Here is a 144,179-nt window from a genome sequence, read left to right as displayed (position 1 = left end):
TTAAGTGAACAACACAGACAAAAATTCCTGATCTCATGGCATTTAGGTTTTACTGTGGGTGTTATATGCCAATGTTATATCAAAGATTTAGTTTCTTACTCCCATATGCCTACTTTTCCTCTTAGGACCCCCAACATTTAGGTGATACATGGCTTCCTAGAATAAGAACTATAAGCTCCAGCATGCCTTGCAGTTGAATATGGCCCAGAGAGTAAGTGGAAGTCTAGTTTAGGGTGGCTGCTTCCAAGAAATTTCTGTCAAAGATAGCTGTGAGTCCCATTGCCACCGTTCTTCCTTCCACCTTCCTGCTACTTGGAATTTGGGTAACTGGTTAGGATTCCATCCTGAAAAATGAAGACAAAAGTCACACTATAGGGATGGCAGAGTAGAAATCCAGAAGTATCTTGGCTTCCGGATGATGGAGGAGCTTCCGAGACAGATCAGGATTGCCTACATCTGTATTGCTTAGAAAAAGAGAAATCAGTGTTTTTTTTTATCTTATTTGGATCCCTGTTACTAGCAGCTGAACTTAATCCATATTAAAACACTTATGTTTAAATGGGCAGTCCATTTTGTTGTTTTTTCTTGGCCAGTACATATTTATGTCTTCCCCTTTGTCAGCACTACCCCACTCCACCCCAGCCCCTCTACCTATGCAGAGTTTTCTTTTTTTCCTTTTTAAAGATTTTATTTATTTATTTGACAGAGACAGAGATAGCGAGAGCAGGAACACAAGCAGCAGGAGTGGGAGAGGGAGAAGCAGGCTTCCCCCTGAGGAGGGAGCCCGATGTGGGACTAGATCCCAGGACCCTGGGATCATGACCTGAGCCGAAGGCAGACGCTTAACGACTGAGCCACCCAGGTGCCCCATGCACAGAGTTTTCTTAAGGAAACATCATTTGAGCTCCTGGATCCAATTGTGCCTGAATTTACCCTCTAGATTTTTCAGTTACAAGAGCTAATACATTCCCCTTTTCACTTCAACCAGTTCCAGTTTCCTAGGTAAAGAGTTTTGACTGCAAAGTATGCATATATTTATTTATTAATGCATGCATTTATCACTTATTTATGTTATAACCATGTTATATGTTTATAAATATGTTATAAACATAGATCAGAGATTGATTAATGTGTAAACATGCTGTATAGATTTCCCCTAGAACTCCCATTTTTACAGTTGAAATATCTGAGCCATAAAAAAGCTAAATAATTTGCCTCCAGTCTTGGTAAAAACTCATGAGTCCTTAAGATCCAGTCAATTGAAAGTTGTATCTATTTCTTTGATGTTGTCTTACCCACTGAACATCTAAAATTCCAACGCTATAATACAAGTTATATTTTCGCTTTTATTAGTTGTACTAGTATAGTTACTCTTGAGAGAAAAAAAAAAACTCCTGTATATGTGAAGATAAAAAGAATTATGAATAACATCCCTCCCCCATTCTTGAAAGTTTTATTGAACAGTAGAAAAGTATAAGGATGAAATATGTCATGGAGTTCAGTTTCTTCCCAGTGCAGAACTGATTTCTTGAAAATCCTTCCTAATATGTTCTTCGGTTTGAGTTTAAAAGTCCCAAATGCTGAGGCTTTTATCAATTCTCTTTGAAGATTATATCTCACATAGTAGATTGGAGCATACCAAACAGTTCTAAAACCCAGGGTAAGCTCGTTTATTGCTGTCATTAGTGATTTTTGGCTGCCCAAACACAGTTCCCCACCTTTTTTCAGTAATGTCCTCAATGACTCTTGGGTCTCGCTCTTGTCTTTGAACATTCTGTTGGCTGCATATTTGTACAGATTAAGTCCCTTCTTCCTTAGTAAACCTATTATACTTATACTGAATTCTAAACCCTTCCCAAATAATTGTGAAATATATCATAGTGAAAGTTATTTCACACTTTAGGGGTAAGAACATTTAGGTTTCTTTGTATAAGTATAAATTTGACATAGAAGATCTAATTCAACTAATTATCATTGCCCTTTACCTAACACAGGTAGGTTTAAATGTGTAGTTTTAAAATGTGTTCAAATTTCAGTAAATTGAAATACTTTCTATCCCCAATGTTCCAGTTGAATAAAACTATTTTTATATTCTTGGGAAGGCCAAAAATTAATTTTCTGGTTAACAATCATTTATTAAAAGTCTCGAATAGCTCCCCATTCCATTTCAAATAAGACTCAAACTCCTTACTATGAACTCTGAGGTCCAACTTGACATAGCCTTGCTGGCCTTTCCAATCTCACCTCTTTCTCTCAGTGACTCTGGCTAACCAAAGCTTAAATACACGACGAGTTCCTTCTTCTAGTCTCATCTTATCAACTACCTCTGATAAGGAAAAATCTGTGTCCTAAGATGGCCCACTGAGCCAGCAAGGGAGTCCCAGATCCTACCCCGGGGCTCTTCCAGGTTCTTCCCTCTGCTCTGCTTCCGCACCAATCCGGGTTCCTCTCCCTGCCCCGCTTCATGCACTCGCCAAGAGTGCCCACTATGCGGAAATAGAAGTGTATAAATTACCCCCTTTGTGCTGGGGCTCAGACCTTTGGAGATCACTCTCCTCTGAGCCCGCGGGCATTAAATAAACCTCCTATCCTCCAAGATCTCTGAGTGCCGCTTGGTTCTTCTGTCGGGAGATCCAGTCCAGGTTCCATAACACCTCCTGCTCCAAGTCCATTTTATTCTTTTTTTTTTTTTAACCCTCTTCATTTACTGCTTACCTCCATCTGTCATTGTTAGTATCACTTTCTACTTCCCTTATTAAATTGTAAGTCATTTGGTATAGGAGCAGGGATCACATACTGACTTCCATGTACCTTTTTTGTTTTTGTTTCTTTGTTTTTGTTTTTTTTTACACCACTGTATTCCTTCTCTATCATACACTGCTTACCTCACAATATGTGTTCTAATATTCGATAAATGAGTAAATATATAAATAAATGTATGAACTTGGAGTAGAAGAAAATAATCATTTTGAAAAAGATCCAGGTCATATATAATTTAATTCTATTATGACAGTTGATTATTCTAACAGTTGATTATGGATTCAAAGAATCATAAAATGTTATTGTTGAAAAGTAATGAAGTTATCTAGTGTAATATCTTACTTTCTAGATGAGGAAGCTGAGATCCAGAAAAAGAAATAACTTGTAAAAGGTCATATAACTAATGACTAGCAGACCTAAGACTATATCTCATAGCTCCTGGGTGTTCTTGAAAACGAGTATGTCTTACTATACTTGTTTTTGAATACTTAATATTTGTTATTGTGTTCTACTTGCACTAAAAGAATTATTACAGAATTCACAAAAATTGCTGATTCCCTCTTCTCCCTACAGTTTTTCCTTATTATGCTTTGTACTCATAGGAAAATGTGACAATATACATATCATTTTTATTAAATACTATTTGTTGACAATATATTTTTTCTCATAATAGGGATCTGGTTGGATTTTTAAAATTGTTTTTGGTGCTGAAAAAGCTCTGGATTGTTACAGGCTATCCTTAGACCTCTCTCCATGCCTTATACTCCTACCTCTCTTAGCCTTGCTGTAGCTCCATTCATCAAACTGAAGAAGGAAATGAACCAAAAAAGAGGGCCAGTGAAGCTTTGTGCATCTCTGAATGAAATGAAGCATTGCAGGTATAGCAAGGAAAAGAGGTGGCAGTGCTGTGGGCTGTATAATGTCTGGGAACTGCTTGTAAGGGATATGTAACATTTAGTGTTGTAGACAACTTATGACACCATTTAGAGTTTAAAACTGCTTTCAACCAGGGAGAAGAACTTGTAAAAATAAATAAAGTGATTCGATTTATTCTGTGAGGTGAAGGAAAGAGAGGGCTAAGGGAAAAGTGGAGAGAGAGTTGGGATTATACTCTTAAGGACACAGAACTCTATTCCTTTTGTTGATTTAAAAGTTGTTTATAAAATGTATAAATATTAAAATGTCTAGAGATATTTAATGGCTTTTAAGGTAACTTTTAATAAGGTACATTCTAGTTTTATTTGATCATCAGTTAGGGAAACCACTCTTGCTGAACCATTAGGACACAGATTAATAAAATAAAACACAAAGCTTCTTGGTAGATGTAGCAATATTGAAAAGCTTGATGAGAATGAAAAGAGTCTAAATTAAGCAATAACAATTGGGAAGCAGGACATTTCCTGGGGATTAATGACAGGCTGTGTGGAGTTGATGGACCATGGCTAGTCTGTGGGCCATTAACCTCAGTTGATCATTAATTCCCGAGAAATACCTGATGGTGAGGTCATTACTATAATTATCACCTTAAAGAGGGAGAAGGATGGTAGATTCCAGAGTGGTGAAGTTAAAAGAATGATGATGATTATTTCATATAAAGCACAGTGCCTTACAGGCCAAAGGACTGTAAGGTTCTTTGAGTCATTTCTTGGTTGTCAGTTCTGTTTGTAAATGGAAATGAAACACAAATTGCTCTTCTTTTTAGAGAGGATTGCATGGAGGAAGGGGACAAAGATGCATGATAGAAATACACATGGTAAAGGACGTGACTTTTTCTCAAACTAGCTTCTTGAAAAATGACTGGTGGAACATTGAGAGTGTTTCCGGTGATGCAAGATTTCTAGCAATGGTGGAGTTAGGTCGTGTTAAGGATTTGACATTTATACTGCCTCATTTGAATTGGTTTTATTTGACTCTGAAAACGATGGGGGTGTTGAAGGAAACTAGCTGAGAAGTGAAAGGCCTAGCTTCACAGTAAGTGTGATTTTGGGTACTTACATTCTCTAGATTTCAGTTTCTTCATCTGTAAAAATGAAGGGGTAGGTCTAGGGATCTCCAAAGACCAGCCTAGCTCTCAAGATTCTCTGATGTGTATTTAAGGAGTCAAAGATCTTCTTGGAATAAGGCCCATAGAACTTTGAAATAGTGAAGTAAACCACTGGGAAAGGAATGAACTCTTAGAGAAATAAGCAGCCTTATGTGGGTGGGAGTAAATCTTCCTAATTCAAATTATTGATGGTATTTATTTGTTTTTGAGATTGACTCATTCCAGGTTTCAGGCTTCTAACAAAGCAAAAATTATTTAAATGGAAATTTCCTACTGTTTTAATTGAAAATTGAATTTGAAAAAAAAAAATCCTACAGGCAGCTGGTTCCCTGTTCTCCTGTTGTGGAATCCAGTAGTGCCAGAGGGCAGCTTTACTGGTGGTAATATTTCAAAGCCAAAGACTTCCATACATAATGGGATTTGAATTGGGAGATTAAAGCTTAGACACAGGGAGTGGAATAAACCTACATAGGTTACCATTGACTCACTGCCTTGACCTTAAAATTCTGCTCATTTCCATTCTCTTATCCACAAGAGTTTTCTGACATGTTCATTAATTCAATCATCTGTTCTTTCAACATTTATTAAGCACTTTCTCTGTGCCAGGCACTGTGCTATGTGTTGAGAAGCTAAAGGTAAATAAGACCTAGCTCCTCACCTCTTGGGGATCACAATTTCATAAAGACTGATACAGTTAAAAGAAAGAAAGAAAGACATTAAGATATAAAAGAAATAAATGCGCAAAAGAAGTGGTCTGTTCTTCCTAGAGTTGTCATGGAGCTCAGGTAAGGTATCACAGAAAATCTAATATTTGAGTCTTAAAGGATAAATGGAGATTATACAGTGACTCCAGTGGAGATGATTTTCTCCACGAAAACACGAAAAATGTGAGCATACGCAGAATCGGCAAGTAATTCAAGATGACTGGAAAGAGGGAAGATGACTAGATATGAATCTGAAGGGGTAAAGGGGTTCACATTGTGAAAGGCCTCTTGCATATTATGATAATGGGCTTGGACCTTATCCTTTAAGGTAAGGGTAGAATGGTTATATATTATACATGTAACATATAGCATATTATATCTATATACTTATATTTTACATTATATGTATACATATATATATATTATACATAGTAAAAAGAGGCATTATTAACAATTATACCAGGACTACTGTAACATATAGTCAGCTAGCTATAAGGAATAAAATAATTTTAATTGGGAACATGTTGAAATTAGACTTGCATTTGAAAAAGATCACCCTGGAAGCTGAGTAGAGAATGGATGGAAGTCTTACTTATAGAAAGCACTAGAATAAGAGGTTGGTCTAACCTGGGTAGCAGTGCACATAGGAGAAAGAAGGGAAGATGTGAACAATATTTAACAGATGGAAAACAAAAGATGAAACAATAGCTTGAATATGTAAAGGTGAGGGAGATGGAGGCATCTAGGACCAATCCTGGTTTGGGTAACTAGATAGTGCTATTAGACGGCATGGAAAAGAGAGGAGAAGGAATTGGAAATTGGAGTGATGTTATAGACAGAGCCATATGTTGAAACAGAATCCCTAATGTGATGGCATTTGGAGTTGGGGTCTTTGGAAGTGTTTAGGTCATGAGGGTGGAGCCCTTATGAATAGGATTAGTGCCCTTACAAGAGACTCCCTCTCCTCATTTGTTCTCAGAGTTCTCCTCAGAGAACTGCCTCTCCTCATTTGTCATGTGAAGACACAGTAAGAAGGTGACTATGAACCAGGAAGCAAACTCTCACTGGAAATTGAATCTGTCAGAGCCTTGATCTTCGGATTCCCAGCTTCCAGAAATAAATGTTTGTTGTTTAAGCCACCCAACCATGGTATTTTTGTTACAGTTTTGAATGGACTAAGACAAGTGGGGAGGCAGCAAGAACAAAAGATAATAAATTTGGCTCTGGCTATATTGTTTCTCAGATTCAAGTGCCTGAGAGATATGTATATGGAGATATTTTTCATAGGAAGTTGGATATATGGGTCTGAGTTTAAGGGAGATACCTAAGCTAAAGTTAGAGATAAAGTATGTAAAGCAATGTGGTAGTTGAGATTGGGGAAATTTTACAGAATGGGAAAGAAAGAGAGTTGAGGACGGAATCCTTAGGGATGCCAATGTTTGGAGGGTGGCCAGGAGAAGAACCCCCCGCCACCCCCAAAACTAAAAAAGAGAGTCCAGGGAGGAAATGGTAACAGAGCAGCAACAGAGAGCTCAGAGGAGCAAGCGTACAAATGGCAGAAGAACAGAGTGTGAGCTATACCAAGTGTGAAAAGTGTTCACTACTTTTGGCAGTTAGGGGGCTACTGGTGACTAGTAAGGAGATGGTTATAAAATAGTAGTGGGTCAAGGAAATTGCTTGGTCCACACGGTTGGCTAATAACAGAGTTATAATTCAAACCCAGTGCCTCTAACTCCAAATCCAGTGCTTTTCCTGCTGTTCCAGTTTTCTCCCCTTAGTTCATCCTTGCTGCTTCTGTCACACATAGGATATTCTGTATGCCAGGGACGAGTTCTCACAACCCAGTAGAACCACTGAATTATAGAGCAAACTCTTAGCTCTCCTGCTCTTGGGTTTTTTGGCTCCTGTTTACTGTACCAAATATTGAAGTTTCTTTTTGCCTGTATTTATATCTGCTAGATTAGACCTAACTGCAGGGCTCAATGCCTAGATGAATCAAGCTTGAGCTTGCCTTTATTTTGAACACCATGCACATCTCCCAGTAGGATAAACTGTATCCATCTGTATCACTTTGTGAGTTCATTCAGTAAGTATTTTTGAGTACTTATTGTATGGTTGATAATGTTCTAAGTGCTAAGTAATACAAAACAGGCATGGTCCTTGATTTCAAGGAATATATCATCTCTTTCCCATTTAGGAATAACTTTCTGCTCTTCTGTTGCTGCAATCCCTGAATGTCTAGACCAAACCAACTCCTGATACACCTTATAATTAGAAATTTACCTTATAATTAGAAATTAGTTAGAAATTGGAAAAACCTAAGTAATAAAATAGCATTGTTTAAAATAGTTATGAATTTTCAGTTGTAAATGTAAAAGAACAGTATTAGAGCTGGAATAAGTATGCTAAGATAAATAATGTCTAATATATTATCTCAAGTCTAACATTTACTTAATTCAAGTTCCCTGGAGATGATAGGTGATATGGCCAGTGCTACTGTATTTTTTTTAAGATTTTATTTATTTATTTGACACACAGAGAGCACAAGCAAGGGGAGCGGTAGTCAAAGGGAGAGGGAGTACCCCAGAGGGTACTCAGCAGGGAGCCTGATGCAGAGCTCCATCCCAGGACCCTCGTGAATCATGACCTGAGCTGAAGGCAGATGCTCAACCCACTGAGCCACCCAGGAGCCCCCAGAGCTAGTGTATTTTTAAACTCACGGTTAGAGCAAAGTTTAACCCAAGTTATTCCCCAAATTATTCCCCAAAACAATGCATGTGTTTGGTGTTTCCAGGTATAATGTATAATATATTGCCTTTATGTTCATTAGCAAGTTTGAAAAAGAAGCTTGGTGAGTAGCTATAATACTTAATGGAAACCATAAGATTTTATTCTATCTTCTACCACCTTTGGAAAAAAATCCCCAGACTTTTCTATGTCTGTTTCCTCATCAATAAAGTGATAGTGTTGAACTTTATAACCCTTAAAATCTCTTCTGGCTTTAAGATGCTGTGATTCAATTGCAGGCTAATGTCCACAGCAAAGAATAGGAATCAATAAATGTATTTATTCTCCTACTGATTATATACTGTTAACCTTCATTGAAGATAATTGTTCTTGCATGCTCCACAACACAGGTTTACCAGATCCTAAGTAAATATTTTTTTTTCAATGAATGGATGGATATGTCAGAACTGAGGAAACCATTTCAAATACACTTTAAGAAGCAACCACATCCTGTTCTCCCTTGACCTTTGGCTGCACTCACTGGCTAACCTCCAAATCTTGGTCAAACTAACCATTTGTTTTCTCTGAATAAAGAAAATCATATCTCTTTGTTTATTGACGCTGTAGTAATTTGTGGTTTTTAAACTTGCTTGAGCCTTCAGTATTATCTGCCAACATCTTGTCTCTAGGTGATTCTATAGCAACTATTCTAAATTTCTAGGCCTCCTCTAAAGCTCATAATACAACTTAGCTAATTATCTTGACCTTCTTTTTCACTAAGAAGATAGGAACTATCATTATATGGACATGCATCTTTACAAATTCTTCTCCAACACACTTACCCAAGATTTCTATCCATCTTTCTTCTTTCTCTTCTCAATGGAAGACAAGTGTTTCTTTTGTCCTGAAGTGTCCTGATCCACTTTTACTATTAATTCCATACCAACCTGTCAGCTTAGAACTTTGCTTCATCTGCTCCTTCCTTCTTTCCTTAAGGATTCCAGTTTGCCTCTCCACAGGCTCCTTCTCAGCCTCAAACGTACTGGAGTGTCCCAGAAGACACTTCCTGAGGCTCCATTCCCCCTTATCGTCCTGGACTCCCTATTCCTGAATCTCATTCCTTTCATCCCTTATCAAAGAGCTCTGATAGAATATTCTGGATGTACTATCGCATCCATTCTTTCAATATTTTGAAAACCACGTCCTTCTTGAATACCTCTTTTCTTTTGGTGTCCTGAAGAAGGTCAGAAACTGATTTCTCCTTGTCTAACCTTTGGATTCTTTTCTGATCTATATTTTACCCTAACTTTTGAACTTACAAAGCCCTTTTCTCTCTTTTTAAATAGCTTTATTGAGGTATAATTGATATACAATAAACTACACATGCTTTAAGTGTACAATTTGTTGTTTGACCATTTATAGACTTGTGAAACTATGACCACAATTAGATAATGAACATATTAGTCCCCAGAAATTTCCTTACCCCCTTCCACCTTTTCCCCTGACCCATCTTCCTTAGGCAATCAGTGATCTGCTTTATGTCACTATAGGCTACATTGCTTTTTCTGGAATGCTACATAAATTCATACATATACAGTATATATTCTTTTTTTGGTCCAGCTTCTCTTACTCAGCTTAATTATTTTGAGATTGGTTCATATTGCTGTGTGTGTTAATAGTTCATTTCCTTTATATTTGAGTAGTATTCCATTTTATGGACATATCACAATTTTTAAAAATACATTTACCTGTTAATAGGCATTTGGATTGTTTGCAATTTTTGGCAATTACAAGTAAAGCAGCTGTAAACAGTTGCATACAAGCCTTTATGGGGACATTTGCTTTCATTCCTTTTTTTTTTTTCCTTTTGGTAGATACTTAGAAGTGAAATGGCTGAATTGTGTGATAAGTGTATGTATAACTCTTCAAGAGACTACCAAATCATTTTCCACTGTGGCGGTACAATTTTATATTCCCACTGGCAGTGTATATGAGTTCCAGTTGCTTTACAATTCTTTTTAACACTTTTCGTGTGTTTGTCATCCGTATATCTTCTTTGGTGAGGTGTTTTTAAAAATTTTTTTGCAGACACTTTTTAATGGGCTGTTTGTTTTGTTGTTATTGAGTTTTGAGCGTTTGTGTATTCTGGATATAAGTCTTTTGTCAGATATATGATTTGTAAATATTATTTCCAGTCTGCTGTGACTTCTTTTTCATTCCCTTATCATTTTTTTGAAAAGCAAAAGTTTTTTATTTTAATAAAGTACAATTTATCACTCTTGTTTTTTAGTGGAAGGTGCTTTTCATATTTTATCTAAAAAAAATCTTCATCTAACTCAAGGTCACAAAATTTTCTTCTATGCTTTCTTTAAGAAGTTGTGTTGTAAATTTATGTGTGTGTTTGTGTGTGTTTTAAATTTTAAACTAAGGTGTATAATGTAGATTATGGATCAAAGTTCACCTTTCACAGATGGATATCTGATTGTTCTGGTATCATTTGTTGAATAGTTTGTCCTTCTCCCACTGAATTGTCTTTGCCCCTTTAATGAAAATCAATTGACGGTGTACGTGTGGATCTATTTCTGTAGGCTCTGTTTCTGTTCCATTGACCTATTTGTCTATCTTAATGCCAATACTGTGCTATCTTGATTGCTCTGTCTTTGTAATGTCTTAAAGTCAGCTAGTGCAGTCCTCCAGCTATGTTCTTCTTCTTTCCCACATGGGTTTGGCTATTCTAGGTCCTTCACATTTCCATATGAACTTAGATCATTTTGTCTATTATGGATATTGTGTATCGCTCCATTTATTTAAGTCTTCTTTAATTTATCTCAGCAACACTTCATAGTTTTCAGTGTACACATGTTGTATATCCTTTGTCAGGTCTGTCTGCCAGTGTTTCAATTTTTTTTTTTTTTTTTGGCTATTATAAATGGTGTTGTCTTTTTAATATCATCTCCCATTTGTTGTTAGCAGTATATAGAAAGACAGTTGATTTTTGTATGTTGGTCTCATATTCTGCAACCTGTTAGTCACTTTTTAATTCTGTTGCTTTTTTGTAGATTCCATAAGATTTTCCTGGTAAATGTCATGTCATCTGTGAATAAAGGCAGTTTTATTCTTTCTTTCCAATGTGGAAGGCTTATATTTTCTTTTTCTTGCCTACTGATTTGCTCTTCCTTACAATGTTGAACAGAAATGGTGATAAAAGACATTATTGTCTTATTCCTGATCTTAAAGGGAAAACATTCAGTCTTTCACAATTACTAATGCAATTAGCTGTAGGTTTTTCACAAATACCTTTTATCAGTCTGAGGAAGTTTCTTTATATTCTCAATTTTATGGGAGATATCATCTTTATTTAAAATCAGGAATAGATGTTGGATTTTGGATCTTCTCAAAACCTTTTCCTGATCTATAGAGATGATCATATTTTTTTCTCCTTTTTTAGTTTGTCAACACAGTGAATGACATTTATCAATTTTCAAATGAGAAACCAAACTTGAATTTCTGGGATAAACCCATATGGCCATTTTATATTATTCTCTATATATTCTTGGATTGATTTGCCTAAATTTTATAAATAATTTTTTCATCTACCTATAGAAATATGCACTTTTCTTTTCTTGGATTATCTTTGTCTGGTTTTGGTATCAGATTAATGTCAGATAGAATGAGTTGGAATATTTCCTCCTCTTCAGTTTTTTGTAGGAGTTTGTGTAATTGGTATTTTTTTTTCTTAAGTGTTTGGCATAATTCACCAGTGATGCCATGTGTACCTGGAGTTTTCTCTGTGGGAATATTTTTAATGAAAATTTCAATTTATTTAATAGATGTTGGGCTATTCACCTTATCTATTTCCTCGAGTGAGCTTTGGTAGTTGTGTTTTTCAAGGAGTACATTTATTTTATCTAATAGGTCAAATTTATTGTCGTAAAGTTGTTTATAACATTCCCTTATTATATTTTCACTAACTGTAGAATCAGTATTAATTTTACTTTTCTCATTTCTGATATTGGTAAATTATGTCCTCCTCTTTTTTACCGGTATTCCTAGAAGTTTACAAATTTTATTGATCTCAAAAAAGCAAGCTTTTGTTTTATTCATTTTTTCTGTTGTTTTTCTCTTTTCCATTTCATTGATTTCTGTTCTTATCTTTATTATTTCTTTTATGCTCCTTACTTTGAATATAATTTCTCTTATTTTATTTTCTGATTTCTGAAGATAGAACCTTAAGGTAGAGTTAAGTTCTACAAATTCCCTTCTGAGTACTATTTTAGCACAAATTTTGATACTGTAAATTTAAAACTGCTCTAAAAAATAAAGTCTTAATTTTCAAAAAGGTCCTTAATTTACCTTCATTTTTGAAAAATGTTTTTGTAGGATAGATAATTTTAGGTTTTTTTTTAATACTTTAAAGATGTTGCTCTATTGTCCTCTTGCTTTCATTGCTTCCAACAAATCTGCTGTCATTCATATAGTCGTGCTTTTGCATATAATTTTTTTTTTCTAGCAGCTTCTAACATTTCCTTCTTATCATTGGTTTTAAGTAATTGGCTAATATGTGTCATAGTAGAGTTTTCTTTATATATATTTTGTGCTTAGGCTTTGTTAAGCTTCTTTGGTGTGTGTGTTCACAGTTTTCATCAAATTTGGAGAATTTTCAGCTATTATTTTTTTAAAATATTTTTTTGGTCCCTTTTCTTTCAGGAACTCCAATTGCTCAGGTACTTGGTCATTTAAAATTGTCTTATATTTCACTGAGTTTCTGTTCATTTTTTGTTAGTCTTTTTTCTCTGTGTGTTTCACTTTGTAGTTTTGATTACTATGTCTTCAAGTTTACTATCTTTTCTCCTGAAAATGTCATCTCTCATATTTCCAGCCTGTGTATTTTACAAAGCAGACATTGTAATTTTCACTTCTAGAAATTCAAATTAGTCTTTTTTTATATCTTCTATTTAAATGTTCAATCATTCCTCTAGCCTCTCGAATACACAGAATTCCGTTATAATAACTTTTTAAATGTCATCTATGTCATATCTGGGTTAGTTTTGATTGGTTGACATTTTTTCTTCTCAGTATAGATTGTATTTTCCTTCTTTTTTGCATAGTTGGTAACTTTTTATGGATGCCAGGCATTGTGATTGCTGGGTGTTGTATTTCTAAAAAAATATTCTTGAGCTTTATACTTGAATGTGGTTGAAGTACTTAGTAATAGTTTAATCCTTTCGGTCATCCTTTAAGCTTTGTTATGTGGGACAAGAGCAGTATTTATTTGTTCCCACTCTTTAGTTATTTCACTTATGAGATTTTCCATTTTGGTTTTTGGGGATAGGCATCAGTCCTGGCTCTGTATGATCCCTGGGTACTGTCACCTTTAATCCTCTAGGCAGTTCTTTCCCTGGCCTCAGGTAATTTCCCCGCAGGAATGCACTTCTTGATACTTAACTGAATACTCAGTAAGTAGGGACCATCTGCAGATCTTTGGAGTTCTCTTTCTGTGAATCTCTCTTCCTCTTCAGTATTCTGCCCCATAAACACTAGGTATCTTGGCTTCCCTGAACTAGCTCTGTCTTCTCAACTCAGGATGTTCACTGGGCTCAGCCTGGATTTCCGCTGTGACACCTCCTAGGAATTTTCTCCAGCAAGTAAGTTGGGGCAGCAATAGGGCTCCCCTCATTTGTTTCATGTTTCTTGGAGATCACTTCCCTTCACTTCCAATGAGCTGAAAACCATGGTTTTACATATTTTGTCTGGTATTTTGTTCTTTCAAAAAGGAGGGTAAATTTGGTCTCTGTTACTACGTTTTGTCAAGAAATCTTGTTTTTCTCCTTAATTTTTTTGAGGCCAACAATTTTTGTGTAGAGCAATTCCCATATAAATTATAGTTACTATAATTATATACTTCCCTCTTCAATCATTAATTTCTTAAGGGCACAATATCTTTATTGTTTGCCAATACAGTGCCTAATACATAGTAGGGGTTCCATAAATGCTTGTTGAATGAATAAAACTAAAATAAAGGTAAGTGCATGTTTCTGTGGTGGTCTGTTACATATTTGTGTATGAATACAATATATGTATTTTATATTCTATATATGCAAGTGTGTATGTTTGAATATATATCAATGTGCATGTGTATATCGTTTGCATTGCACTTATAGTTCTGTAATTCTCTTTTTTTATACTGCCAAGAGATGCTTAGTAAAAGCTTTTTTGCAGCAAAGTAAGGTTGATTAGGTTTTACTTCAGCAAAATGAACAACAAGATTGATGCTTAAAATATAAAGGTGTTACCTGCCTAGCCTTTACTCACTCTGAATATTAATAAGTATGTAAGTATGATTGTTGAATATTTAAAAAGAAATACTATTTCCAAGGCCCAGAAAGGAAAAATCTATAACAAATGTTAAAGTTAAATATCTCACATATGTCTCTTTATAATTTCTTTGTAAAAATATTTTGCAATTACTTTGCAAAATAAATATGAAGAAACACAGACCTGTATCTGTTACCATCACAGTTGGAAAGAAGTCTTTAGAATAGTTACGTCTGCTCCTCCCAGCTTCATTCAGAGCTTCAAGGGAGTAAGTCCTGAAAGAGAGCAGAGCCTTCTCTAGTGAGCATGAAATTTGGTAACCTTAGCCCTGACCTTAAATCTGCTAAAGTGGTGAGACAGAAGCATTTCTCTGGGACACCTGAGAGGATACAAACCATTAAAGTTAACAGTGGATGAACTCGTTCCATTACTTTTAATAACATTATATCTGTTTGTCTGGTTGATGTAATGATAACTTAGTGAAGGAGAATTAATTCCACATATTATCTACATAAAGGATAATGAGGGAAATAGTTTCCTCTAAGGAAGTTTCATTAAATTTGGGTATAAGCCAATCTACTTTAGATTGGTCCCCGGCTTTTGGATGACTTTCAAGCCTTGAGGCTCTGAGAGAACATACAAGGCCATTTCTGAATCTCAGGGAAGCAGACGCAGAAGGTTTCAGAAGACCCTTGTCACTGAAATTCCCTTCCCTTCTGGAAAAGCAAACTGCTAGTTTGTTGACCATCAGGTGCAAAATACAATTTTTTCTTACATACCAACATTGTGTCTGCTGAGATAGTTTTAATTCATATGATTTGTGCCTAAATTATTTGATCTGTGGGTCTGATGGCTCCTTGAGGCATTTCAAGTAATGAAAAGAACAAACAAGCCAATAAATAGTGAATTAATAAATATTCAGTGTCAATAAGGAGAAATATTTTGCATTTTTTTAACATAGGAAGGTTAAAACAATGTCTTCCAAGTTATCAGTTTTGAAAGTCTGTCATTGAACTCACACTAAGTATTGACATTATATGTAATGCTAATGATTCTTGCAGTGAAATATAGAATATTTACAATAGAATATATAGAATAGAATATTATTAATTTTGTATTGACAAAATTAATGGGGCAAACAATTTGATGTCTCAAACATAACAAAGCAAATTCACTAAAATATGCTTACTTTAAAGTGAAAACAAAATTTCATCAAAGGTAAATGCAACTGAGTGTCTTATTCAAACATGTTAGTGATCTTTAAATGTTTCCTGTGCACATACAGCATTCTTTTTTTTTAAAATTTCATTATGTTATGTTAATCACCATACATTACATCATTAGTTTTTGATGTAGCGATCCACGATCCATTGTTTTCGTATAACACCCAGTGCTCCATGCAGTACGTGCCCTCCTTAATACCCATCACCGGGCTAACCAATCCCCCCTCCCCCCTCCCCTCTAGAACCCTGTTTGTTTCTCAGGTCCATAGTCTCTCATGGTTCATCTCTCCCTCCAATTCCCCCCCCCCATTTTTCCCTTCCTTCTCCTAATGTCCTCCATGTTATTCCTTATGTTCCACAAATAAGTGAAACCATATGATAATTGACTTTCTCTGCTTGACTTATTTCACTTAGCATAATCTCCTCCAGTCCCATCCATGTTGATGTAAAAGTTGGGTATTCATCTTTTCTGATGGCTGAGTAATATTCCATTGTATATATGGACCACATCTTCTTTATCCATTCATCTGTTGAAGGGCATCTTGGCTCTTTCCACAGTTTGGCTATTGCGGACATTGCTGCTATGAACATTGGGGTGCATGTGGCCCTTCTTTTCACTACATCTGTGTCTTTGGGGTAAATACCCAGGAGTGCAATTGCTGGGTCATAGGGTAGCTCTATTTTTAAATTTTTGAGGCACCTCCACACTGTTTTCCAAAGTGGCTGTACCAACTTGCATTTCCACCAACAGTGTAAGAGGGTTCCCCTTTCTCCACAACCTCTCCAACATTTGTTGTTTCTTTCCCTGTCCATTTTGGCCATTCTAACTGGTGTAAGGTGGTATCTCAGTGTGGTTTTGATTTGGATTTCCCTGATGGCTAATGATGATGAACATTTTTTCATGTGTCTGTTAGCCATTTATATGTCTTCTTCAGAGAAGTGTCTGTTCATCTCTTCTGCCCACTTTTTGACTTGATTATTTGTTTTTTGGGTGTTGAGTTTGAGAAGTTCTTTATAGATTTTGGATACCAGCCCTTTATCTGTAGTGTCATTTGCAAATATCTTCTCCCATTCTGTGGGTTGCCTCTTTGTTTTGTTGACTGTTTCCTTTGCTGTGCAGAAGCTATTTATCTTGATGAAGTCCCAAAAGTTCATTTTTGCTTTTGTTTCACTAGCTTTTGGAGATGTATCTTGAAAGAGGTTGCTGTGGCCGATGTCAAAGAGGTTACTGCCTATGTTCTCCTCTAGGATTTTGATGGATTCCTGTCTCACATTGAGGTCTTTCATCCACTTTGAGTTTATCTTTGTGAATGGTGTTAGAGAATGGTCGAGTTTCATTCTTCTGCATGTGGCTGTCCAATTTTCCCAGCACCATTTATTGAAGAGACTGTCTTTTTTCCATTGCATGTTTTTTCCTGCTTTGTCAAAGATTATTTGACCATAGAGTTGAGGGTCCTTATCTGGGTTCTGTTCCATTGGTCTGTATGTCTGTTTTTGTGCCAGTACCATGCTGTCTTGGTGATCACTGATTTGTAATATAGCTTGAAATCGGGCAACGTGATGCCCCCAGCTTTGTTTTTCTTTTTCAACATGTCCTTGGCGATTCGGGGTCTTTTCTGATTCCATACAAATTTTAGGATTGTTTGTTCCAGCACTTTGAAAAATGTCATTGCAATTTTGGTCGGGATGGCATTGAAGGTACAGATTGCTCTGGGTAGCATAGACATTTTAACAATGTTTATTCTTCCGATCCATGAGCATGGAATGTGTCCATCTTTTTGTGTCTTCTTCAATTTCTTTCATGAGTGTTCTGTAGTTCCTAGAGTATAGATCCTTTACCTCTTTGGTTAGGTTTATTCCGAGGTATCTTATGGTTTTAGGTGCTATTGTAAATGGAATCGTTTCTTTAATTTCTCTTTCTACAGTTGTGCTGTTAGTGTATAAGAAAGCAAATGATTTCTGTGCATTGATTTTTGTATCCTGCCACATTACTGAATTGCTGGATGAGTTCTAGTAATTTGGGGGTGGAGTCTTTTGGGTTTTCCACATAAAGTATCATGTTGTCTGCGAAAAGAGAGAGATTGACTTCTTCTTTGCCAATTTGAATACCTTTTATTTCTTTTTGTTGTCTGATTGCTGTTGCTAGGACTTCTAGTACTATGTTGAACAACAGTGGTGAGAGTGGGCACCTTTGACGTGTTCCTGATCTTAAGGGAAAGGCTCTCAGCTTTTCCCCATTGAGGATGATATTCACTGTGGGTTTTTCATAGATGGATTTTATGAGCTTGAGGAATGTTCCCTCTATCCCTATACTCTGGAGAGTTTTAATCAGGAAAGGATGTTGTATTTTGTCAAATGCTTTTTCTGCATCAGTTGAGAGGACCATATGGTTCTTCTCCCTCCTCTTATTAATGTGTTCTATCACATTGATTGATTTGCGAATGTTGAACCACCCTTGCATCCTGGGGATAAATCCCACTTGGTCGTGGTGGATGATCCTTTTAATGTATTGTTGGATCCTATTAGCTAGGATTTTGTTGAGGATTTTGGAATCCATATTCATCAGGGATATCGGCCTGAAATTCTCCTTTTTGATGGGGTCTTTGCCTGGTTTGGGGATTAAGGTAATGCTGGCCTCATAGAATGAGTTTGGAAGTTTGCCTTCTGTTTCTATTTTTTGAAACAGCTTCAGTAGAATAGGTATTATTTCTTCTTTGAATGTTTGGTAGAATTCCCCAGGGAATACATCAGGCCCTGCACTCTTGTTTTTTGGGAGGTTTTCTCACTGCTTCAATCTCGTTACTGGTTATTGGCCTATTCAGGTTGTCAATTTCTTCCTGTTTCAGTCTTGGCAGCTTATAGGTTTCCAGGAAGGCCTCCATTTCATCCAGATTGCTCCGTTTATTGGCATATAGTTGTTGATAACAATTTCTAATAATTGTTTCTATTTCCTTGGTGTTAGTCGTGATCTCTCCCTTTCATTCATAATTTTATTAATTTGGGTCCTTTCTCTCTTCTTTTGGATAAGTCTGGCCAGTGGTTTATCAATCTTATTAATTCTTTCAAAGAACCAACTTCTAGTTTCGTTGATCTGATCTACTGTGTTTCTGGTTTCTAATTCATTGATTTCTGCTCTAATTTTAATTATTTCTCTTCTAATGCGTGGCTTAGGCATCGTTTGTTGCTTTTTCTCTAGTTCTTTAAGGTGTAAAGTTAGTTGGTGAATTTGGGATTTTTCTATTTTTTTGAGTGAGGCTTGGATGGCTATGTATTTCCCCCTTAGGACCGCCTTTGCAGTATCCCATAGGTTTTGGACCGATGTGTTTGCATTCTCATTGATTTCCATGAATTGTTTAAGTTCTTCTTTGATTTCTTGGTTAACCCAAACATTCTTGAGCAGAGTGGTCTTTAGCTTCCAAGTGTTCGAATTTCTGCCAAATTTTTTCTTGTGATTGAGTTCCAGTTTTAGAGCATTGTGGTCTGAGAATATGCAGGGAATAATCTCAATCTTTCGGTATCGGTTGAGACCTGATTTGTGACCTAGTATATGGTCTATTCTGGAGAAAGTTCCATGTGCACTTGAGAAGAATGAGTATTCTGTTGTTTTAGGGTGGAATGTTCTGTAAATATCTATGAGGTCCATCTGGTCCAATGCATCATTCAAAGCTCTTGTTTCTTTGTTGATTTTCTGCTTAGATGATCTGTCCATTGCTGAGAGTGGAGTATTGAGGTCTCCTACAATTAACGTATTGTTATCAATATGACTCTTTATTTTGGTTAACAGTTGGCTTATGTATATGGCTGCTCCCATGTTGGGGGCATAGATATTTACAATTGTTAGATCTTCTTGTTGGATAGACCCTTTAAGAATGATATAGTGTCCTTCTGTGTCTCTTATTACAGACTTTAGTTTAAAATCTAATTTGTCTGATATAAGAATTGCTACCCCAGCTTTCTTTTGAGGTCCGCTGGCATGGAAGATGGATCTCCATCCCTTCACTTTCAGTCTGGATGTATCTTTAGGTTCAAAATGAGTCTCTTGTAGGCAGCATATGGATGGGTCCTGTCTTTTTATCCAATCTGCAACCCTGTGCCATTTTATGGGAGCGTTTAGGCCATTCACGTTGAGAGTGATTATTGAAAGATATGAATTAATTGTCATCATGTTGCCTGTGAAGACGTTGTTTTTATAGATTGTCCCTGTAAATTTCTGTTGTAGATCACTCTTGGGGTCTTTCTCCTTTTATAGAACCCCCCTTAATATTTCTTGCAGGGCCGGCTTAGTGGTCACATATTCTTTCAACTTCTGTCGGTCATGGAAGCTCTGCATCTCTCCCTCCATTCTAAATGAAAGCCTTGCTGGATAAAGTATTCTTGGCTGCATGTTCTTCTCATTTAGTACCCTCAATATGTCTTGCCAGGCTTTTCTGGCTTGCCAGGTCTCTGTGGATAGGTCTGACGTTATTCTGATGTTCCTCCCTCTGTACGTAAGGAATCTCTTCCCCCTAACTGCCCTTAAGATGGTTTCCTTGGTTCTAAGATTTGCAAGTTTTACTATTACATGCCGGGGTGTTGGCCTGTTTTCCTTGATCTTAGGAGGGGTCCTCTGTGCCTCTAGGACTCGAATGTTTGTTTCATTCCCCAGATTAGGGAAGTTCTAGCTACGATTTGCTCAAATACATCTTCTAGCCCTCTCACTCTCTCCACTCCCTCTGGGATTCCAATTATTCTGACATTGGAACGCCTCATGGTGTCACTTATTTCTCTGATTCTATTTTCATGGATTCTGAGTTGTTTTTCCCTGGCCTCCTCTTTTCCCTTTTTATCTATTATACTGTCTTCCAGATCGCTTATTCTCTCTTCTGTCTCAGTTACCCTAGCTGTTAGATTATCTAGATTGGATTGGATCTCATTAATAACATTTTTAAGTTCTGCCAATTCACCTTTTATTTCTGCCCTTAGAGACTCTATGTTGCCATTAATTGATTTCTCCATTCTAGCCATTGTCTTCACAATTGCTAGCCTGAATTCCATCTCTGACATCTTGGTTATGTCTGCATCCATTTGTAAATCTGCAGCATAAGTCATAATCTCTGAGTCTTTTCTGTTTTGGAGGCTCCTCCTCCTAGTCATTCTGTTGATGGATGTTTGAGGGAATGTATAGAGTCGAAATTATTGACCAGAACCCAAGCAAGATGCACCTATTTTCTTGGGACCTTAGGGTTGCTGGCCTCTTGTTTTCCAGCCTGTCTTCTGGGGGAGGGGCCTGCCGCGCTGTTGCTCAGGCAACCCTGTTTGGGCGGAGTTGCCCTGTGCCCCTGTGGCGGGGGATGGGCTCAGTGGGAATCAGTCTTTGGGGCTTTTGTTCTCTGGCGCCTTTCCCTGGCGGCTTTCCGCATCTCTTCCGCGAGTCAGAGCAGAAGAGACCTTTTCGAACCCTCTGCCTCAGAGCAGAGAGACCTCAGTCTGTTTTTCAGTGAGCTCTCCAGGCCACACCATCTCCGTTTCTGTCCGTGCTGCTATAAACTGCAGCGTCCTGGGTTGTGCGCCCCTCCGCAGCGCTCCCAGTCCTGCCTCCAGGTCGGGGCACGTCTCTGCCCTTTGTGCTTCTAAAACGGCCAGCCACTCCCAGTTCGCGCGCGCACGACTCCGCTGCTTGGGGTTTCCACCCCGGAGGTTGCAGTTCACTGGCACGACCGCGGCGCACGGGGTTCCCTCTCGGAGGCTATATTTCGCGTGCGCGCGACCGTCGCTCCGGTTTCTGTCCGGGGCTGGGGGGGGGGGGGGGCTGCAGTTCGCGTGCGTGCGACCCCGCCGGTCTGGTTTTCCACCCCGGGGGCTGCCCTAAAGTTCTTTCCCGACGCTACCAGTCTTCGAGTCTCTGCCCCGTCCACAGTGTGCAAGGCTGTCACTCACTGGCGGTGCAGGATCCCCACGTCCAGGCACCCTCCCGCCGCCGTTTATCCTCCGATATCTGCCCTCAGAATCACGGCTCTCCGCTTCGTACCTCAAAACCAACTGCCTGCGATATTCTGTTTGTAGAGATCCAGATCTTCTTACATCTCAGACTGGTTTCGTGGGTGCTCAGAGTGGTCTGGTAGTTATCCAGCTCAATTCCGGGGACCGGTTGAAATAGGGTCCCCTACTCCTCTGCCATCTTTCCCCTCCCTCCCCAGTTAATTACTTCTAAACTATAATGTAGCATAGGCTACAGTGTTAGTGCCTAGTGGAAGTACTTATAGACTAAAATCACAAAATCAGAGTTGAGGTAACCCTTGAATCAGAGTTGAAAGGATCCTGCTCTTGGGTTGGATACTTTATTAAATGATACTAAAACAACTTAATAGACATTTAAATACCTTTTGCCTTAAAAACAAAACAAAAATCTTATTCCTAATATTTCTGAGAGTTCTGCAAAATTGTTTATTCTCAAGTATTTCTTTTCTTTTATATTTGGTTACAAAATTATTCAGTTAAGAAGAGCATCATAATCAAAAATAACCTTCAGTCTTTACCTTGTCTGCATTTCTTCAAATTCCAATTTGGTGGAGCCCACATAAATAAAGTGTTGCTATATTTACAATTCCAGAATAAATAACACAGAAATGGAATGTAAGTTTCTTTGGGGACTTGAATTATTCACAAAATGAGTAATTGAGCTAATCCCATACATAGATTTTCAATTTACAATTATTATGTGCTTAATCGTTATGGTTATTTGGGATCATGAAGAATTTACTAATAGGGCTTTATGAAAATGAAACAAATGTGAAGGATAACATAATACAGCTAGAAAAGCGTTGTGGTCCAATAAATCCTGAATAAAATAATTATTGATTGATGATAAAAGGTTTGCATTATCTCCCACGTTGGGTTTGTATGGCAGGAAGCAGTCAAATGAGAGGCAGAACAGAGAGGATATTAACTATTTTTTACATGCACTAGAATTTTTGTTAAAGACATATAAAAAAGATGCCATCATATTAGACAATTATATTTGAACCAAATGTTTAGTTTCACCATTTTTAGGCCAGAGTAACTACTATAGATTACCTAAAGGAAGAGAAAAAAAAAACAAAAAACAAAAAACATTTCTTCCATGCATTATTCAGTGTGTAGTACTGTACTCTGTTTGCCTTAAAAAATCATCATAATCATCCTCCTGTTCCATAACTGTTAAGTGGGTGGGAGGGCTTTTATTGCTAGCAAATTTATTCCTGACTGACTTCTGAATAAACCATGGGGTTTACAAGGACGCAGAAATTTATGTTTATCACCATGCATTCATGACATGTATGCCATCAGCAATGAACCACCATATACTTCTCCTGGGGAAGGCCCTGGGGTGTGTCTTTGAGGGACAAGGGTGATGCTAATGGCAACAGTGAAAGTTACGGAGTAGTTGCTATTCATTCATTCATTCATTCATTCAATAAACATTTTAATGAGGAGAAACAGAAACCATAAGTGTGTTAAGTATATCCTATGCCAGATAATGATAAAGGCTTTGGGGAAACAGGGAAAGGGTGATGCAGAATGTGGAAGGGTGTTTTTCATATGGGAGAATTAGCAAATACCTCCCTGGTCATGAGGTAAATAAAATGGCCATTGTTGATAAAGTGAAGAAAACCATGAAGATATTTGGGAGATCTTTTCAGGCAGAGTGAGCACAAAGGTGCTGAGGGAAGAATGTGCTGGGCTTGTCAGAAGGGCAGGAGGGCCAGTGCAATTGGAAAGAAGTGAATAAGGGGACATGAGGTTGGAGAAACTGGGTGAAGGGGTTGTAGGGTCAGATTATAGAGTCTCATGGATCACTGATAGGAATTTGGCTTTCTGAACAGAGCTTTGACAAGGTCAGATTTAGCTTTTAATAGGATCACCCTGCTTCCTGTGTAGAGGAATGATTCTATGGAGGCCAGGGAAAAGCAGAGAAACCAGTCAGAAGGCTTTACAACACCTATGATAGAGTTGATGATAGGATGAGCGAGATTAAGCTCAAGAGAAGCATGATTCTGAAGTAGAAGCCAACAGGACTTGCTGATAAATTGGATATGGGGTGTGGGAGAAAGAAAAATGTCAAGGATGACTCCAAGGTCTTTTGGCCTGTGCAGCTGGAGAGATGGAGTTGCTGTGTACTGACATAAGGATAGTAAAGATGATGAGAAGTTTGACTTTTATGCATGCTAAATTTGAGATACTTACTAGGTATCCAAGAGAAAACATCAAGGCAGATGGAAGAAATGAGCCTGATTCAAGGGAGTAGTTCTGGCTGGAGATGTAAATTAAGAAGGTTTATCAGCATATCAATGTCTATTTTTTTAATTTTATTTTTTTATTATGTTGTTAATCACCATACATTATATCATTAGTTTTTGATGTAGTGTTCCATGATTCATTGTTTGTGTATAACACCCAGTGCTCCATGCAGTACGTGCCCTCTTTATACCCATCACCAGGCTAACCCATCCCCCCACCCCCCTCCCCTGTAGAACCCTCAGTTTGTTTCTCAGAGTCCATAGTCTCTCATGGTTCATCTCCCCGTCGATTCCCCCCCTTCATTTTTCCCTTCCTGCTGTCTTCTTCTTCTTCTTCTTTTTTTTTTTTTTTTTTTAACATATAATGTATTATTTGTTTCAGAGGTACAGGTCCGTGATTCAACAGTCTTACACAATTCACAGCACTCACCATAGCACATACCCTCCCCAATGTCTGTCACCCAGCCACCCCATCCTTCCCACCCCCCACCACTCCAGCAACCCTCAGTTTGTTTCCTGAGATTAAGAATTCCTCATATGAGTGAGGTCATATGATACATGCCTTTCTCTGATTGACTTATTTTGCTCAGCTTAATACTCTCCAGTTCCATCCACGTCATTGCAAATGGCAAGATTTCAATGTCTATTTGAAGAGAGTTGATATGCGATGATAAAATCACCTGAATAGTGAGTGAAGATGGGGGGGGGATGCTATGAGGCCTGAATCCTGCTGCCCTAACGTGTGACACACAGAAAAAAGAGGAAAAATCAGCCAAGGATCTGGAGAACGAGTGGCCAATGAGGTTAAAAGGACAGTCCTAAATGTGTGGTGACCCTGAATCCAAGTGGATAAAGCATCTCAAGAAAGGACAAGTGAAAGTTGAGCCCTTAGAAGGAGAGAGTAAGATGGTGTTTACCAGGAATGGGGGCATGTGGGAAGTGGGGAAATGTCGATTAAAGCATACAAAGTTTCAGGTCTGTAGGATGAATAAGTTCTGGATATCCTCTGGATAGCATGGTGACTATTCTTATTAATACTGAATTGTATACTAGACATATGCTGAAGGTAGATCTTAATTGTTCTCATCAAAAACGGTAACTGTGTGAAATGATAGACACATTGATTAGCTTGATTTTGGTAATAATTTCACAAAGTATATGCACATGAAAACATCACATTGTATCCCTTCAGTATATACAAATTTTATTTGTCAATTATACCTCAGTGAAGCTAGGGGAAAAAAAAAGAAATGGCAAGTGATCAACTATATCAAGTGTTTTTGATAATTCTAACCTGAGAATTAGATTGAGAATTAACTATTTAGCATTGAGGACACCAGAGAAGACCTTGAAGAGAGCCATTTGTCAGAGTTCTAGGGATAAAAAGCCTGATCACATGGCCTCAAGATGAGGAGGTAAAGCATTAGAGGCAGGAATATAGATAATTCCTTTGAGTATTTTTCTTGTAAATGAGAGCAGGAAAAGGGAGCTGGATGTAGAAACCCAATGAGGGTTTATTATTATTATTATTATTATTAATTATTTACTGGAATTGAAGCTACAGCATGGAAAATTTTGGCATATTTATGTAATTGATGGGAATGATCCTGTAAGGGGGAAGAAACTGATGATTAAGGAAGAGGGTGGTGATTGCAGTGATGTGCTTGTGTAGATGAGAGGTGACTGGGGTCTGGAGATTATGTGGAGGGGCTGGCATTAGATCAGAGCATAGACCCATCACTAAAGTAACAAGATGGTAGCCAGGCACTAGGTGTTCAGATGCAACTGGGGCAGTAGATGTGGTGGTTTTGTGGGCAGAAGTTGGTTTGTGCTACTCATACTTTCTTAGTGGACAGGGAAGCAAGTTCATCTGCTAAGAGTGAGGAGAGAGAGAGGGATGTTGAAGATTGGGGGATAGATGGGAAGGTATAACATAGTCATCTAGTAGAAAGAGAGTGAACTCTACTGAATGAGTGGCGAACCGTTTAAACTTATTATCTCAGTTGTAGCCACACAGTGTCTCTGAAAGGCAAATATTTTTATCATTGTTTAAAGATAAGAAAATGTGGCAAACTGACCTAAGCCTATATGTGTATGCTGAATACTTAGGTTCTTTTGGTGGATAATGGCACAAGATTAGTATGTAAACCAGCAAAAGATCTGTCATGGATAAAGATATCAATAAAAGAAGGACATGCAGGAGCTACTTCTAGAATGTGACCCTTTGAGTTAGAATGGAAACGGACCACACATGTACTATACATTTTTGAGAGCAAGTTAGCTGCCCATGCTTTGAATTAGGATTTAAACTATTTGGCATTTATCATCCTGATAACCTGAGGTCTTTAATGAAAATTATAGACATTATGATATTAAGCAGTGTCAGAGAAGTGCAAGGAAGTTTCCATGGCTGTGAAGGGGAGTCACTGGGATTTGAACCTAGATATGGTTGACTTCAGAATCCATGATTTCCACACGAGGCTACATTATTCCACCCATAGGATACAGCTCTCGCACTTCAAAGCTTACACTCAAAATAGGCAGGCAAGCCCCACAGATGACATGACTAACAGTCACATAAGACATGATATAATGATCAGGTCTGATCAATATTCCTGTCATCTAAGTTTGAGGGAAAGAATATTCACTTCTGACTGGTGTGCAAAGAAGGCTTAAAGGAGGAGGAGGGACTTACATTGGATTCTGAGTGATGAATAAGCCTTGAGAGAGAGAAAGTAGTTGCATTTTAAGATTAGGGAATAAAACTCTTCACAGCGATATTACTCTGGGAAATGACACTGCATGAAGGCTTGAATTCTTTATTTACCATTCACCTCTGTACATTTTCTCGCAAAATTTGAATTTCTTCTGGTGGGTTTAGGGAGAGACTGTTAACATATCTCCTTCTTAATTAAGTATAGCATTGACCTCCCTCTATGAAGGAAACAGTATCTCTTCTACTTGGGCAGAGCTCTGGGAATTAAGTTTCTTCATCTATAACACAGGGATGTTAATACATTTCTCACAGAGATACTCTGAGCATTAACTAAAATAGTATGTGACAGTGTTTTATAAAGTGTAAACACCATAAAGTTATATCTTAGATGTTGTTATTCAATTTCATCAAGTACAATAATGCTAGAGAAAAAGACAGAAGCAACAATAAACATTGGTTTTTTTTTTTGATCTTTGGTTGTGGCCCTATGATAGTTTGGCTGAAGGATCTTTTGTATGTTAATATAATAGCTTTGAAAAGATTTGGGCCCTATCATTCATGTTAGACATTTCCATCCATTTACAGAAGCACTGTGCTGTATCCAGCTTGGCTGCCAATTGGCCTGATAGAATACAAAATAGTGATAGGACCCTAGAGCTGTTCTTGGTTGACCCTAGGACTTCAACAATAAAAAAAAAGTAAAATAAAATAAAATAAAATAATTCGGTTCTGTTATTTTTCATTTCCTGCAAAACATGAAAGCTGGTAAGTTTTGGGCTTTCTTGCTATTGTAAGGAAACCGTCAAGTTGAATAGTCCCTTTATTAATGATAGAACAGTCCAGTAGTTTCTGTTCCAGAAACCTGCCACTTAGAGATTAAAGACTTCTACTTCAGTAAAGCGTTCTCTCTTTTGGGGGGCTTTCCAGAAACAATGCCCTGCATGGTGCTGACCAATTTGATCTCTAACATTCTGCACATGACACTCCACTTGGTTTTTAGGGGAGGCTGATAGGCAGCGTGCTACGTACACTGGTTATTGATCTTTTAAAATTGTCTAAAGAAGTCCCTTTGGCAGCTCAGAAACTTCATGTTCAATTCAATCGGTTAAGAGGCTTTCAAAGTCATAATTAATCTCTAAAGAGGACGCACATGCTAACTGATCTTGCATTCTCTATAAGCAGAAACTTCCTAAGTGCATCAGAAGTCAGAGTCTAAATAATATTTTATTTCTTCTTCTTTTTTGGGGGGGGGGTTCTCTTTGCTTTAAATATATCATATTAGCCTTTTGTATGTAAAAACTCATTCTTTCATTCTTTGAGTGGGGCTATTTTCTAACAGACTAGAGAAACCTTTTAGGAATGAACTGAATCATGGTAGATTAAAGTTGTGAGTCTTAAAGGTGCACCCGAGAGGCTGAGAGACTCTGGAGTATGTAGAATTCTGCTCTGCACACGCCATCCTCACTAAGCTGCTCTGGGCCAATTTAAGGATTTTCGGCATAATATCCTTTTACCAGGTTCTCTGGAAGTGCCTTCTCTTCCTTTTTTTGCATGACTCCACTGTGTGTTTACTGGCTCACAAATAATTTGTGACCCACTCGAACCATTTCAGTTCTGGGTCTGAGTCTGCCAGCCGATGTCAAACTACCATGGAAAGGATGCCAGAGGGAAGAGATGTAAAGGAACTTGGTTACTCTGTGGCCACATCCCTTTCTCTCCTGGTGCTTACTGGCTTCAGTGTGTGGCTGCCATTGCACTAAGATGGAATAGAGGAGTGCTTCTCAAGCTTTAGTGTGTGTAGGAACATGCAGGGATCTGGTTAACATTCAGATTCTGCTCCGGTAAATCTGGGTAGAACCTGAGATTCTGCATTTCTAACAAGTTCCCTGGTGATGCTGATGCAGGCCTCAGGGGGCCACACTTGGAGGAGCGAGGAATTAAAGGATATATTGGTGAGGGAGACTCAGACATTCCAGTCAGACTCAGGCTTCAGTAACAGTACAGGGCCTAATATGATGTATAACAAAGAAATATTGTTTTTTAACAGCATTTCCTCGGCCTGTCCCCTGGGACCTAGCATAAAATGATTTCATTATATTTATCAAATACTCTCTGCAAAACATATTGCTATAAAAATCTGTTAAGCCTTTGTGACCAAATAAAATGACGAGAGTGCTATAATTGTCTAAAGAGTGATATACGAGAAATTCACCAGAGCTATCTGGGTGCACAGGATCTTATAGCCTCTTTCATCCATCAAAGGTTTTCCTCCACAGATGTCAGCCAGGAGGTTATCTGTATCGTAAACACTATGCAAAGCTTTTTGGATCCTTTCTCTGGGACAGGTTGCCTCCATTGACTATGTTATCAATCAGGGCATAAACCACAGCCGTACTGTTATCTGAGACTCAGAAGTTCGCCCTAGCACACTAACTGCTGGGGAATTATGAGTCGTGGGATTGCTCAAACACAGAGAGTATTGTGCTGTGAAGATTATGAAATCTTATTAGAAAAGGCTCTGCCCCAGATTTGTAGCAGTTAAAATCAGAGTATTTCTTTCAGATACCTTCGGGAAGAAGAAAAATGTTGGAATGTGTTTGTATTTACTCGTATGTACTCCCAGGATGCAGAGCGGTAGCAGGAGCTGCTGCAGTCCTCACTTACTAGTACGAATTTCCCCTTTGGGGGGTTATTTAAAAATATTTGTACATATTTCAAATCCCTCAATCTGGTTTGTGGCAAATGGTTGCTTAAGCAGCTTCTTAATTATTTCATTTGAGTTTTTGCAGAAAGACTATTGCAGATATTTGGCACAAAGCTTAGGTTTTTGAGGCCTTTTACTACCTCCTGAATAGATTTCAGGAACGAGAAAAAAATCAAGGGGTGTTAAATTATTACTCTCTTTGTGTAGCATGCACAAATAGAATTGATTGTGGACCTCAGGACAGGAAAGAAATACTTGCACAGCTGCATGGCAATAATTTTTATGTGTGTTAAAATTATGTTCTTGCTATTTTGTCATAATATTCCAGGGTGAAGCTTTGGAAGAATGACATGGGTCTAATAATAGTAAATGGAGTCACTTTGTAGATATCAGGTAATAAATTATCTCATGAACTTGGGGATAAAATGTAAGCAAAATCATTTAAAATCTATGGTAGATAAACAGAAACAAAAGCAAATGTTATGTTGCAGTAATATCATGTGGAATCATTCATTGGAGGGGACAAACGAGTCAGGTGCCAAACTTGGACTTGAGTAAATTTTCATTAGCGAATCTATACCCAGTCTTTGTTCCTGCCTTTGTATTTGAACTACCACAAGCAGCTAGAGAGATGTGCATTGAGTGTGGAGGCAAGCAGGCTAATAGAATTTATGGACTGAGGATATTTGAGACCCTGGGTTATCCTGGATTGTCATGTGGCCAATTTATTCCTCGCAGCCATGGGGAAGATCAGATAGTGTCATTCCCTAGCTGGTCCTGTGGTGACCGATTTGAAACAGCTGGGCCTGGTACTCAGAGACAACCTCAATTCTGTTTCCCTGCTTTTCTAGTGATCTAATTACGTAGGCTGTTGCATTTCATCCTAAATATTTATGCATATCCATATGTTTTATAAGAGCAGGAAAGACCAATAATATGTGGTGGGAATGACATTCAGCATTGAGGAGCTGCTCTCCTATACCAGATTGTGCAGGGAACTGCCAATTAGGAAATATAATGATACGAGCTTCACTCACACTGTCTGTCTTCTTTCACTTCATGTTGTGTATTTTGGGTAGATGTGGCTGGTCATGAAGACACTTGAATATTAGGATTTAGGAAGAAATCCAGTTTGAGTGATTGCAGTGTCAGAATTTGGATCCTTTGGATTGTAATTATGTTGAGTGGTGCTCTCAACAGATTGATGGTGCTTTCTGGTAAATAAAGTTATCAGGGCAAAATAAGGTGAGATTACACATATATGTGTATGTGTGTACCTATGTGTGTGTGCGTTTGTATATGTTTTCAGGTATAGGTATTTCTATGCGTATGTGCATTTGTGTGTGTGTGTGTATGTATATATATATATCTGTATCTATCTCATACCGCATGAACACTTTGGAAAGTATCCTATTAAGAATGACGATCTATATTCCTGCTCCTGAGTTTGGGGAGAAAAGGAACATTAAGGAAGGCAAAGGTAGATGCGACAACTCCAAAATAACAATTTTTGGCAAAAATAAATCCATTATCTCCACAGTATCTAGATCATATTGTGGTCACTGCTTTGAAAATTAAAAACATAGTTATGTGCCAGAATAGCTTCAAAGATCTCAGTCCATTGATACCCGCTTCATACAGAGCATTGAATGGTCACTGAAAGCATAGTGCTTACCTACATTCATTTTAAAGGACTGAAATAAACTCCACAACTCCAAACCATGGACAGAGGACTCTGTCCAGATCAGCAGGAGATACAAGTGTATTCTAAGCAGACCATGTCTTCAGGTAGCCTACCATCTGGTTGAAAGTTCAAAAAAAAAAAAATAATAATAAATCAAAAATAAATAGAGCGTAGAGGTTACATGGTGCAAATAGTTCATTTTTCCAAGAAGGAATCTGAAAAGAGAGGTTGGGCAAATTTCCCCAAATCACACAGTTGCTAAGTGGCAGAGCTGAGATGACAGTCCAGGTGGTCTGACTCCAGAGTTTGTGTTCTTGATCCTATGAAGTATCCTCTCTCTGTAGAAGGTGTGACCTGAGGGAGGTTTCTTTCAAATTTGTTTTCAGGCTCCACTGTTTCTTTCTTCTTTCATTTCAGAATTTGGCTGCCTTCATTTGCAATTCTTTCTGCTTGTATGGTGGGGGGAAACAGGCACAAATTGGCCGATTCTCCAATTAATTACTTACTTTTCCTTATGAAAAGCACTAGGAAGAAAAGGGGGGCTATGAAAATATATGGCAGGGGGGCGGGGTCCAATCGATGTCAGGGGTTCGAGAAGGAGTCCTTGAGGACTTGAGCTTAGCACTGATGAGTGCATAGACCTTCATTGGGTGAAAGGAGGGTGTTGACAGTTGTGGAAGAGTAAGTGAATTCTAGGCAGAGGGAGCAGCTGTGCAAAGACCCTGGGGCAAGAAGTAGCATGGTGCCCGGGAGGGTCTGAAAGAGGATATGACACAAGGCTTAGGAGGCCAATGGGAAGTATAGGGTCATGCAGGGTCCTGAAGACCATGTTAAAGAATTTGGTGTTTATTCCTAAGAAAAATGAACTTTTGAAACTCATTGAGGGGTATTTTATCTTTGTCCACATAATACATTCTATGGTAAGAGAGAAAAAAAATGAGGTTTAAGTATCTAATTTTCTTTTGGAATTTAGACTGGAGCTTTTTCCCCTGGTGATCTAAGGCAGGAGTCAGCAGCCTTACAAAGCAAGGTATGAAGCTGGCAATTGCTATTATCCTGATGTACAGAGGAAGGACCAAGCCTTATAAGGGGCAAGATTATAGTTGCTTGGGATGTCAGAGGTCAAATTCTGTGCCTCTGGTATGGGGCTGTCTGCCGCCTATGGCCTGGGAACTGCAGTTTGCCTCTCCGCCCATCTCACGTTTGCAGTCCTCTATAACAAAGACCATCCTTAATCTTTTATTTTCAATGGGTTTAGAGGATCATTCAGTCAATGCCTAAATAAAAAAAGTCCCCAACTCATACACTTTCATTTTGAAAGTTTATACACCAGAAGGTAGGGTGACCCTTACACGTATCCCTTCAGTCACCGAATAGATGTACTTCCCCCCAGTGCCTGAATCAGTGCTCTAGGCATTGCCATTTCTCCCAGAAGTGAGGTTATAAATGGCAGTGCTGGGGGCGCCGGGGCGGCTCCAATGGTTCACCTTCTGACTCTTGATTTCTGCTCAGGTCATGATCTCAGGGTCATGGGATTGAGCCCCAGGTCAGGCTCCACAACCAGCAGGGGTGGGGGGTAGCTTGAGATTCTCTCTCTCTCTAAAATAAATAAGTAATTCTTAAAAAAAATAAATGGCAGCTCTGTTCCTGGGCAAACCCACAATTGCATTAACAACCTGGTCTTCTGAGCCCAGGGGAAACACACTGTGCAGCTCACAAGGGAGAAAAGGAAGAATAAAATTCCCTCCCTCTCTCCTTCCCAGGTAGGACTTTGAAAGAGGCACATTTTTGTCAAATTAGAGTGCTACAAGAAAATCCTGTCTGGGTGGGGAGGAGAGCTGCAAGGATAAGCACAGACTCTGTGATTGAAAAGGGTCTCCGGAGTAGAACCTCCACGTCGGCTGGCTGTGGGCTGCTGTGGGTTCTGGAAGGGCTGTGAGGGCACTCCTCAGCTGTGGTCAGGATGGCACTGCAGCTGCTCTCCAAGTCTGGGCAGAGTCCCCCCGTGGAAGAGGAGGACTGGGCGACAGCTCTTTAGCTTCCTGGCTTTCCAGAACGGAAGAGAAAACCAATACTTGCAGGTGACTGGGCCCTCTACCTCTCTGTCTCTCTCTCTCTCTCTGGTGCCTGTTTCTGCAAAATAGAAACATAGAAGCAGGCTTTCCCATTAACAAGGAGAGAGCAGCCAAGCCATGGGGATGCAGTGGCAAACACAAGCAAAAGTCACAAATGAGGGGCACCCAGGTGGCTCAGTTGGTTAAGCATCCGGCTTTGGCTCAGGTCATGATCCTGGGGTCCTGAGATTGAGCCCTGCATCAGGCTCCCTGCTCAGTAGGGAGTCTGCTTCTCCCTCTCCCTCTCCCCCTGCTCATGTTCTCTCTCCCTCTCTCTCGCAAATAAATAAATAAAATCTTGGAAAAAAAAAATCACAAGTGAAGCTCCAACAGTGGCCCCAGCCCAGCTCAGCAAAAAAGCAAGGGCAGAGGTGACAGTTGTGGGTGTGCTGGGAAACCATGGGAAAATCCAGGGCAGAGCTGCTGTAGGGCCCCTTGGGTGCTGCCGAGGGGGCAGAAGAACCCCACTAATGATCCTCAGTTCTCAGTGTCAGATGACAAAGCCAGCAGCTGAGAGATAAGAGCAATCCCAGAGATAAGAATTTAGGCTCCTCGGGAGCACAGACCCTGTCTTAGGTCTCCTTGAATTCCCAGAGCCTCTGTCCGCCAGGCCACCAAATGTATCCTTAATTGCTGAAGGGAAGAATCAGACCTCAGAGACAGGAGGGGACCTCTAGAACTCGAGAGGGGTCAGAGGGCAGTACACTCAGAGATGTGTGCCAAGGAGGAGGTGGAAAAAGATTGTTCCTTTTTGTCTATAAAGACCTAAAAGAGATCTCCTTTCCTTGGACTGGTGGAGCTAGTCAATAAGAAGGAACTGCCTGTAATTATATTGGAAAATTACAATGGATATTTAGCTTTCCTCAGAGACATGTTATTTTGGGTATCTTAAATACTGGTGACTGAAGTCACCACACTGACCCGAACAGCCTGCTCGGCTGCATTATTTTAGGATGTGAATTAAGAGAGAAGAGTTTGTGAGAAGCACACCACTCACACCAGTTAGGGTTTCCTTGTGTGTTCCACCGATTGCCAGTTCTACTAGGTACTCTGCCAAAAAATAAAGAAATGATGCTTTGCCAAATACCTGAGCGAATAGAGAGGACCAGACCCTTGCTTTGGAGATTCGTCATCTAAATGGCTAGACGGCTCTGGATTCAGTCAACAGGCTTTTTTTCCTTTTTTTTAAAAATCCAATGTGTCTCCTAAACTTGAGGCAACATAGAGCCCCATTACCATATAGCAGATATTTTCTATACTTTGGAAAATGCTGCTGCTGTGAGTGGCTTGGAAAAGCAGATTGGAATTTTATCAGCTTGGGGCAGATCATGGAGTAACAGGAAGCTGCAGTTTTACCTGAAGAATTCAAACGACTTCTGGAGCATCCGCCAGAAGCAATGGCCCCCTTTCTTGGTGGATCTGGATCTATAGTCAGATTGAACCTGATAAAATCTGTCATTTTGATCTTCCTGTCACTAAACAGACTAAGGCAAATTGCTTCACTGTCCTGTGTTCCATTTCTTTATCTGCATTCTTACACTTCTTTTCTTAGAAGAGTGTGCAGAGAATGAAAGGTGTCTTATTCAATGGAGCCTAACTGAGGTTTCTTGTAGTTAAGCAGAATTAGCATTTTCTATTTACACGCATAATCCTTTTTTACCTTCCCCACAGTAAGACCCTCAGAAGTCAGATGGCATTGTCTGCATTTACAGATTCCGAAAGCAGTGCACAGAGAGTTTTGGGGGGATAACAGGATTCCTTGCTGGGCGTGTCCTTTCTTGTGTTCCTCCAAAATGGCCTGTTGCACAGGCAGCTCACAGAACAGGGTCATGACTGAAGAGGAATACAGCGGAGTTCGCTTCTTGAACCGACTCTCCACTCCTAGCTGGGTTTGCTAGCTTTGTAGTGATTTGTCAGGAGTAGCTTCTATTTTCATTACTGTGCTCCTGGCACAACTGAAAGGCCTTTCTAAATAAATGGGGACATTTATCCACTAGGTGGAGCTACATCCTTTGTTCTCTGATCGATGCTTTTCCCTAAATTAAATGGAAAAAGTATTTGGTTTGTGTGGGAGCTCAGCAAAGAGAGTATACATACTTTCTCTTTCACCTTATTGTGGGAGCTACAGTCTTTTCATTGAACAGTGTCTGGAGAATGGGCATGTTTTCATACTGGGAAAGAGAGCTCTGAGGCGTTAGGGTGTCTTGTGAACTACATACCGCAAGACAGCCGAGTGGAGTCAGACTGACTCACTTTGAATTAGTTCCATAGATGCATGGAAAATGGGAAGTTATTTAACTTATCACTTATTTTACTTCTCTCCAGTTGCTTTATCTGCTAAATAGTTGCTCTCTAAGGTGGTCTTGTGGAGTAAATGAACCTATATGAGGACTTAGCCACTAACTGGGGACATAGTAAGTGCTCGGTAAGTGTTCTTCTTGTTATATGTTTTTCTGTTTTTCCTTGACTCAGGGCCCACTGGCTGAGAACCTCATGTTTTCCTATAAAAAATCTCATTATAAGGTCTGCACCTCCTCTTTGTCATTTCTTATCACCATTCGTTCCCCCTACAAGTTTGCTCCGACTCCCACTGGGCAAACTCAAGTCTTTCCAGTTGATTGTTCTTGGGGGCCAGCAGTTGGGTGACAAATAGCAAGTGATTCTTCCACATGAAACAATGACCTTCAGCACCATGCATGGCACATAGTATATGTTCCAATACTGTGTGTTTGCTGAATGAATAAATGCTGTAGGGAAGGCACTTGTGGTCTATTAAAGGGAGACTTTACCAGTCAGAAAACTTTCATTTGCTAGTTGTGTGACCAGAGGAAAGTCACTTTTGACAAACACAACTTACAAATATTAGGTAATGTGATTTATAGCTATATATTGACTAGTATGACATTCTTTTAGGTTGAACCATGTGAAATTGCCTTTATTTGACCATTTTTTGGTTTACAAAAATGGCAGTATTGTATGACCCAGCCTAATAAAACTTCTGTATTTTAAGTTAGTTGCTTAATGGAACCATTTCTACAATATGCTTTTAATTCTGAGGAACTGCCTTCCTGCTCTCTTTCTCTCCCCGCACATACAAATGTTGAGGGAATGTTTTAAAAATAAGCCTGATGTTGGCCCTGCAAAAATTCAATTTTATTCCCAGTCCAAGATGATCCTTCATCACTATTTTCTCATTGGAAGAATGATTCTCCTTCATTTGGAAGCAACTGGCAGATGTTCCCTGCTGAGCTGGCTCTTGGTTTTCGTGGAATGCTGTGGTGTTGAAATTCCATTGTGTAGGATTGTCTTTCCTCACTCTTTCCACCCCCTGTCCCAGAAACTGCCTCTACTCCCCCGATTCCATTCAAACAGTACATTAACTTCTGTATTAATCTTCTGCAATACTATCCATATCTTTTTCCCATCTCTCTATCTCTCTTTACAACTAACTTGAGCACAGGCAAATGAGATTAGCTTTGCAAACTGTACTACATAACTGTGAAGTTATTTTTTCAGTTATGCAAGGACCAACGTAAAAGATTTTTTTTTTTAAGATTTTATTTATTTATGTGGGATGGAGGAGCAGAGGGAGCGAGAAACCTAAGCAGACTCCATGCTGAGTGCAGAGACTGACGTGGGGCTCAATCTCACGACCCAGAGATCATGACCTGAGCTGAAATCAAGAGTTGGGAGCTTAACCCACTGAGCACTCAGGCACCCCATCCAATGTGAAGGTTTTAAGCCCATCTCTGCTGAATTCTAGAACTTTTAATGCTAGAAGGTCAATAAGATATTTTGGGAAGAGGAAATGCCTTACCCTTCTTGCCTACCATCATTAAACACCAACTATATACTAGAAGGCCATGGTCACTTTTCCTTCATTAGAAACATGTTTATTAAATCAGTTTTATACTTGACAGCAGGTTTTGTTATGAAGAAAGGTTAAAAAAAAAAATGAAGATTTTAGTTGCCAAGGGCTGTGGGAGGAGCTTTCTAAGGAGGGACTGGTCTCAAAAGATGGACAGAGAAAGGTACAAAGTAGACAAATTTTACATGTTTCATAATTTTGCCTCATTTGGTCATGCATAAGGATAACAATTGCTGAAGGATGAAGTTAGTTATATAATAACTTGATATTTTAAGCCAAGATACTTATTCTGCTCATCTCCACACAAGAGCACTCATGCCATATTCTAGTTTGAATCTTTCCACTGCTCAGTTGCTGGTGTGACTTTGGGCAAGTTACTTAGCTCCTTGGTGTCTCAGTTTCTCATCTGTTAAAATGAACAAAATAATAGTAATTCCTTCGTAGGGTTATTGTGAGGATAATGTAAGTTAATGTATCTCAAGTGCTTAGAGCGATGACTGGCAAATTATAAGATCTGTACAAATATTAGGGATTTTCAGTGTCAAAGAATATCCCAGAAAATGCTAAATCATAAAACAATGTATATAATCAATAGCTACATTCTCCTCTAGGAGCTACTGGAGCCTTGGCCCTTTTTAAAGTATCTATACTTTTTCATAAATAGTCAATTCTGAATGGTTTTATGAGATATAATTGGTTTTATGAGGTATAATAATGAGATTATTATGTCTTTTAAAATCATTCAGTACTCTAATCCAGTGGGTTTATTATCAGTAAGTTCTTTTTTTTCCCCCTTGATATTTAGACTAAAACTTCTCTCTTCCTAATTTCAGTCTATTTTCCCTCATTAACATCCTCTTACTAGGCTGGTGATTTTTTTTTTCTTTCTTCATGTTTACCTCTTCCTGGTATTTATAGAAATACAAGAGAGAATTTGTGACCTTAGGCAAACTCTGGGAGAGTACTCCCGAGGGGTCTCTCACAGGCATCCAGTTTTCTGTCCCTCACACTGCCGCCCATGTCTCTGCAATTTCTCCTGATTAAACGCAGAGGAAAAGCAAAAGCCACCCATTTGTGAGTTAGAAGAATGGGGTTCTAGCCTTCCTTTTGAATTTCTTCAAGGAGTTTAAATCATAAGGTAAACTTAGGAAGCACCACACACAAGACTTCGGCATTTATACTGTTGTGTTCAGAATTGGGGTGAGGGGTTGATTGTAGCCAAGATTTCCATAGTGAGATCATGGGGATCTCAGAAATCCTGCCTTCATTTAGATTATTTAAGCATGCTGGAACTGTGTTTCATGCTTTGACATTTCATGATTGTTTCATTTAGTCATTGTATCACTCATATTTGAAACAAAACAAAACACTTAAAAAGTTTATTTGTACTTGCTTTGCATTTTTTACCTTGATTCAATTCTGGAGTCTTTTAAACCACAAAAAGATGTCCAGACCTCAGCACTGAGCTTTATGGGGCAAATTACTTTTATGTCTACTGAGTTTTTGTAAGTTTTTTATGTATCGTATTGCTTTATTTATTTCAAGATGTCATGTTCAGAGTCTAGTTAGATGAAGTTTTAGCATCTGTTAAGAAGTTATGTTTCAACTACTTTTCTTAAAAACCTTTTTTTTTTTAATCTTTGATACCTTCAATGGGGTGAAAAAGCACCATTTTTATTCTATTACAAAATTGATCATTTTAAAAATAAGGATTTTGAAGAAATCCAGAATCTGAGAGATTATGCAAAAGTTGTGCAACTGGCTACAAATACCACATGTTGACTTATTCAAGGAAAAAGTCAGAGTAAGCAAAGGAATGGATTTCTTTGATGGTTCACAGTATTCATTCTAGGTTCCCAATAAGGTTTTACCCTTAATATCTATCTGAAGTGGTAGCTAGGGTATGACACCAAAATACTTCAATTCGAACGTATAGGTTCTCATTTTCTGCTCTCTGTTCCCTCATTTTCTGTTCTCTGTTATGTTTAAGGCAAGTGTGGGCATAGGTGTAACTGAATGAAAATTAGTGCTGAGAGCACACAAAACGAATATCATCTTGGGCTAGCTGACACCTTGTAATAGTAAATAGTAATCTCTCTCTCTTTATTTGTTTGTTTGTTTGTTTGACAGAGAGATAGCGAGAGCAGGAACACAAGCAGGGGGAGCATGAGAGGGGGAAGCAGGCTTTCCGCTGAGCATGGAGCCTGATGCGGGGCTCGATCCCAGGACCCTGGGACCATGACCTGAGCCGAAGGCAGCCACTTAACAACCGAGCCACCCAGGTGCCCCAGTAATCTCTCTTTAAAGAGAGGACTAGAATCAGAAAAGATGAATACCCAACTTTTACATCAACATGGATGGGACTGGAGGAGATTATGCTAAGTGAAATAAGTCAAGCAGAGAAAGTCAATTATCATATGGTTTCACTTATTTGTGGAACATAAGGAATAGCATGGAGGACATTAGGAGAAGGAAGGGAAAAATGGGGGGGGGGATTGGAGGGAGAGATGAACCATGAGAGACTATGGAGCTGAGAAACAAACAGGGTTTTAGAGGGGAGGGGGTAAGGGGGATTGGTTAGCCCAGTGATGGGTATTAAGGAGGGCACGTACTGCATGGAGCACTGGGTGTTATACGAAAACAATGGATTGTGGATCACCACATCAAAAACCAACGATGTATTGTATGGTGACTAACATAACATAATAAAATTTAAAAAAAAATAAATAAATAAAAAATTAAGAGAGGACTAGAATGATCTGGAATGATCGGATTAGTGGCTGGTGGTGGTAGGAGTGGGATAATGGACATCGAGCCTGGGGATACAATGCCTGGGATTACTGATGAGGTGGTAGTTTATGGCAGTGTCCTCTGTGAGAGTGTGGGGCCCAGCAGTCTCCAGATATTTTTCCTCAGCTATGCATATCCACAGCTGGCATGGGTATTTGGAAAGCAGGTGGGGTAGAGCACCTTTCTATTGTTCTGTCCTCCATTGAAATCCTCCTGGTCAGGACCTAAGTTCAAAGATGGTTCAATGAGGTGCCAACTCAACTGACATATGCTGGCTGGTGAGATGTTTGGAGTATTCTAATAGATCTGAAAGCAAGGAAAGAGATGTTTGGTCTTACCTCCAGGATCTCCTGGCCTAAAAAAATGGGATTAGGCCATCAAGCAAAGATAGGCAGATGGTTAAAGAGATTATTGTGGCCTTTGTTTGTTTATTTTATTTTACTTTATTTTTATTTTTTTAAAGATTTTATTTATTTGTCAGAGAGAGAGAGAGAGAGAATGGCAGGCAGAGGGAGAAGCAGACTTCCCGCTGAGCAGGGAGCCTGACGTGGGACTCCATTGCCGGACCCTGGGATCATGACGTGAGCCAAAGGCAGACGCTTAAACGACTGAGCCACCCAGGTGTCCCTGGTTTGTTCGTTTAATTGCTTTTTGTAAAATATTAAACAACTTCTAATAAAGATTACTGAAACAGAAGAGCCACACTATAATTCCTGTACAAAGAAGAACTGAAACCCAGAGAGCTTCACGATGTTGGTCAGTATCACAAACAGTACACATCAAACTTAGAAATCTCTCTTCCTTGTTTTCTAATCTATTCTTTTAGTCTGCATACATCCCTTTTAGTATATGGCAAAAAGAATAAGCTGTTGTCAGAATATACGATGAGACTGAAATAGACTTGATTGTCTAAAATATTTTTTCCTAGAAGATTTGCAACATTAGGACAAATGCTAAATATTTCTGAATTCTAATTGTGAAGCAGTAATGTTGTGCATTAGTGCTTAGCCTCGGGAAATTCTTACTTTGGGTGCCAAATTAAAACTAATTTACACTTACTAACTAACTAAACATTTTCTTAGCATGGCACAATGCTCACATTTCTACCATAATATTATACTTTTCCTACTATTTTATAAAATTACACTTTTCCTATTCTTTTACAAAATTGTGTGTGGAGTGAAATATTTTAAGCTTTGAACCATGATTCTTCATGGCCTCCTGGAGGATTGTGATGCAGAGATCCTAAAGATACTAATGTTAACTGTCAGATGATATTATAAGCTGTCCCAATGGATGGCATATCCTGCTGTGTAGAATGTCATTATTATGAGGCACATCCTAAAACATGGCGCTACAGTAACAATTTTTCCTGGACATTCTTCTATGTCTATTATTTCTAATCCTTCAACCCAAACAGATGCCCTATGCAATGTTCTTTAAACAAAAATGTCACAGAAAAATTAAGAACCTAATGTATAATATGATTGGAAGTTTTATATAAGCTGGTTTGAGAAGACAACCCAAAGTCTATGTTTAATTGAATTTCATCTAGGTTCAGTATTCTACCCGATAATCTTATTTATCATCAGAATAAAGCACAACAAGACTGTTTCTACTTGAATTTGAGTCCCCAAGGTTCATCTTGCTTTAGTTGGTGACCCAGATGGACTACTAGATGATGACATTCATTCTGAGCTGGTGCATGGCCATTCCCCTGGAAAGCCCAAATCTTGATCATGATTCAGGAAAGAGTAGTCTTGATCATGAGTCAGGAAAGTATTTCAGGATGACGATTTACCTGGCTGAGCATGAATCATTCCATGTTGGACTTGGAACACAGGTTATTTCATTAGCTGCAGGAAGTATAGCATGTTTTCTGACAAATATCCCCTAGAAATCAGATTCCAAAGTTCCCTTTATCCTTGGGTGGTTTAACGCTCCACACATTCTCTGCCTTGCTTTGTTAGAGTCTGGACCCCTGCCATTCCTATGATAAAGGCAGTGGGGAATGTCTCACCTATCTTGGTAATTTGAGCTTTTGTCCCATTTTCCAGGCAAGATTTCAAACTTTTAATTACCCACTTAGTAAAACCCAGATGTCCCATTTCAAAGGCCTATTCCCATTAGGGAATTTTCATTTCCAAGCAATAGTTGGATGAAATCCTGGAGTTTTACTGCATCTCACTCCCAGTACTTTAGCTTCACTTTTCTTTTTCCCTGAGTAAATAGGACCCTAAACTTTTAATTCTGAAAACCTATTTTAGATAGAATTGGGAATATACCACAATCCACTACACTGAAGCTTTCGATCTAAGCCCTAACTGGTTCTTTTCAAAATATTTCTTAGCATGCATTTGGTTCATAAACCTTCTTGGGGTGCTAAGAGGATAAGTGACTTTCAATTTGAAAATACATTACAAAGTGTTCCATCTCTTAAAGTTTAAGGAATACCCTGGTCAAGGTCTTACAACATTTACCTGCCAGTGATTTTGATAAAAGGATTCATCACTGAGTTGGAAAAGGGCCAGAGTGAGATGGCTCTTAGACCAATTTACTGTGGCCATGTGTATTGGCAGAAGAGTATGGGTCTTGTGTGACCTTGTTTACACAGGATATTTCCACAGCTGTGCTAGATGAAAGTCTCAACTTCTATTGCTTATCTCCATCGACCAAATTGGCCAGTCTAATCACCTGTTGATGGTGTTCCACATGAAATAGCCATTTTCCAATTTCAAGAGAAGATACTTGGGAATTTAAACTGATTGTATTGATGTGTAGGTAAAATAACAATGAAAGGATTTAACTTTGATAATCACATTAAGACTTAAATGAAAGCACAGATGATTAAAACTGCTACTTCAAAGTGGCCTTTATGTGACCTAGGGATGAGGTACTGTGCTTGATAAGGGCAATTTCAGGCTAGGATGTAAACTGTGACCCTTTCTGATTAAGAAGTGATATTTTATTTACATTTTACACTCTTCAGTGTGCTTCTACAGTCATACAGAAGCACAATAACTTTATTTGCAACAACTGGAAAATGCACAAACGTGAAGTCCTCACAATGTCTGGAAGAACCACAGATTTCTAAAGTCCAGGGTCATGAGTGTTGAATTGCATATGAGTGGTGTCCTGGGAAGCACAAATCTGCAGAAGGCTGGAGTGATGATGTAGAGACTTCTACAGAAGTCTTCACAAGATTTGCCCCTGCACTCCCCCCGCCCCCCGCCCCGCACTGCCATTTCTGACTTCTTCACCTGCTCCTCTCCTCAATCAGCTCTAGCCACTTGGGGCCTTCTGGCGGGTATCTGAACACACCAACATGCTCTGACCTCAGGGACTCTACACTTGCTATTTCCCTGCCGTCTTATTTAACATTGCAACTTTTCCCACATTTTTTGCCTTTTTCCATTTAGTTTCATTATTTCATTATTGTCCCCACTTCACATATTATCCATGCAGTTCATCTTGTATATTGTCTGATGTCTCCCCCAACTCTCCCAAAGTCTATGAGTACAGTGATTTTTCTTTTTTTTCCCCTAATGCTGTAGCCTCAGCACCTAGACTAGTGTCTAGCACATAGTAAGTGCTTCATAAATATTTCATGAAAAAATAAATGAAATAAATAGTTTTCAATATATTATTAAAGATAGGTTAGAGTTACTAGCACAATAAGGGAGTCTTAACCTTTGGGGTTTTTTTTTAAAGGTTTTATTTATTTATTTGACTGAGAGAGAGAAAGAGAGAGAGGGAGCACAAGAAGGGGGAGTGGCAGGCAGACAGAGGAGAAGCAGACTCCCTGCTGAGCAGGGAACCTGATGCTGGGTCTCCATCCCAGGACCCTGGGATCATGTGGGAGTCTTCACCTTTGTATACACTATGTTTTAAAGAGCCAGAAAATTTGATGATTTTGCCAATTTCAATGGGGGAACTTGTAATATATTCCATGTATAGCTAGGTAGGTCTCTGATTTGAAATGGAAGATTCTATCTCTGTAGATAGAAACTAAGGGACCCTTACAGAAACTTATAAGTTCTTCTGTTCTTTCTCAAAGGACAAGAATCTTGATATGGAGGCTTGAAACAAAAGTAACCTCAGTTGGTATGGCAGCCTAAGAGTCAACAACCTAATGTCATGGTTTTTATGAAAAATAAGATTTAACATTAGAGAGACAATATCAATTTCTCATTTATGTCCCAGATCTAGCCACCTTGATTCCTCTGATCCCAGGCTTTGCCTGCCTTCCTGCTACTGCACATGGATTTATACCAACTCAATTTACAGAATTCATTTGCTCTCTCCTAGAATATTGCTTTTGTGAAAACAATGTCAGTCTTCCCATTCAGTCCATTTGATAATTTAGCATCATTGGCCAGATTTTAAGGGGATTCATGATTTGTAAAAACAAATGTAGTTATTCAGAAAACATGTTTGCTTTCATGATATTTTACTTGCAGTATGTTTTCTGTTAAGTATATTTCAAATAATTGATAACATATGTAGGAAGTTATACATAACATTATATGAATCTTCTGTGTGTCTCAATTGTGAATAGCCAAGTGTTCCTTCTAAAGGAGTAACTTTTTTATTGATAATTAGTCATCAGAGACATACATGTGTTCTGAAATTGGTAAATGCATATGTATATAGAAAAATGCAAATAATGTTAACAGTCACTTTTGTTAGGATAAACCAGTTTCCGAGGTTGATAGTGGGCATCATTTCTTTTACCTTGCTCTAGAAATTGAACACTACTTGTATGATTAGGTGTTATCATGATGGACGCTAATAAGGAACATGGCATTTAATTCTCACTGACAGATTCCCCCAACACACAGGCAGAGGGGATGAACCACCTTTAGATAGCATGTGCTCTGGTCTTAATGCATATGAGTTTGTAGCATTTTTTTAATTGTCCAATTTGTTTTATATTACCGGGTGGTTTTGATTAATGAACCAAAACAAGTGAATTTGTGTACAGAAGACAGAAGGAATTATAACTCAGATGGTTGCTTTTAGGTCAGTACAAGTTATAATAGAAATACATAATCTTGTTACTGATGCAACATTAATTCCTTCCATATTGAGCTGGATGAAGTACCTAATTAAAATTCCAACATTTCCTTCCCCCATTTTAATCTTCCTGCAGACTAGAAAAAATCTACAGAACCATGAATGAAATATTTTAGTTTTCCATACACTGTGGATATTTATCAAAAACAGCTTCAATGCTACTGAGTAGGGAGAGGTGCAAAGAATGGTCTTCAACTCCACTCATTCTTCTCCTGCCTTTTGAGGAATGGAAAGCAACTAGCCCTGCCCTGCCCTGAAATTCAGGAACCCAAAATATGTATTTTCCCATTTCTGTTGTTTTAAAAATACTTTTACTTGGGGCTCTTGGGTGGCTCAGTCAGTTAAACCTCAACAGTTAATTTTAGTTCAGGTCATGATCTCAGGGTCCTGGGATCAAGCCCCACATCAGACTCCAGTGGGGAGTCTACTTGAGGATTCTCTCTCCCTCTTCCTCTGCCCCTTCCCCTGCTCTCTCTCTCTCTCAAATAAATAAAAATAAATCTAAAAAAAAATACTTTTACTCAGTTTTTCTTTCCTTTATTTAATAAACATGAATATAGTACTTACTATGTGACTAGAACATTCTAAGTACTTTACAAATATTTACTCTTTTCTTTTTCTTCTCCTTTCTCTTATGTGTCCTTTTGTCTCTTATCTCTCTGTTCAACTGCATTTACATATTACCAAATTCTGAACAAAAACCTTTCTCTCATCATTAGGTAAATTCAAATAGCACACAGATTTCTCTAGGGTGCTTATAAGCTTCAAACAATGAAAGGGTATCTCTGTGTAAGGATGGTAGGCAGTTCTGTGGGGTATCTGGATGACAAGATATTCACTGTTATCTGCACATACTTTATATTTTGATAAGATTGTTTTTTTTTTTTTTCCCTTTTTCCAGCTGAACTCCTCTATGCACTTTTACCTGCAAGTTGAAAAGACTTCATAGTCAAATAAAGCTGGCTAAGCAGTGCTCCTAGTAAGCTTTCCTCTTAGAAGATCATAATATATTCTTGCTTATTAAAAGATCCTACAATCAAAAAACCTGTTTGTAGTATGGTGGTACCTCAAAAAATTAAACAGAATTATCACACAATCCAACAATTCCACTTCTGGGTACATACCAAAAAAAAAAAAAAAAAAAGAAACAAAAACCTAAAAGTAAAGACTCAAGCAGATATTTATACACCAATTTTTATAGCAGTCTTATTTACAGTAGCCAACCTGAGTGTCCATTAACAGATGAATGGATAAGTAAAATGTGGCATATACATACAATGGAATATTATTCAGCCTTAAAAGGGAAGGAAATCCTGATATATGCCATAAAATGAATGAAACTTAAAGACCTTAAATAAGCCAGTCACAAAAGAACAAATACCATACAATTCTGCTCATGTGAGGTACCTAGAATCATCAGATTCATAGACACAGAAAGTAAAATGGTGGCTACCAAAGACTGGGGGAAGGAGAATTGGGAGTTACTGCTTAATGGGTACAGAGTTTCAGTGTGAGAAGATGAAAAAGTTCTGGAGATGGTTAGTAATGAGATTTGACAACAGTGGGAATGTACTTAGTGCCACTGAACTGTAACTTAAAGTCATCAAGATGGTAAATTTTATGTTATGTCTATTTTACCACAATAAGAAAAAGAAAAAAAGAAAGAAATCTGTTTTTAACCTAGCATTTCCTAGTTTATTTGATCATGAAACACTTTCATCAAGGAAGAGTTATTAATGTTTGGAGGACTAATTGGAACCAAGTTAGGAGAAACCCGGCCTATACACTCAGCATTGACTTTAGTAAATGTAAGCTGCAGTAATTTTACTTCCATGCCTAAAACTCTTCTGTGCCTCCCTTGTTCACATGATAGTTCAGACTCCTTGCTTGTATATGAGCCTTCTTGATATTTGACCACACCTGTATAATTACCTCTTAAACTTGAATGGTGGCCCTAGTTAAGAGAAATGTGACCATTAAATCTATAAAATTTGATGATGGTGAAATAAGGAAAGGAAATGGGTAAAGATAATGCAGAAGCTTTAAGTGGGGTAGCTGGTGGGTGGGGACTGCCACCATCAAAGGGACCATAAGGGGGCAACAGTTTAGGAAAGTAGGGGATAATAAGATTGGTTTCAGTAAAATTGATGAGTTCTAACCTTTTTAGTGATGCTAAAACTACAGGAAAAGAGAATTATGGTCAGGATCACAGAAGACAAAGAACTTTGGGATCAGGAGAAAAACTGAAAGAGTTCATTTTGGAAGAAAATGGACCGGGGTCTTCTTGCATTCAGATGTGAGTTATCAAAGTCTCCTTTTCTAAGGTGAATTTACAACTAATGAAATGAAAGATCTGGAAGTAGCAGAGAAAATAATACATTGAAATAATACATTGATAAGGGTGCCTGGACTGTGTCCTCTTATTTTGATTCACTTTCTGTGTTTTGGGGACCATTTTTTTTTAATCACTTCTGAGAAACTGAGTTTAAAGAATACATTTTAAAGGCTTTAATTACATCTATTATAAAAGCAATCAGAAAGGAAACAGTCAACAAAACCAAAAGACAACTGACAGAATGGGAGAAAATATTTGCAAATGACATATCAGATAAAGGGCTAGTATCCAAAATCTATAAAGAACTCATCAAACTCAACACCAAAAGAACAAAGAATCCAATCAAGAAATGGGCAGAAGACATGAACAGACATTTTTCCAAAGAAGACATCCAAACGGCCAACAGACACATGAAAAAGTGTTCAATATCGCTCGGCATCAGGGAAATCCAAATCAAAACCTCAATGAGATACCACCTCACACCAGTCAGAATGGCTAAAATTAACAAGTCAGGAAATGACAGATGTTGGCGGGGATGTGGAGAAAGGGGAACCCTCCTACACTGTTGGTGGGAATGCAAGCTGGTGCAGCCACTCTGGAAAACAGTATGGAGGTTCCTCAAAAAGTTGAAAATAGAGCTACCATATGATCCAGCAATTGCACTCCTGGGTATTTACCCCAAAGATACAAAAGTAGGGACCCGAAGGGGTACGTGCACCCCGATGTTTATAGCAGCAATGTCCACAATAGCCAAACTGTGGAAAGAGCCAAGATGTCCATCAACAGATGAATGGATAAAGAAGATGTGGTATATATATACAATGGAATATTATGCAGCCATCAAAAGGAATGAGATCTTGCCATTTGCAACGACGTGGATGGAACTGGAGGGTATTATGCTGAGCGAAATAAGTCAAACAGAGAAAGACATGTATCATATGACCTCACTGATATGAAGAATTCTTAATCTTAGGAAACAAACTGAGGGTTGCTGGAGTGGGGGGTGGGGTGGGAGGGATGAGGTGACTGGGTGATGGACACTGGGGAGGGTATGTGTTCTGGTAAGCGCTGTGAATTGTGCAAGACTGTTGAATCTCAGATCTGTACCTCTGAAACAAATAATGCAATATATGTTAAGAAAGAAAAAAAGAAGAAGAAGAATGTAGCAGGAGGGGAAGAATGAAGGGGGGGAAATCGGAGGGGGAGAAGAACCATGAGAGATGATGGACTCTGAAAAACAAACTGAGGGTTCTAGAGGGGAGGGGGGTGGGAGGATGGGTTAGCCTGGTGATGGGTATTGAGGAGGGCACGCTCTGCATGGAGCACTGGGTGTTATGCACAAACAATGAATCATGGAACACTATATCTAAAACTAATGATGTAATGTATGGGGATTAACATAACAATAAAAAATTAAAAAAAAAAAAAAGCAATCAGAGAGGGGCTCCTGGGTGGCTCAGTCATTAAGCATCTGCCTTCAGCTCAGGTCACGATCCCAGGGTCCTGGGATTGAGCCCCGCGTTGGGCTTCCTGCTCCGCGGAGAGCCTGCTTCTCCCTCTCCCACTCTCCCTGCTTGTGTTTCCTCTCTTGCTGTGTCTCTGTCAGATAAATAAATAAAATCTTAAAAAAAAAATTAAAAAAAGCAGAGAAATTAGAATGATGATTTACAAGGAATTCCACTGACTTTCTGTTTTCTCATAATGAAAACTATACTCAATAATTAGTCTTTTTATTTTTTTTTAAGATTTTATTTATTTATTTGACAGAGAGATAGATGGAGCCAGAGAGCACAAGCAGAGGGAATGGCAGAGGGAGAGGGAGAAGCAGGCTCTGCACTGAGCAGGAAGCCTGATGCGGGGCTTGATCCCAGGCCCCTGGGATCATGACCTGAGCTGAAAGCAGATGGTTAACCATCTGAGCCACCCAGGCACTCCTAGTCTTTATATGTTAAGAGTAAAGAATGCAGCAGTTTATAGTTGGACAAGAGAACAAAAGGCATCTCTGACCTCTGGAATAAAATATTCAAAATGTCTTAGTCTTGCACCAAATAAGTGAAAATTGTCCGGTTTTCATTGAGATATTCAATTTGAGATATAATACTTGCTATATGAAGACATCAAGTTTTCAGCAAAGGAAAAAAAATTATATTCATGCTGAGCCTATTACTACGAGTGATGTGGCAGACAATAGTGGATTTTGAATAGTGTAAATGAGGATAGATGACAGGCCTATGTCCCTTTGGTTCAGTGCTTAGCACAATGCTGAGTACACAGTAGGTGCTCAAAAAATATTTGTTGAACAAATGGATCAATGATCGAATTGGTTTCTGAAGGTTAAGAACAGTTATCATCAAAGAGCTGAGCTGCACTGAAATGTGTATCTTGAGTCCACTTTAATATTTTCACTGACATCTAAGAGTTAGGGGAGGGATCACAGGGTATAAAGAGTGTTAGCACTCGGGAGAAAAAGGGATGGTTTATTGTACTTCCAACAAAGGTCAGTCCTGGAGAGTATTAATTGTGAGTGAGACTAAAGAACATTTGGGCTGAATGTCAGGGGAAATTTTTGAAGAGTAAAGTGTGTTAAACTACGTAACAGAGCCAGAGGTAGAGACCCAAGGGAACAGATGGAAGTTTCAATGGCCAGACAATTTACAAAGGGTCTGGACCCAGTCATGAAGAAGTGGTAAGGGAATCTTGTACCTCAAAGGTATGTACTAACAGAGCTTTCAGGTTTTTATCTTGTTTCTCTGTTGTGTACAACCGCACTGGAGTCTCCTAAGACACAATGAAAAATATGCATGTGTGTGGTTTGGTAGAGGGGCCTTTGCAAGTTGGGGAATATCACAGTGACACACACTAAAAGGAGATAGTGTGTTTGGAAAATGATGCTATGATTAGGTAAGATTCTGGGAGAGCAAGCAAGAAGCAAATGATTCATTCTGCAGTGTTTTGAAATGGTGTATTTATCAACTATTCATATGATTAAATATATTTAGAGTCCAACTCTATTAATATAAAGTAGAGTCCAACTCTAATTAGAAAAAGTGAATTAATGAATTCCTTTTAGGTCTATGATTCTTGGTAAATTAAATTTGAGGACAGTGATGCCACATAGCTTAAACGTACTCAAAATCTCTAATGTCCCCTGGAGCTAAAAATCCTCTAAAATCAGCCTACATAATGAAGCCTTTGTTATAGTTCAAATTTGCTTATATTATATAGAGTGCTTTGTGCTGCATATTTTGTATGTTAATTTTAAAAGTTGAACTATTTTCATCAAGGAAGTGAAATTACAGGTCATTCATGGAACCCAATAAGAAATTTGGTTATATAATGAAAATTGTTTTAACTAAAAAAAGTTCAATTCAACCCCAATACAAATATGCTGCCTTCAATTTCCTGGTGCTACTATCTAAATTGACTTGTCATTTTAAGAAGGTCCACTTTAAAAGAAACTATCATCTGTCTTCCCAACTTAGTATTTTAACAATTTAGTAAATAAAACATAAGGCACATGATGGATTTCATAGAATAATAGTATTTGTGAAAATAAATTTGGATGTCATCAGTTATCTATAGATAAATATATGGATACATAGGTAAGAGAGAGAAAGGGAGCTAAAGAAGAGAGAGACAGAGAGAGAGAACTGAGATCCTCTAATGTATGTATCTTAAACAAAATTGTCATTTTGAATACAATAGAATCTTTCTGCTGGTAATTCATGATTTAACTGTTGGTTTTTCCAGTAATTAATAAATATATCACATGAAGAATCTTCTTAAAAGACTAACTTTGCAGTGATATAATGTAGATAATGTTTAAGTTGAATCATATGAAAAAAAGCAAGATGGATTTTTAGCAATTATAGGCTATGTTTTAAGTGGTCTCACTTGAAGTATAGGGTACATGGAATGCTCAAAATTAATTCTATAAAATTTGCACATTTTTGGGATGGGTCATGGGTGAAGAGCTAGAGAGAGGGCCTCAGAAGGAGAAATTGCGGTGATACGAGGAGGATCAGGATGGCTCAACCTTTTGCAGTTCCGACTGCCTGCTGGACATCTCCCCATGGATGTCTCACTGGCAATGCCAAATCAGTCATATCTCCTCTCTCAAATGTGCTACTTCTCTTCTAGTCCCTGTTGTAGTTAAGGATAACCCTAACTACCAGGTGCCCAACTGAAAACTTAAAAGCTAAAGCAGATGTGCTCTGAGAGGCCTGTGTCCCAGACCACTAGGAGGAACCTGCCACACTTCTCTGTGAGATGCCCAAGAGAGGATACTGATTTCTAGCATGGCCCCAGTGCACAGTCACTTCAGTTTGTAGGTGTTGATGTGAACACAAACTGCTCTGAGCTGAGATGCAAATGGTGTTTACAAAGTATGTACAGGATGAAAATAGCCATCTTTTTATTGACCAACTATACCTTATGTTGGGCAATTTAAGAATTGTAATTATGAAAAGGCAACAGTAAATGATAGATTTGTACTGATTTTCACTCTCCTTTTCCTTCTTTGCTATATCATGTTCCATTTGCAATAAGGTTTTTGAGTAGAGGAACGGCAGTATCTCTGCCAATCCCTTATTTTTTGAATGGCTTTAGCTTTGTATACCAAGCAACCTTCTTGAGAATGCAAGTGATGGGAGATTCTCTGTTGAGAGCCCCCTACAGGCCTGTCTGTGGCAGAGCCCTGGGCTCCTGTGATTTAGTCATGCTCATTCTTAATTGCACCAACAGTTCTACCAATGATTCTTTAAATCATCAGACAAGAGATGATCAGTTATTTCCAAGATGGCTTAGACTTGCCCATTTCAAAGGATGGCCTGACCTGGTTTTCTTTTCTGAGTCATGACTCCGTATTTTAGATACTTTCGTTTAAGTGCTCAGAGATTGCCAAGTTCTCCTTTGAGATTGTTTTGTATAGGATAAGATGGGGACGCTTAGGTGTAAATAAATCTAAAAAGTTTGGTTCCATTAGGAAAATTGCCTAACTCCCATTATACTCCCATAATATGTGATAGTAGTAATAATCAGAACACTAGATGTAAGTTTTCTTGTTGCATAAATGCAAAAAAAGGAATAGATCTCATGGTAGGGTTTACTTTTTAGCTTTTTCCACAGAATAAATCAAGATGAGGCTAAAGGGTATATCCACTATCCAGTGACACGAATGATCTTTTGTGAACAAAGAGGGAAACATGACTTTGACTTACATATTTATATAAGTATTTGGACTGTAAGAATAAACAAAGGTTGTAAGATGGCTCTCAGAAGTCTCATCTTACCCGAAGTTGTGATGATAATGTCATCCTTCCCACCATGCTTGGCAACCTATTTCTTTACAGCAGAACCAACAGGCATGTCCTGAGGTAAGCCACCGGTTCCCAACCCTACCCCCCCATTGAAATTAATTTCATTGCTGAGAACAAGGGCAAGAAGATAGAAGGAATGTAAGTGCAACAAAAATGTGAAATACAGAGTGACTTTTTATTGCCTAGTTGTCAGACTGGATAAGATGTTTAGGAAGTTTATGTATAACCTGATCCTGGTCCAGAACGTATGGATTTTCCACTTCTGAGAACAAGTTTCAAGAGCAGTTCTCCCCATGGGTAGGCTTCCTGCCCTATTGTGATAGGTGCCTGTGCAACCTGGGAGCAGCCATTCGATCTTCCTTTAAAGCCAACACCAGTCATTGGATGAAAATCAAACTGAATAATCCCCTTCAGAGACATTGGACTGTCACAAAGGCTCTCTTCCTGCTTTCCTGCTTCTGGGAAGCCCTGGGTTTCATTTCAGTACTGTATGGTATCCCATCTTACAGAGGTCACAAAAGGATGGTTTGGTCTCAAGAAGGACAATGACAGGACCTCCCATTGGCCGTAACTCCAGGCCTGTCTTCACCCAAGGCCTTTACCCCACTGCCTATCCACAGTTAGCATTCGGCAGCTCCATGGAATTTCTCTCTCCAGATTTTCTAGGTGTAATTATAGTTTCTCATTTACAATGGAACATTACACTCTTTTTGGAGCTACTTCATATACTTGGCAGCTGACTTAGGTGATCATATGTCCTGTTTTCCTTTCTTTTAAAACCAGGACAGGTCTTTGTTTTTGCTGAAGTTTGCCGTTTCTCCTTGTTACTGATGTGCGGTCTCCTTTGTGCTGACGGCCAAGGAAATTCTGGACTGCTGCCCTGTTTGCCTCCAGAGACTGATGCAAAGTCTTCAAAGTAAAGTCAGTGGGCTTTTTTTTTTTTTTTTTTCAAAATAGAGTTTACCAGAAACAAGACATCTTCATGCTTATGAGGACTTTGCAGTCTACTGCAAAACTTTCAAAGACTGACAGCCTGGACTTGGCCTCTCTGAGGTTTACAAATGCACTTGAAACCACTTGAAAAAAAATGGTCTCGGCAAGAACAACATGAAGTTAAGCCTCAATTTTATTTTATTTTATTTTATTTTTTTTGGTTTTCATTTGGCACCAATAGAAAATGCTTAAAAATATTTTCCGTCGGATGTTCTTTGGGCAGATCCTGAAGAGGACCTTCTGTCAGTTCTCAGTAAAAGTATGACCATGAAACAATTTGTGTAACCCAAGTTCTCCTAAACCTACGTAACTTGCTGCTTTTGTCTTGGAAAAAGACAAAATCTTGTGTGATGGGCTTGAGTTAAATGGAGTATTACAGCCTTTTCTCTTATTTGCACTGAAAAGAAGGCGTGTTGTTTCCTCAAGCCCGCACACCTGCTGAGCTCTTATTTACCTAAGACCTGATCTACCTAATTACCGAGATAGAAACAAGCATATCGTCCATTGCTCTCCTCCAGACCATGTGAGTACATTATCCACTTATTTGGTATTTGGCTCAGGTGTAAATGAGTCATTTAATAACCCCTGTTCACAGCAAGTTAAGTTGCAACCAGCTGGCAGCCACAACTCACAGGGTTGTTAACCATTCCAGCCAGGATTGGACCCCCGCGTTCCGGAACTTGCGGAAGGGCATTACACAGCTCTGCTCCAGCTATCATGGCAGGAGTTTCAAGCAAGTATCTGTGCCTCAGGTAATGAAATGGCTTGAGAACTATAAGGGTTTCGGAAAATAGATGTCAGTGTCTAGTCTAATGACTGGAAGGGCTATTGATAAAACTGTTTGAGACCGATTGTTATCATAGAATGAGAAGCCCCGCTCAACTCATGATGCCTTCAGGGGCTCAGCAAGAAACGCAACTGCCTGAATCCACAGAAAGGTTATTTTGTTTGAAAGGTCAGTGACACTCAGGAATGGAGAATAGAAGGTGGAGTGGTTGTGAAAGAGGACAGAATGCTTCCACATCAATCCTGCACTCTCTATATTTTTAAGAATGGCTTTTATTTAATGACATCACCTCTCATTTTTTTAAAATGGAATTTACCACTTGTTTTTTAAAGATTTTATTTATTTGAGACAGAGAGAGAGAGCATAAGCAGAGTATGCTGTAGGCAGAGGGAGAAGCAGGCTCCCGGCTGAGCAGGGAGCCCGATGCGGGACTCAATCCCAGGACCCTGGGATCATGACCTGAGCCAAAGGCAGACGCTTAACCGACTGAGCCACCCAGGTGCCCCGAATTTACCGCTTTCTAACTTATATAATTACTTACTGTGCTTATTGTTTATGGTCTGTCTACCGCTTCACCCTCTGCCTGGAATTCCCATCCCCAATCTCTACCCTCATTAGTCTACTTGGCACATAGGAGGCACTAAAAAACATGGTTAAGTGAATATATGTAGTGCATGTTCATTTTTGAAAACTGAAAAATGTAGAAATGTATAAAAATAATATAAAGGAATGTATAAGATAGTAAAAGTCATCCATTTATCCTAACCCACCAAACAACATCATTAACATTCTTGGAAGGCTCATATGCTTGCCTGTGGATCTATGCATAAATGTGTATACATCAAAATTAGTATTTAACAAGCCCCCCCCACCACCATTTATTTCTGAGACTCTCCAAAGGGGTACACACCCATCCCAGTGTTTCAGTCTGATTCCTAATCAATCAGTCTCCATCAGTGGTTCTTAGCTGGGTTGGTTCTGTCCACCCCCACCCTCACTCACCTGGGGACACTTGACAGTGTCTGGAGACATTTTTGGCTGTACTGCTGGGGTGGAGGGTGGGTGTGCTACTGGCATCTTAGGTGTAGAGGCCAGGGATATTGTTAACTTTTTGACAGTGCACAAGACAGTCCCTGCTGCTCCCCTATTCCACCAACAAAGAATTATCTAACCCAAAATGTCAATGATGCTGAGGTCAGAAACCCTGATCTATATTTTTCCTTTCATGCTCTGTCTTCTTCTGGTCATGTTCTTCTGGTTATGAAGTGTCTTGCATTGCTGGAGCTGCTCAATATAGAAACAGCAGGTCTTGTCAAGGGTGCCGTCTCCATTCTTCTCAGCATTTCCAGATGGCCAGTGCTGAGCAGGCACTTGTGCAAAGAAAGGGGAAGTGCCTCCTCACCACCTCTGTGCTCTGCACATGGTCACCACGATCCATAGGCAGCTGTGTTTGTGCCAGAGTCTCAAACTGATTAACTTCTGACCATCATTTATTGCTCAGATGTTCATGAAGTTGGTCATAAAAAATAGTTTTGGTTCTCATTTCTTGAAATGTAAGAGTTCAAATTGAGTTCAAGGGGCCAGCTGAGAAACCGTTATCTTCATCAACATTTTTCTTCGCCTGGCCCTGCTCAAACTTGAAACTCCTGCCCCTCCTCAGCTCCAATTTGTAACTGTGGGTGTCAGGAGACACTGGGAGAGAAGGACAGAAGAAGGTGGATAGTTGTCTGCAAAGCAGCATTTGACCTTGGACTCTCAAAGATGCCCTTTGTGTTTGTTTTACTTTTGTTCTCATTTCCCATTAAATTTTTCAAATATTTTTTCAGAAATGTAGGAAAGCTATTATTTTTTAATTAACTCACATCCTCTTTCATATTTTCAGTAGCCTTATACAATTTAATTTACTTAAGTTCCTCATGTTCTGTATTAAATATATTCCTGGGAATTCTGTGCTTTGGGTTGCTATTGTGGATTGTTTTTTAAAATAATATATTTGAACATTTTGCTGACTATAATATAGATCTCTCTATAAATGTAAATAGCTATATATCTTGTATCCAATGACTTTTAGACTTATTTTATTAATGGAAATGATTTTTCAATTAATTCTCTTGGATTTTCTAGGTACTCTATATCATCTGAAAACAGTGACAGTTTGTTTTCTCATTTCCAGGACTGTGCAAGTCTGTAGGTAACCTTTGTGCAAAAACAGAATAAAAAGGGCTGACATCTCATCTCTACATAGGTCTCTGGTTTAGTGTATGGATAGAGCCTCTATGAAAAGTATTGCTTCTTCTTCAGGACATATGCAACCCCACCCCAGAGGATGCAGTGCATTGAGCAGAACAATGGCTATATTTCAGCCACTCTTTACCTCCATCTTGAAGCCCTAGATAGAGAGCAACCTATTCACGTGTAGGTGGGGGTCTCACCCAGAACCTTTCATTTGAATTTTGCTTTTTTCCCTCCCGTTCCATGTTTTATTGCTCAGATGTTCATGGACATCTGAACAAAATTTAATAGTAATGGTGATAGCAGTTATCTAGTTGTTTCTTTAATATTATTAAGACTGCATCTAGTATTTGGCTATTGAGTATGCTGAATTGAGATAGATAGATATTCGCTGATTTGAGATAGATATGGGTTAGTATTCATCTGCATACATACATCAGTGGTTTTAAAATTTTCCAATAGTGACCAATTAGAAAATGGAAATAGATCCCATTAATGACAGCAAAGAAATATATTAACTAGAAATAAACTTACAAAGAAACATGCATGATATTTATGAATAGGATCACAAAACTTTAGTGCAGGCCATTTAAAAAAGCTCAAATTAGTGGTAAGACATACTAATTCCTAGTTGAAAGAACTCAAAGTTGCAAAGATAATCAGTTCCTCATAACTTAATATATAAATTCAATGCATTACAAATAAAAATCCCAGGAGGACTTTCATGTAAACTGATAAGCTGATTCCGCATTTGTCAGAGTAAGTGTTTCACCATACTTTATAGTTGAGACACTTCAAAGGGGGTGTTCATCTTATGAAGATCCAGTGTATATAAAACTATAATAATTTTGAAAGTATACACTGGTGCAAGAGGGCAAATATATTAGTGTTACTGAAAAAAAGTCTAGAAATATATGTGTGTGTTTATAAAAATTCATATATATACATATATATACACACACATCCACATCTATGTTGACTTTCCAAATCAATGGGAAAATATAGACTACCACATAAATAAATAAACAATATTGAAATAACTGACTATAAATTTATCTCAAAATAGGCACTTCTATCTCATATCACACACATACAATACAAAATGGATTTAAGAACTAAACATAAACTAAAATATAAAAGAATTAGGATAAACATGAGTGCTTTATATATACATATAATGTAGGATAGGCTAAAGTTTTCTGAAGAAAGACATGAAATCCAGAAGCAAGGTAGGAAAAAACAAAGCTTTATAAAAAATGTTAAAATTGCCCTAGGTAAATGACCTAAAATATAAAGATATATGGCAAATTACAGATAGGGATTTTAAAAAGGAGCATACATAGTGGGCAAAGGGTTAACATCCTATATATATGAAACTCTCCCACAAAGTAATTATATTTAAAGCACAATGACAAGGACTTTTATGACCTTTTGTGAATGATCTCTTATTAATTATTAATCATAACAGATTAGGAACTGGGGCACAGATAGGTTAAGTGACTTGTTCAAGTTCACACAGCTCAAAAGTAGTGGAGACTGGATGCCAATCCAGGCAGTCTCTCTATAGCTGTACTTGAAATACTGTAATTTCCTGCTCCTTACTGAGGCTAACCAGGAATGGTGAATTTGGAGGACAAAGGAATTTCTCATATACTGCCCACGGGAATTTAAATTGACACAAACATCAGGAGATTTGGTAATAGTTAGAAACATTTAATATCTAAAGTATGTTTACCCTTCAAGTTACCAATTCTTGTTATTCTTATTAGCGCACAGGGACATTTCTAGACTGTGGCATTATTTATAATGTATTTTGTGTGTGATTTGATAATTTTCTGTCTCTGTAACTCTGTATATTAAGTTTTATCTACAAAAAGGAATCATATTATAGACATATATATGTGTATCTACACATTAGCCCATTTATTTATTTCTTTGAAGAGTTCTGAAAGGATACACACCAACCTGTTGCTAGTGCTCATCTCTTTTTTTAATATATATTTTTTAAAGATTTTATTTATTTACCCAACAGAGAGAGACACAGTGAGAAAGGGAACACAAGCAGAGGGAATGGGGGAGGAAGAAGCAGGCCCCTTGCCGAGCAGGGAGCCTCATCTTTTGAGAAGTGACAAATGAGAGATGTAGGTGTGGTTAGGGATGGGAACTTATTAATATGTAGATTTCTGCATTGCTTAAATTTTGTAGTGAAGCTGTGATAATTAGAAAATAACTAAAAGCTCTTCTTCTAGTCATAGATTTTAATTTTAAAGAGTCTTTTAAAAAATAGAGGAATGAATTTTGCATATGATCCATTGTTTTTTTTTTCCTTATTATTGGGATGTTAAGACTTTTCTTATTTGGCTGATTGATCTGAATGTAATAGTAATAGATTTTCCTAATACTAAATAATCCTAACCTTCATAAGATAAAGACTTTTTTTTTTTTTAGAGCTTGATGTTCCATCAATATATGCTTAAATTTTATGGCTAGTAGTTATTTAGAATTTTCAGATCTATTTCCACATACAAGATGGGTCTATAATTATCTTTTTTTGTAATATTCCTGTTAGGTTGTTACAGCATTATGCTGGCTTTATAAAATGAACTTGGTAGCTTTCCATTTTTTTCATACACTCTGCCAAATTTTGTATGGTGATGAAATTAGATATTAATTTAAACTTTGAGGGGACTTACCAGTAAAATTAATTTTTATAATTAGTCTCTTTTAAGGAAAAAAAATTTTGACTTCCAGTTTCTAGTTCTGCACATAAGGAGCTTGGAAGTTATCACTCTGTCCTAAGAACAAGTAAAAAGCTGAGCAGACTAAAAAAATCAACAACCCTTTGGCTTTATACAAAGAGGGGGACACAGGGCAAACTATTGCCCCCAAGCCTGGAGATACTGATAGAGGAATACAGGGAGCTGTGTGTTACCAGAGCAGAGACGCGTGAGCAGAACTGTTGCGGGAACTGTGATTGACAGATTGTTGAAAGGTCAGTGCAGAAAATTCTGAGAGTTAAAAACTCCAGAGGGACCCCATCATAGGGGTGCCCCCACAATATCGTGAGCTTTATTTACCTCCAGGAACTCAGTCAGATACAGTAAATGTTGGAGAAATCCCCTCAGGTTTCTGGCAGGGGGAGGGGAAAAAGAACCATTTGAAATATGCCAGAGTACTCTGTTCTTCTTAACAAGGCTTGCCTTCATTGTAAACTAGTTAACCAGAGCTTAACCCGCTGGGGTACTGCCAGAGCCTGACCGACCTAGGGAAGGGAAATATTCAACTCTAGTCCATTCTAACCTTCCATGTTGGAGAAGGAGAAATAGCCAACTCCAGCCTACTCTAGCCATCCTGTCTCACCTGAGGAAGGAGAAAAAAACAAGAAACAATTGTGAAGTTTACAGTCTAGAACCATACGCCCACTAAAAGATGGAGACCTAGTCATAGGACAATAGAATGCTGCCCCCCACCCCATACCTCACCACCACATTACTAAAGGACTACTTACAACCGTTTCTTGTCCAGCTATCAAGAAAAAAAAATCACAAGGCATACCAAAAGGCAAAAAACACAATTGGAAGAGACAGTGTAAGCATCAGAACCAGAAGAACCAGAGATGTTGGAATATCAGACCAGAAATTTAAAACAGCTATGATTAATATGCTAAGGGCTCTAATGGATAAAGCAGACCTCATGAAGAGCAGATGGGCAATGTAAGCAGAGAGATGGAAAGCCTTAGAAAGAACAAAAAAGAAATACTGAAGGTCAAAAACACTGTAACAGAAATGAATAATGCTTTCGATGGGTTTATTAGTAGACTGGACACAGCTGAGGAAAGAATCTCTGAGCTAGAACATATATCAGCAAAATCCTCAAAAACAGAAAAACAGAACAAAGACTGAAAAAAATATCCAAGGACTGTGTGATAATTATAAAAGGTATCCCATACATGTAATGGGAATACAAAAAAGAGAAAAAAAAGAAAGGAAAAGATGATATATTTGAAATAATAATGACTGAAAATTTTCCCAAATTAATGTCAAACACCAAACTACAGATTTGGGAAGCAAAGACAATGCCAAGCAGGATATATGCCCCCCAAAACTACACCTAGTATATCATTTTCAAATATAAAGAAAAAAGCCTGCTAGAAGCCAGAAGAAAAACCACCTTACCTATAGAAGAACAAAGGTAAGAATTACATCCAACTTCTCTCAGAAATCATGCAAGCAAAAAGATAGTGGAGTGAAATATTTAAAGTGTTGAGAGAAAACCCCCCACCAACCTAGAAGTCTGTACCCTGTGAAATGATGCTTCAAAAGTGAAGGAGAAGTAAAGATTTTCTCAGACACATACACAAAAAAATTTGAGGGAACTTGTTGCCAGCAGACATGACTTGCAAAAAATGTTAACAAATTCTTTAGAGAGAAGGAAAAGGATATAGTTCAGCAACTCAGTTTTACATAGAGAAAGGAAGAACATCAGAGCAGGAATAAGTGAAGGCAAAATAAAAGCTTATATCTTTCTTTTTTTTTTTTTTTAAAGATTTTATTTATTTATTTGAGAGAGAATGAGAGAGAGCACATGAGAGGGGGGAGAGTCAGAGGGAGAAGCAGACTCCCAGCCGAGCAGGGAGCCCGATGCGGGACTCGATCCCGGGACTCCAGGATCATGACCTGAGCCGAAGGCAGTCGCTTAACCAACTGAGCCACCCAGGCGCCCAGCTTATATCTTTCTCAATCTTAATTGATGTAACAGATAACAATTTGTTCAAAATAATAATAGGAACAATATATTCAGATATATATGCTTAAGTGTATTTATGTATATATGTGTACATATATATACACACACAAGCAGAAAATATATTTGCTTATGTATGCTTGTATATAAGTGAAATAATTGACAGCAATGATACAAGGGGTAGGGGGAAGGAATTAGGATTATTTTGTTATAAAGTACTCATACTACATGTGAGGTGGCATAGTGTTATGTGAAATGAGCTTTCATTAGTTGTAAATGTATATTGGAAATTCTAGGGCAATCACTAAAAATGTAAAAAATATAACTGATATGCCAGAAAAGGAGAAAAAATGGAAATTTGATAGCCTAGATAAAATGAACCAATTCCTTAAAAGACACAATCTGCCAAAACTCACACAAGAAGAAATAAATAATCTGAATAGGCCTGTATCTATTAAAGAAATTGGATCAGTAACCTTCCCAAACAAAAAGCAACCAACCCAAATGGGTTCACTGGTGAATTCTATCAGATACTTAAGAAAGAAATTACACGAGTGCTCTACAATTTCTTTCAGATGACAGAAGTAGAGAGAATATTTCCTAATTCATTCTATGAGGCCAACATTAGCCTAATACCAAAACTAGACAAAAACATTACAAGAAAACTATAGGGCATACAAACCAATGTCTGTCATGAACATAAATATAAAAATCCTCAACAAAGTATTAGCAAATCAAATTCCAAAAAGCATAGAAAGAATTACACACCACAACAAAGCAGGATTTATCCCAGGTATGGGAGGCTGATGGAACATTTGAAAATCAATTAATGTAATCCGTCAGGTCAACAGGCTAAAAAAGAAGAATCACATGATCATATCAATAGATACAGAAAAAGCATTTGACAAAATCCAGCACCCATTCATGATAAAAAAAACTAGGTATAAAAACTCAGTAAACTAACAATAGAGGGGAACTTTCTCAACTTGATAAAATATATCTACAAAAAATCTAGAGCTAACATTATAGTTAGTGGGGAGAAACTCAAAGATCAGGTACAAAGCAAGGATTGTCCCTTCTCAACACTTCTTTTCAACACTGTACTTGAAGTCCTTGCCAGTGCAACAAGTCAAGAAAAGGAAATAAAAGTTATATAGATTGGGAATGACATAAAACGGTCTTTGTTCACAGATGACATTATCATTAATGTAGAAAATCCAGAGGAATCACCCCAAAAGTCCTAGAACTAATAAACAATTATTGCAAATTTGAAGGATACAAGGTTAGTATATAAAGGTCAATTGTTTTCTATATACCAAAAAGGAACAAGTGGAATTTGAACTTAAAAACACAATACCATTTACATTAGCACCCCAAAAAAGAAATACTTAGGTATAAATCTAACAAAGTAGATTCATGATCTATATGAGGAAAACTATAAAACTCTGATAAATGAAATTAAAGAACTAAATAACAAAGAAATATTCCATGTTCATGGATAGGAATATGTAATATTGTCAAGATGCCAGTTCTTTCCAAGTTAATCTATAGATTCAATGCAATCCCAATCAAAATCCCCAGCAAGTTATTATGGAAAATGACAAACTAATTCTAAAGTTTATACGGAGAGGCAGAAAACCTAGAATAACCAACACTGTATTGAGTGGAAATACAAAATGGGAGGACTGATACTACCCAACTTCAAGACTTACTATAAAGCAAGACAGTGTGGTATTGGTGAAACAATAGACAAATAGATCAATTGAACAGAATAGAGAGACCAAAAGTAGATCCCAATAAATATAGTCAACTGATCTTTGACAAAGGAGAAAGGGCAATAAAATGGACAAAAGATAGTCTCTTAAAAAGTGCTGAAATAACTGGACATCTACATGGAAAAAAAATGAATCTAGATACAGATTTTATGCCCTTCACAAAAATTAAAATAGATCATAGATCTAAATTTAAGAGGCAAAACTATAAAAGTCCTAGAAGATAACGGGAGAAAACCTACATGACCTTGGGTATGGTGATGCTCTTTTATCTACAATACCAAAGACATGATCCATGAAAGAAATATTTGATAGGCTGTACTTCATTCAAATTAAAAACTCTTCTCTGTGAAATACAACATCAAGAAATTAGAAGACAAGCCACAGACTGGGAGAAAATATTTGCAAAAGATACATCTGATAATGGGTTATTATCCAAAATATATAAAGAATTCTTAAAACTCAATTATAAGAAAACACACAACACAGTTAAAAAAATGGGCCAAAGATCTTAATAGACACCTGACCAAAGAAGATATACAGATGGAAAATAAGCACATGGAATGATACTTCACATTATATCCTCTCAGAGAAATGCAAATTAAAACAACAATGAGATACTACTACACACCTATTAGAATGGCCCCAAATCCAGAACACTGACAACATCAAAAGCTGACAAGGATGTGTAACAACAAGAATTCTCATACATTGCTGGTGGGAATGCAAAGTGGTACAGCCATTTTAGAAGACAGTTTGAAGCGTTCATAAAAAAAACAAACACACTCTTACCAGACAATCTAGTAATCATGGTCTTTGATATTTACCTCGATGAGCTGAAAACATATGTCCACACAAAAATTTATACATGGATATATGTGGCAGCTTCATTCATAATTGCCAAAACTTGGAAGCAACCAATATGTCCTTCAGTAGGTGAATGCATAAATAAACTGTGGTACATCAAGACAGTAAAATATTACTCAATTCTAAAAAGAAATGAGCTATCAAGCCATGAAAAAAACACATGGAGGAACATTAAATTTATATTACTGAATAAAGGAAGCCAGTCTGAAAAGTTATGATTTCAACTGTATGACGTTCTGGAAAAGACAAAACTATGGAGAAAATAAAAAGATTAGTGGTTTCCAAGGGTAGTAAGGTAGGATATGAATAGGCAGAACACAGAGGATTTTTAGGTCAGTGAAAATACTCTGTATGATAGTCCAATAAAAATGAATTCTACTTTTGTTCAAGCCCACAGAATGTACAATAGCAAGGCTGAACCCTAAGCTAAGCTATAGACTTGAGTGATTATGATTTGTCAGTGTAGGTTCATCCTTGGTAACAGTGGTGAGGGATAGTGACAATGAAGGAGGCTATACTCGTGTGGGGGCATGAGGGTGTATGGGGAGTCTTTGTACCTTCCTCTCAATTTTGTAAACCTAAAACGCCTCCAAAAACTGAAGTCTTAATTTTTTTTCTGTCTCTTCAGAGTTTCTCCCTTTTCCTGAATCATTGGTTACATCTATTTTCCTAGACATTTAAGTATAATCCAATTTTTAAACTTTTGGACATAGTCTCTTATGATTTATAATTCTCTCTATATACTGTAGCCCTTTAGTAATTTAATCGTTATTTCTGTTCTTTTATTAATTAGATTTTTCTAGAAATTTGCCTATTTTCTTTTTTTCTCCTTAAGAACGAGCTGTTATTTTTAAATATTCAAATTAGAATATTCACTTTGATTTACATTTTTTGAACATTTACTTTTTGACATTACTCATCAGTTTGTTTTCTTAAAGAAACTTTTTAAGGAAATGCGCCTGTTTTATTTTTCTTCCTTAGATTTGCTATACAGACTCAATGTTAATAATCTCATTTTGTTTATGCAAAACTGGTCATCCACAAAGTTAAAATTATGCCATTAGCTACCGTCCCCATTTCATTTAGAATGGCAATTCTAATGAATATGTAAATATGGTGATTACTTTTAGAACAAAATATATACATGTTTACAAATAAATAGCTCCCTTTCTTGTTGTTCTTACAGAATCATGGAGGCATTAAATGGAACTGATATATGGAGTTGGTTTATGAAATAAAATAGACAGTTTACTTAGGAAAAAAAAAAAGGCATGTCAGTATCTTAATAGAAATGCCTAGACTGGAGGAAGGAATTCTCATCCCCAACCAACACCTACATAGTGAGGAAGGCAAAGGACATGCATTCTCACAGGGTAAACAGGCACTTTCTGAGCTAGAAATTGCATATTTCCTCCTTTCTAGGCAACTCCCCACCTTGTTTCTCACATGGTGGCTGCTGAACCATTTCTGAGTATTCAGTTCTATTAAATAGCTGAAGTTCTCCATGGCAGTAACTCAGAACAACCATCCCAGCATTTTTAATGCGTTCATTTGTACAGTTAGGTGGAAAGATGTAAAGTATGGTTTGAAAACTGCTGCCCTTTTGGAAACAGCCTGAATTCCAGGTAAGAGAAATGCCATGTGATGACCCAAGAAAACACTAAATTGACACAGGGCTGTGGGAAGATTCTTGGCTTGGGTGTCAGTTAGGACTCTGTCTCATCGTGACTCCAGGAGTCTAGGATTGTAACGATGGGCAATGTAGTTAATCTGAATTTCACCATTTTCAACTGATAACGAGAACGATACTACTTACCTTTTAGAGTCCTTGTGAGGATTAAATGTGAACTATGTGTAAAACATTTTTAGAACTCTGTATAAGACACTTTTAAAACACTGTTGAAGAAGTGATAAATCTATTTTTAGTATGATGATATGACTATTATTTCAAGAAAGAGATCCAGTATCTTTTGTGATTTTCAACTGAAGGCATCCCTGACATTCCTCAGTCATATCCTTGGCATGTTTCTGTCATTCAGCACTGTAATTACTTTTATGACACAGGCAATTCTGTTCCACAAACATTTACCAAGTGTCTGTTCTGCTCAAGACTAGAGATGAGGTGGTGGAGATAAAAGAATGAGAGAAATGAGATTCCTTTCTTTACAAATGTAGAGTCTTATCCTTAGGTCCACAACCCCATGACTTGACCCAAACAATTCCAGTTAGCAAACCCCGTATGTCCAACCCTGTCTTCTGAGTTCAATTTGCCTGAGGCATTATTCCTCTGAGTACCATGGAATTTTACTGCTCTCATCCATTTAACTTGTCTTACTTTTATGTGAAATCAGTTGTGAGAACAGGAAGAACCTGGGAAGAACTTTTGGCCCTTCAATGGTCCAAAGTGGAAACAGTGACATTTTATTAAAAATGAAGGAATTTAGCAAAGTGTTTAAAAATAGAGTGACATGGGAGCTCAGCAGGTCATGGAAATATGTTCAGAGGAATTTGCAGAAGAACTCTCTTAGGGGGTAAAGATCAAAGATCAGCCATCCACAGTGTAAAGGGTGCAGTGTTCTTCATCCTAACCCATTCAGTATCATAAATAAACAGGGATATTGTGTGCATAGATTATCGTAGCTCTCAGGATGAAAGAGGTAAGGAAACATATACTTTCTATATGTGAAAGGAATGTGACGGGAATGTAATAAACTTTCAGATTTCAGAGGTGTAGGAAGTGGGCTTCCATTCAATATTTTTGTGTAATCCTCCAGGAGTCTGTGAATTAGTCTTTCTGTTGTGACATGTTTGATTTAAAAGGAATTCAAATTCATCCATTTGAAACAAAAGTTAACTTCCTTATCTGTTTTTCTTTTCTTTGTCAGAAAATATGAGAACAGGCCTTTAAAATTAGTTTATAAAATCATGCTTTCCCCCCCATTCATTTAACAGCCCCACACAACATACAGTGATAATATACAATAGATATGTAAAGGTCAGAATTTAGGTTAAAAAATGTCAGTTTTCTCCTGTGAATGAGTAAGGAAGGAAATGCTAGATGCTATAAAAAATCTCTGGTACTCTTTCTAAACTGTGCTGTAGAAGATATCCTCCTGACAAGTAAGGAAATCTGGATTAAACTGTTTTTGGTGATCTGTGGACATGTGTCTTCTTGGGTGGTATGATTTTAACAGAGGCAACAAATGGGTAGGCACAAAGTTTAGAATATCTATTTACTCAGTGTATATTACGCAGGTATTTAGTGCCCCAGTGTTGGGCAGGGTTTTCTGTGAAACAGTATTTCTGAGATATTAATTTGTTTTAAATACCTCTAAAGGATCTATTAAATGAGTTTTATTTTATTTTTAAAAGATTTATTTCTTAGAGAGAGAGAGAGGGAGAGAATGAGCAGGAGAAGGAGCAGAGGGCGAGGGAGAGAGAGAGAATCCTAAGCAGACTCCCCAATGAGCACAGAGTCCGATGTGTGGCTCTATCCCATGACCCCGAGATTGTGACCTGAGCTGAAATCGAGTTGGCCACTTAACCAAATGAGCCACCTAGGGGTCCCCTTAAATGAGTTAAACAGGTTTGCTCTAAGCAGTTAATATGCAATAAACTTTGTAAATTTCCAAAAAATTAAATACAATATCCATTATTTCCTAAATTTTGTTAATGGAATTGTGTGTGTTTACCTTTCTGGATTGTTTCTTTCCCAAGAATATGCTATTACAACATACAATATTATAGATACAAATCCTCAAATTATTGGCTTATTAGAATTTCTTCCTTTTTTCCTAAATATTTGACCTTCTCAATTTTGTCCTTGATAAAATTACAGAGTGGAGTCACAGAGAATCTGCTAGTGTTACTTCCTAAGACTGATTAAGTAAAATTTTAAGGTGGACTCACCCAGCAATACTTGAAGTATAGAGGGAATATACTCCATGCTACTCAGACAACTACAGAATTATACATGTCCTGAGGAATGGATTTTAAGAGATTTATGTCAAAAGAATAAGTTCATAGAAAAAACATGATAATGAAGGACATTCAAAGCCTTCTAATATGAAAAATATGGAAGGAATTGGAAGCATTTAACTGGAATACAAGAAGATTACTTAAAAATGACTACTGTCTTTGAACATTTGAAAAATGACATTTAGAAGAGTGATTACATATGTGTCACAACAGGTAAAACTTGATCTAATATATAGACATAGCTAGGTTGTACATTTTTTGATGCCACATAAAGAGACATTTTCCTGTAGTCAGAATTGTTCAAGAATGGCTGTGGGCCCTTAGGAGGCAGTGGTGTTCAGACTTACACTGAATGAGTACCCAGCAGGAACACTGTAAAGGTACACAACTAGCCTTTGTTAATAACCTATAGGATGAGATGACAAATCTAAGCTGAGGTGGTATATGGTCAATCTAGTGGGAATCTCTTTTCTTGGTGTGTGTAAATATGAGACACAAAGAGAAATAATCAGCAAACAATAGAGCAACAGTTGCTGAGAGATTCACAGAAGCAAAATAGTGAGACCCTGAAGTGGAAAAAAGGGAAATTGTGATAGTGTTGTTATTACAGAATAGTTGTCCTTCCTCATATCTTCATGTTATTTATATTTAAGCTCCCTGCCCATTTATCAAGTATATTAGTTTTCTATTCCTCCTGCATTAAATTACCACACACTTAGTGGCTTAAAACAATAAAAATTGATTATCTTACAGTTCTAAAGATCAGAAGTCTGAAATAGGTCTCATTGGGCTAAAGTCAATGTGTCAGCAGGGCTATGTTCCCATCTGGAGGCTTTGCAGAGGACCCCCCCCGCCCCCAGCTTCTAGAAGCTGTCTGTGTTCTTTGGCTCATTGGTCCTCTTTCCTTTTCAAATCCAGCAATAGCTAGTTAAATCTTTCTCATGATGCGATCTTTCTGGCTCTGCTTCTTCTGCCCCCATTTAAGGAAACTTGTGATTACATTGGGCCCACTCAGATAATCCAGATAATCCTTATTTTAAAGTCAGGGGATAAGCAACCTTAATTCCTTTTGTCATATAAGATAACACTCTCACATGTCCTGGGGATTAGGATGTGGGCATCCTTGGGGGTCATTATTCTGTCTACTGTACCAAGTGTAAAACAAGTGTTATTTTTTTCCCCAAATATTAAATTAAAAATGTGTTCCCTTGCAACTTTCTACCACTTATACTTAGTAATGAGGTGGGTGGCTAATAGTTAACCTATTTAGCAAGCCAAATAGAGTATGGTATTTAAGTAAGGGGTCCTGAAACAGGAAAAGACAGTGGAGCAGTCCTATCATATATGGCTCCAATATGTTCCAAATTTGAGCATATTAGATGATGATTTGTCCAGTACTCAGAACCAGGGAGTGTTATAATAATCTGAGCATCAGTCAGATCTAGGTGACAAATAGGGTGTTATAGTTTTTTGGTAAATATTTTATATGCTGGCGTTTGCAAGAAAGCAAACACAAATCTGAGTATTCTAGTGCACACTCAGGAGCACATAATTGTTTAACAATATCATAGTGAGAGCTTGAATTGATTATATAATTCTCTACTATGATTTCCCAAGTGAGGCAGCAAAGACACAGTTAACTGCACATATGCATTTATCTCTGTGCCATTCCTAAAATGACAGAGACTGAAACAAAGATACAATCCACCAGGACAAAAAAATGAAGAAACAGTAGATAAGAGAGGATACACAATTTTGGAAGGTAATAAATAGAGGAGTTGGTAACTGACTTAGCAGAAGAAACTAAACCATAAGTGCCTAAACCATAAGTGTGGAAGGTGGTGAGGATGAGAAATAAGGTGAAGAGTCCTGCAGAACTCCAGAAAAGCACAGGACTTGATCTCTGGTATTATATAAGGCAGGTGCTTGAGTCTACCTCATGATAGACTGACAGAAAGCAGTTAGACTTTCTGATCTTCATCCTGTGTTGGGTTTCTGGACTCAATGACACCAGGCATAATGGAGTGTCCTGCCAAAGACCCTACCCAAAATTCTAAAGTCAACATGTTCTGTTTGTTCAAGCAGAGCTTTCAGTCTGGTTTTTAGTGTGTTACTTTTGATTATGAACAGATAGCCAAAAATACATTTGAGGAAAGGCTCCAACGTAAAATTTAGAGACCAAAACTAACAAAAGAATTGACCACAGAAGAAAGAAAAATAATAGAGATCAGAAAAAAAGCCCAAAAGAGAAGATAATGTATCCATGAAACAAGAAGGACAATTAAAGAATAGAAAAAGTTTCATGGAAATTATCAAAGAAACAGAACATTAATATATTCTAGATGACAGGGACAGGACACGAGTCTTTGGATTGAAGGAGCTCACCAAATGCATAGCAAATAAGAAATTAAAAATAAATAAATAAATAAAAACCCAAATCTAGAAACATTATAGCATTTCAGAATAGCAGGGTTGAAAAGATGATCCTAGGACCTTCCCTAGGAGGGTGGGTAGTCTTGAAACAGTACATATATGTGAAAACGGAAATCAGAATTGCAATAGAGTGGAGCAATTAAGAGTGGAGCAATGTCTAAGAAGTTTTAAGTAGAAATTATTTTTAACCTAGAATTCTATACCTAGTATAGTAAACAGACAGTGTGACCATAATTATGCCCTTGACTCCCCATCCTTGTACGAGGAATGGGTAGGGCCTGAGACTTGCTTCTAACCGACAAAATAAGGTAAAGGTGACGGGAGGTACATGATTTCTTGATTATGTAATACATAACTGTAAAGACCATATTATTGGAGTCTCTTTCTCTTTTGCTAGTTTTGAGAAACCAAGCTGCCATGTGTGGAAATCCCATATTACAAAGAAGTTCTTGGGGCTAAGGATGGTCTCTGGTTATAGCCAGCAAGGCACAGAAGCTGTCAGTCTTATAATTGTAAGAAACCAAAGAAACCAAATTCTACCAATAACTTTGTGAGCTTGGAAGCCAATCCTTCCCTAATGGCAGCCCCAGTTGATACTTGGATTGCAGCCTTGGGAGGACCCAGCTAGCTTGTGCCCAGACTCCTGACCTACAGAAGCTGTGTGTTGTTTTAAGTTGTTGAATTGGTGGTAATACTGTTTCATAGCAATAAATAACTAGTACACCCAGCAAAATTATTTAACTGTGAAGTAGAATGAAGATATTTTTAAATATTAATTCTAGACAATCTTAAACTTGACTGAACATTAACTCCTCGGAGCTCTATGTTTGTCCAACATGGATGGCATTCAAGAGAATCTAAGGTGTAAGAGAGTAGTGAGTGACAAAATAGCCAAAAATATTTGGACTGGCAGGTGGTAATTATGGTCGGGGACACTTAGTTGTGAGAAATATCAGGTATCTGAGGAGAGATTGAGAACCACACATCTATTTCTTTGTAATATCATACTGTTCAGGGTATTATGCTATGCAAATAGTGTACAAATAGATGAGTGAGAGAATTATTGAAATAGAACTATAAGAAACTCAAGTCAACCAAGCACACACTGTATTTGTAGTCAGATTTGTAAATGTGGCTAGTGCTAGCATGAACAGTGGTAACTTCAACTGCAAAGAAGAGTATGTGGGTATTTGTAGAAATTCCTTTTGCTCTACTCCTCTCCTGATTCCTAAAGGCTTAGTTGCTGCCAGTAGGCAGTGATGCTTCTCTGAACACATGGATTAGATCAAATCATTCTTCCGCTCTTAAACTTCCCAATAGCTTCCACATTCCCTTTAATCAGCTTGGGCCCTCCTTAGGGTCTTTGCTCTTACTGTACCCTTTGCCTTGTACAGATATTTACGTGGCTCACTCCCTCACATCACTCAGCTTTGCTTAAGCATCACTACCTCAAAAACCTCCCCTTGTTATCCTGTCTCAGGCACTAGCCCCTTACTCTGATTTATTTTTCTTTGGTGCTCTTATCAATTGTGTATTGATCATATCTTCCCTGACCTTCACTTAGATTGTAAGATTCTTGAGGGAGAGATGTTTTTACTTATTGTTTTATCACCAGACCCATTCTTTTGAAGATCAATTAATATTTAATGAATGAATTAATTAAATTTCAAAGTAAAACACTCAGGTTTCTTCAAGTAAAGAATGAGATACAGTAAGATGATAATCTAAACCAGATTTCATTCCGTACTATTTACAGTTCTTCTAAATGTGCACATTTGCTTCAAAAAATTAAATGCAAGAAAGCTGTTCATCAGTTATAGATACAGTTCTGAAAAAAATTAAAGATAATGAGAATAGAATATATGCTTTCCATTATCTCCATAGTTATGAATTTATATTATTTTAATCATCAATATACTATGCCAACTATGTGATCTTATGGTTACAAAACGTAAAGGTAAACGCAGGGGTAAGGATTGATATGATGCTATTTGTTTTTTGACCTTCTGGGAATCAGTGACTCCAAAGGAGGTAATGTTCTCTTGAACATATTAGAGAGCTAGGCAGAATGTAAGAAAGCATTTACCCCTGTCCTGACCAACACAATGAACTGAAATGAAGGTAACTGCACTGTGTACCAGAGGAAGTAGATGGAGTCTCTGAAGTGATTCCATCCCCCCGCTAGCTAATTCTTTAAATTTTTTTTTTTTTAGGCTAGATCTCTACTTCATTGCCTGGCATTAATGACTTTTTTAGTAATATAAAAAGCACACAAGAAATGAAGAACTAGCTTCTAAGTGAGTTGAGAAACCAGCAGGCCACTAGGGAGAAGAGATGAGTTTGCACACTCTTATCAATAGTTCTGCTTAATAAGATGCAGCCAAGTGAGAGGAAGGCTGGCTTTTCAAGAGCCATTGTTACTGCGGTTCTAGGTTCTAGATGGGCTCTGAGATAGGGCAGCCAGCATTGCTGCCTCTACTGGTGGAACTAGGGTCCTAATTCAATTTTTCAACTCACCTGTGTAGTTCTATAATTTATAAAATATGAGCAATTATATCTCTCTTCAGTTTTCCGGTAGAGAAAATGTTGAAGAAAGCATAATGATGAGTACTATTATCACATTCTCTCTCTCTCTCTCTCTCTCTCTCTCTCTCACACACACACACACACACACACACATACACAAGTTCCCTAGGCCACACTCAAACCTTTGGAATCAGAATTTCTGAGCAGGAGGCTGTGAGTATGCTTTGACATAGCTCTAGGATATTCACAATGATTCTGATATTCACTCCATTTTAACAGCTACCGTTGTAGCCTGGGATTCAAGTTCTTGTTAAAACATAAATACCTTTGGAAAGGTAGGACTTTGAAACTATTACAAATATGCAGCATCTTAGTTAAATTGACTTTGTCTGGTCTATTCTTGAAAGCAGATTTTGACGGAGAGGGAAAGAACAGGAAGATCCTGGTACATGAAGGAGAATGGGGAGGGACTTAAAAAACCCCAGCCATCAAACGCAGGGTTTTGGAGGTCCTAGAGATTGACTAACTGCCAACCTCATTATTTTGCACAGGCTAGCCCCTGGCGCTCCAAGGGTGCTTTTACCAACTCCAAAAAATAATTAGGTGCTATTGGTGAGTAAAGTTTAAAAGTTAAATTGCACACGTTTTAACAATAGCTAAATAGTCAATGCAGCAGAAAGCAGCCATTTCATTAGCACTTTTTGCAAGACCAGTAAGTGATTCATTATCAATTATGCAGCACTTACGCAGATTTGCTTTAGACTTACACCTCCAAGGCCACACTTTCCACATTCCTTAATTTTCTCCTGGATTTAAATGGCTGGTCTTCACATCCGTGCCTTTGATGTGTTCTCATTCCAATAAGGTGGGTCAGTTCAGAAGGAAGAGGCAATTTCTGCCACAAAAACTATTTTTTTTAATGAAGTGCATTTTAAGTGCATTCTTACCTGCTAGGTTCCAAAGCTAGCTCACTCTTTTGAAGAATGAGGTGAGAAATAGATAAGTTTTCTAATGCCTGAGGTGGAGGTCACAGGAGTTTTTCATCAGAGAATAATGGTTGCCTCAGAACTGGCTTGGTATCCCCTTGAAGACTCAAGAAATGCTGCAGAAGCTCTGCATGTATGTCAGGGAACAGAGAATGGTTTGGGCAGCTGTAATTTGCGCTGGGACCGTTCTGTATTCAGAAACTTAATCCACTTTCTCATCTTCAGTTTACCAAAGAATGGGGAGGAACATTTTTCTTACAGAGTTGTTATAAAACTGAGTCACTTAAATGTAAAAAAGACAGAGAAGGCTAATTATTCCATAGAATGTGTTCATTCGTAAAAGGAATTGGAATAATGAGAATAGGAAAAGGTCAGTTGGAAAGATAGTGCATGATTAAGTAAAGAATTATTCAGTTCTATTCAAACTCTCCCCTTTCACCTTCCTGGTGTAGAGTGGGAAGTGACTTGTGTTAATGGAGCTAGTTAACAAAGGCAAGATCAGTGGAGAAAGTCAGAAAATCGTTAAGTTGAGCTATATCTGAGTTATTTTAAGAAGATCCAACCCTCACCTGAATAGATATTGGTTATGTAACTTATGTACCTGACCCTGAACCAGGGGGCATGTCATTCAGAACACCACATTTGAGCTGCTCACATTGCAGGAGGCCCCTACCTTCTGTCTTCTCTATATACCTGGAGTGTTCATGTCAGAGCACTCCCCTCGTGGTCTCTCTTTCCTAGGCTGGATCTACACCTACTCCACAAACACAGAATAACCTGAATGTAGGCTCTAGATAAGCATGTGTTGAATGAAAGAACAATTCTATTAAAGCCTTTTTGGGCAATCGCTTCTGTGGGGAGCCTAGCACAAATAAACCATTTATGAGAAACCTAACATTTTGCTGATTAGTGACACAGTGGTCTAGAATGTTAGAGCTGGAAAGGAACTCCTGTGGTCCCTTGTGTCCACTGGGATCATTTTATAGATGAGAAATCTGAGGCCTGGCCTTAGAGGTAAGGTTAATAATACCGACACAGAAATTTAATGCACAACTTAAAATAGGATATACACTTGGCTGAAGAGTTACCCATGTTATCATTTACTCCTAACAATGTCCTGAGTAGGGTAAGAACAGTATTGCCATTTTTATAAATTAATAACTGGGGCTCAGAGAGGTTGAGTAACTTTTAAAAAGGAGCTAGGCTGTGGTCATGCCGGAACTTGAACCTAAGTCTGGAGTATTCTTTTCCTTATATCTAGGTGTTTCTCAAAGCTGGCTGATGAAAAGCACCAGAGAGTGTAAAGCTGGTTTTGGCAACACTATTCTTTACTGTACTTTCTCCCAGGATCCTGCCTGAGGTCTGGAGGCATTTAGGAAGCCAGATTGTGTTTGCTTAAAGACATATCAGCTATTGGACCTACTCCATTTGACTCACACTTTGGTTTTATGCTGTGCATCTGAATTTATCTGACCTTAGACCCAAAACCCATAGTCTAGCTTCCATCTCTGGTGCTATTTCCCATCAGTCTCACTGTAAACCCTAACCCCAGACAAACACTGATGTGTTTCCTGTTGCTCAGGATTTGTCTTTTCTTGAAATGTCATAAAAATGAAATCATGGAATATTCTGGACTCTTTCACTGAGTGTAATTTTTTTTAAGATTTTATTTATTTATTTGACAGAGAGAGAGAGAGAGAGAACAAGCAGGGGGAGAAGCAGGCAATGCAGGGCTCGATCCCCAAACCCTGGGATCATGACCTGAGCCAAAGGCAGATGCTTAACCAACTGAGCCACCAAGGCACCATCTGAGTGTAATTTTTTTGACATTCATTCATATTGTGGCATATTTCAGTGGTTGTCCCTGTTCACTGCTGTCTAGTAGTCCAGCCCAAACTCTTTAAGCTCAGCGTAAGAACCTTTAATAACCTGGCTGCTACCTACATATTTATCTCTTTCTATTGCTATCTTCCCACCTGCCCCTGCCTGACATTCTACTGTAGCAATACTGAACCACTTGCAGCTTCCAAATGTACTTTCTCCTTTCTGCCTTTTGTAATATGATTTTGTAATGATAGTAATATAAATAATAATGCTCTATCTGGTTTGAACACCTTATGCTGCATCTGCTCAACCCTAATCATCTTGCACCACATTTCTTTACTTGACTTATTTCTATTTTTTTTTTTTTTTTCAAAAAACTCAGAAGCCACCTGCTCTGAGAAAGCTCCCTGACATATAGCTATCCCCACCCCGCCCCCATACGGGCTTAAGAAAAAATTTTCAGGTGCCCCAGTGGTCCACAGCTTCCTCTTCATATCATATCATATTACAAATGCCTGTTCACTGGTTTGCTTCCATAGACATCAGATTATAAGGTCACTGAAAGAAGGAACCATGTCTTTCTATCTTTAGCATCTAGCATAATATGGCATGTGGTAGGAATATATTATGTTTGAATATACAAAATTTCTATCCCTTGCTTGTCCGTCTTGTGGCTTAACGTTCTATATGATCCTGAACTAAATGGGGGAAGAATCTGAGCACTATCAACAAATGAAAAGGGGAAATTATTTCCACGTGCAGTTGTTCTGTGTAATATTGATAAGCAAGAGTTACTACAACCCATGTCACAAGTTATTTGTAAGCACTTTGAGGATTAGATTTTTTCACACGCTGGTTCTTATTTTATTTTTAGGGATTATTAAACTCAAAGGAATCTTAGGTATTACCTAATTCAGTTGTTTTGTTTCCATAATGGGTATTTCTGAGGTCCAGAGAGTGAAAAGACTTACTGAAATTCACACACTTTGTGGCTTAGCTGGTAATGGAAACTGGCTTCTGTGGACCGATCTTTTCAGGGCAACGTGCTGATAAGATAGAAACAATGGCCATCGCTCCAGCAATGAGGGAAGGAACTCTAGAGTCAGACCACCTGCATATCCTAGCTCTCCCACTTCCATGCCGTGAGAACCTGTGCAAGACATTTTACCACTCTGTTACCTCAACTGCCTCATCCCTCAAGTATGAGTACTTCACTACCCCTCCTGTGCTGGTGATCTAACTATTGTCAGTTGACCTCACGCTTATCTTCCTATACTCTGCTTTGAAATGTCCGGGCTGGCATATGTCTCCATTGCTGTCTGCCCCCTTGTTAGGGTTAGTAGGTAGGGGCCACTAGAGAGAATCTGAGGGACTGGAAATAAAAGAAGGGACACTTCCCTGTTTGACTTTCTATTTTTATTAGCTTCACACCAGTAATACTCTGCACCCTAAGCAGCAGTTCATGCCAGCAGTTCATTCTCTATATATAATTTTCCCAGCATAAACCCCATTGAGCTTCGTCAGAAATACTAGCACTGGCCAAGCAGTGTAGTCCTCCTCAGAAGTCTCAATTTTAGCTCCACAAGGTCCCTCTTTCAACCTTCTAAATTTAAATAATTGTAAATTCATCCATCAGTTCCTCTAGCCTTTGTGGTAATAGCTGATTTGGGTACGTACTGCTTCCCTGTTTCCTTTCTGTCTTTCCAGTTCTTCAATCCCTAGTTAGCAATTCTTCTTATTATATTCTCTTGGTTAAAACATATGACATAGTTTCTGTCTCCTGATTAGACCCTGACTGATGTGACTACCTCATAGGGTTATTGTGAGCATTAAAACAATTGTCTGTGAAAAGGGTTCAACAGTGCTAGGCACATTGAAAGAGCTCAAAAATTTTAACTATTGTTTTACTGAGTAACTGTCCCATTGCTTAAGAAGAATTGTGTGTCTGTTATAAATATTTCCTTTTATTTACTTTCTTCCTCAAGAACGATAAAGGGAAGGCTAATGACACAGGCCTCATGCTTTTGTTCTGGGTTTTTCCATATTCATGTGTCCTTTTGGACTTGTTTCAAGGTCTGTGGGAGGCATAGGAATCTTGGTTCCCACATCAGCTTTATGGGGGTTACTTAGTCCTCACAATAGAAATTCTCATGCCACTATTTATTTACTACAAAAAAAAAAAATCTCTGGAGGAAGTGTTTTGCCCGTGAGTCATCCACACTAATTTCCAAAATAGCCAACTGAACAGAAAGCTTAACATATACGGAAAACTCACTTATTCTCCTTGAGGTTAGCTTTTTACTGAATTCCTTCCCAACCAATATTATAGTTTCCATATGCTCCCTTCTTGCATTCTTTGTAGTTTGTATACTCTCTCTTTTTAAAATTTTTATTTCACCCATTTTCTGCTAAACATACCAAGATATTACTCTGCTTATACATAGATGGCTTCTTCTCATTATCTCAGGTATTTCTCTGGCTGGATGAGAACTCCAGATTTTATTTCTTCATTCTGTGATCCCAGTGGATTGTCCCACAGATCTTTGCTGTGTAACTGTTCAATGCTCTACTTAAACCAAACTGTAGGGAGAAAACAAGAATAAATTTGTTGATTATTGGTCTTCTGAGAAGTACTAGAAATTTTCCTTTCTGTTGTGGAACTGTGAGAAAATAGGTATCAGAGGGTTTGCTTCTCTTTCGAGGTGTAGTTACTATTGACAAGACTAATTTGGGTTACTAAGATATGTAAGTTGGCTCTGCTATTATTTAGTAGTCAACATATTAACATGTTAGCTAGAAGTCAGGTCCAGGAGATAAAGATGCTAAGAGTGTGTGTGTGTGTGTGTGTGTGTGTGTGTGTGTGTGTGTGTGTAAAAGAGAAAAAGAGGACATGCATATACATGTTTGAAAGTAAAGGTGGGGCTTGGGGGAGCAGTCAGTGAATGACAACAGCAACAATTGTCCTGTATTTAATTCAGATAGTCTGCTTTGGTTATACTTAGTAGCCCAAAGAGGCTGCTTCAGTGGTATTAGTAAACATGCTGGTGAGGCCCTTTGAAATGTTACACCTGAACAGTTCCATCATACTTTGTTTAGCTTTAAGAGGTCCACCCATAGCTATGAATTTAAGCAATTTCATTATGGAAGGAAATAGACTTTTTTTTCTTGATTCTCTTTCAAATATGCCTCTATAACTGAACTAAATCTAAACTAAGAGAATATTAATAAAGTAGAACAACTTGAACCAACTCAAACCAACAGAAAGAAAACATGATCTCTCCATCATCAGGATTTCTATTTCATAAGGAATAGGAATATTTGGAGATAGAGATAGAGAGAAAGATGTAGTGAAATGTTCTCCCTTTTTTTTTTTTTGTTACAGAGTAAAATTTACCAATATCGGTTTTCACAGGGTCTTTCTTGTACTCTTTACATAGGGAAAATATTTCATAGTCAGGGAAATGGGAGACAGGCAAAAGATGATGCACATTCCTTAACATGTCTTCTTTTCTCTTTTGGTTTCCTTTGGGAAAAGTTCTTCCCATGGGATTTTTCTGTTTTATCTTCTGTATGTTAAAGGGTCTTCCTTCATTGTCTAGCCATGTGCTGTTTTGGCTCTTTTATAAGCCTGCCAATTTACTCCCACTATCTGTTAGCATTTAATTATCCAACTACCTCATAATTGAAACTCATTCCAACTGCTGAAGAATTGCTGTTTAGCACTTACTCAGTTCTTTCCATATGTATATATTACATATGCTTAACCTCTAGGGCTTTCTTGATGTATATTTTTTAATTCCCTATTTTCCCAATACTAATTGGTGACAGAGGGGAAAAAATGTAGCTAAATCCCTAGTGAATGATTTTTCAAAGGTTGAAAATAATCAGGAAAGAAGAAAGATATTTAGGAAGCTAAAACTCAAATAGTCGGGGAGCCATTCAGGGAGAACCTACTGTTAACTGTTATATTCGTAAAACTTTAAGTGTCTTATTATTACATAGTGGAAGGATGAACCCTGAGGCCACAATTATTTAAAGTATTAGGAACTTTAAGTTATCTTACTTTTTTCTTGATAATCGTGCCTGCACAACTGAAATCTGGTGACACTCTGCTCTTGAACTGGTTTACATTCTCACTATCTCTGATGTATCATGGTGATAGCCACCATCCATCCAAAAGCTCGATGATATTCTCTCTGGAGCCCATCTGTGAACCATTGTGTCAGATGGGACAGTCACAACTGAGCAACATGTTAAATTAGATTTGCATGAAACAGTCCATTTTCTCCAGGTTGAGCTCACAGTTTTTACTTGTGTTCATCTTATCTGTCCAGGTTTCGGTGTCGTTTCTATAGAATATCATTTGCTCACATCTGAGCTCCACCCAGAGAGTTGAGTGTTCCTCCCAAGGATTGTACTGTCCCCTCAGAGCAGAGAATTCTAAGGCAGAGAGTTCTCTGCCTCTCACACCTTCCCTGGGGAAACAAAAAAATCCCCAAATCCCTGGTATTCCAAATATTTGATATTGAAGAAGTCCAATCCTGATTGACATTTAACAGACTAGGGAGATAAAATAGTCAGCAGACTGTGTTCTCCTCCTAGGGGCTAGTGGAGAAGTCTGTTCTCCATTCTTCACTGAGTACTCAGATTGAGACACTTCAGTGATTTTCACCAAATTAAGATTCTTTCCTTAAACTACTTCATGTTTCAAGAAAAGGATCTTCTGTTCTCTAAGCTGAAGACAAACTGTTAAGTACCATAAATTGTGGGGCCGAAATAAAAGCTCTGGTCTTCTTATTTATATAAAATAATGAGATTTAAATATTTATCTAAATGGTATATAGATGATAGTCTACTTTGCTGTATCTCTAGGATTATCTTTTGTTGTAGTGACATTTTCTAATGATGACCACATTATCAATATGCAAAAGCTGGGATAAATTTGCCTTTCTTTGGTCATTTACTGAGTGAAAATAATTTGTACTTTGTGGGAGATAAAATGGAATGTCATGCACGGACACTTCACCTTTTTTCTCATAGAAATTTTTTTGGTGGTGGAAAGTCAATGTTTTTAATAGCTAGAGGAGACATTCTAGAAATGAGGAAATATAAAGGATAGTTAAGTGAAATGATATTAAGTGAACTTGGGGTAGTAGCCTTTGAATTTTGAGAGATCAGAGAGATAGGACACCAAGAAACATGTAAGGAATGTATTTTTGTCTATTATTGTAATTTATAAACTCTAATATACTTTATTAAAAACTTATTTATTTATTATCCTTTACTCTTGAGGATATCATTTGCTTTTTTCCCCCCTGTTCCCATAGCCACAGAGCCAATGCTGATATGTATTAATTTGGTTTATTCAGTTTTTTAAGACACATGTTAACTTCATTTTTATTTTTTAAAAAAAAATTATGTATTTATTTGACAGAGAGAGTGAGAGGGCACAAGCAGGGGGAGCAGAGAGGGAGAAGCAGGCTCCCCATTGAGCAAGGAGCCCGATGTGGGGCTCGATCCCAGGACCCTGGGATTATGACCTGAGCTGAAGGCTTAACAAACTGAGCCACCCAGGTACCCTTTAACATCATTTCTAAATAAAAATACTGGAATACCAGGTATTCTGTGTTCTTCTGTCTTTAACCAATTAGCACTACTCGGTAGCCATTCTACTGATGGTTTAGAAACCTCCTTCCCCAGGATGCATATTTCCAATTCATCACCTCCATAATCATTCTTCATATTTTATGTGATGACTTTTGTGAACTAGACATTCTTCTATTAAATATCTTTTCTTAATTTTGAAGTCATTGAATGGTATTTTATGCATCCCAAGGTCACCGTAGCTTTCCTTCTTCAAGATTGTCTGTGCATAATATAAAATCTTATTCAGATGTCAGCAACTTTTGGTTCATTAATATCAGCTACCTTTTTTTAAATTTAAATTCAATTAGCCAAGGTAGAGTACATCATTGGTTTTTGATATAATGTTCAATGATTCATCAGTTCAGTATAATACCTGGTGCTCATCACATCACATGCCCTCCTTAATGCCCATCACCCAGTTACCCCATCCCCCCACCCACTGCAACTCTCAGTTTGTTTCCCGGAGTCAAGAGTCTCATATGGTTTGTCTCCCACTCTGATTTCTTCCCATTCAGTCGCCCCTCACTTCTATTGTCCTCTACACTATTCCTTATGTTCCACATATGAGTGAAACCATATGATAATTGTGTTTCTCTGATTGGCTTATTTCACTTAGCATAATACCCTCTGGTTTCATCCATGTTGATGTAAATGGTAGATATTCGTCCTTTCTGATGGCTGAGTAATATTCCATTGTATATATGAACCACATCTTCTTTATCCATTCATCTGTTGAAGACCATCTTGGCTCTTTCCACAGTTTGGCTATTGTGGACATTGCTGCTATGAACATTGGGGTGCATGTGCCCTTTCTTTTCACTACATCTGTATCTTCGGGGTAAATACCCAGTAGTGCAATTGCTGGGTTGTAGGGTAGCTCTATTTTTTAACATCCTGAGGACCCTCCATACTTTTTTCCAGAATGGCTGTACCAGCTTGCATTCCCTCCAACAGTGTAAGAGGGTTCCCCTTTCTCCATATCCTCGCCAACATTTGTTGTTCCCTGTCTTGTTAATTTTGGTCATTCTAACTGGTGTCTGGTGGTATCTCATTATGGTTTTGATTTGTATTTCCCTGATAGCAAGTGATGTGGAGCATTTTTTCATGTGTCTGTTAGCAGCCACCCTTTAAATGATGATTCACCAAGTGGATGGACTTTGGTCCCTGGGGTATAGTGTGGGGGAGAATCTGTGTGTATGTATGCGCACATGCGTGAGCACACGTGTGTACATATAAATCAGGTGGGTTGTGTATTTTGAAAAAAACACTTTCAATATACCTACTCTATTTTCTTCATAATGTAAATTATAAAAACAATGTTAAATAAAATTTTATCAGGTAAAGATATTCAAAAATAAGGTAGAAACTAGCACTGGAGAGAATATAGCTAAAAAAGAAAAAGCAACTGGTTTGGAGGCAAGAAGTCAATTATTAGCTGAAATGGAGGTAATGGCTTATGTGAGATACATATTGTTATTTTATGACAATAAATTGTTATCCTTCATAACTGCTATAAATAGGATGGATTTATAAATATGTATCTGTAGGCATGCCATTGGGGAAACTGAAATATGGTCCAAATGAGTTAGGCTGTCCTATCTATTCTTGACTATGGGGGCAATTAATTCTCAATATGCATATTTTTGGTTTCTCTTGGCTGACATCATATTCCTGGGTCATCTCATGCTAGCTACTGTGTATTCAGAGAATATAAATCAAGATTTCCAAAAGGAGCAGAGTAGGAAGATAAATCTTCTTTAAGAAGTCAGAAAAAAGAATCATTTGCTCACTTAAAAGTAAAAAAGAAAACATTATTTCAATTTTTGTACTCACATTATTTTTCCAAAATATCAGAGAGAAGACTGCAATCCAATGTTAGTAGCTCTCTCTTTATCCTCTTTTTTATCCAAGAATTGACTATAACAGCCCATTGCATCTTTTCCTTCCAAGGGCCCTCATTTAGGGTTTTTACACTTCTAAGCTTCATTAGCCAGCACTGATCTGAGGTCATAGGGAGAAGTGATGAGATCTGAAACTTAAATGGTTATTAGTAAGAAGCTATGGTAAACAAAACAAAAAACAAGAAAATAAAATAACTCTTGAGGGAAAAATTTGAAAGGAATTAAAAAGTTTCAATTTGTGAATTATCTTTGAATTCTGTTCACCACCCTACTGTATTACCATAATATGCCAAAAATTCAGTTGATTTAAATCTAAATGAAAGATTATTTTACAGATACTATTGTACAGAAATATAATTGGCCCTTGAACAACATGGGTTTGAGCTGCGTGGGTTCATTTACATGTGGATTTTTTTTGATAAATACAGTACAGTACTGTAAATGTATTTTCTGTTGCTTATGATTTTCTTAATAACATTTTCTTTCTTTAGCTTACTTTATTGTAATATAGTATATAATACATATAACATACAGTGTGTTGACCGTTTATGTTATTGGTAAGGCTTCCAATCAACAAAAGTTATTAGAAGTTAATTTTGGAGGAGTCAGAAATTATATGTGGAATTTTGACTGCACGGTGTGTTGGTGTCCCTTGCACCCCCATTGTTCAAGGGTCAGCTGTGTAATTTATACAGAAATATATACAACACAACACATATAAATATACTAACCATGTATATTTAGATACATTTTATACAAAATATATATAAATATATTCCTGATATTTTGGCTTGATTTGGCATTTTCCAGAAATATGTGTTTCTAAATTATCTGATTTTATGTTCATGTGATTGTCCCACTGGAAATTTATGTAGATGTAATTTTAAGATACATTTCTTTAAAATCACTGTAAAAGAGTTTAGCAGGAATACATCTTTTGCATTAAGTTATTTGCTATCCTATCCTTTAGGGAGCTGTCTTATAAAGAATATAATGACTAATAAATGAGCAAATGGTGATCATTTGGTGGTACCAACTTTGTTATTCAAATGGAAATAATAGAAGAAATAATTGTTTTAAAAGATTAGATATACAGACCTCCATAAGCAACACATTCTAATTTCTCACCATAGAGATTGACCAATTGTATGGTGTTAAATATTTCCACACAAGGAAATTTTTAGTGTAAACTTGGATGAAAAAGGAGAAGCAGGAAAGAAACTGACAGCGTGGCTTATAGGTTTAGATGAATGTCTCCTCTATGACCTTTCAAGGACATTTTTCTTCTGCTCTGTTTTGATAAATTAAAAATAAAAACAGTAATTCCGTACTCATGAAATAAATCAACTCTCTCCTTTGAGAAGTGAATCACTGAGCCCGCATGTGGTTTAACTCCCCTGGAGGGGGCTGTGTTTTAGTTGCTGCCAGTGTTCAATGCTCCTTCCCTCAGGGCATTGAGACTTGAAAAGGAACTTCTACTTCAGTTTTTTTTTTTTAATATTTGAATTAATTTTAATTTAATTTTTTTTGCATTCTTCAAGGTTAATTTTATTTATTTTATTTTTTAAAATTTTATTTTATTATGTTAATCACCATACATTACATCATTAGTTTTTGATGTAGTATTCCATGATTCATTGTTTGCGTATAACACCCAGTGCTCCATTCAGTTTTATTTGAGAAACAAGCCAACCATTTGGGCAATGAAACCTCCAGCTTGCTCTCAGAGATGAGGCTGCCTCACAACTACACCTGTGAGCTGGAAGCTTATTCTGGACATGGGGGCTCTTTGGGACCCTTGGCTTTCAGACTTTGTTCAAGGGAAGGAAGGGGCTGTAGATTAGACACTAATCTGTCTCTTCCTGGGATCATATCTCAGTGAACGTTGTTATTTTCAAATTAAATGAAGGGTGATCAATTAGACATATCTATGTTGGAGACACAAAGCTAACAAGTTACTATTTTAAAAGAGAATTGAGTTACAATGGAAATGCCCCGCCCTGCCTCAGCCCCTTGAACATGGGCATGCTCCATCTCCAGCTCCCAATGAAAGGGAATTAGTTAGACTGCTGTGTTTTTGTATCACATGGCCTCAGCTTCTCAGCCAGAGCTGAGATAATGCATGGTCAGTCCTCTCAAACCCTGCCAATTCTTAGGCTGGACAGCCACTTCTGATGTTACCTGGTGTACATGTGTACACAATAAACCAAATTAGTTATTAAAAAAAAAAACTCTTGTGAATTTAAACCAAGGAATACCCAGGCAAAAAGCCCACTAGCAATGAAGGCTGGGGCTAAACTATCTTTTAAGGTGGACAGGTGAAGCTATGCTGAGAGTCTTAGTTCCCTATTGCTAATAACAAATCACAGCACATTTAGTGGCTTAAAACAACACAAATCTATTCTCAGTTTGGAGGTCAGAAGATCAAAATGGGTTTCACTGCAGCAAAAATCAGGATGTCCACAGAACTGTGTGGCTTTTGGAAGCTCTGGGGGAGAATCTGTTCCGTTGCCTTTTCCATAGTCCAGAGCTGCATACCTGGCATTCCTTGGTTCACTGGCATCTTTGAAGCCAGTGCTGTACGCATCTCCAGATCTCTGCTTCCATTGTCCGTCGCTCTGATCTTCTCCCTCCTCTTATAAAGATCCCTATGATTATGTGGGGCCCGTTTGAGCAATGGAGGATAATCTCCTCATTGCCAAGTCCTCAACCTAATCACATCTGTGAAGTCTCTTTTGCCATATAAAATAGCCTTGGTAGGTTCCTGGGATTAGGATAGAAGCATCCTGGGGGCCATTATGCAGCATATTACCCTTGGTAATATGCACACACAATTAAGAAGGAAGCCAAAATTATGAGTTAGCCGAACATATGAAATGTAAGACACACAGGGACCACAGAGGAAGGAGCGCAGTTGTGTCAAGGGGAGGCAGGGCTGGCTTTCAGTGAAGGTTCACTGGGGCTGCAGTCTCCTGGGGCTGCAGTCCCTATAGCCATAGAAACATACTTTTTCTTAGTTTTTCGGAGACCTGAGGTTCAGCTTTATCTATGTGTGCATATCCTGAAAATAAACTACTGCCACGGGAGGTGACTTGAGGTTGTCTCTGATACTTGTAAGCAAAAGGGCCTGACTAGAGGAAGAGGCATATTTACGATACTTTTCCCTAAAAGTGGGTGGCAGGGGAATAAATGTTTGTTAATTGTCTAAGCATATTGTCGAATAGTTATTTTACCAATTTCCCAAGAAAATTAATGATTTTGTTTTTTCTTTTGAATTTTAAATGGTAACAGCTAACATTTAATGAGAAGAGCCCTGGTTCTGGTAAAGAAAACTGGCTCTCACCTCGATTTTGACTCTTAGTGGCTGTGATCCTTGGGAAAAGTCAACTGGCTCAATTCTGTTTCTTGCTTTCCTATGTTGTTGTAAGAATTACATGTTGATCAACACGAAAGTCCTTTGAAACCATAAAGAACTGTTGTTCTTTATTATGACTGACAGAAGCTTGACTGTTGGGTTTCTCATAATCTCAGAGTATGGCAAGATCCCACAGAATGTTCCATACATTTTTGATAAATAACAAGAGGTCCTATTGGGAAACTGCAATTTTACAAAAGAAGTAAGGTTTGTGGATAAACCAGCTTAAAATCAGAAATGGAGAGAAGATGAGAAACAAAGGTCAAATTTGATTTATGGTATGGGATCATTTGTCAGAAAATTGTGTATGGGACAGGTATATGGTAAAGGCCTGTGTTCAGGTGACAGGCTTAAGGTTTCTTTTACTAGAGATTCACATAATGGTTATTTCCAGTTGTCTTCTGTAAAAAAGTTGGAGGTTACTTAAACTATGATTTTACATCAAATAAAATACCTAAATTTCCCATGGCTCTTATATGCCTGTATTTTGAACTTGAAAAGAAAATAAGAAATATCAAGGAACTAAGTGTGCCTTAGCCAAACTGAAAAGTGGAGAAACTCTTGGAAATGAATGGAACAATCCTGTTCTACTCTGAAAGAAATGAAAAGCATTTTGTCTTTCTCTGTTTGAGAGAATAGGCATCCAAGATTTTCTCATGAACATGAAGAACTATAGGCATTAACCAAAATGGGGCTTAGCACATAAAATCTGTGATGAAAATTCCAGAATTTACATAAAAACTCCTGACATAAGCTTGGCATTGAACAACATGTCCAGCTGAGTGAAGGCAGCAGGCTTAGGAGTTCTCAAGAAAGGTCTGACGAAAGCACAGCCTACAATTCGCTTATTTTTAGAGCAGTCATACCAATCCAAGGTTACCTCTGAGAGAAGAATCTTCACTGTACTGATGCTAAGGTTATCTCAGGGTGGAAATCTATTTTGAAAGCAGTGGAACTCTGGTTTATATAAATTGCTTATCTTTTGAAATACTAATAATGGAGCACTCACTGAAAAATCACTCCAATATCCTGTCTTTTAGAAAAAAATGTTGTTTTCACAAAAAGGTGTATGATATAAAGAATCTTAGAAAAAGGTATTGTCCTCCCGTTTTCACAGTGGGTACAATGGACCACATATGTGTGTTCCCCCAAATTTGTATGTGGAAGCCCTAACTTCCATGTCATTGTATTTGGAGATGGGACCTCAAAGGAGGTATTTAAGGGTAAATGAGGTCATAAGGGCGGGGCCCTGAATCCCATAGGATGAGTGTTCTTAGAAGAGACACTAGAGCTCTCTCTCTCTCTCTCTCTCTGCACATGCACAGAGAAGAGGTCTCATGAGCACACAGTGAGAAGGTAGCCATCTGCAACCCCAGGAGAGAGCTCTCACCAGACACCAATACTGCTGACACCTTAATCTTGAATTTTCACTCTCCAGAATTTGAGAAAATAAATGTCTCTTGTTTAAGCCACCCAGTCTGTGCAATTTTATTATGGCAAGGAGTGACCCAACTCGCTCTTTAGATGGTGGGACATAAAAAATATATAGTAAGTGACCTGGAACCTAACTTTAAGTTGGAAATCTTAATCTATCCCATTTCATTTTGGTAACTTGTGTTTATTAATAGTAGAATCTACAAAGGACCCCTTGACTTAAAATAGATGAAAATACTCTGGTAAACATCAGAGACACTGAAAAATATAATCGGTGTGGACTCAGATGTTTTTGTTTGCTTATGATTTATTTATGCTTAAAAATTTACATAGTTATTTTCTGACGCATTTTTCTCATCAAGGAAACAGAGAGGAGGTACCCATGAAACATGTCAGACCTCCTTCAGAAAATTCATGTGAAATGTCTAAGAAATGAGTGAGGGGATGCTAGGAAATTCTAACTCAGTTGAGATCTTTCAGGGAACAGAGATATCATCATATGACCTCCAGTCGCCCAGACAATATTTATGTATTGTAAGGGAGGTAAGGACACATGCAAAGTGACAAAAAAGCCTCTGGAGAACTAGAACAATCTTCTGAATCCCTTAGCAGCTCTCAGAGCTGTTATTCCTGTCTGATATCTCCCTCTGTCTCTCCCTTCTCACTTTCTTATGGCTCATGCATACCTCCTCTTCAAGAGTCTTTCTGCTCTTGTCTTCCTCTTTCATGTGAATGTCTCTATTTGCTTTCTATCCTAACTTCCCAAGAAAAGATCTGATTAGAGGGTTTGTCCGTTGTATACTTCTCCTGCTAGTTAGAGTACTTGTACTGGGTCATGTGACAGACCACTGGCCTTCCTCATGTCAAGCTTTGGGACAGGCTCATTCATTGTGGCCAGACTTGCATGGCTACGTCATCCAAATCTTGGCCATCTGATTGACACGGGTGAATATTTAAGATTTGCTGTTACATGGATCTGTATATGTAAATAAAAAGAAAATAACAGAAGTATATACATACCAAGATTTGTCTTTCACATCTCAATAAAAATCATGCCTATATCACTCTCTGTTGGGAGCTCTGCACCATTGACTATTGACTTTGGCTCTTACTATCATGAATAAATATTTATTTCTTGTTATATTTTCCATTTAACCTACTTCCCTCTTGTCTCTGACACCATAACCAGGCATGGCCCATTTCACTTTAGTTGGTCAATCAGATTGGAGAGGACTTGAGGCAGGAGCCAATGTTGGGTCAGGGACAGGCATGGCAAAGGAAGAAAGAGATGTGGGTGTGGGTGCCAGGAACAATCAATTTCTGGCAAGCTGAGCAAAGTCTCTTGGTCCCATACCAGATAGCAGTTGGTTGCTTAATATCTAAATAGGGCTCCATCTCAAATTCACTATGTGACCTCGGGCATACCCAACCTCATTGAACTAGGATGAGGAGTTTGGATTTTATTCTAAGCATATTTGGGAAGTCAAGGGGAGATTTAAGCAGAAGAGAAACATGACATGGATTATATTTAGAAAAATCACCCAGGCTGCAGGCTGGGCAGTGGACTGGAAGTAGAAAGGGTGGAGACAGGGAGAGCAGATAGGAGGCTAGTGTATCTAAGAAGAGGTCTGTCAGGGCAATTCAACACTTCAAACCCATCAGAGAGGTGATGTCTTGGAAGAGGGTAGGTGATAGGTTGGGATGTGGCAATCTAGGTGGAGAGAAGAGAATAGATTGGACATAACACTTTGGGGGTAGAGGCAAAGGGACCTTCTCATAGATTAGAATAGCAACAGCTACAAAACAGTAACAAGGGATCTAACAACTTCTTAAAATCCCAGGATGGCCCTGGGCAATCCGTGCTGTTGGAGAATTCTGTCTTTCCGTTCGCTTCCCTTTCTCTATTCCCTTTGCCACCAGGACCCCTGGACAGTTCCTAGGGGCTAAGGAGCCCTCCAGCAGCACCTCATGCTCAGTTTCTTTCTGAATCCACTTCCTATAATCACTTATTATATCTTAAAAGTTCCCTTGGCCCTATGGAGTGACTAAAGTTTATTTTTTGAAAAGGTATTTTTCACTAAATATGAACGATTTCACATACAATGTCCCCAGGAAATAAAACATCTGCATTTCAACATGGAATAATTCTTGTTGGAAGGTCAGCCCTTGTGGCTAAGTCAGTAGGACTTTACGTGAGTGTAGAAGGACCCTTTAATGTCCCCAGCATGATACTACTTTATTTAAACCTCCAGCTTTTGCTCAAAGTAGTTCTAGTGGGTGTTTCCCTTCTGTGAATTCTGTACATCAGAATTTTTTTGTGGAGCTTCTAAAAATACACTTACCCGAAAACACTGCACATATACACAAACACAGACACTCGCACTCATGCCTGCACCCCACTCCTGAATCAGAACCTCAGAGTGGGCTCGGGCAGTGGTATTTTCACAAGCTCTGTAGGTGAGGAGTCAGCAAACTTCTTCATTAAAGAGACACATAGTAAATATTTTAGGCTCTGTGGGCCAGCTACTCAACTCTGTGGTGATTCCTCAAAATAGGTAAACAAGTGAGTGTGGCTGTGTATCCATAAAATTATTTACAAACCAGGTAGCAGGCCAGACGTGGCCATAGTGTGCTGAGCTCTGTCATAGGTGATGGCTCCACAGGGTCCTCCGGCCTCACAGGTAGCCCTGCTGGTGTGTGACCCTGGCTTTGTGTATTTGCCTCAGTCCTTAATCATTTGTTGAGGTAACAGTTTATTTCTTGAGTGTTTACCATGTGCCATACACTTAGAATACAAATAGTAGCTCCTACCTTCAAGGAGTCATGGTTGCTGGAGAAGTGAGACAAAGATAGAGACAATTAACAATGACAGGATAAGGGTAAGCACCGATTTCTGTGAGTGGAAGCAGGAGAATCAAAGTGAATGAAGGTGGAAAAGGAGGCTTTTTCAGAGGAGCTGACTTGAATTCTTACATGTAAGCTGGGCCCCGGCCCAAGGTCCCAGGGCCAACTGTAGCCTGAAGTTACAGTTTCCTCAGAAGTCCTGGCCTCTGGCTCTTTGGGCTCCTTCCTCAGTCCCAGGCTGTAGGCCTACTGTGTGACCAGTTCATGGAACTATAGTCTCAGGCTCCCTCCTTCCTTCTACCGTCAATGGTTTTATGTAATCCCAGTTTCCTTACCACTCTGCTCGCTCTGGTAATGCAATCTGCTGGGTCTGGCTCCCTATGGTTCCAGGGATTATTCTGGTCCTCAGTTTCTAAAGACTGATGCCAGCCTTCCTCATGCCAGGCAGCTAGGATCTGAATTGTTGCTTTCCCCTGACAGACCTCCTTGCAGATGCAGATTGTTCGGACATCACTCATTTGATAATAATGCACTCTCTGTTCCTTCCAGCCCATATTCACACTGGCTTTTATTAACATTTTACTTGTCCTACTTCCTTAATTTCTCCGTTTTTCCTTTTTTTCCCCCATCCAGCCAGTCCGTTTTTCAAAAACTGTTCTATACTCCTGCTTCAAGCGTGTTTTTATAGCAGTTGTTCTTTCTAGAACTGCTCAGCGGAAAGCAGTTTACCTTCCAGCGGTAGTGGTGCCAGTTAGCCCTAACTCCCAGTTTACAAGCTTGAGTAATATATCCTTCTGTGATTATTTCTGTATGTCCTACTTGGTTATGAATGCTTTAAGACCCTTATAACTCAGTGGTGGGCAGTTGTTCTGTCCCCTGTGATGTCCCTCAGTGTCTTTATGAAACTTAGTAACACCACACACAGTACGGCCTCATTAGCTCTGGGTTGAAGCGCATCCAGGAAACAGGCCCGTCCCTCACTCTTTGGCCTGGAAGCCGTCATGGTGCGCTGGCATGGTGAGCCCGGGGGTATTTCCTCTAATGATATTCAGAAGTTGTCCGAGCCCAGTGAAACATGGCTTTGGTGCTGGTGGAAGCATCCTTCCTGACCGAAGTGTCAGTTAATTTCCAGAAAGATTAAACAACCTCTGCATACACAAATGTTCAAAATTCCCAGGCCATCTGGGGTTCCTGTATCCTCACATGAGAGACCACAGATGGATTGTAAATTCATCCCTGTGGGTAATATAGTGCAGTTGCTCCTCAGTCCTCCTGCTTCTCCCTGTGGCATCTGATACTACGGCCATGATGAGGTTAATTTATGTGGCTTGGTACACTTTATCATCTGTCACTCGTACAGCCCTTGCTGTGCCATCTGGGGTCTCAGAGGCGGTTTCGGGAAGCAGCGTGCATAACAAGGTATCTGCGTTTGTGAATTCTTTCAAGCATTTATAGGTAATAGCTAGAAGATATTCTGAGAAGCCGGTGCCTGTCTCTGCTGCAGATCAACACTAACGTGCATAATCTGACATGAGGCTCAAACAAAGCCCACTATATTTTGCAGGAAAACACATCGGAATTAGTCCACAATCACCAATATTGATGGAACCTACTTATTTCCAGACCCTGAATATCTCTATCGGGCCGAGAATATCTTACTAGCTCTTGTGCAAATCAGTAAAAGGCAGAGGCATGATGGATGATGAGACAAAAAAGCACATACCAGCACACAAAAAAATTGTTTAAATCAAAAATCCTGCAGCAAAATGCCTAAGTGCCCCCATTATAATGATTTCATATCCATGTTTCATTTTCAGCAGTGTGTTAGGACCTCAAGAGAGCATAACAAAACATTAAATAGATAAAACCATGAGAAACAGATGGAAGATATACTAAGGGGAAGTGGGAAGGTAAATGACACAACGTGGCCTGTGCTGTCCGTCTGTCAGTCAGGCTGCAATTTGTGTGCCACTGTCAGGGGTGGGGGATCATGAATGTTAGGGCTCTTGCCCTTTAGACATTCTAATTTATTTTGCGAGAGTAAGATCATGAGGGGTATATATAAATGTGTGTATACATTTGAGAGGGACAATTGCAGATTATGGCAAAGTTCTTGAAAGAAGTGAGTGTTAAGTACTGAAAGAGTGCAGAATGGTCCTTGGAAGAGAGGCTGGGAAGTGTGTAGGACAATGCAAAGGTCAAGAGGCAGGGCTGAGCCTCTTTATTCAGGGTATGGCTGGCCGTTGGCTTGAGCAAAGCACAAGGGTCTGTGTGTGAGATGGAACCAGTGGAATAGGAAGGGGCCAGTTAGTGCAGGTTACAGCATGTTAGGCTGAGGTCTCGAAGTTTAATTTAATAGGCATCACAGATCCATCATATGTTTTCAGGGAGGCAGTGAATGAAAGGTAGTAGATGAATTTGAGGGGAAAATTATGCTAGTAGCAGTACGAGTTGGTACTTCCCACATGGGTGAGAGAATAACAAAGATCCATTAAAGAACCTCTATTTGTTATAGAAGGATTGCAGTTAAAATACAACAATAAGATAGCTCTAGTGCATGGAATATCAAGGGTGACCTACTGTTTAAAAAGCAATTTTCAGCCTAACAATGAGTTTACAAATATCACAAAGGCTTATCCTTCTCTCTCCATCCTATGTCTTTCAACCTTTCATTATTTCTCTCTATATTAGAGGGCTAAGAAAACTAGAGCTAAAGATTGTCTGGAGAGCTGTAATGTAAGGACAGGAATAAAATTAGTGAGTTCAATTGAAAAGTCAATTGATTAAAAAAGCATCCATTTAAAACCCATTCTGTGTAGGATCATCTCTTGGCAGTTTCTGACTATAAATTTCCGGAAAGAAAAATCTAGATTTCATGCTTGAGTGATACCTCTCATGATGAAAGCCTAGCTGAGCCAGGACTATGTTTCTGACAGTGGCAAGAAGAAAGACTTTTGTCAGAAGAAGAAGGGTTACTCTCTGCATTGATTTCTAAAAGTTTGGAGAAGTGGCCTGGCCAGCTTTATGTTTCATTTTAATCTACTATGTAACTATTCCCCAGCTCTGCTGGATCAGAAATTTGTTACAGTCATTCAGATCCCTGATGTCTACCCAGCCTAGGGCCTGGCAGACAGTAGGGGCTCAACAAATATTTTTGAAATGAGCTATGTGTTTGTACTGTATGACTTCCTGGGGGAAAACCTTTTCTTTCCCATCCTGAACTGTCTTTATTCAAACTTCTGAGAGTGCAGCCTGGTAATCTAGGAGTGATTATTAGGGGGGATCTTCTTCACTGTCTGATGGGTCCACTCTGTGCATTCTGCTGATTAGACATGGTGTTTTTTCTTTTTGTTTTGTGGCTCTAGATGGAGTCACTCATTACTTTCTTTGGCAAGCTTAGCCACGTATCCCTCTTCTATTTAGTTCAGGCGTCAGCACCCTTTTCTATAAGCTTACATAGCAAACATTTTAGCCTTTGCAGCTTCAGTGTCTAACAAATATCCAGCTCTGCTGTTGCAGTGCGAATGCATCCATGGACAAGGCAGAAGCCAAGGGGCATGGCTGTATTCCAGCGCAACTTCATTCACAAAACAGCCTTTGGGCTGTAGTTTGTTTGCCCAATTTGGTCTATAGGGTATGTGGTCCTTAATTTATTGTTTCGAGTATTCTGATAGTTCTACCCTCCAACGTTTAGTCAGGGACAGCTCTTTTCTTTTTTGTACCAGCCATCACTTTTGAGCTCACTGTTTTGCCACCCAGTACCTTTGTACTCATGATCAAATAGTTGGAGTGGATTTTGCCAAACTTTGTTGTCTATGTACTCTAGGCCCTCAGTTCTTTTAGCACAACTCCTACTCTGTCCTGTGAAAGTCAGCTTTTCTACAATGGCAAGTGATTCTGGCATGTAATGATACAGAAAAATACAATGAAGTTTGGCCACTTCTTTCACTGAAGCTGTCACTGATCTTTTGAATTGTTTTAGCAGGGTATTATCTTGCATTTCTATTGCAGTCAATAATTAAGCTTCGCTTGGCTCTCCTGGGGCCTTGAAATATTCATTCCTACATGTTTTTAATCCTTCTCTGAAGAACAAAGGGCCATAACTGGCAACTTACCTTCTCTCAGTTGCCTTTGTCTGAGCTGGGCCCTATGTTTTGTGCTTTCTGAGAGAAGAGAAAATTATGCGGAGTTAGTGGTCATTAGGCTATCTTCCATGAGGTCCCAAGTTTCTTTGAATCATCTGCCGAAGGTTCTTTGAATGCTATTTTACTTAGGGAAAAGCTGTTCCTTGCATTACCATCAAGGAATGTGAGGATGGGGACGGTAAGTATACACTGTATAATGGAAACTTTACAGCTTAGAAGACAATTAGGGTAAAGGATTCCTTCAGATTATATCAGTCTTCAGACAGAGAATCATGACAGATGTCATTTCAGTGATCGTGTGCTTGCCAGCTTGCCTTTGGTCCCATTGAACTACTCTCGCTTGTAAATGACGTAGAGTTGTTGCAGAAACTGACGTACACTTTGCCACAGCCTCGTTTTTCAATGTTATCTGTACTCTTACTTTCTGTTTTTCTCAGGCAATCATGGTCGATCCACCTCCCCCAGGAATAAGAGGTCTATTTATAATGCTGCCTAACTAATGTTAAAAGAAAGCTTATTAAAATGCAAAATGCTGTTCCCAAAGTAATGGTAGTTTTATTGCTTTAGATATATAAAACAGGTTGATTAAAGAATAAAGAAATGAAATGTGAGAAGAAATTATAATCTGTCCTTCACAATAGGGGAAAAAAACCCCCAAAACCTTTTGCTTTTAATTGCTGAGATTCTCAGTGAATGGTTGTTTTGGCTAAAACAAATTAACAAATAAATTAAAAAAAAATCCTCAGTGAACACAGTACTGTAAAAGTATCAGAGCTGCGTGGTCATTGAGTTAAACTCTGGACAAGGGATTTAGCTTTGTATATTTTGATCCCCAACTCAGTCACATGCATTTCCTGGCTCCCACCTTTTAGAACGCCTTGACCTTCTCATTTGAAGCTTATTTATCAGCAGTGGGAACTGCATACATTCACAGTTGAAGGAATCGATAATTAGAGGGCCTAGGACTTTCCAAATTTGACCAGGTTGTCTTGCAAAGCTGCAAATTCTGCCAATTCTGAGAAACTAGTCTGAAATACTAGATTTAGAGATGGCTGAGGGCATTTCCCATTTCATTAACATTTAAAACACATTAAGGACTAGTAATAAATACAGCACAGTCAATGGATTTCTGTTCTAAGTTGAAAGGGGAGGGGGGCTTGTGGGGGCACTTCCTGCTCTTGAAGAGTGATAAGGTAAGTGATGATCCTACGAACCCTAGATCTCAAAATAGGAGCATTACGCCAGGAAGAAAGTAGAAAAAAAAAATCTCGTTAAAAAAATTGTCTTACAGCTCATGTAGATGTTATTGTGAAAATTTCAGAGCTGACTTTTGGGCGTGGGAGAGTGGGGAGGGAGAAATGTAGTAATCACCCTGCTGTTTCTCTTGGCCCTTGAGAGAACGGCAAAATAAACCTACCAGTGTCTGTACACAGAGGCTGTCAGCAGTCTGGGCACTGTGCAGACCACATGTGAAGAATGAGTCTTTGTTTCCATAATTCTTTTGGAGATGGAAAGAAAGGAGAAAAATTGTATGCGTGCATCAGAGAACAAATGTAAAATGTAACAGTAGATCCCGGAGTAGACTATATGGAGACCATGATTAGGCTTTACATTTAGTCTGATCTCCTTTTCTTAGCTATTCTCGCCGATTTTTTTAAACATTATGAGGCCAAGGGACAGAGCCCATAAATTTGGTTGATGAGGGAAAAAAGTTTCTTGTCTTTTGTATTAACATGAAATCCAGGGCAACAGCTCTACAAGTACCAAGTAATCTGTCTCTAAGGCAGAGTCAGGCTACTTGAGCAAGGCGGCGGGGTTTGGCGGCTCAGTATTCTGAGTTACATGCAGCCCAAGGAGCAGGAGGCTATTCTCACAGCAGCTACCATGAAGCCGTGATTGGAAATGACAGGCAGTGAAATTCAGATGACCTGAATTACATGGTCTGATCTGATTTGACTAAGCCCATATTCCACATACTCAGCAAGGATATACATATTTCGGGGAAGAAAATGCTTAGCTAATTAATGATAACTCACTCAACATGCATTTCTGATGAAAATGCTTTTATTGAACCTTCACTATAGCCCTGTCTTTCTTCCTGATCTCCTCTAATTGATAATGGCTATCCGAAATAAGACTAAAAACTTTGTATTCATTTAATGAAATCCTTCAATGAGTTTGATTCCATTTTTTAATTTTATAGATTAAGTTAGGTAATGTAGCCAAGAGCACACAGAGCCCTTAAATGCAGGAGGTGGAATTGGAAACCAAATCTGCCTAACTTCAAAACTCCTCCTTCCAACCACTCTGCATCAGTGCCTCTCTTCTGAAATGCCACTTGCTCTTTTCTCCACCATATTTAAAGTTGTGTTGAAGTTTCTATACAGGAGGTGAGCAAAAGACCAGCTCTATATGTGTTCCTTGAGAAGTACCCCTCCACCCTCAGTGTGCTAATAAAAGGGTGCCTCTACCAGAGGAGTGTAAGAATGAGTCCTGCACTCTAAATTCCTCTTTCTCCCACAATAAGAGATTTTTTTTTTTCTTTTTCTACTTCTGAAAACTGGAAAAGTGAGTTTGGCAAAATAGTGATTGAGTTCTTGGGGGAGGGTGCTGAACAAGAATGGAAGGCAGAAGCTTCAGGGCCCTAGGCAATGTCGTTACTGTAGTGATGCTGTCATTGTGGTTTCCATCAAAACCCTGAGGGTTTTGACTCCTAGTGCTCAAGAGCTTGATGTCACAGATAGAATATGTATATATACCGACATGTGAGAAAAGCTGTCTTTCCTTTCCCTTGCCTCCTTCTTACTTCCTCCCCCTCTTTTTGACAGTAGGTGTGGGGAGGCTTGTGGTATATTGAGGAGGAGGTTGCTCCAGAGCTCTGGTTGCTCATGGAGAACCTTCGGCTTGTGGGCTCTCACTGCAGACTGTGCTTAGCACACCCTTCAGAGACCTAGGCCAACTGTAATCAGAAGGCTGTCTGAATGAGTGCCGCCAATGCTTCCATCCACTTCCCAGACCGACTGAGGAATGACTTAGACTTGGGAAAGTATAAGGGAACTCAATAGCCCATGAGTGGTTGTATAGAGTTTACAACTTTCAGAAAGACAACCTGAGAAAAGAAGACGAAGCAACAGAAAGTGATCTTTATTCCTATAGGTAGATAGTGAATGGGTCACTGGTTCAGGCAAGGCAGTAATTCTGGACAGAACTTACCCAATGTGTGATTTATCACTGTCAGAAATAAAAAATTGCCTTTGCATTTATCATTCTACCTCCTTATTCTATTACATTGGCTAAATTCACATTCTCTGTTTTACATTTCCCACTTCTTGCTTCATAAAAACTATAATAGCTAAGCATTTTCCTCTATGCTGACCCCCAGTAAGTTGAGAATATACATGGCAGTTGGGATAGAAAAACACACAATTCCATAATGCTAGCAATATCTGTGTATCTCAGCATCTTTGCAATGACATTGAGCTACCGAAGGACCCTGTCTTTGTTCACCCAGCTGTTGATTCCTTGCCAGAAGGACATTCCACCACATTAATCCCACTGATGACCTGTCTGTGTAGATGGATTTTTAATCCATTGAGTTTTTTTTTTTTTAAACTACCCAGTGGCTCTATTGATAACCATTATGTAATTCCATATTTTCTAGCTCATAGCAACATAGTTCACATTCTTTAAGATGTACTAAAACTAGAAAAAATATTCTAATATTCTTTAGTTTATTTTCCAATGTATCTATTTTCCTAATAATAATTTTATAAATTAAGAAAACTCACATATGTGTTAACAACTTTCAAGATCGAAACACATTAATTAAACAATAAAAGTAATTGCATTTAATAAACTGTTCATGGTAAGTGTTTAGATCCATGAAAAGCTCAGATTAACTGCTGAAACAAGTTTATGCTTTATCAAATAAGATTTTACTTCAGCAGTACATTGTAACTGTCAGACATTATGAAACATTTACTCCTAACTATGTCTGTTTGATGGATGTTGCTTATGCCCTATGTATGATTCTACATTACTAGACAGAAGAAACGCATGCACCAAAAGCCAAAGTCTATATACAGGACTCTGACTTCTCTTAGTAAAAAGCTTTGGAGAATAAATAATAGTAATAAGAAATGCATTCTGAGTCTGTGTTGTAATTATGAACAACAAAGACTATTTTGAAGCAAACACATTTTCTTTCAGTTGTGGTAAAGAATGTCACAGTTGCACGGAAGTCTTGTTAGCTATTATGTCATACTGGAATAATGTTTCTATCAGACCATGTCTCATTTTTTAAAATATGCATTTTAACTGTAAAAGTTGGCAGACCCAAATCTCAAATTGAGCAACGAACTAGTTTTTACAACTAAAGAATTATAGGATTCTTTAGAAGCAAAATTTATTTATTTTAGTTTCTAGATCAAGTAAAAAAAGTGAGAAGCATGAGTTCTTTTAATGGTTTGGGTTGTTTGTTTAGTTAATTTCCTATTTTTCAATTAATCAGGAAAAATAAATACTTTGACAGGTATCTGGCTCAAACTGATGATGGACGACCTAGTAGGTGAAATGTAAAGTATGTGAGAGGAGGTGGGAAATAGTTATTTATTCTGGGGGTGGCTGGGTGCCTCAGTCAGATAAGCGTCTGACTCTTGATGTTAGCTCAGGTCATGATCTCAGGGTCCAGGGATCCAGCCCCGTGTCAAGGCTCCGCGCTCATCGGGGAGTCTGCTTGGGGTTTCTCAATCCCTCTCCCTCTGTCCCTACTTCCACTCATGCTTTTTTTCTCTTTCTCTCAAATAAATAAATAAATCTTAAAAAAAAAAAAGAATTATTTATTCTGCCACCAGCTCCATACATGGTGATTAGGAATTTATTAGATTAAACTTTGATCTAAAGACCAAAAATTGGAATTATGAGCTGATTTCTACTTTAAATTTTGGAAGAAGGTAGATAAAAAGGAGAAAACCTGGACTTGTTAAGTATTTACTAAGTACCATGAGGTGTCTATAAGTCATGAGTATGTTGTCTCCCAATAAAGTAAGTAAAGTATCAGGAGATGGATCTATATGTTGTCATCAAACACATACGTACATACTGGTGGTAAACTAAATGCAAGCACATATCTCAATGAGTCACCTATAGCCCTCTTGCTAAACCTTTTTTTTTGTTTTTGTTATATTAATTCTGTGTGAAATTTATCATTAAGTTTGGTTTCCCTTCTGGGTCTGTTTTGTTTTTTTCTAATTGTGACTAACAGCATGCCAATTTGAGTCTTTATAAAGGATATTCCTTTATACCCAAAGAAATAAACATTTTCAAAATACTTCTGAACTTAAAATGATTTTTTAAGTTCCATATTCAGTGCCATGTGGGCTAGTAATCAGGAATTCCTGGAGAACCCAGGTATAGTTTTCTTTTACTGCTCCTGAGTTATCAGCAGAGAACAGCTGGGGAGTTATTTTCCTCAGCCCTTTTTCTAAGCTGAAAAAGATTTTATAGAGTGTTTAACTAGACCATGATCAGTTGATCCTGAATGTAGTAGCTGTAGTGCCTTTCATTGCTGCTTCAAAATTCCTTTGCTTGGCTCTGTTGACCACAAACCCCCTCTCCATTCTAGTGATGAGCAGGTGATGATGGCACACTGTGTGTTACCCTGGCAATTATTCACCATCCAGTGCTTAAGGCCATTTTTTCCCTCCTTCCCTTCCCTCCTTCCTCCCTCCCCTTCCTTCCTTCTTTCTTTCTGTCCTTCCCTCCCTCCCTCCTTCCCTTTCTTTCTTTCTTTCTTTCTCTCTTCTCTCTTTCTTTCTTTCTTTCTTTTTCTTTCTTCTTTCTTTCCTTCCTTCCTTCCTTCCTTCCTTCCTTTTTTCTTTTTTCTTTTTTCTTCTTTTCCTTTCTGAAAACAGCAAATTGTGAAAAATAGAGATTTGGGTGCTAAAAGATGTAATTTCAATAGAAAGTCCAAAGATTCATTATAATTGCTCTTAAAATTATTTCTGATGTTTTGAGCTGTTAACTCTGTCTTCTTTTTTTTTAATTTTTTATTATTATGTTAATCACCATACATTACATCATTAGTTTTTGATGTAGTGTTCCATGATTCATTGTTTGTGCATAACACCCAGTGCTCCATGCAGAACGTGCCCTTTTTAATACCCATCACCAGACCAATCCATCCTCCCTGTGTCTTCTTTACCATATAAAATATATGGTTGCTTTATTTAGAAACATAAACTGTGAGTTGATATTATGGAACTCTCTTTTTTTTTCTCAACTAAAGATGTCTGATAGATTACTCCGAAATTAAAATGTTACCTGAGTGTGTAGGCTGAGGGTTCTGAGTTTTCATCTGACAGTGAAGGTGCTTAAAGAAGGTATTTAACTTTACATTTGCCTATCTGTACAAGTAGGGATAATACAGATGCCTAATGATTATAAAAAAGTTTTGATGCCTCATATAAAAGAAGATAGCTACATAGTTTAGAATTAAGTACTTAAAATGGATATAATTCCATTACTCTTCATTATTTCTTTGTGAAGTAAATGTGTTTCAGGAAGTATGAGGCTGTCTTACAGACAAATATAATAAAGCATAGTGTTGTTAATGGACTTAGAAATTAATAAAAAGCCCAAACTTAAACACAGGTTTGCTGACTTTTAATTCCTTTCACCAATTTATTTCCATGATTTCTGATATTCCTTATTTTGTGCTTCACAAAGGAGAATAATGAGAGGTATTATTACTTGTAAAAGTAAGATGTGTTTATTGCACTGTTAGGTCAAAATCCTCTCATCAAATCTGCCTCCTTCTTCAGAAATGCTCATGTAACTTAAGAAAAATTCAAATCTCTTTGATCCCCATCTGTAGCACTTTTATGACTTATGAATAACATAGGGCTTTTATGTTATAATAATATCTACATCATAAGGCATTTTATGAGTGTTAGATTAAATAAGATAATAGGTGTAAAAGTGCTTTTCAAACTCCAAAGAATTTTATAGATGGAAGACCTTATTTTTGAAGGTGGTGTGTAGCCAGAATACAGAGGGCTTTAGATATTAGGCTTACAAGTGTTGACTTATTTTGTTGGGCAGTGGAGAACCCTTAAAGTTTTTAGAAAAGGCAATACAAAGCCCAGGTAGAGCTTGAGGAACATGGATCCAACAATAGCTTGTGTGATGAATCAAGAGTTTTAAAGACTGAGTGAGGGGTGTGGAGTGGGGATAGATAGAAGACTAGTATAATAGTTCTTGAGAGGTAAAGAGGAGTCTGAACCAGGATAATGGCAATAATAATAATAATAATAATAATAATAATACAAAATATTATGTAGAGATAGAACCCATGGAATCAGCTAAAGAATGAGGAGGCTGGGTTGAATAAAGAAAGAATAACATATGGCTTTGAGGGTTCAATCTCAGGTATATGAGATAAAAGGTAAGAAATTCAGGAGATGGGGCTGGGTGTTTGTAAATATGGAATACTAATTTCAGCATATGTTGACTTTGAGGACTTGTCAGGGTACCCTGTTGGTGATGACAAAAACACACTAAGAAGCATTGAATGGAATCAGGAAAACAGAGGATAAAATGGTCAGAAAGTAAAGAGTCATTTGTAAAGAAGTAGTAACAGGAGCCCTGCGAATGGGGAACTTTGATGAGAAAGATACTATAGGGACAGAGGAGTGTATATTCTCATAATAAAAGACCGTGAGAAATTGAGGCTCCAGAAAGAGGCAGACGGCAGGTTTGGAAAAATAGAAGAACCAAAAGAATATGGCAACATGGATGCCAATGAATGGGAAAAGTTGCTTTCTTCATAAAAATAGGCTGTCCAAAATTTTAAAATATTTTATTAGAGGCCATGAAGGAAGGGACTGTGAATAATCATTAGGAATGCCAGTTTTGAGGAGATACTTGGCAAGGAGTGGGAAAGTAGAAATTGTGTTTATCTTCTTTACTGTATCACCATCACCTGGTAGAGGCCTCGTACTTATGAGGGGTTTAGTAACTATTTCTGTGAATGAATGAAAGATGAAAACAGGATTTTGAGAGTTTAATAAGTGAACTGGTAATGGAATTTTAAAAATTAGAGAATACAGACAGCTTTTCTTAGATAGTTGCAATGGTACAAAAGATTGTATCATGGACACAGGTTACTACTAATAGCTAATATTTATTTGTAGCTTACTAGTATCTCAATCTTTTTAGCAATCCTTCTTAGGGAGGTACTATTTTTATCTCCATTTTAAAGTTGAGGAAACTGAGGCATCTAGAGATTATTGTTAGGCTGAAGGTCACATAGCTGGTCATGGAAGAAGCTAGATATATCTGATCATATCACTTGTCTACTTAAAATTCTTTGATAGCTTCCATGTTGAATCATTAGTGTCTACCATGGTGGCTGGCACACTGGAGTATTTATTACCTTTCTACTGATGGAGAGACTAAGACACAGAAATCAAGTCATTTGCCCAACATCACACCCAGTTAATTTAGTGGCAGAGACTGAGTTTAGATTCAGATTCCCTGTTCCTCATCATCTGTGCAATGCTGTCTCAAATGACTATATGTTTGATATGAGTCCTATGGGATTGAGTCTAGATACGGCACTAACAAAAAAATCAGAATAAGAGCTAATAATTTGGGGGGAAAGGGAGCAAAGAACAAAAGCATTTCATGATGAATAGTAAGTCTGATGGGATTGACAGAGTGGGAGCAGTGGTAGATAATCCACGTTCTAGGAGGAACAATGGTTCTGAGTGATGCTGAGATCCAGGGTATGTTGTACTAGTGGATGAGTGCAAATGAGTGGAAATGGAGGTCACTAACATTATTTTAAGACTTATGAGACCAGGGTGTTCAAAGGGTAAATGAGAAGAGCTTCATGAAAACAAATCCTGGGAAATGAGACCTCTTTTCCAGGCATGGTGTCTCAGAATTATTGGTGCTGTGCACATTATATATCAATGATGGGGTCTGTTCCTCTTGGAGTTTAACTATGGAATATGTTAAATCCCATGTTTTGCTTCTTCCCATTCTACAGCTGTGAGCCAAAAGAAGTTCTAGATGGGAATTCATGGGATTTCCTTTTTTAAAAATTCTACAAAACTTGGTCCCAATCCTTTCACGTGGTCAACATTCAGTATATGCAGACATAATGGAGATTGCGCCTACAGCGAAGGCTCCTCTTTCTTCTGAGGAAAATATTATATCAGGTACCCTCCATTCATTCATATTTTCTTAAGGGATGTTGATGAATAATTTTCCTAGCGGAAGTCACTTGAGGGACATATTTTCAGTTGAGATGTAATGGATTTGGTTTGGAATTTTAACTGTCAAAGTTGAAGATGTCATGGGTAACAATAGACACCATATGTTCTGGTATTCTATTCAAATGGGACTCCCCTAGAACTTATTATCATGCTGCAGCACTATTGCAAGGCCTGAGCTAGAAAAACCAGAAGTCCTTTGCATTGCTCTGAAGTTTCTTCCAATGTTTCCTTGATGAAACAACTGCATTTAACCTCTAAGTATGGCCACTAGATTTTCAACAGTGGTAGGAAATGTAGTAAGGATTAGTAGTAGCTATCACTGAAAAGATACAGCCTCACTCTAAGAGGAGAACTGCATTAGAGATTCATTATTCTTACCGGCTGGATGTTACCCCACTTCAGATACACACATGCACCCACATATCTTCTCCTCGATGAAATTTCTCCTTAAAAACTGACATTTTTTGAAGGCAGACTACACATCAGGATACGTATAGGACCCACTGAGATCTAAAACATAATTCCTCTCTACAAGGAGACATTTCTTTAGGTTCTGATTCATTACTGGTTCAGTAAGTTAGGGGAAGAGGCAATAAAAGGCAAAAAATGAGCCATATTTTCACATAGTGGATAGTCAACTTCCATAGACTTTTGTGTCCTTCTTCAGAGATTTTTTTTTCCTCTTTGAAACTTTTGCAGATCCAGTTTTTAACTGCGCTGTATTAGCCTCAGCGATAACCCAGTGAGGGTCAGTCCACAACTGCCTCTTGGATTACAAGAGAACAGAAGTTAGAGTTGTACCAATAGCATGCAGGGAGTTCAGTGCTTTTGGCTTTGAAGCCTATCTGTCAATTTTTCTTAAAATACACACGTACATACACTGCCTTCGGTCCTTTCGCTGCCTGATTAATGTGGCTCTGTTCCTCTAAGGCTAACACATGCTGCACTCGCCTTGTTTCTAGCAGAAAAGCCCCTCTGGTGTTGCCCGAATTATACCTGGTTCTTTCCGACAAATTATTGTGATGATTAAGAAAGTTTGATGATATATCATTTTTTTGGATTCCGGACCTCCTGTCAGATAATAGAGTCAGAAGTGTGGGGCTGCTGCAGTTATTCCATATCAATGCTCTGAGTTCAAATAAAGTGTCAGGATGACTAAGTACAAGGGATTTGTGGAATGCTTTAATGTTGCCTCATTTCAAATCACTTCATAAGCAGCCTAGTAATGAGCTCAATAAATTCTGTTGGAGGAGGAAAAAAAAAAAAAAAGCCCCATATTCACTACAGAAAAAGTAGGTTGCTATTTTATAATTAGGCCTCTGGGCTGGTGGGAAGGAGTCTTATTTCCTGTTTGAAATCCACTTTGTTAGCTCTGTGATGTGGAGATGGCTAAATGAGTATGAAATATTATAATTAAGGACATCACAAGCTGTTTATCTTATCAGCAGTGTTTTTCCTTAAAGGCTGCCTCATTGACCACTTGTGTATTATAACCACTTTTTTTTTTCTGTGCTTTGCCAGTTGTAACCAACAGAGGTTTATCTGGCACTACGGGGAAAAGAGGAGATATGAACAGCAACCCAGCAACCAGAAGTTATGTGAGAGACCGAAATTGCTTTCATTTTGCCTGGATCAGGCATTCTTTTCATTCACTGCAATAAGCTGTTTGTTTATGAAATAAACAAGTTTATGAAAACTTGACCAGACCCGGTGACAGCATGTTGTCTGGGGCCAGGCTGTGAGGTGCTGTCTTGGACATCCTCCTAAGCAGCATGTTTTTGTTTTGAGGCTAACACAGAAAACCAATCCCATTTTGGAAAATGAGAACTGGTTGATCATTGATTGGGTGGAAAGCAAGTGGCCAGATCTGTAATCTCCACTGTGATTTGAAAGGCTGTATATTATGATAATCTTTTGACCTGCCAACTTTCTTGTTTTCATTCAATAGTGGGAGGGTGAGTCCTGCTCCCCTGTAATAGACTGAAATGACAATTCTCACCAGGTTCTGCTGCAAAGGTCTGGATAGCAGTTATTTGCCTGATAAGCCATTTGGCTGAGCTGAAAGATCATATATTCACAACACCTTGCCCTAGTGTTGATTCTGAAAGATCCTAGTTCTCAAAAAATACAGTAAAATCTAAGGTGTTCCTAAGGATGGACTCAGTATATCTGGACATTCAGCATTGGTTGGCCCTTGAAAAATGATGGACAAGTTTTTGGGTGACAAGCTTTCCTCCTGAATTTCATCCACAAACCTGCCTTGATCCTGGAATCTGAAAGTCCCTTCCATACTCATCCTGTCTCTACAAATTCTCCGTCAAAATCCTTTAAAGAAAGTACATAACAAGCAAGTTTACAGTAGAGTGGTAACTTAGTCACATTAGAAACATTAAGACTGCTGATATGGTTTTATGTGATACCCAGGCCACCGATTATCATTGTACTCTTGGTGTACTGTCCCCAGACAGCAGTCCAAGGGGTGATTGGAGAATGAAATCCTGGCATCTCTCGGTTTACCCAGCCCTGCATCTTGGATAGGTTTGGATTTTCCTGGAGGCATGGGTTACTTTCTATAATTCATTGCCCACAGAGGTTGCCTGTGGCTAATTTGCACAAAAATGTCTCATAAGTTAGACCTGGGACGTATATTATTTCTCCCAAAGATGAAAGAAATGAATGTGTCGTTACAGCCTTTCCGTTATCATAGATACTATTTGAATACTAGGGCTCCTGAAATAACCTCACGTAGACAGAAGCTGACTTGGCCTGTACACGTAGTTATTAAACAAACATTTGCGTTGATGGTGTGAAATGCCAACATTGAACTATAGCCACGGTTCTAGAATGGGGGTTGACAAACTTTTTTTTATCAAGTGGCAGACATCAAATCTTTGAGGATTTGCAGGCCACAAGGTGCCTATCACAACTGCAACTCTGCTGTCATAGCAGCAACCATAAACAATACAGAAATGAATGGGTGTGGCTTTGTTCCAATAAAACTTGAATTACACTGCAGTTTAAATTTCATGTAATTGTCATATGTCACCATTTACAAATGTAAAAACGATCCTTAGATCGAGGGCCATACAAAAATAGACTGTGTGGGCTAGATTTGGCCTGTGGTCAGTAGCTAGCCAATCTTTATATCCCTATTCTAGAGTAGATTTCAAGTCAGGCTTCCTCCTTTCCTGGGGGCTGGGCTGGGCTGGGGGCAGGGCTCCCACTGCATGAGCACTGTAACCGCACCGACATACTTCTAGGCACTGCTGGGCGATCAAAGAAGAGAATGACCAAGAGATGACATTTCTAAAAGCCTAACTTCTGTTAAGTTTTAAATACATCGAGCTGTTTTTAGGTATTAAAGCACGTTGAATATTACCATTTCCACGCAAGAGGGGATAACTACGAATTGAGATCTACCCACTCAGGAACCATACTAACTGCAATATAACGGCTGAGTTTGCTTTGGTATCAGCAGAACTCTTTCACTCACTTATTCACTAACTGGTTTAGCAAATAGATACTGAGCGCCTACTGTGTGGAGGGTCCATGAGGATCCTTAAAATGGAGGAAAGTACAAGTCATGGGGGCCACGGATGAAATAAATCTTGAGAATTTGCAGAAGCAGAGCATTCCAGAGGCAGCGTGGAACAGCTACAGAAGGCTGGAAAACAGCTGCCAACAGATGACCTGGCTTCTGAGTTTGCCCTGTGAGCACATGTGGAGGGGAGGAGGCGGAGCCCCAAGTGACAGCGCAGTGTGAGCTGCAACTCATAGCCACCCACCAAAGCATAGGTTTCAAGTGTGCACATGGGGCTTTTAGCCACAGAAATGAGATCTTAGCAGATCGATCTTCTAGGATGAAGGACAGTTATACTTTATATGCATATTTGGCGATGAACATAGACTCGAATCTTTTTCTCTGTCCTCCTGAGATTTTTATATTTTTAACAAATACCTCTTTCCATCTGTAGTTGATTTATTTGCTTTTTCCGCTATGCTTGATATATTCCTTCATTATTTCCAGGACAGCTACTCTGAAGTAACACCCTATCAACACCCCCCACGCCATCATTACCACCACCTCACACACAGATAGAATTCCCCGAAAGAGAAATTATAATTGCATCTTGATTTTTCAATGGCAACATTAATTGAACTGAAAAAGATAAGAATTCATGTGACTTATTAGAGTCAGCCGGAATCCTGGCAGTCCTCGCAGAAATGAAATGTATCGGGAAGAAAAAAATTAGGCTGGCTCCAAAGTGCCAAAACATCTGGATAGAACCTGAAATATGAAAAATGAAGTCAACTTTCAGATATTTTGTCTTCTAAATGACAAGCATGTTATATTTACTGATTTAGCTGCCTTCAAACCTACATGAAAATCTATCTAGAATAAGGTAGTGACATAAATGTATTAACTCTGACATTTGTGAAGGTCTTCCTATTTCCCGGTTTTTGTTCACATGCTGTATTTTACTAAAACTTCCTAACTACCCTGTGCAGTATTAACATCAATTCCATTTTATAGGTGTAGTGACTGAGGGTTAAGGTGTGGTGGGACCTGCTCCGATTCAACTGGCAGGAAGTCTAGGCAGGAACTGAGATTTCAGTCCATCTAAATCAGACATTCTTCCAGTCATACTGTATTATCTTTATGGCTGATGAAATTGCACTCAACTCCCTACATGAGTGCCAGTTAAACTAAGCAGTATAAGCCACAGTCTTCGATGGATTGCTGTTATTTGCAGAGTCTTTTGTTGAGAACCTCACCTCAGTATCCCACACACTTTCTGCTACCCTTGCCCCAAAAATGTCAAAAACTGGGCCGATTTTCTACTTGCGGCCTCATGCTCTTCTCTCCCAAGAATTTAAATGATATGCATGTTGTTTGAAGTTTCTGAATATCAAAATGTTTAGCAAAGCCAATGTCTCCTATAGTATTAGGCAGACCTGTCCTTTGCATTTGATGTAATAATTTATCATGATGGGCAGATGTATAACTATAATCATTCCTAATGAGACAGAGATACAAATTTCATGTCTGATGTAATTCTGCCAAATAATTTAACGTGGTGCAGTTTTAAAAAATGGCATGGGTCATATATTTGGTTAGTGGTCTGTGAGGGAAACTGAAGTCAGTCTGATTGCAGCCCCGGCAGGACGGGGTATCCTACAGCCTTGTGTGAGAATGTTTATTTTTTAAAAAAGGGGAAACATGTTCATGAGAATGTGGTGATACTTAACTGCTTTCCAAATCTAGAATAAATATTTACCTAGAAAAAATTCTCCAAACATTAAGGCAACTGTCTCTCTCATGAGCCAAAAAACCACATCACACCATGGGCTGTGGGCTGTTGGGGAGGCTCCGCTAATCAGAGTTGGCCCTTTTATGCACCTTCTTGTATCTCTGCTGATACCTCCATATTAACATCCTGCAGGCTCTCTTCCCTCCCTTTTACAGGCTTAGACAAAGGAGATAAAAATCTTAATTAAAACAAACGGGGCAAATCAGGTCCAGGGAAGATGCGACCTAGGTTCTCCCCCAACCTTCTTCTCTGTTCCCACATCCCGAATTGCACTCTCTCCACCCGGAAGCCCTAAAGCTCATGGCCAGTAAAGATAGCATATTAGATGACCTACATTCCTGTGTAAGTGGAGATATTTTCTGAAGAAGTAGAGGTTTTAAGTCATCGATTCACTCAACAAACATCTGTCTACTCTATAGTAGCAGCTGTGCTAAGCACAGGTGTGTCTACCCCTCCTCGTACCAGCCCTAAATTGAACAAGCGAAGGCTATGTTAAACAATTAAGATAGAGTATGATGAGAGATGTGCTCGGCATTACGAAACGATATGGGAGGCAAATCTAACCCAGACGAAGGCGAGTAGGCAAGGCTCCCTGGCGGAGGGAAAGGCATACGCTATGAATGGGGGACTCTAACTGCTTGTCTCCCGTCACTCCGGGGCTTCCCAGCGGGTGTCTCAGGTGTGCTGTTTCTCTCCTCTCCTGCTCTGCCCTCTGCTCTCCGTGGTGCTGTGCGGACTCTCACTCCTGCTCCTAGAGGAGCAAAGCTCCCGAACTGTCACGTCGGTAGAGGGAGCCGTCACTATGGCTATGCCTCCTGGTGCTGGCGCTTTCACCTCTGGGACGGACCGAAGCCACCATCTCTGCGCTAGAAGCTCACTGATACTGAGTGAGCCTTGGCCCTGAATAAAGGCTGCTCCATTGAACTGCATTGCTCTTCCCACCATTCCTACCACTTGACTCTGTGCTTGAAGCTGCTGCAACGTTGATTCTGAACGACGACTTTGCCTCCCGCTCACGCTGCGATCCGTTGCCTGTGCCACCATCAGAGAGGCTGCATGCTGGTGTTCCTCCCCAAGGGAGATCACTTTCCAAGTTTTCCAGCGGCTGTTTTCTCTTTGGAATCTAGTGGTGTCTGGCCAGTGGAATCTACTCCTGCTTGAAGTCAGGGGGAAAACCCAAGAAAAAAAAGCCTGACTTCTGATTCTGAAGCACTCTTTGGACGTCATTTGTGTGGTTTGATGCTCCCTTTCCAAGGATAAATTCATTCTCAACACTGTGTCTTAGTCTTTCATACAAATGAAAGTCTAACAGCTTTGTGAGCCAGTCCTCCAGATCTGCACAGACACATGGGAATCTTCCAGAGAACACACTTCAGAATGGTGTCAGAAGGAAAAAAAAAAAAAAAGAGCAAAAAAGTGCAAGATCACAGGGCACAAAATGTTGGCGTGGGAAACAGAGGACCATCCCTTCCTAACTTACCCCTCATAGACCCTAACATTCCGGTTTCCCTGACTCAGCTTCTAGACAACTCTTTGCCCAAAGGGAATGGATACCCAGTGGAATGTCTGGAGGAAACCCATTTTGCCCTGTGGGTCACCGTGGAACTGACTGACGTGAAGCTGCTTTCAACCATAGGAACAGAAAGAAGGGCGCATGAAATTTGGCAAACCTTGCACCCTTCAGGGTGATACAAAACAACAAGCATGGCTACCAAGGGGATTTTTCCTCAGGAGGTTTAATTTTTTGCTAGGAGGATCTGGTCCCCAGTGAAACTTCAAAATAGTGAGGCATTCAGAAAATTCCAATATTTATCAAGAGTTTTTAATTTGATGCTAAAAGATGGCTTGTAATTAAATATCAATGATTGCTTTTTAATAAAATATTGATTTATATGTTTTTGTTCCTCATGATTTCTATTTCCAAATATCTAGAACCCCTGGCTTGGGTGACTCCTCTCATTTTAGAACTTACCTCTTTTAGATTCCTCTGAATATAATTGGGCACGTTTTAGATACACGATAGGTATTTGTCAAATTATACCAAATAAAATTTGGAATTATCTCTGTTAACAGCTTAAACCCTTGGACATTTAAGAAACAGATCATAGTATCTCAGTGATGCTAAATAGGAGCATCCAGCTTGGACACAGTTGCTGTCTTTTTATTATTTCTCATTTTGATGCTTTTTGTATGCTGTTGGCTATCTTATTAATACCTCCTGTTGGGAAATATTTTTCTTTAGCATAGTATCTTAATAACCATCGACATGGCTTACTCAGGGTTTCCTAATGCTCAGCATGACCAGGAATTGTAATGTGGTAAATATCATGTGGGTGAAGTGACTGCATTTGAAAAAAATCCATCACTGACTGAATTTTTTTTACCTGTTATTTAGACACATTGATTATATATAGTCAGTCTCCCTTGAGAAATATGATTTCTGATAGATGGTAACATCTTTCCTTATGGATTATAATTTGGAATAAAGAAAAATAAGACCCTTTAAAGAAATCCATATCTAAATTTGGAAGGCAGAGTTTTGTAATTTTAAGACCATTAGTCCATTTTCAGCAGTGCCTTGTTTGATTAAGCTCATTAGCCTGGGTATATGGGTGAAAGTCACTGTAACTGCATTAATATTGTATAAAACAATTATTGTTTCTTATCAGCTTCTCTTTCAATTTGTTCACCTAAGTGAATATTTCACTATTAAGAAAACAAATCCAAACCCAGTTTTCATCTTCTTGTGCAGTGTAAGCATGAGAGACTATATTTTTGATGTATTTCAAGTTATTGTTTATTCTTTATTTATTTACAATATCATGTTTATTTATACAGCCATTATTTGAACAATGTATAGTTATATTTATTTATTTTATCACCTTCCTCTCACCCTTTGAAGCCTTAAAACTTCAACTCAGCTTACAATAATACATACAATGTTATGTGATGCATACTTCATCATTTGGCAAAGTCATTAAGAATCTGCCAAATTAATTCACTGCTGATGAATTTTGGAAAGATAGTGAATGCCTTTTATATTTGGGAATTTCTGCCATTCGTAATTTTGAGCTTTTGGGTCAATGTGCCATTTTTTCCCCAGTAAGATAAGAAATCATAGTGGTAGGTAAGAGTTTGCAAATGGCTGATTATAGTCCATTCCTGATTATACTTGGGGGGAGTCATTGCTGATTATCTTCCGCAAATCTTGCTTTCAAATTCTATTGACATTCAAACAGAATGGGCTATAAAGTCATTTGTGGTTATTACTCAATACCTTTTGTCTAATTTCCCTTCCCCATGTAGCCTATCACCCAGCAGGAGATCTTTTATGCCAAAACACTTAATTACTTCCCCCAAATCCGTGAAGGTTAAAAGCAAAACAAACCAGCCCAAAACCAACAAAAAAACCAAATATAGCATATTTATAGCCTTTCACCCTGATTCATGATTTGTTTTTATCTGTTTGACTTCAGGCTACTTGCAGAACAGAAAGGAAGCTGCAGCTGTTTTGAAGGTACAGCAGAAATTTAAGATATTACCTCCTGTCCAGTTCTTAGGGCCCTACCATGTTGGGGAGGGGTGCGTGTGATTCATAAGACCTTGATCTGGGCAAGAGAGCTACTGTGGCTACCACACGTGCTACAAAAGCTTGATGTGTGTGAGGGTACTTTTGTGTATGTGTGTATGTAAGGCTGTATATTAAAAGAAAGCAAACATTTTTGTCTGTATGTGTGCATTCTATGTAAATTTATACACATATGTGAAAATAAAAGACAAATAAACAAAATAATTCAATTAAATGCAATCCATGCCCTCTGTGTGCAAATGATGAAGACCCACAACCTTCTATATTCTTACCCACTATCTGATGCTTGTGTTTTTGTAGATCTAGAGCAGATAAAGCCCATGGATATATGTAAATCTTTATTCTCCAATACCAGAATATTTTTCCTCAAATGGATTCTATTTTTTTCTTTGCAGCTATGAAGCTTTTCTGGATAAAGTTCGGGGACATCCTCATGACTAAAAGGTGAGCCTCTTATTTTTAAATGAAGATTTGCCCCACCAGCTCCACCCATTACAAAACCAAACTGTTTTGTGTTTCTCCTCTTTGCAATATTACACCTAACGAATTTCCTATGAATATTCCTATGAGAGGGGGAACTTCCCCTCTTCTTTGTCAAGGCTTTTGCTTGTAGAATACATTGTTGGCTTGGATACAGTTATTGCTGCAGACCTCCCCCGCCCCTGTTTTTAGAAGCACCATGCCACCCTCAGAAAGCAATGCTTTAAGTGTGTTTCTACTGCACCTGTGAGAAGATCTAATATATTTCATCATTAGACTCCTGTGGAAATATACAATGAAAGTAGGGGATCTGGTTAGTGCTGGAGGCAAAGTACTACTAACTCATCCCAAAAGATTGCTTTTTGATTAAGGGGCTCTTGCTGTAAGGTGCTCAGTCTTTCTTGCAGCTGATATGAACTGCTATTCTTGGCTATATAACCTAAGTTGAACATTTGGTTTTTTTTTTTTTTTTAAAGAAACAGCAATTATATTAAGGAGTCTTCATGTGAGATATAATTCCTTGAAAATATCAAATAGAATTCAATAAGCAGACTCAACATTGTGCCAAAGAGTTAGGCAGGAATTCGTAAGAGAGAGAGGGTGGTGGGGAAAGATAGGGGTAATTCTGTCCAAAATATTTTGTGGGTGAATGGGACCGTGTCAAATTCAATTCAGACTAGAAATCTTCCTTGCTGTAAGGAAATGAAAGGTAGTCAAAGGAATAGCTGAGCTTAGAAAACAGATAACTTTTTTCTTTCCTTTCACATAACCTGAAGAGTTAAAATAGCTTGCCCTTAGTTTTTGGTTTTTGGTGTTTTTTTTGCGGGGGGGGGGGGGAGGAGGAGAAGGAAGTGAAAGGGAGTACGGGTAAGCCTAGCACAACTATATAATTTATTGTCCAAACTGGGACACTTTTGGAGTTAACGGTTCTCTATTAATAATTACACTGGATAAAAGGTATAAATCAGGGCTCTTGCAGGCAAACAGAGATGTTTGGTGACCCCTGGGAAGTACAATTAATAGGGCTTTATGTCCCTGGTCTTGTAGCCTTGCTGTGACCATGAGCTCACAGTAGAAACATTATTTCTATTGATGGCTTTTTTTTTCCCTCAAGGTTTCTGATCATAAACCGTCTGTGGTGTAGGCAATCTCAATTACACTTTGTGTAGGGGAGGTTTTCTGTTCTTGACATTCTGTTATTAGATTAACAAGCATTTTATTGTTTCTTTTGTATATGGGCTTTTCATATTTGGTACAATTGGAATGTGCAGAAAGAAAAAGTATTTAATAGGATAGCTAAAAAAGAACATCAAAGCCCACTCTTTGAATTATCTCTAACTGTTAGCTATCTTTTGTTCTTCAGAGCCCGTCTATCTATGAATTCTGCCTCTTGTCTTTCTCTAATGATACTGTTTCTCATTTTCACCGAGAGAGGAAGGAGGCAGAAGGAAATCTGTTGTGATTGTTTTCTAAAAATCCTTCAGCTTTTTCTCTCATAGTAGGGCTTTTTAAAGAATGGAATGCATGAATAAGACATAATCTTGGCCTAAATTGATAGCCTTTGATGCTTCTCAGGCAAAGTTTGAAACTGAAGGGATCAATTTTAAGCAAGAGCAATTACGCACTACCATGAGGCAAATGTACTCTTTTTTTGTTCCATTCATCAGCTCTAGGAGCTTTAGGTGGCAGCTTCCTCTTTGCATTTATTAAAAATAAGATTGCCATGTAAATGACGAGAAAGTTTACTTGAGGAAACTAGAAATCAAACTAAGTTTACCGATTTAAAATATTGGATAGTCAGATTTCTTGCAGGCATTTCAGACACGTTATGTTTGCCATCGAACAAGCAGACCAGCCAATAAAGCAAAACAGTTAGTCATGTCCACTAATTATTAAGAGCTCATAAAATGCCAGACCTGTGCTAAGGGTTTTATATATTTTGCCTCATTTAATCCATACAGAAATCCTATTACAAGTATGATTTCTATGTAAGAGATGTGAAAAAAAAATCAAAACTCAAAGAGGGTAAATTACTGAACCAAATTCACAGAGCTAGAAAGTGAGAAAATGACTTTCAGACTGAGGTTGTATGAAACTGGTACAGCTATTTACTAGTTATAAGTGAGAGGATTGAGGTAAAACTGTAAAAAGGCCAGAGTATGCCTTTTGTAATTCATTTTCTATTTGTATTATTGAATACTGAATGTATATTTGAAACACGCGCATTTTCATACTTAAAAAAATCATTACAGAAGCAAAAGATAAGGGGAGTGTTAGTGGGCTCCTGCGTATTTCATTTTCCGCTCCTCCTTCAAACCTTGCTCAGACATCCTCCTTACACATCATGTCTCCCTGAGAGGAAAAGAATTATATCCCAAGACGAGGTGTAGCAGCTCTTAACACCTCTCAGTTCGTTCTCTGCTCTGGCATGACAATTTTCACTATTCATCTTTCCAGTCATCTTTTTCCATAAAGATCCTGAGAACTCCTCCTCCTTCAAAGACCCATCAACAGCTGAGTAACTCCCATCAATAAGTGAGTGTTGAATTAAATTGACTAAACTGAATCACCTCTCTCCAGACCCTAGTCTAGCAATGGACTTCACCATGTCCTATATTTTATGTCTGTTCTGCCTGGAAGAAAGCCAGATTTATCAGAAAGAAAAGGAAATGTTTGATAAATTCCTACATCCCGTTCTAGAAAATAATAAAAATGTGTTGATGGCATTTGGGGCAATGGCTTTTACAAATGGTGACTTGTGTGTATTGCAAAAAGGTGGCCCCTCTGGTCAGGCTCATTGCAAAATGGTGCTTCCTCAGGCAAGATGGGGCCCTGATATGTTTGACCCCTCCCTTCACCCCACAGAGGGTGCAGTACTGAGTTACATGTGCCTTAGTGAGCGCTCTCAAGGCCATGGTGTCTTTGAGTACATTGTTGGCTTTTGTATATTAAGCAGGGAGAAAACAGAAGAAACCATTTTCATTGGAGACCATAGAATGTTAATTTGTAAAGCCACCTTTCACATTACTTATATTTTGGAGAAAGATAATGAACAGAATTCATTATAGCATTGCTAACAGGCCTTAACAACATAATTTGGCATCAGTCACATCTGTGGTCAAATCCTGCCTATGACACTGTTTGCTATGTGACTTGAATGTGTTACTTAACTTCTCTGGTCTCATTTTACTTGTCTGGAAATGGGATGATAAAGTTCAACCCTCAGTGTTGGAGAGGAGGATCAAATGCATGAAGGTAAGCTTCTGGTGTGAAGAATGCATTCAGTTTTTGTTTGTTGGTGTAGAATCTAAATAGACCCTGCTTCTGATTTTTAAAGATGTGCTTATGTCCTTAGCATATCAGTTAGCACAATCAAAATATATGAAAAAAGTAGTATTGTATGATAAGATGGCCAAAAAGCAGAGCTAAATTTCAGCTTAAGAGTGGTAGCCTACATCACTTGCTGATTTGTATTGGTTTTTTTTTTTTGGTCTCATAGAAACTGAAGAATGTGAGTATTAATATTTCTTGATGATGAATGTGGTTCATTGCCCTTCATCGTGTCTAAGTAGAGATATTTAGGTAGGACTATATTTCATGTATCAGAGTTGAATCTAGCATGTCAGTTATACTTACTCAATAAAAGGAGCACTTTTAATAAATAATTTTAATGGACACTGCATTTTAAAACATAAAGTTATTAGAACATTTGCCAGGCAATCTGTTTTTTATTTGTACAAGTTAAATTCTATCCATTTGTGATGAGCACTTTATTTGGTTTCTGTCACATCTTTCTTACAGAAAAGCCTTACTTGTCAGAATAATGACACAACTGAATTACACACAGAGTTAAGTGATAGGAAATATTTCTAAAATACTGCCCTATGGAACTAGTAAGTTGATGCCTGTTTTCCATTAATGACCTGAAAAACAAGTGTAGCCTGTGGCATTTCAAACAAAACTGTGTTGATTACAGTATTTCTTCTATTTTATGCAGAAGAGAATTTCTTTCAGTTATCACACATCTATGATTAAAAAATGCGCAGATCTACTTTGAGGTGTACAAATATTGTTAGAAATATCTGCTGGGCATTCTTTTGAAACTAAGAAATGGGGTAATATAGTGAAATTATTTAAGGCAGATTATGAAGAACGTGTTATATAAATGGAGACATTCCTAGCCCTGTGCCTCACTTACACTAGCAATGCAATTCTTTTTATTAAAATAGCGGGGATAAGTTTTATGGTATTGTCCTGTAGGCTTATTAACATCATCGTTTGCTTATTGCACCGTGATTCTAGTATGATTTTATAAGTACTGTGTTATTGTTTCGCATTTGACATTAGAGAAAACGTGGGTTGCATTTTTAATCTCAATGGCATTTCTCACCTTCTGCACATACATTTTCCTACATTCGCGGGTCCGATATAACTGGTGTGTGAACGCAAGAATAAAAGACAACGTCGGGATTGAAGGAGATGGAATTAGACTTGCCTGGATGACTGGCCTGGGGATGCTGCCGTGGCAGCCCTGTAGCTCGGCTTGCCACTCAGGGAAGCTCCATCGTGGGATTAGAGTGCTTTTTCAAGCTGTCTGATGAGGGACTTTTAACTCACAACATCGAGGTATCGCAATGCCTTCTTTTCGTCACGGTTGCTAGAAACACACAGCCTTTTGTCAGGCTACAGAATGTTTTAATTCCCAGTGCAAATCTGGGTGACATGTTAGTTACGCTAGAGGATACACCCGACAGGTCCTATTCTGAGTTTTCCAGGAAAAAACACACGGCAGCACGTTTGTGGGATATCAGTCCTTTTATGTGAGCGTAGTGTGCCTTTTAGTAATTGAGGAAACCGTGTCAAACTGGAGTTGATTTGATACAAAAATAACTTGCAAGTTGTGTTTGTGTAATTCCTAGGGTAAGATCATTTTAACAGATCTAGTTGTTAGTTACAAGAATGGTTTTATGGTTTGGGTGACGCAGTAAATAATAGTAAAGTCAAATAAAAATAAAGCTTTCAACACACCTTTGTTAACCTTTAGAAATACATTCATTGAGTTTTTGAGTTATTTACACATATGTATACAGAATGTGTAAAGAATTATGGCACATGCATTCAAATAACCTATAAAACTGGACAATTACATACACATGTTTCTGAAACCATGTCATAGGTCTTCATAAAAGTATGCTGAAGTGTATTTAATATTCAGTGCAAAAATAGATATTAAGAAAGCTTTCCTTGAGATTTAAAACCCCACTCTTTATTTATAATGAGATACATTGCCTTTAGCCACCAAAACACAGGTTCAAATTCTGGTCACTTGGATGTGAGGAAACTCCCTGAAATGAATTGTTGATCACAGTGTTTAATAATGTTATGGGGTTGACTCTGGACACAAAATCTCCAGGTAATAAAGTTCCTTGGGTCCAAAAGCACATCACATTTTAGAGCACATTACACTGTGTCCCAAATTATCCATTTCTATTTTGAGAATTGAAGGAAGGGAAAATACAAGTTAAGCTGGTTTTGAAACTTATTATTTTTGCTTAGTATCACTACAAAGATTTTAAAAACATGTTTTCTCAACTACAAAGTGTTAGTATTTGCAAGGTTTCAGCAGTATCTCTCCTTTCCTTTTTCATCCATTACATCTTCAGCTTGCTTTTGCATCATTCTTTGTAAGGGTATTTATTTATTTATTTATTTGAGAAAGAGCATGTGTGTGGTGGGGGAGGGGCAAAGGAAGAGGGGGAGAGAATCCTAAGCAGGCTCCCTGTCCAGCGTGAGCCCAACATGGGGCTCAATCTCAGGACCCTGAGATTGTGACCTGAGCCAAAATCAAGAGTTGGATGCTTAACCAACTGAGCCACCTAGGCACCCCACGGGTTTTTATTTTGAGTTTATCATCCTCAATTTGGTGTTTATTATCGTACACTATTTCATGTATGTAAATGTAAGAAGAGTTAATAGTATAAAAGTAGGTGGGAATAGATTAGAACTGAGCATGTATCGTTTTTATCTTTTCATCAAAATTGCAAGAAGTGTATGTGGAACCTTTTCATCTTCAAATGAATTGTTGCGTTGGTTCAATTATTATGTTCAAATTTCTTTACTCAACAAAAGTGTGATAAAGCACTTAAATTCTTAGTTGCATCCCTGACTGTGTGGCATATAAAAAGGAGCTTATCTTGTTTCAATTTGTAGGCCACTCGAACTTATTTTGCTCTTAATACAGGTTTAAGAAAGACTAAGCACCTTGCCTTACTGCTATAGGAGAGAATATTCTTAGAGTCTACAGACTTATTGAAAGAGGTTGGTGAATTGGCTGGGGATGTTCTGCTTTATTTTGAATATTTTCACTACCTTGCAAGATATTAATATCTATTGTATCATTCTATTGAATTATTTGCTATTGTGAAGATTTGGTGAGTCATTGAAGAAATGCCTTTTGAGTTTTTTTTTTTCTTTTGTATTATAAAGTGCCTGCTGGAGGGCTCAGGTATATCTAGGTTAATGTGTTTCTATTTCAGTACCCAAAAAACAAATGTGAGATCTTGGAAGGGTCATATTCACATCCCGGTTGACAATAATTGCTTAGGAGTGAGTACCTGCTGAAGAGGTATAGGCTCTGTGGTAGAGCCAGGAGAATGGGAGGTGGGGGGGAGGCTTTAAACAAAAACTTTAACTGTAAAAAAAAACAAGTTTTCCTCTGGGAAATTACTCAGAGTGCAATACAAGCATATTTTCCTAATTAAATAGATTAGTTTATGCCTTTGGCATTTAAAAGAAAGTCCTTAGATTCATAGCCTCCTGAGTTATACATATTTCCCAGGTTAATTCTCTGGAAATTAAATCTGGCCCTATTTCTTGCCATTTTGTTCCTTTTTTTTTTCCTATTCCCATTTCTTTTTTCACCTCCAGATCATTTCCTCCTCTCTCTTTATGATCTGTCCACCTTCTCCTTCCCTTCCTGAACTCTTCCACCTATGGATATGGGACAAGCACTGACATTCCCCCTCCATCTTTGTCCTCTAATCAGAATGAATTACCACCAGGCTGTGATTCCAATGAGCTCATTTTAGCCCATTTTTATGTAAAGCCCATAACTGTCTGTCTCGAATAACAGCTGGTTGCTCACATATCCATCCCTGGGATGCGCTTTGAGCATCTTGAAGGCAAGGGTGCCGTTTGCTTTCTTCTATCCTCCAATGTTGTATGTTCTTGCACAGGGTAGGCACTCAACAGAGGTTGAACTGAATGTTTGTGGTTAATCCTTATCAGTAAACAAGCCCTTAAAAAATCTGTAAAGAATCATCTTCCTTTTCTTTTGAAATTCACGGCCTTCTTCGTTTATGTTTATCTTTTTACACCTGCCTCCTTACCCCCCCATTCATTCACTGAGATACCCCTAAGTGCCACTGCAGAGAGGAGTAGAGAGACCCACACATCTGGAGTGTGTCTACTGTGTGTGCTGCAGATGCAGGGGATTCACTGGGCCCCAGAAGAGAGCTGAAGAGGGACCAGGACTGAGAAAGAAATTGTATTGTACTAACAAGCAATCATTGGGAAATCATGTTAAGACTTTGACAATAATTTCCCAGCGGTTGGTTGTCTAGAAAAGAAGAGGAAAAAGGAGAGAAAGAAATAGTGTTTTATACTGAATACCAAATAATTCCATATGACAATGCAAATCAAGTTTGAATGCCAGAAACGTAGAAATTAAAGCCCACTCAGCCATTAGGTTGTCTGTCTTGATCAAGAAGTCGTGGAGAGTCGTTCCCTCGGAAAAGCAAAGCAAAGGAAATGTAGAAAAGGAATTTGAAGGTGAGAGGCTTAAAATAAGAACATTCTGCAGTTTGTTCCAAATGAAAGCCCCTGCAAGTTGACAACACTGTGCTAATGTATGACTAAAATGGGATAAAGTAAACAAAATGTTAGATCAAGTCCTGCCGTTCAATACTGGGGAAATTATCTTATAAAAAGATTAAAAGAAAAAGGCATTAAGATCCTAAATAGTATGGCTTTACGAAATGGATCACTTAGAAGCATGGTTTGTGGCTTCATTCTGTGTGACACATCGGCATACATACATAAAACAAATTGCTCTGAGTGTTGTAACATGCAATTCCAAGGCCTCCTGCTTTGGGTTTGTGTTTTACATAAGTGGTTTCTATGTTTGTGCCTGTACTGATGGAAATTCATTTATAATCTGCTACAGTGGACTTTTTGACTGTCCTTTTTGATGAATGGCTTTTTAGTTTGTAACTTTTTTTTTTTTTTGAGGTTTCTGTGTCATGAAATGCTTCTTCAAACACTGTGTATTATAACAGGAAATTACATCAAGTAAGACAATTAGAGTTGAGGTTAGATTAAAAAAAAAAAAATCTTTCTATTCCTCCTGTATTTCTTAAACCTTTGGGGCACTGCCTTAATGGGCACTGGCTTATTTTGCAACATTGCAAAATCTGGGGCCAAAGGAAAATTTACTGAGAAAAGTAAATGGAAATTTTCAACTTCAAAAAAAATAGTGCCGTTTACTAGGAGATTTACATTGACTAGAGATGAGAGATTGGCAAGATGTCAAGACCAGGGTCAGAGAACCATGTCCAACATTAACTGTTAGACACTTTTTAGGAGTAATGGGGCCAAAAGGAGTCCTATCTTGGTGTCCCAGTCTTACCGCAAGAGGCAGGAGAGCTGCGTGGAAAAAAGAATGGAAACCCTTTCCTTTCCTGCACTGGGCATCGGGGTGGAAGTTCCGGCTTTTGCAAATGACCCCGACAGTTATTCTTCCATAGCTGATTTTATTTATTCTTCTGCTTCAGTTTATCTCTGAGTGAACTTTGTGGCCTTCCTCTTGCCTCTCAGTAACTCTGAAAGACTCTGCTAAAGTAAAAAAGCTTTCCCATCGTGGTAGGCTTTCTAATAGACCAACAAGGCAATATGACGTCCTTACAGAGATACATAGCTACTTACTTTACATAAATTTCACAAACAAGCCGTTTGCCACGAGTGCCACACCAGATATCTGTGTATCAACTGAAGTGGGGCGGGGGCAATTCAAGTTTCATATGGTGACTAACATAACATAATAAAATAAAAAAAAGAAGAAGTTTTGCTTCTTTCCCGAAGCCTTCTCTGGAGGCTGCTCTGTTATGTGAGACTTTTCCCTGGACTGAAAGTCTACTGTGATGTATTTGTTTTCTGTAACACACAATTAATTATACATAACCATGTATTTTTCATCCAGAGGTTTGCCTTGAAGCACCAAGGCAAATCTCCCAGCACTCGGTGGATTCCAGAGGAGATATACGTGTTTGTATAAAAATCAAGGCACCATTCATTAGGTGTGTAGACATTTGTTGAACACCTACTATATACCACACCATAAGTTAAAGGCTAGGCATGCAAACATGGCTAAGAACTTCAAAGATCTTACAATTTAGTAGAGAGAACAGATTTATAAATAAAGAAATTACCTGCTACTCAATGCAAAAAATACACCCACTGCTGGAGTTGCCCAGAAATAAATCAGATGATTTATGACTTTGGACTCAGGAAATGGTACCAGGAAGTGCCCCTGGAGATTCTTATTGCTAGGTTTGGGCTCAAAGAATAATAAGGATATTTGTTGTCACTGTTGTTTATTTTTTTTAAGTGGACAAGTAAAGGAAAAACCATTTAAGGCACAACCATAGAAGTGTGAAACAGCATATATTTATGTTTAGAAACTAAATGGACTTCTGAATTGCTAAAATATAATTATAGAGAATGGCATTAATAAGATGGAAGAAACCCTAGGAGATAAGGCTGAATAAACCAGGCAGAGATACATTCATGAAAGGCCTTGCATGTCCCATGCCTGGGACCAGCCGATTAGAATTAAGAAAGTCACAGTGAAAGTAGCAAGGAATGACATTTGATGGGGAGGAAGGATGTGCGGGTAGAAAAGCCTTAGAGGTCCTAAAGCCTGGGACCACTTGGTGTCCAGGCAGACGGCTTTCTAGGACTCAGTAACTCCTGGAGACACTGCTCCCACACCACAGTACCGTGATTCCAATGCAGAGTTACGATCCCAAGTCATCAAGGAAAGGAAAAATTATGCGCAATGAGCTATGTTTATGAAGCCAGGGAAGTGTGTAATAGAGTTTAGAATGCCATCAAACACTGAATATTAGAAACAATGTTTTTGGTGCTTAAAGATGTGTTAGTTTATAAATATATGAATCTTCTTATTCTCTGACAAGACCAACTATATTAGGCACTTACTGTGATCTATGCTATTTTTCTCATATCCATGTTAGGCTAGTTTTACCTTCTAGAATTTAAGGTCCTTGTTGATAGATAACTCATCTCATACTCCCCTTCACCTCTGAAGCCAGTGCTGTAGGTCTTCAAGAAATCTTTTATGGTTATTTCTAGACCATGGTCTGGCATGTCTGTCCTGCCTTCTGGTTCTTTGCTGACTCCTTTATAGGACATCTTAGGATAGTCACTGAAACCTTCTGTGGTTTATCCTCTAAGAAATAAATTCATTAACTATATCTCAGTTTGCAGAATAGTTTCCCTAAGATGCTAACTGGTGGTGGGGAGGATGACATGATATAGGGGAAAGAATATCAATTTAGGGACCGGAGAAGCTTGGGTTTGAATGCCAGCCAGCATTCACTAGGGGGGTGACCTTAGCCAAGATACAATCTCCATGAGCCTCAGTTTCTCCTTTGTGTAAGTGGACAACAGATACAAAGACTGCAGAACACTTACACATAAGAGAAATTATTTCTGTAAGGCACACACACAGCATACTGTTTAGCACAAAGCAGACATTCAATAAAGAGTAGCTATTAGGACCTAAAAGTCATACTTAAAAACATTATGTTTTTAATTACATATCTAAAAGTTATATAAAATAATTTTGAGAAAGATGAGTGATAAGGAAAGTAGTTCACCAAATATAAACCAGAGTAACCTATATTTTTTTTCCTTTTTGCCACTGGACTTTAATACCTCTGGCTTTTCACCTCGCCCTAGGTCAACAGTTCCGTCGATATCCTGAAATAAAATAATATAGAATATATTTTACCTTTGTTTTTTTGGAAATGTTTAGATGTTTGAGTATGACAAGCCTGATGTAAAGTGAAGGAAGAAAGAGACAGCACTAACAGACCAGCAATTTGAAGTATAACACTGGAAGCCAATGGAAAAGTAGATTTCTTAGAACACAGAAGAATTGAGAGGCGCCGAAGGGCCTGCAAGGGAAGGCATTGATTGTAGAATCAGTTCTCAGAATATAGATGCTGTAACAGCAAACTTATTCTAACCATGTTTCTTATTTTTATTTTTCCATTATACTTGCCACAAATTCAAAATTTCATGATCACAAACCCTCTCTTTTGTCCCCATTTTCCTGTAGGATCACAGGATACTGTGAGCAAGATTTGTCTCTTTTCTTCTGATCTCTTTAGTATAAATGCATTTTTATGTCTGCATTTCCCAAAGGTTGTTGTGTTTTATGTATTTTTGTGGTTTTTTTTTTTGGTTTGTTTTGTTTCGACATTGATGATTAAGAAATGGCAGTGACCCCTCGGCTTCTTTTTCCTGGTCAGAAAGAGCAAAGTACATATTAGTAATGACTGCCTATTTTAAATCCCCTTTTTCTTTGTCAACCTGTCTGTAATCATCAGAGTGGAAAATAACTTTGAAAGCTCAAGCTCAGGGGGAGGGAAGGAGCTTCAGTGCCTCAGTATGGCAAAAGGACTGGTAGCCAGGAGATTTGCCTTTTTGAAACATAAGTTTTACCCAGTGTCTGCAGAGTTCTACAAAATGCACAACCACATAGGGTAAATCCCAGATTGGTCTGCTTGACATGCAGCTTTTCCTGTAAGTTTTGTCACATGGATAGCTAGGGAGAGAAGAGGTGGTTGGTTGGTCATTAGGAGAGAGAAGGAGAGGAGAGGAGGGGAGGGCGGGGCAGGGAAGGAGAGCGGTGAGGAGGGCAGGGGAGGAGAGATTTGCTCCAAACAAAAAAAGATCTACTGGCCACGTTGGACTCAAATTCCATTAATGACCCTGATCTGTTTGCCTGTCTCAGCAAAGCCACCCTGGACATTTTGTGCCTGAAAAATGGCGCTTCATGTTTGCCCTGGTTTGTTTCTCTTTGGTTTCCCTTCCATGGTGTTCATTCTGTTGTCCGTTCCAGACCCTGTGAAAATACCTTCACATTCTTTTCAGGCTTTGAAGACTTTTTTTTTTTTTTTTTTAATGTGTTGAACTTAGTCTTTTCCAGCTTCATTTCTATTAAGGTTGTAGGACGTTTCAGTTATTTTTCTTTCTATTTCTTTTTCCTGCTGCTGCATTTGTAGACACACTGTCTCGCTGGTCTCCATGATGTGATGTATTATGCATGCCCTTTCTAGTGGGATTGGGGTGGGAAGAGCAAGAAAGAGATGGTTAGCTCTGAGAGGTCACATACCCTGAGGAACGCCCACTGATGACAATGCTGATTGACCGCACTGGATGGTCTGGAGGAGCTGGTGGGGGTGGGATTCAGAAAAGAACATTTGTTTTATTTCATCCAGGAGCCTGAATGAAGAGCAATCTTTCTGTTTGTTACAGCGATGGGTAATTTGGAGCACTTCCCTTTGCATGAAGAAATTTGCTATTCTAATCAAAATCTCGTCCCTTTCTACAAACCATTATAAGATACTTATGAAAATAGGCAGATTCAGATTTCCTGTTTGAATCTTTGTCAGCTTTCACTTTTATGCTCATTTGCAGAATCACATAACTATGAAAGGCCAATTAGTTCTAAGTCCCCAGAAAGTGACAGAATAAATTGCTTTCTTCCTAGCAAATCAAGAATAATATTGTGGGTGCAGTGCAAAAGTGTCCACCCAGAGATTTCAGTTCATTTTATCAATCTAATAGAGTGCTTTCGGCCTGTCTTTCTGTGACTGGTGCTTCTAGTGTACACTTTTCTGTCAGAGCTCTTATGGAACACTTCTCTACTTCCATGAGGAGATAGGATAAATCCGGACATTTGAGCCGTGCATCAGTCAAGATGCTTAGTGTGGAATAGATCGCTCACTCCAGTCAACGTTTATTTAAGTTAACTCAAAGAATTCATAGAATTCTCTTTAGCAGTGTTGACTATCACCAGCTTAATACCCCTTAATGCAGTGTAGTGGGCATTTAATTTCTTTTTTTCCACAGAGGATGGCTGAGATAATGTTACTGTTAATTGCAATCGCTATGCAAATATGATTGGAGACCATAACATAATTGTAATTGTCAAAATCAAGCTGTCTCAAAAGAGATTCAGCCGATTATGGCTTTTCTGAGATACTGCTCCTCCCAAGCACACATATGTGAAAATTGCTTCCTTTCTCCATATTTCTCTCTGTGACTTTTCTTCATCTCTTGAGCACTTTCACCCCAGTTGCCCTGAGCCAACTCTACCGTGCTGGGGCAGCTCAGGGCTTCCAGGGGAGAGAGCACAATTTTCCGAGTTGTGAGGGCACTACCGTTACAGCAGCCATGGAAGGCCACGCCCAGTCAGTAACACACGTGGGAGCCAAGGTAAGTTTGATCCCCGAAGAAGCAAGGCCTCTCTCATTTCGCCCTCTCAGGATTTTCACCGAAAGACCCTTTGCTGCTTATTCATCATTGCCGGAAGTATGATTCTTGGTGCCTGAGAGATGAGGGCATAGTGACAAGGGACTTGACTTAGAATTAGTGTTGAGTCATTTCGTTTTCTTAAGTCCATGAGCTCTTACTGAAAACCATTGAATTACTAATTGTTTCTTGTTCACATGTGGCACACACTTTGATATAATGAGCAACATATTTATTCACAATAACAGGATACGTAGGCCACAGTCCGTTTGTTGTTGTTGTTGTTGTTAAAGGGAATGGATGTGGGGTATTTGAGGGTATGATTCTGGATTCCCACGGAGTTACATACAACATTTATATTAATGCCCAATGAGTTTGACATGATTAGTGTCATTACAATGAATTCCAGAGGGATTAATGAGGATTTGCTACTTGTCCGGAACTGTTGCTGTGTGGAGACTGTCATTATACAATACCAGGGTGGCCTCATTTTGTCAGAACTTTTGGATTAGAGATATTCCATAAAAAAACATCTGTAAACTGTTACAAGATTTACATTCTTCTCCCTGTTAGAGATGACATTGCTAACTCTACTGCACTACTGGGGCTCATTTAATCTAGCAGTCATTTCAGCAAGCACTTCATAAAAAACAATTATTGAATTAATTATGATGTTTCCAGTCCGGGGTTCATTTATGATATCCTCTCCACCTGTAAACTTCTCTCCCAGTTGCCTTATAGAGGTAAAACTGGATAATTTCACAGCCTATAAAATATGTGTTCTTTTTGTTAATATAAAATCTATAACAAGAACTCTACTGGTGGAGAACGTACAGTTCTAGTGTCATTTTGTCCTGCTCTAGGGAAATACAACCTTGTCAATTTACCAGGAGATAAGTTCATTCAAACTCTGTGCCTACCTTTCAGCTGTCCTTCCTTGAAAGGGCTCCTTCACATATCCTCCCACAAAAATTGAAAAATTCACTGAATGTTTTCTTCCTTGAGTTATTTTTAACTACATCAGAAAAGAAAAAAGAGTACTCTGAAGCTTGAACATATTTATAAAAAGGAAAAAAAGTGTTTAATCTTCCCCAAATCTCACACATTTTATTTTTTGACTGGAGGTTCTAAGTTATATTTTTGTTTGGTTCCTTTGTGTTGTTTCCCAAAACTTCACAAGGTTGAGGGGGGCACCTTCATTTCTAAAGTTTGTATTTAAGCAACTTTCTAAGATGTGCACCATATTGGGTGATGAAAAGAGCCGTGAAGATGGACCAGTCTGGTAAAGAGCAATTTGGAACTGAAATGTCTGAGACTGGAGCACAATGAGTTGGGGAGGCAAAAATAAGGGTCTTTCTTTGTTTTCTACACAATATGGAACCTTGAGCCACTAAAGCTCAGCATCAAGCTGCTCACTATTTTCATATCTGAGTTTTTCTCTTGTACCCACAGACCACAGAGCAATCACACATCAGTGTTGTAGCTATAGTTACAGATACCACTTACCCGACTTACCCGGCAACTTAAAGTATAGACTCAGCATCCATTCATTCTAAAGGAACGTGGTACTTTTTTTTTTAAATAGCATGGGTTGAGTCTAAATAAATTGTTCCAATGCAGAGACTGTTTCTGAAGCCAAACGATACATGCTTAGGGACGTCTGATGGGGGAAGGTGTGTGTAAACAAACCTGGAAGCTATGAGAATCACCCAAGAAGTTCCACTTGAATAGAATTGCCTTTGTATTTCACAAAAGTCAGTGGAGATCAATACTTCAAGTCCTCAGTTCACTTAACTTTTGAAAAACTAATGGCCCAGTGGACAGCAACCCTCAGAAAACGGGACCCCCTACAGCAAAGGAGTAGTGATCACATGCATCTTGGCCAACAGCAGTCATTGATTCTGGTTGGAATCCGCAGCCAGTATGCCTACGTTGCAGAGGGACAGACGGAGGCAACGAGGCGGTGATTCCTGGTGATGCTTGGCCAAAAATAATCACTGCAGGGAGGAGATGTGGGGGGCGATAATTTGTACCTTCATTGTGGTCATGGTTGTACCAATTTCTACATGTGCTAAAACACATAGACTTGTAAACCAAAAGCAATCAGTTTTACTATATGCGAATTTTGAAATAGTAATAGAAAGAGTTATAGTTAAGTGACAGTTTAGACTAGTTCTGTTACATGTCATAGAAGAATAAGAAGAGGGACTTGATTGATGGATTAGCACATTAATATAAAAGCTAAAAGAAAAAAAATCACGTAATAAGATATAGTAGAAACAACAATTATACTTTCAAAAAAGACATTAAAAATGCCTAAAAATTGAATGTGTGAAGTTATTTGTAAGGATGCCCCATCAGCTTCTCATGAAAGCTGACTCCCCACCTAGGCATTCAACCCTCTTTTAATATCCTCCCAACCAACTTTTCAGGCTGTGTCTCCCTCTACAGACCCTAATCCACAATTTATCCACAATCCAGAAATTTTAAAATTTTGAAACACTGAATGTTCCTCTATTACTCATTGGGTGGCAAAACCTGATCTGAATTGACATGGGGCTATTTATATCTTATGTATGTCACTTTGCATGTTTGATGTAGAAATACTACTTTGATTACTAGGTGATGCCCAGAGCCTACAGGGCATGTTTTAATATATAGTATGTGAACTACAGTCCTCTTTTATAATCTGAAAACAATCTGAATTCCAAAACATATCTGACCTCAAGGGTTTCTGATAAAGTATTATGGCCTCTGTTTGCAAAAGAAATAGTGGAAAGACTATTTCTGAACAAAACAGATGGTACTACCTACTACATCAGAATGTTTCATGTGTTTATGCTTTAGCGCCTTTGCTAATATTCCTACCTGCATTCTGGATGCGTACTTCTCTTAACTCAGCATGTGAAAGTCAGGTTTAAATGCCACTGCCTGCAAGCAGACCACCCTAGCTGAGCTTGCCAACTATTTCTTTTCTGATTGTAGCTATCGTTCATCTCCTTCTAGACTGTAATTTTCATGAGGGCACAGACTACTTTGATTAGACATTACAGCCTAGGATGTTTATTATTGCAGCAGGGTTTGAACAAAAGATGTGGATTTTTTTTTTTTTTTTTTTTTTTTAAAGATTTTATTTATTTATTTGAGAGAGAGAATGAGAGAGAGAGCATGAGAGGGGGGAGCGGGAGAGGGAGAAGCAGACTCCCTGCCGAGCAGGGAGCCCGATGCGGGACTCGATCCAGGGACTCCAGGATCATGACCTGAGCCGAAGGCAGTCGCTTAACCAACTGAGCCACCCAGGCGCCCAAAGATGTGGATTTATAACAAGGATTGGGATCAGAAAATCTTTGGAGGAATGATTAAGATCATGTCCACCTGGGCAAGGATAGAGGACAAAATTTCTGGTTCAAGTCTACAAATAAAATGTTGATAGAAGTTGACAACTTACCATGGAGCTTGGCAGGAATAGGTTGTCATAAACATAGCAGAGGCACCTATACTAAGAAGACTGACTACCATGCATTAACCACTGATTAAGTACCAGGGCTGTGAATACACTTTAGAGTCATTATTTTATTATTATTATTATTTTTTATTATTATTTATTTTTTTTTTAGAGAGGAAAAATGTGCGGGAGGGTGGGGGCAGAAGGAAAGGGAAAGAGAGAATCCCAAGCAGGCTCCACACCCAGCACAAGGCCCGACGTAGGGCTCAGTCTCACGACCCTGAGATCATAACCTGAGATGAAATCAAGAGTCAGAAGCTCAATCAACTGAGTCATGCAGCGCCTTAGAGTCATTTTTTTAATCCTCAAATTTTTGAGTAGTTGCTATTATCTCCATTTCCCAGGTGAGGAACTAAAGCTTAGCAAGGGTAAGCTCTTGACCAGTATCACTTAACTAATAAGAAGAAAGCTGCGATTTGAACCTGGTATCTCTAACACCCCAGTCCTTGTTTATAACCCACTCTGTGACACTGCCTCTTCAACTGGGGCAAACAGAGGTGGTGAGAAATGAGAATTAGGTGAGATAGATGCTCGAGTTGGGAACTTGGGACAGGATTTGGCATGATTTTCAATGCATGCCATTTTACCAGTAATGTACAGTGGCTAATTTTGATCTTACATTTAGGAGCACTCAGATTTTTCCTAATAAGCTCTGAAGCATCACCTCTTTCTACATCTTACAGTTCTGTTGTCTCTTAGGATCAGTTAGATACCCCTAACTGAGGCAGCAAATACACCTACGGCTACTGTATATGAAACCATAGAAGATAAGTGAGAAAAGAGATTAAACCACATATAGGAGATCAAGTGCAGACTGAATACTTCAAAGTCTTGGGATTTTCTATAGGTGTTCTTCAGAATATTACCTCTTTTGGAATTCTTTTTTTTTTAAATTTTATCATTTTTTAAAGATTTTATTTATTTATTTGACAGAGAGAGACACAGCGAGAGAGGGAACACAAGCAGGGGGAGTGGGAGAGGGAGAAGCAGGCTTCCCTCTGAGCAGGGAGCCCAATGCAGGGCTCAATCCCAGGACCCTGGGACCATGACCTGAGCCGAAGGCAGACACTTAACATCTGAGCCACCCAGGCACCCCTCTTTTGGAATTCTTGAACCTGACAGGAACCATATCATATTTATTCTTGTTCCCAGTATTAAATAATACAGTGTCTTGGATATAAAAGGAAATATGTAATTGTTTATGGAATGAATTCCTGCTAATAGAGATGGGGTATCTTGATAAGAACATAGTGTTGTTGACACCTATTTTATGATGTCAGGCAGTTTCCTTATGTTCTAAGTTTTGGAGATTTCAGAATAAAGTTTAGCTCTTTATAAATGTTCAAAGAACTAATATATTTTATATTTCTTCAGTTGGACAAAATGTTGGAAACCACATTAACTTCCTCCAGCATTATTTTATGGTTTCTGTAGCCTGAAGGATTTTTGATGCACTGAATCCAATGGGAGAACATCCCAATAGTGTCAACAGAAAGCTGCCACTCCATATTCTGCTCAGTTCAGCCTTTCATTCTGAATCCTATCTGTGCAATCAGCAAATTTCACTCCAGGAAAGGAGACCGTAGATGAATTAATGAGAACGGACTTAGCATAGGTCCCCCTCAACAATTTATAGCAAGTAAATTAAAATCACCTGTTGGTCCAGTGTATTAGCGTTGCTGGCTCTTTGCTCAAACCCTTCAGGATTAGTTTAAGCTCAGAGGGATAAATAGGCATAAATAAAAATGTATTTTTCCATCTCTCATTCCACAAAGTTGTAAAAATAGTTGAGAATTTTTTTTTTCCTATTGTATTTGGCTTTTACTGTTCTTGAGAAGCAGGGAAAAGTGAAACATAAAAGGGTGTGAAATGCCTACTATTTTTGCTCTATAATATGTAGACATATATAAAAATGGGCTGTTCCATTATTAATCAGTAAACATTGACAATGGAAATATTAAGTAAGAATATATTTTTTACTCAGTGTTTAGGAGCTTGACTTTGGATGTCATCAGACTTCTACCCCAGGAGCCAGCTAGAGAAAAGTCTTGGGTTCTCCTGATTGATATACCAACAACTGAGTGAAGATACTTTAGTGATCTCTGAGAATGGACTCGGGCAGATTTTCCCAGTCTGTCTTTGGAGCACTGGAGGTTACGTTAAGGACTCTCAGTGCTTCCTGCAGTGATAGAATTTATGGTCAGAGATATAGATTTCAGGAATGGAAGATTCTTGAGTTGTACCTGTTCCCAAGTAGAATCACCGAATCAGAAATACTTTGGAACTCTTGTTAAAAGGACAAATGTTGGCACTTCAATCCACACCTAAATTGTCAGAATCTCCATGGTTGAGGCCAGTGAATCTATTTTTCATAAGTTTTATAGATAATTCTGATGAGCAGCCAAGTTTAGGACTCAATTGCTAGTCCAGACCATGATCCATTTATTCTGCAAATAGTTATTAAGTTTCTATGGCTAATGGTCAACCAGAGTATGGTTAGGCAACCAGTTTGCATATATCCAAGGGATCATTTGCCTGAGTCTCCAATCTGCTCAAGGAACCTGGGTATTTAATATTTAAATAGAGTACATTCAAACCCACAGCTTGCCCATCTTGAGAAACCTAATATCCTTCACAGTGTCTTTGAGGATTATGGAGGGAAACATAGCTAGTTTGATTTGTGGTGTGCTGTGTGCTTGAGATATGCAAAATACACACCAGATTTGGTGATCTTTGGGAACAAAAATGAAAAGTATCTTATTAATAATATTTTATATTAATTATATATTGAAATGTGTATTTTAGATTTATTGGGTTAAGTAAATACATTTTACCTGTTTCTTTTTTGATGTGGCCGCTAGAAAACTTAAAATTACATGCATGCCTTGCATTATATGTCTGCTGGGTAGCACTGCTCTGTATTTTAGAGGACTGAAGCTACAGGAAATCAGATAGAGCATTTGATTTCTTTTAAGCACTATTTAGAATCTTCCTTCCTCCATCTCCAAAGTATGATTTTTTTTTCTTTTACCATTTTTTTTGAGCACCAACTATTTGCCAGGGTACTTTATAAATGTTATTTCTAATTGTCATAATAAGCTTCACACAGATTTTATACTGATTTTTCAGAGGAAAAAATTGCTGCTTACAAAGAGTAACTATATATCATAAGAGTTACTATTTATGGCCTAATTACTATATGCCAGGCATTATATGTATTATATATAAAAATATGTACTATGGCAATTTGGCACATGAGCAGAATGTGGTTTAAAGAGGTCAGGCTATTTGTCCAAGCCCTGTGCTAGGTTCCAACTGAGGCTGACTCCAGAGTCCTTGCTCATTTCACCACGTACACTAATAAGCAAGTCTATATTGTTTTCTGAGCATTATTATTTAATAAGCCGCAATACAAGGAGATAAATTGACTGGCTTTTATTTTCTCAAATATGTGGTTATCCTTGGTTTGGCAGTGTTTGAGATGGGACCACATTGCCCCTCTTTCACTACTTATCACATGGCATGTGCCATTTGAGACCCCAAACAACTGTTTTTGCCTTAGCATTCCCCTTGGCTGAAGTAAATGCAGATGAAAGGCTCATCCTGGCCTCACGCTCATCCCTCACCCCGGGGCAGCTGATGCAGGTGTTCAGCCATTCTGGAGCATGGTACCGCTATGTGCTGGCAATAGCAGCCACGGGGGAAAATGCAGCTACTCGTAAACTAGCAGGACTAACTGGCATCCTCTGGATGATGAGTAATCCAGGGCCAAGTACTTGGACGAGTTATCTAACCCTGGGGGCCTCTGGGTAATGGTGGTGGTATGTGCACCTGCGTTTGTGCTTGCAGAGGGTGAAGACATCAGGAAAGTGGCCTTCCCCCTGATCTGGATAGGCGAGTCAAGGAATCAGAAAATTGATCAGTAAAAAAAAAATGGCTCTTCATTGTGGACCCAAGTGGGTGCAGCAGGACCTATCATTCCATAATACTATACAGAATACAAGGAGAACGAGTAACAGCATATGTTACATGAATAGCTGCCATGAGCTAGCTTTCGTGCCAGATGCTTTCCAGGTATTACCTCTCATCCTCACTGGAACCTGGAATCCTAAGTGCTCCTATCTCTAGGTGAAGAAAGTAGGATTTTTAGGCTGAAGAAACCAGAGAGCCTCAGAATGGAGTTTCTAGTCTCTTTTGGCCTCGTGGAACTGTTGTTTTTATAGCGCAATTGATTTTACCAAAGAGGGAAACTTTGGAAAAGTAGCAATTTTAATGGATATTTATTGTTTTTACCTTTGCTTCTGGAAGCATAATGCCATTGTTATAATCATCTGAAAGTCAGAGAGCAAGCTACCTGAGTTGCTTTATGGATATGAAACAAACTTCAAAGAAAATCTAGTTTATTTTCCCCTCCGTATTAAATTGTGATATTTATATTTCACTTATCTTAAATGTATGACAAGTGAAAAAATTAAATCTCAGTCCCCCATTCCCACCCGCTTTAGTTTTTATGTGCAAGAATATACCCTACTAAAAGGATATTGACTTTCACTAAATTTTGAATTTTTTTTCCTAAATAGGAGGAAATTGGCAAGTCGAAGAAAAACTTGGGGCGGGGGGAGACACTGTTTAGAATAAAATGCATAGAAGGAGTTAAATAATAACATTCTTAAAATAGAATTGATAAGTAGCCACATGATAAACTGAAGGCAGACTGTTACGTTTTAAAATGGGAGGCTATTCCACAGATAGCATCAAACTAAGCAACTTTAAAAGATATGAAACTCACAAATGTTGAAATACTGCAGTAAAATTACATTTGGGAATTCAAAATAAATCCTTTGGCAGATATCTAAACCCCAAAAGTGGCAATTACAACATATGAGGAACAAATGTGGGCCTTACTATATTTTTAATACACCATAAATTAAATTATTTCTAATGTGAGTTGTTTAATACTATAAAATTTGCTTTTCCTCAGGGTTGGAAAATGTAGTTAGCATTGTACACATGTAAATATTATTTACTATAAAAGAGGAGACTTCACAGCCAAGCTGCCGAGGTTTCTAGAGGGGTTATGTTGTATCAGCAGAAATAAAATCTCCATTTATCTGCCCCTGCAGAGACCAGTGTAACATCAACAGAAGGGCTTAGGAGTTGGACCTGGTTTTGAGCCCTTCCCCTTATACTTTCCGCCTGTATCATCAGTGACACATTACTTAACCTCTCTGAACCTTAATTGAAATGAAAAATGGGTATAGTACAACAACCTTGTTGTCAGGAGGATTAAGTTAAATAATGTAAATGAAACTCCCGACAGCAGAAATGTGAAAATAAAAAACATTAGTTTTTCTTTGTTTTTGATCAATTTACCCAGGAAAGTAAATTAATATGGAAGTTAAATTTTCTAAAGTGATCTTCTTATATTTCTCATTATGAATAAATTCCTGGAATAATTTAAGATATACAGATTATTGGGATTATTCACTGTTTAAAGGACTTCTAGAATGTTTCCCCAAAAAGAAATATTTAGGGACATTTAATGTTCTTACCAAATGATTGTCAAATCAGTTATATAGTGGTCTGTATTCGTATAAAAATGCTTTGTATTTTTAACTCATGTTCTTTAATCAATCATGTATTTATAGATTGTTCCATAACTAAATTATAAGCTGCTCGAGGTCAGGGATTTCTCCTACTATTCTCTTATAGTAAGTGCTTGGTTTACAAGCAAACTCACTAATTGTTTCTACGGGGAAAATAAAAGTGAAAATATGTGTCTTGGACACATGTTTAAAACTCTATTTTCTAACGAAAATCTTTAAATATTTACTTCTCTTTAATAAATCTCCACTGCTCATGAAATTGAATGCCAACCTGATTGAAGACCATCTGGAATATGGATCCATAATGGCCTTTCAAACATTCTGTGTCACAGTTCCTAGGAACATGTTCTATTTGCTTGCAGAGAAGACTGCATACTGCTCAAATGCTGGGCTCCACTGCTCCAAGACATTGAATCTTTACTCCGACTCCTCCTCTTCAAGAAGTATCCTCTCCTATTGCTACCTGTTGAAACTCTACCTCCTTCTTCCAAGCACATCCCAAATTTGGATATTGTCTTCTCTATTTCTCTCTATTCTCTGAAACCTTTACTCACTTTTGCTTTATCTCTCCTACAGAACTTAGAGATCACAGGAACCTCTAACGACCTTAGAGATAACTATTGTCCAATTTGCACCCCTAGCTGTCTGCAAATACCTCTGTCATAATGCTTATCAGATGGCATTGAACCTCCTTGCTGGTTCTCCAGTGCATCCACTAATCGAGAGGTTCCTGGATGTCCTCCATTGTACACACATATCCTCACGAAGTGCCTGACAAACAGGAAACACTCAATAAATGACTGTGGAATGAGTGAGCGTATCATCTGATTGTTAAATAACTCTCAAAATCAATTTCTTGTGACTGTGCTTCATTTAAATAGAATTAAATGTAAAATGTCTCATACTAGATCTGCGTGCTTCCTAAAACAGCAAAAAATTCTTTTATTTTTATCTTTTTTGTTCCTCTTAAAAATGCAAAGACAATTTCGCTAATTACCCCATACGCCTACCTTCTTCCCTTAGCAATTTTTGCCCTTGTGTCTCTCAGTGGGTGCCCAAAAAAATGTATGGAGGTGAATGGGCTGGGTGAAACTTACGTTTTAGAAGAGCATCATCAGAAGCAGTACAACCAGTCAAAAATCACTGCTTTTACATGCCTAGAAAAGTAAAATAAAAAAAGAAAATTCTCTTTGGTTGGTTGGACTTTTCTAGTTTTGTTGTTGTTGTTATTTGTCTACAGAAAGTGTCAGTCTATATACTCAGTTTTCTAACAATGAAGAGATTATATTTTGTCATAAGAAAATTGCAAGGCTTTTTGTTTTGCTTTAAGAGGCATTTAGCAAGTAGGAATCTGGAAGACTTGATAGTTGACTGAATATTAGAAGACAATACAGTACACAGAAGAATCTAGAGTGAATCTCAGAAATCATTAATTAACAGACAGATTTCTATTTAATTATGTTTTCAGTTTTAGGTTAGATATGATATTCAAATTTAGAGTATTTTTTCTGTTTGTTTAAGGATGATTTCATTTTGAATTTCTGTGCATATCTTATTAACGTGAATTATATTCTTTGGTGATAAACAGGTATATTTCTGTGTTAAAATATTTTTACAAATAAAATCATTTTAATATGAGTGAGAACACTCTTTAATTCTAGGAAAGAAAACTTATGAAGTATTTTGTAATATTAATAGTGAACACTTTTACTTATCTGTAAAGCAAATTTAGGTTTTTGTTGATTGTAATTTAGTCCAGAAGGAAGCTCTAAGTGTGGGAGAATTAGATTCTATTTGAAATTATTTTATTTTGCTGATATAATTCATTAAGAAAAAAGAGAGAACGTTTCTTACATAATCAACACAATTTCTAGAAGCTGAATTTTCAATATTGTGTTAATTTTTGATCTGTTAATTCTGTCTTCTGGTAAGTTCTCTGCCTACTACTACCCACTATTGCAATTTCTTGGTCCCTCTTACCAAGATCCACTCTTTTCAGAACTGTGGTCTAAAATGAAAAGGTACAAATTGTGAATTTCATCATAGAGCTTCCATCAATGTTTTTTTAAGAATATAGCTATTGTCATTGTGTCACACAATTGACACGAAAACTAGAAATTAAGGAAAAAAGACATAGTCCTTGCTTCTTGAGGGAATAAATAAAAGGAGGCATGGTATGTCATGTGGTAAAAATAAGTGCTGCAGTGAAATTGAAAGCAGAATAAAAGGTATGGGGCTTGCTGGTGTGGTTGAGGATTGGTATTTGTATAGGGAAGTCAAAAAAGCCTCACTGACAAGGTGACATTTGAGCAGAAACCTGAAAGAAATTCAGGAGCAAGCCATGTAGGCATCTGGAGAGAAGAGTCACACACTGAGGGATTAACAAGAGCAAACGCCTTGATGCAGGTGCAGATTTGGAGTGTTCTTGGTCACAGCTTTGGAATCAGGGCGTACAGCTGGGATGGACTGAGTGGAAGAGTGGGAGAGGAGGTTAGAAAAGGTGAGCCATATGTCCAGAACATGCAGGGTCTGGTTGGCTTACGTAATGACTGATGTTTTGTCATGGTCCCTGAGTATGAGCAGAGAAGTGCCACCATCTGACAGTTTAAATGAGTTGCTCTGCCTGTTTCTTTCAGAATGGATTGCTGGGGAGCAAGGATGGAAATAGGGAAAGCAATTAAGAAGCTATTTCAATAATCCTGCTAAGTGAGAGATGATGATGGCTCAGATCAAGGTGGTGGAAGTAGCACTGGTAAGAAATACTCTGCATACATTTTGAAAGTAGGATCAATAAGATTTGATAAACAAAAGATGAGGAATGTCACACTCCTCCTTGGCCTGAGACATTGGAAGAAGGGGCGTGCCATTTACTGAGAAGATTAGGGAAGAGGAAACACTTGTTTGGGGGGGTGATAAGAATCAAGTGTTCATTTTTGGATATGTTTAGCTTGAGATTCCAATTAGATTTCCAGCTAGAAATGTCAAGTAAGCAATTAAATATATGGATTTGGAGTCTAGAGGAGAGGTCTGAGCTGAACATACACAGTTGAGATACCAGCATATAGATGGACTTAAAGTCATGAAGCTAGAACAGATTATTGAGTGACCAGTTGATCAAGGAGAGATAAAAGAATGAAAATTTCAACATGGCTTTCCGATATTTAGAGGGCAGACAAGGAGGAGCAGCTAGGGAGGATAACATTCTGGCAGCCAAGTGAAGAAAGTGTTTCAAAAAGGCAATGGTAATCAAGTGTGTCAAGTGCTGTTGAGTAAGATAAGAATGGAATATTGATTATTGGTTATAGCAGTGGTAATTCATTTTTGACCTTGACAAGAGCTACTTTTGTTAGAGATGGAGAATATAAGCAACTCTTTTGAGCAAACTCCTATAAAGTGAAGCAGAAAAACGAGACAGGAAATGGATATTTTTAGTGGGAGAGATTATTATATGTTTGATTGATGATGAGAATGATCCCATAGAGAGAGGAACATTGATGAATCTGGAATGAAAAGAGAATTGTTGGAGTAATGTACTTTGAGTAGGCAAGAAGGTTGTACCATGAAGGAGGAACCAGAGCGTTTGTTTGCCTTTGACAGGGCTGTGAGGAGACCACCCACAATAACAAGAGAGAAGACTGAGTGTGTGGGTACAAAGGCTGGTTGGTTGGCAGATATGACAGGGGGAGGTTATGAGATTGGAAACAAGGTTATCTGGACAAAGTAAGACCTGAGAGGGAAGTGTTGGAGTTTGAGGAGGGAAGTGAACTTTTGTCATCTAGGAAGAAGTGAGGTGGAATGGACTAGGGAAATGATTTAGGATTTCTAGGCAGCGTTGAGGACCTGCTAATTTGCATCAGTAATAGCTATCTATTTACCAAAATCCATGTTCTCTTCTTCCAGGTCACACAAACAACATTTCCCAAACTCCTTTAAAATTCAGTGTGGCCTGATGGCTGGAATGTAAGTGGAAGTGATGTGTTCCACTTGCAGGCCCAGCTTCAAAAGGCCTCCCATGAGCACTCTGTTCCATCTTCCCCTAGCTAGTAGAATGGAGATAAACCCCAGAATGACCTTAGAAGGCCACAGATCGAAGAGAGCAAAACTTCTGTCAGCCTGGAACCCTAAATGGAGGGTGGGCTTGCACCACTGACCTGTTCCCTTAACCAATATTGTTACATGAGCAAAAAATCAACTTCTGCTGTGCTTGTGACCTAAGACATTTTGGGGGGAGCAGACAACAGAGGGTAAGGAGGTTCATGTCCTAGAGCAGCTAGATAGGGAAGAGCTAACTAATTGATGTGTTTCCATGTTTTATTTGCTGATTTTTTCATTCTTTTCTTTAGATTCCTTACAAATTAATTTCTAAAACTATCTCAAAAATTTTTTGAAAGAATAAATAATTGAAAATGTTGTAAAAGTGTTTATAAATAAAAACACCTAATACAAAGAACATATTACATTATATTTTATTATTTCATATATTATATGTATTTATATTTTACATATTTATTTGTCTATTTATATTTATGTATTAGTTTCTTAGGGTTGCCATAATAATGTGCTACAAACTGGATGGTTTAAATAGCAGTTTTATTATCTTATCATTTCGGAGGCTAGAAGTCTGAGATTATGGTGTTGTTAGGGTTGGTGCCCTCTGAGAGCCATGGAGAGAATCTCTTCCATTTCTCTCTGCTTGCAGGGATTTCCTGGCAATCTTTGGCATTCTTTGGCTTACAGACACATCACTCCAATCTCTGCTTTCATCTTCACCTGGTGTTCTCCTTGTGTGCATGTCTCTATGTTCAAATTTTTCCATTTTATGAGGACACCAATCATACTGGATTAGGACCTATGCTAATGATTTCATCCTAACTTGATTACCTCTGTAAAGACCCCATCTTCAGAAAAGCTTGCATTCGAATGCACCAAGAGTTAGTATTCCAATGTATGTTTTTTGGGGAGACACAATTCAACCCCTAACAGTATTATACTAGGAGAGGCAATAGCAGAAGGGAGGGAGCATGGGCTCTTGAATCTCATGGAGAGATCGCCGAATCCTAACCACTAGACCACCAGGGAAGCTTGAATCTCATGGAATTAGGTTGGAATCCCAGCCCTACCACTTATTCCCTTTGTTACTGAATCCCAGGTATTTCAACTCTCTGAACCACAGTTTCTTCTTTTGTAAAATCAGGGTAGGGACAACAACTTTATTAGGTCTTTATAAGGGTTAAATAAAATATTAGGCACTTATTAAGCACTTGGTAGCTATTACTCAGATAATTATTACTCAAATAATTATGATACATCTCACAACAAATAATTGTTATGATCCAAGTGTACAATACTCTACTGTTGCTATGGAAATACTATAGAGTTAAGGAATGATCTTAGTATCTCCTCAAAAGGAAAAAAAATCCAGGTAACCTAAGCTGTCTTAATTTAATTACCATTAATGTCATTGTTTCAATGTAATCTTGACTATGGGACACACAATCTCAATGCATCCTTTATTAATTGACACCTGTACTTGAATGCTTGTCCTTAGCTGAGTTTTATTTGATACGAAATGATAGCTATATTGTGGGATTAGCTCCTTACTCCAAAGTCATGTTCTTTCATGATTTGGGTGTTGAAATGACTCAGTTGTTTGCAGTTGAAAAGCTAATGAACTGCTCACAGGACTGAAAAGCTCCCCAAAACTTTAGATTGCTGAAAGTGCCTATGCATCTGAGGGGCACACAACCAGCTCCTCTTCAGGTGTCACATTGTCCTTGAAATGGAGTGCAACTAGATTTCACAGTATAAACGCATGATTCTGTGATACTCAACCATTCTCTGTTCATTCTTTTCCCAGAGCAGTAGCTCAGAAAAAGCATGTTCATTCTCCTCTTCCCCCCCACTTTTTTTTTTTTTTTTTTTTTTTATAACTTGTAAGGTTTATTAGTTTTCCCACCAGGATGAACTGAGCAGGAGACAGCTGCTGGGCTAATGGCAGGAACAGCTGGTTGTGTTATTTCTTCAGTTACTGCAGATACCTGTGTCTGTTCACCTACAACCCAATAAGTTTGATCCTTAGCCACAAATGCTAAATCAGAAACGGAACCAACGGAAAAGCAAAAGAAACTAAAGGAAAAATGAAGTCTCTCAACTTGGAAATGGATGTGGGTAAGAGGAAATGGCGAAGTTTAGAAAGCAATTGTGATATCAAATGAATCAGGATATGATTATCAAGAGAAGCAAATAGAGAAGTGCCAGACAGTTAGAAGCAAATGGGTGTGTTGTCAGACATCTTACACTGCCTTTTGTCCAAGTGGCTTCACGCATTGGGATACGATAGCCCCTGGCAGCGTTTCTCCCCCTTACATTTTTCACCGGTCACTAGACAATTTGTTTCAGAGCTAGCTTTTGGAATTAACTTAAAATGGATTCTGGGTCTTCCAGTAAGGGACAAAAGAGGGAAAAAAAAAAACAAAACCCAGCTGACATGAAAGTCATCACAAATCATTCATGGCCATAACTGTACTGCCTATGTCCCATTTTCTATTTACCAAGCTGCGTGCTAAGTATATCCATGTCCATTCTACACATTTTCTTTATAAGGACCATAAAACACTTGTTGAGCTATTAGCACCTGCTACAAGTAGGGTTTCATTAAGGAAAATAGATACAGTACCTGGAGACGTCAGTCATAAAACTCCATTCAGAGTACAAACAGTGCTTAAAAACAGCTGAAGGACAGCAAAAAGAGAAGATGGGGTATGGCCATTAGGCTGGAGTTGGAGGGGGAGAAGCAGAAAGGAACTGAAGCAGAAAATTAAATGGTCTGATACTGACTTTGAATAATAGCTCTTGGGTGACCCTGAATCTTACAACTGGAAGTGTGCACATATTAAAATTCTCCAGTTGTGATCAGTTTTCAGTGTGCAAGATATTTCCCCCTCTAAATGTGCTGTTAGGTGAATGGGAAGAAGCCAGTCATTTAAAAAAATTTTGGAGGCTCTGCATCCATTTTACATCCTTATGAAATCTGGTGATTTCCTCTCCTTTCATTAACTCCTTCAGAAACATTGGCCCTCATGTGGGTCCTTCACTCATCAGAATCTAATTATTGCCATCCATTTCGGGTCTGCTGCCCAGCCCTAGCGCTCAGAGATCACCACAGGGGAAATCAGGCCTGTGGAGGTATTTGTTAGCCCTGCCAGATACATCTCCACAGAGAGGTTATTTCCCCCCAACCACCCCCATTTTTATTAACTCTTCTTTTGTTTCAAAACTGCCCACCCTTTTCCATCTTCAATTATTTTCACCAATCATTTCCCAGAAAGCAAACCCCATCTTAATTGTTGAACCTTAGTATTTGGGCTTTGATGCCTTGTAATTACTTAATTCCACTAATGGTAGTATTAAGATAAAAGACCACAGTGTCTCTGACTTTTCTAATATTTTTGATGTAGGCATTGCTCAGTTATTATTTTTCTATTTAGAGGAAGAAATATTTTTTTCCTGAAACAATGTCCCTTTAAGATAATTTTTAGAAAATAATTCAAGATATTCCTGAGGAGAGGAAATATACCTTTATAGAGAAGTACAGGGAGAAACACCCTGAGGTGGATTTTTGCTTTTA

At 38.3% G+C, this 144,179-nt stretch overlaps 2 long non-coding RNA genes across 3 annotated transcripts; one reads left to right on the top strand and one right to left on the bottom strand.

Annotated features, from left to right (window-relative positions):
* Positions 1-53,606: 53,606 nt before the first annotated feature.
* LOC118549540 (uncharacterized) lies at positions 53,607-116,359 on the top strand. Its single transcript, XR_013440928.1, has 4 exons — positions 53,607-54,149; positions 113,229-113,269; positions 113,737-113,785; positions 116,279-116,359. It is a non-coding gene; the product is annotated as an uncharacterized LOC118549540 (long non-coding RNA).
* Positions 116,360-128,380: 12,021 nt separating this feature from the next.
* On the bottom strand, positions 128,381-137,701 carry LOC118549563 (uncharacterized). Of its 2 annotated transcripts, none has more exons than XR_013440927.1 (3): positions 137,650-137,701; positions 137,208-137,323; positions 128,381-128,456 (listed from the first exon to the last, which is right to left on the bottom strand). It is a non-coding gene; the product is annotated as an uncharacterized LOC118549563 (long non-coding RNA). The 2 variants fall into 2 exon arrangements; XR_004924142.2 differs by lacking the exon at positions 128,381-128,456 and adding an exon at positions 129,400-129,438.
* Between the last annotated feature and the right edge of the window lie 6,478 nt (positions 137,702-144,179).

The sequence above is a fragment of the Halichoerus grypus genome, chromosome 9 (genome assembly GCF_964656455.1).
Source record: "Halichoerus grypus chromosome 9, mHalGry1.hap1.1, whole genome shotgun sequence".
Lineage (NCBI taxonomy): Eukaryota > Metazoa > Chordata > Mammalia > Carnivora > Phocidae > Halichoerus > Halichoerus grypus.
The sequence above is the reverse complement of the archived record's forward strand: the minus strand, read 5'-3'. Positions and strand labels throughout refer to the sequence as shown.